The sequence below is a fragment of the Acomys russatus genome, chromosome 7 (genome assembly GCF_903995435.1).
Source record: "Acomys russatus chromosome 7, mAcoRus1.1, whole genome shotgun sequence".
NCBI lineage: Eukaryota > Metazoa > Chordata > Mammalia > Rodentia > Muridae > Acomys > Acomys russatus.
The window spans coordinates 42,509,191-42,622,249 of record NC_067143.1 but is presented as its reverse complement, the minus strand read 5'-3'; the positions used below and the strand labels follow the sequence as shown (position 1 = coordinate 42,622,249).

The 113,059-nt window shown below is 38.3% G+C and overlaps 1 protein-coding gene across 9 annotated transcripts; it reads right to left on the bottom strand.

Moving 5' to 3' along the window:
• Positions 1–10,861: 10,861 nt before the first annotated feature.
• On the bottom strand, positions 10,862–97,316 carry Picalm (phosphatidylinositol binding clathrin assembly protein). Of its 9 annotated transcripts, none has more exons than XM_051148905.1 (22): positions 97,089–97,316; positions 65,439–65,581; positions 59,701–59,776; positions 55,332–55,434; positions 51,108–51,201; positions 49,156–49,267; positions 47,504–47,610; positions 45,587–45,628; positions 43,997–44,082; positions 41,819–41,942; positions 41,421–41,557; positions 40,810–40,913; positions 35,728–35,877; positions 29,240–29,347; positions 27,032–27,163; positions 26,913–26,943; positions 26,659–26,758; positions 24,182–24,205; positions 22,738–22,797; positions 21,485–21,589; positions 13,033–13,134; positions 10,862–11,689 (listed from the first exon to the last, which is right to left on the bottom strand). In XM_051148905.1, exons 1-21 carry the CDS (start codon positions 97,216–97,218, stop codon positions 13,042–13,044), a joined length of 2,061 nt encoding a protein of 686 aa, XP_051004862.1. In that variant the 5' UTR covers positions 97,219–97,316; the 3' UTR covers positions 10,862–11,689; positions 13,033–13,041. The 9 variants fall into 9 exon arrangements, with proteins under 9 accessions (XP_051004862.1, XP_051004854.1, XP_051004863.1 ...); XM_051148897.1 differs by having other exon boundaries at positions 27,032–27,148; positions 97,089–97,307; XM_051148906.1 differs by lacking the exon at positions 24,182–24,205.
• Between the last annotated feature and the right edge of the window lie 15,743 nt (positions 97,317–113,059).

Here is a 113,059-nt window from a genome sequence, read left to right as displayed (position 1 = left end):
GCAAAGTGAGTTCCAGAATAGTCAGGCTACAACAGAGAAACCTCACCTCAAAAAGCCAAAGCAAGCCCTACAAGGAGACCATCAAGGCCAAGGATCTGGACCCAGGGTGGCCTACACAAACTGTTGCACCAATCAAGGACAATGCATGCAGTGAACCTAGACCCCTCTTCAGATCTAGCCAATGGACAGCTCATTCTCCATGGTTGTGGGGGGAGCAGGGATTGCCTCTGACATAGACTCTGGTGTCCCCAATTTGATCTGATCACTTCCCCTTGGAGGGAAGGTGGGTGGGCACACAGAGAAATGGGAGGCAGGCTATCAGGACAAGACCTGGTAGGCTGTGGTCATATGGTGGGGGAGGAGGTCCCCTCTGTCAGAGGTCTAGGGGAAGGGTATAGGGCAGAAGAGGGAGGGAGGGTGGGAACAGGAAGATATAAGTGAGGGGATAACAATGGGGATGTTACCTGAATAAATTATAATAAATTTTTAAAAAATTTAAAGCCAAAATAAATGAACAATAAAATGCCTATTAGTTATACACAAGAGTAAAAATGTAGACTATATACGAGTCTTCTATTGGACCATTCCAAAACAACTCTTATCCTGCTCTTTGTACCCCCAAAGTATTCATGTACTGTAGCACTGATCACTTCAGGCTCCCAACTTTCAATATGTTTTAAAAGTTTTTTGTTTCAGTTGAGACAGTGTTTTACTATGGAGATTCATCTTGAACCCTTGAGTCTCCTGCCTCAGCCTACTTGTGAGTGCTGGCACAAAGTATGTACCACAACAACCAGTCCCATGGCATCCTCCTCCCCTAGTCCTCAGGGGCAGGATTCTGGCAGTAGATACAGGAAGAGTGAGTGAGATTAGCTCTCCCAGCTCCAGCTGCATCCCTACCAAGTCATGTAGGTCTTTTTGCCAAAGGTCACAACTCCATTTGGAAGGCTCACTCAGGATGGCTTCTCTCTAGGTCTAGCAATTTAGCTGAACCTGACCTTATCCCTTCAAGCCTGGCAGAGGTAGCCGTTCACTGTGTCATTCTCTGAAGGGTGTTTTACTCACTGCCCATTCAGTCTCCCACAGTCCAGCCAGCACTGTTACACGGGTTTGTTTTGTTGAACTTCTCTTGAGAGTTCTGTTCGAATGTGCCCTCCATCTCCTGTTGGAAGAGGGCAACTCTAGAAATACAGATCTGGGAAATGGCAGCAAAAGACAAAACTTAAAACCATGAAAGGGCAGTGGTGATACACGTTTTGTTTTCTTTTTTCAAGACAGGGTTTCTCTGTGTAGCCTTGGCTGTCCTGGACTTGCTTTGTAGACAAGGCTGACCTCAAACTCACAGAGATCTGCCTACCTGCCTCTGTCTCCCAAGTGCTGGGATTAAAGGCATACGCCAGCCCCCCAAGCCCCCACCCCCATTTTCCAGCTGGGAACTGAACCCTGGTCCTCTGGAAGAACAGCAACTACTCTCAGCCACTGATCCAGCTCTCCAGCCTCAAACATGTCTAATTTAAAAAGTAACTCAAGTACATAGTCTCTTTCACTCATAAAAAGTCAGATTACAGTAGTAGGTCCCATAGTGTGAGGATAAAAATCATGGGGCCTCGAGTTGGAATACACAAGTCTGGCTCCTCACTATGCCACTTGCCACACTGCACAGGAAGGACAAATTTCTGAAACCTTGATAATGGATAAGAGTGTGTTCTAATGTCACATAATAACCAACCTGGTACTGTGCTGCACTAGGATTATAAGAAATACAAACTGTCATATAATTATATAATATATGGAAGGCTTATAAGGACATATAAGGTTTACTGTATATTTGACAAGAATTTATAAAATTCCTACATCATTCTACATAAACACCAGCTTTTCTGAGTTAAAGGCCACCTGAAAAGAGGATTTTCACAAGAACACCAGGAGAGGTGGCACACACCTTTACTCGCAGCACTTGGGAGGCAGAGGCAGGTGGATCTCTGAGAGTATGAGGCCACCTGGTCTACATAGTTCCAGGACAGCCAGGGGCTAAATAGAGAGAACCTTTCTCAAAACAAACAAATAAATAAAAAACCCAGTGGGGATGCACTTAGATCTGGATGTGAAGAGTATCCGCACTTTGAACCACTGATCCAAACCACGTAGCCCTTGCCTATTGTGATTTGTGGAATGCTGGGAAAGCTGCTTCCCTCTCATTCACACCTAATACCATTTTGAGAACCAAAGTGTAATCTATACGGTGTCTTGGTTAGGGTTATTACTTCTGTGAAGAAACACCACAACCAAAAGCAAGTTGAGGAAGAAAGGGTTTACTTGGCTTCTAGTTCCTGAAGGAAGTCAGGACAGGAACTCAAAACAGGGCAGGAACCTGGAGGCAGGAGCTGATGCAGAGGCCATTGAGGGGGTGCTGCAAACTGGCTTGGTCATCCTGCTTGCTTAGAAAACCCCACAGGGCCAGGGATGGCCCCACCCACCATGCGCTGGGGCTTCCCCTATCAAGCACTGCTGTGCCACTGGGCTCTGCTTCTGCTCTCAGAGCATCCACTCTGCAAGGGGCTGGAAGAATAAAGCTTAACCAGGCAAGTGGGGTAGCAGGATCTCAGTTGGGCTGTGAGTGCGGGAGAAATAGCCTTCTCCAAGATGGTTTTCAGTGAAACAGCTCTCCTTTATTGGGGGCATAGGGCTATATAAACCTTGCTGAAGAGGGTAGGGGTTTTGAGGGTGAGTGTACATCACTGGCTGGGGCTGAGGCACTGGGAATGCTGCATTTGCATAGAGAGGAATTCAAGATGCTAGCTAGACATGTCCTTATAAGGAAAAAGGAAATTTTACCTGGAAACCTAGTTACCAGGCTATGAGACTACCTCAAGGGTGGCAGAGGTGGGGGCTCGCAAGGCTATGTGCACAGGGCATGCAGACCCAGAACAGGGAGGGAGCGATGCTTACACATGTCAGATTTACCTCTATGCAAGAAGTGGTCTCAAAAATAAGATCTTAAGTAATCAAACTTTAAAAAAAAAAAAAAAAATAGCAAGCTTTGCATTTTACCACAGTGAAGAGAAAAACAAAGAAACAAGGAAATTCATTGGCATAAAGGTCTTACTATTCTTCTCAATTAATGGTAGACTAGGGGAGACAATTCAGTCAGTAAAGAGCTGGTCTCAGTTTAGCTCCGGAACCCACTGTAAAAATTTGGCATTGATGGTTCAGGGCTGTAATCCTAGCAACAGCTGGAAGCACAGAGGAGCCCTGGAGCTCCCTGGCCATCCAGCCTTGCCAACACAGCAAAGTTGTGTCTCAAAACCCAAGGTATAAGGTTTTTGAGGAACACCAAGGCTGACTCCTGACTGCTACATGCATCCACATACAGGTGCACCCACCCACCCACACAAAAGGAAAGCTGAGCCATATGGGTGAAAAACCTGTGGCTATAAATGGCTGAATTACTGTAGAATACACATGTACACGGAAGGCTTAGGAATCAAGGCATATGCCGACCATCAAGCCCAAGAAGCACTTTGCCGTTTATGGGGAAATGTGTAGCTAGAAAAATCAGTAATCTAGGTTTTTACCTTTAAGACCTAGGGGAGAAGGAACCCAAATCATAAAGTAGAAAGACTAAAATGCAAAAACCTATTAAAAACAGACACTCCACAAAGTCAAAGTTGGTTCTTTGAAGGGCTAAGACAAAAAATGCATGAAAAATGAAATATCACTGTGAATTTTATAGTCAATATTATAAACATAAGAAATGAAGATGTATCTACACTTTCCTGATAAGCCTGACAATAAAATGCCTTCCCAATAAATCTAACAATATTTATAAAACAAAAACATTTCTTAAATACTTCTGAAAATCAGGAAGAAACAAAGATGCTTAATCTGTTAGAGAAATCAAGTCTGATTTAAAAGTTTTGCTCTCTCTCAAAAAACAAACAAACAAACAACAAAAAAACAAAATCCAACCTAGTAATTTCACTGGCAAAATTTTCAATTAGTTTGGAAGGGAATTACACCCACCATACACAAACCTACGAGGGGAAAAGAAACTCTTGATCACTCTGAGGCCACTATCACCCCAACACATGCATCAGCATTTCATTACAAGGGAAAAGGCTAAGCCAACATGTCTCCCAAGCAGAGAAGGAGGCGTGGTAGCCAACTTTGGGGGTGGAGGATGACTAGAATGAGATCTGAACGTTCTAGAGATTTCGAGCCCACTTATATTGCGGGTATGTTAACTTCATTTAACATTTATTCATCATATAGGATAAAGTAGGTTAAGTACTTGGATGTATCTTAGACTTCAAAACCCTGTGAAACACTGCTCCTCCAGTCCCTATATCCTAACCCATTCCATAAGCTGACAGCATATAAAGGCCTTGTTATGTCCAGTGGTGAGAAAAACAGCAAGGAAGGCCAAAAACTTTCGCCTTAGCTTAGTTAACACCGTTTCTGTCACACACTGGGAAAGTTCAGAGCAGGAGATTTACCACGGTGAGGGTCTGGCTCATTGTCCTGGATTTCACTTCACATTATGTATGTCAATCAGAAGAAAATAAACTACTGAAAGCGTTCAGAATGTCAGAGTGAAAAGCATTATGTAGATCTAGCTCAGTGGAGAGAGCTTGCTTGGCATGCAGAGCGGTGAGGTCAGTGCCGGCACTGCCGAAAGCATCACTGCAGAATTGCCCTTGCCTTTTGATGATAGTACCCCCTTGCTTCAACTTCAAAACAACAGGGGGCTTGTGTGCTCGGTTTTGTTGTTGTTTTACAAAGTGATAGCTTTGTTAAGTGGCTATACCCCAAACTTCAGTAAAGCCACTGACCTCATTGTTAGCGCCCCTTATCCAACCAATCCCTTGCTCATTTATGGTACAAACCCTTCTAGGCTGTCATTGAGTGTGAGGGTCTCATGGCCCAGTAAGAGGCTGAGCCACCTTTGGTACTGTCTTCTGCAACAGAAAGCATCAAAACAATAGTAAGCAGCAATAGGAGCCCACAGGACAAGCTATTAAATGGGTGAGTACCTCACTCCTGTGTTTAAGCCAGATTATTCTATTTTTACGTTTTGTGATAGGTTTTGGAAAGGACTTAAATCTACATAAATCTGATAGATTTTATGAACATTTCAGTTGCCAGAATAGTGCATGTTTGCATTTTGTCCATGTGGTGGCAGCTTTAACCTTAAGCTCAGAACTTCAGTCTGTTGGCCCAGAGGTTATAAAGATTTGAAGAACTTAAGAAGGTACAGACAGGGTCTGAAAAATACTTATTTGGACTCTCTGGCAACTACAGAGCATTTTAAAATCCTAGTTTGCTCATCTGTACTTCATGGATCAGCTTTATGTCACAGCTGAAATAACTGACCTTTAGCAATAACTTGATTTTTCTGCAAACCTAGAAATGTTTGGCTGTCTTTACAATGCATTCTTGTGGGGACAGGTAGAGCAGTACCTTGCCCTATCCACTGGAAAGGGAGGCACAAACCAGTCTCTAGAGATGGGGCTGTATCTACTGCTATTAAGGAAAGCCCTAGAATCAGTGCTTGGCTACCACTGGTGTGAGGGCCAGGCTGCCCTGGTGGACCCAAGAGGCCCCACTCTGGACCTGCTCATCTTCATCAGGCCAAGTACTGAGAATAGCTCCCAAATGTTAATAAGTGCAAGGGAGGGCACGCACAGGGCCTTCGGTTTCTTTGTTCTCTGTAGTCAGACACTGGGGCAATCCAGGGCACAGAGAAGCTAGGGTATTTTTGAAGCAATAAAGGCCTGTTTGTTAACAGTCGGCTTGGTTCTAGTGAGGTTTACTAGACCACAACACAACAGTTCTCTGTATTTTTCTTGGAATAAACAGGTTTTTGCATTAAAAGGAAGTGTGCCCTCAAGCAAGAGGCTTTTTAAATATTAGTAACTTTAACTAGATTAAGTGTTCCCATTTCCAATTCCTATGACATGTAAGACACAAATTACCCCTCTTTTGTGACTTTTTAAATTAGTTAAGTTTTAGGTTATTGTGTTTCATGATAAGATGCTTTTTAAGTCAAAATACTTCAAAAACCTCTTTGAACAGAAATGTTTCCAAATATTCTGAGAAACAAGCAAGTTTTACAGTAACTACAAATGCAGACATCTGCACAGATTTTTGGAACCAAGCTTCATCAGCATTTCTCTTAGGTCCTGTAGCTGACCTTGCTCAACTTGCTGACCTCATCTTGGTGGGTTAGTGCTGTCTTTTTGTAAAGTCTCAGCTATAAAAAATGCTAGCCTTTGCAACACTTCCCTCCTAAGTGGAAAGGAGATGAACTATGACAGACCCCTCCTTTAACCCTGCTTCTACCTCAAGACTCCAAAGTGAGGAGGGTATGGACACAAGACACGTTTGAAGCTATGGGGCAAGTGAAGAACTGACATATTTAAGCTACTCTGTGACAGTTAAACTTTTACATCAGAAACCTTCTTAGTCGCCTTTTAGAACGTGTTCCTTAACTTGGTAAAATGATACACATTTTAGGTTTTTTTTGGGGGAGAGGGGGAAGGAGGTTGATGTTTTGCTTTTTGAGACAGGATTTCTTTCCTCTGTATAGTCTTGCCTGTCCTGGACTCACTTTGAAAACCAGGCTGGCCTCAAACTCACGGAGATCCTCCTGCCTCTGCCTCCCAGAGTGTTGGGATTACAGGCATGCAGCACTGTGCTTGGCATGATACACATTTTTAACACACCATAAACATCCTTCTGGCCTAGCAGTGTATACTTCATTTTTAAGTTTCTATATATTTTTTACTAAGATATTTCAATGCAAACACTAACTTAGAAAGAAAACAAAGTATGGGATATGGTTTTAAAGACACTGATCAGAAAAAAAACTTCATAAGATGTACAATTAATTTGATACCAATGGTATTACTGAATAGTAGAGCCTAATTTGCATTGTAGTCTATGCTAAGCCTTGTTTTATAAGAATATGTTCATTTAGTTGTTTTAGCTGGGGAGAGCAGGGAGAAGGGGAGAGAGACAAATACAGATAGACACACAACTTAAGGACCACGGAACACAACATACCTAAAAATGCCCCCAGAGCAATCTTGTGGAAGTAAAGCTACATGGTGCCAGTCAAGTTTCACATATGAAAGAAAGTAGACCTATTCTATTTGAATCACTGTTTTCCAACAACCAAACTAATCCAAATATACAGGCCAAAATGTTATTCAGAAATACCAGCTTCATAAGAAAATGTGGTCTCTAAGACATTAAAGCCCCAGTCATTTATTGTTAAAGAGAACAAACTCAAAGGCTTGGACTACCCATTAGAAAGAGTACTCCTGGGCATCTCAGAGTGGTTGATGAGGGCAAAGTGCCTGCATAAGCATACTTATGTGTTTGCTGGTGTTAGCATTTCTTGAATCTTAAAGTTCAGACTTCAGAATGTCCACTCAGCTCTTTTCATCATTAGTAAGAGTCCATGTGCCAGGAGATGGTTGTAGGTGGCGAGAGTTAAAGCTGGCAATGTTCCACAGCGTGTTTGAGAAGTCAATCAGGACTAAGTATGTGGTGTCTGGACACGGTGAAAGTAACAAGGTGGGTAGAGCTCTGCTCCCACATAAACACATGCAAAAGGCAACTATCTCCTGGCACATGGAAGGCATGTGGTATGCTTAAATGGTGACTGAACAAGTAGATTTACTTCTTTGGCCAGCCCAAACACTCTTAGCTGGTAGTCCATGACCTCCCTTGAGTCCTAGCCCAGTGTACCTCTGGGTTTTCCTTTCTCAAACCTGAGTACTTTGACTTCTGCCTCTGCTGTAAAGCTAATGATCAAGTCCCCAAATACCAGATCGAACAGTGTGGGGTCTGTATTTCACGCACACCCACCAGACTCTGCTTTAGCTAAGTCCTTAATGCCTCTCCCCTGGTCCTCCTTCAGTCCTGATGGCTCCTTCCTGGGCTCGTGACTAATGGAGGTGGTTCAGTGGAAGCTGTCCTTGGTTTGGCTGTTCCTTATGCTGCCACTGGATTAGTCCTTTGGCAATCTCAGCAACCATAAATATATTTTCTATCATCTTTCCTTGGGATCCCTCAGTCTATTCCATTCTATTGCAGCCTCTTTGATAATTTAATGGAACTAAGGACTTTGCACCTCAAGACAAAAATTATCAGAGATGTATACTTGGTGTCAAGACAGCCATTTAGCTACCCAGCAGTACCAGTGTGGTATGCTTGATGCTACCATGTAAGGTTCTTGGAAGGAGAAGACTGGCTTTTGGGACAGCCTGAAGTGCAGGTGAATGGAGCACAGAACAGCCACCATGTGCTCCAGTCTGAAGGAAGTTAGGCAGGGTACCTAAGTGGAGCAGGAAGATACGGGCAAGGTTGGTTCCAAGGTAAATCTCAGAGAAGAGTGCATGCTTTGGGTTTGGTGTCCAGCACCAAAATTTAAAACTATACACAAAAGCTATAAACCTTAATTTGAATCTGAGCTTAAAAGAAAATGGCTTCCCTAAAATGTTCTAACTGTACATTTCTCTATTTGCTTATAGTCAGCTTACTTACTCATCTCAAGATAGCTGTATCTGTCCCCAGAGAAATGAAGGGCGCTTAGAAGCACTGATTGCTCTTCCAGAGAATCTAGGTTCAATTCTTATCAACTACGTGGTGGCTCATAACTACCTCTAATTCCATTTCCTGTGGAACTGATGGCCTCTTTTGGCTTTTGTGGGCACCATGCATACACATGATATACAGACATTTGCAGGCAAAATACCCACATACAAAAAAAAAAAAAAAAAAAAAAAAAAAATCCCTGTAAGGAAGCTTTCATAAATTTTGACAGTATGCTCAGTTTCATACAGTACAAAAACCATAGCTATAGTCTGTGAAGAAGTGGAAGATTATCAATGTAAAATAAGACACAAAATCTCATAATTAGTGGCAAAAGATGTCTTTTACACAATCAAAAACATAAAGCTAATTTAGAAAATTGGAACAGGTATAGTTGCCCTCCACAACTACTATCAACTTGTGTGAGAAATACATAGATTTTAAGTTGATGTGCTGCTTTGAGTGAAAATGCTCCCCAGCTGCTGGAACTGTTCAACAAGAACGCAGAGACGTGGCCTTGCTAGAGGAGGTCTATCACTGGAGGCCGACCCTGAGGTTTCAAAAGCCCACACCATTTCCAGTTAGGACTCACATTTTTTTTTTTCTGCCCTCTGCTTGAGGGCCAAGACGTAAGCTCTCAGCTGCTATTCCAGCACCATGCCTGCCTGCTGCCATGCTCCCTGCCATGAAGGTAAAGAACGCTAACCCTCTGAAACTATTAGCCCCTCATACTCTTCCCTTTAGAAACTGTCCTTGACATAGTCTTACCACAGCAATAGAAAAATAATAAGACAGGTGATATATTAATTCAAATAGCTTATTTACTTTGGTCATCGTATTTTGATTAATGCTACTATTTATTTACATTTTATGCTCCTCCCTATCAACTATGGAAGACATCAGGGAAGAAAGCAGGAATGCGCTCCCTATGGGAGTGCGCAACAGTCTAGGCTGCAGGGACACTGATCCCATTCCAGTTTTGAATTAATGACAGCAAGTCAATCAACCATGCCACCTACTAATTTAACACCGTGAAAAAATTCCTTGTTTTCTCTCCATAAATCACACCGAATATGAGTCCATAAGTATTTAAACAGTAAAACGGAGGTGATTTATAAAACATTTCACATACAGAAACATGAAAGAATTGTCACACAATTTAAGATACCCACTCAAAATACCAAGAGATAAATAAAAATTTACTATTTTAAGGAATCTAACTTAAAATACAATTTCTCAGTTTATATGGAAACATTTTAATAGTGAAAATTGAAAATCAGTTAGTCATATTAACAAAGCACATTAGCTAAAGACTGTATGATTTTTTCCAACCATAGCAAACATTTATCAGTACAAAGCTTTTTAGTCTCTTTGATGCACTCCGACTCCTGATTATTATTCACTATGCCATATCATACAAATATTCTTTAGCATACATAATCTTATGCATTAGAGAGTATTTCTTCCTTAACTTACCTGACTGAAGGCATCCAGTCAGAAAGGAGAAGTGAAGGACTGCAGTGAGCAGTTCAGTTTCTAAGTGAGTCATTCTAAGTGATGGTAACAAGAACTCAAACATAATCCATTTTGTATGTTTAAATAAAAACAAATTTTACATTTTATTAAACCAGCAGATATAACCACCTGGGTATAATTTTATTAGCAAAAAACTGATGATACTGATAATAAAAAAATGAAAGGAAAAGGAGAATATGCACCTCACACCAGAATACCGTAACATGTTTTGTGGAAGCTGCATTTTTATTTGAAAATCCACCCATTTGCTAACATACATTTTAATATTGTAAACAAAAATAGAATCTGCAGAGACAATGCAACAAGTATGCTTAACTCATGTACAGAATTGCTTTCCTACAATGAACTGTCCTTCTTAAGGCCCCTCTCAACCCAAGCGTTAAGATGTATTTACAGAAAGCACCGATCAACAGTGCAGTGTAATTCTTCATTAACTAAACTCTTGGCTAGACATTGACTTTAAAGATACTATCTCCCCTTATTTAAAAGGTACATGATCATAACATGGCACACGCCAAATAAAATGCTCAAGGATTTCTGTCCCCCTCCCTTTCCCCATAACATCTCCTAAAGTTTTACTGAAAAGAAGGAAAGTCTTGGAGTGAAAGCAATTCCTCACATTCATTTGGAAAGGCCCTAATGTCAAATGGAAAATAATGACATGCCAAGCACAAAGCAGTAAAGATCCTTCCCAATGCACTAATGCTGAATTTTAATGTAGTGCTTTTCCTAGTCAGTGAACTGTTCCCTTGCAAAATCCTAGGCACAGAATTGACTATAAAGATTAATGCATTTATAATGCTTCCCTAAATTCCATAGAGACTGAGAATTCTTAAAAGTCAGACCTATGGATTTGCCTTAAAATATTTAGTGCTCTGTATGTCAGCTGAAAAGCATTCTGAATCAGATTCATTCTTGTGGATAAAAATCAAACATACTGTGAACATCCATACTCATTTTCTTAAGGAGGTTTGATATAATATTAATGTTATGTAAAATTGATAATCATAAATAAATACAAATACTTAAGGAATGTCTACTGCAAACTGAATATAAATTTAAAAAAAAAAGTTAACTTCAATTATGGTTTCTGTATTTGTGAGGACTGGAGAAAAGAAATATAATGGATAATTAGAAATTATGATTTTGATCCCCCAATGAGTCCCGTTGAACTATGAGTAAAGGACACAACGCTTCTCTCCAGGCAGCTTTTCCAAACACAAACTCCACACTTTCCAAGTACAGGCTTTTCTTGGTAGGTTACAGATTATGGGTATTAATAGGAGTTGAAAGAACTGAAGTGTTAGTCACCAAAAAGACAGCTCTTAGTCTTAAATCATGTCAACTCTTGGCTTTATAAATGGTATTGACAACACTGTCCTATAACTAGTCCCATCCCCGCTGTGGGCCTTCATGGGTTACTGGAGCGCTCTAATGGAGGAAGAGTTTCAGAGACAGCAGTTTGGATTTTGCTGGAAGTAAGGAGTTGCCACCTGCGCTTGTGTGTTCTGGAATAATTCCATTGTCTTCCATCTAGTTACATAAACTGTATCTGGAAAAAAAAAAGTCGTGGTATAAGTTAGTTAAATCACTGCAACATAGGACATACTCTCACAGATAAAACACTCTGTGTCTTCACCATTCAACCAGCCTAGAAATATTCTTAACATGGTTCATCACAGACCCTATGGCAAAAAAAATAGAAAAACCAAAAATAAGGTATCACCAGCTTCCAATGTGCCAGAACTCAAATCAGTGAAGCATATTGTAAGTATTCTAACTATCTTCCTAATTACTAAAAAGCAGGAAGTAGTGGAAGCAAGGGGAGAAGACCGATAAATTATTTTTCCTTAAGTTAAAAATATTTATCCATAAGTATGAACGTACCATCTAACTCTTTTGGGAAAACAAAGTGTGAAGTATTTCCAAAATACATGTAATTAGAGAATAAAATAATGTTGCACTGATTCTATTCTTTACTAATATAATTAAAATCTTAAGCATTTATAAAGGAACACTCTTCAGTCAGGAGTCACTGTTCGCTACTCATTTCTCTTGAGCTGCCTATGTACAGCTAAAACTCAAGTGGATGCGCTTGCCAAATAAGAGCACTAACTGCCCAAGACCTAGCTGCTAAGTGTCAGCTGGGGCTGAAGCATCAAAAAGAACAAATTAAATGTCTTCCAGAGGATGAAAGTGGCGTGAATCGTACACAGAGATCCTGTAATCAAAGGCTCAGGTATTCATTTGTCTTTAATTAAACTTGGGAAGCAGAGGCAGGAGAATCTCTGTGAATTTGAGGCCAGCCTGGTCTGCAGAGTTCTACAACAGTCAGTAGTACATAGAGAGACCCTGTCTCAAAAAAACCAAAACCAAACAAAAGCAAAAATTTACAAAATTTTATTTTTAAGTTATTATCTTAAACAAAGGGAACACATAAAATGCAACTTTAAAGAAATTACATAAATGAATTTTTATCATGAGCCATAGGTGTTACACTAAAACTAAAGCTACTCCTAACCAAGACATAATGCACTGTGTAAAAGCTGAGCATTCTCTATAATTCTTTTAAGAATGACCAAGGGCCTCATTTTTAATGGTGGTATTTTATTATGCCCAGTGGCTGTGAGCAGTGGATGCTTTTGTGTTAAGATGGTCCCCCTGATCTCACACATTTTAATTATGTTAAAGCTATGTCCCAAAGGCAGTTTCTTCTTTTGTCCGATCCTGAACTATTTTTATTCTTCATGTTAAGAACAGAAGAGGAGAAGGCAGCTGAGACACAGAGGGAATGCAGACTCCTTTAATGAACAAAGGAGAAGGGTGCATGGCATTCAGTGTTGGCAATCTTTGCTTAAGTATCCACGTCCCCATCTCCCCCACACGTAGCAATACCTAAGTGACTTATAAGAAGTCCTCCAGAGAGAGCTCTGCAAAGGGGTCCTTTCCTGCAGCTCTGTGAGGACTGTGCCTGGAGGGACTGGATGCTGCCGACAGCTGGGGGAAAGAAGACAGAGACAGGGGAGAAAAAGGTCTCAGAATGACAGAACATGAGAATAGAAAGTGTAATGAAGGAAGAGGGGTTTTGTCACCTTTAATAAATATAAAGGTAGCCTTTGTAGAAAATGGGATTTAAAAAAAATGCTATTGCATGTCAGGTTAAAAGATATCCAATGGCATGTTTTCCAGAAAACAAATGTGTGCCTTTGAAACATGAAATGAAAGTCTTTTATCCATAAATGCTGATATAAACTGACCTACAGTCAAGACTTTTAATGTCAGGGAGGAGAAAGCGAGTACAGGAGAACTGATGCATAATTGTGTAATTAAAAAAAAAAGTCAAGTTGGTTTTCTGAATCCAGACTTCTATGCACAGTTGTGCAAACTGACCTCTGCTCAGATCCCGCGTTCCCAAAAGTAGTATCTCTTCCTGTCTGCCCACAGGGCACAATGTCCTGCTGCTCTCAAGTCTCTCTCCTCAAACAAACAGGGCTAACCTCCTGCTTTTCTACTTGGATACCCTGTAGCACACACTATAAGAACTATGCAGAGAGAGCTCTGAATAAGGGAAACAAGGCAAGGTCTCTGCTTCGTTTCCAGTCTTTATAGAGCCATTTGATTTTTAGAATTTGCCCCTTCTTTTAATTTGAAAATTAAGTTGACCACTGCACAAAGTACCATTACCTTTACTTCCAAACACAAGAAAATTTTTCTGAACAATTAAGATGTTACTCTGTGTGTGCAAACGCTCAAGTCCAACTGTTTCATCAAGCTGACTTATGAGTATTTTAAACCCAACATAAACTACTTTTAATTTGTAAAAAACTTCTATTCTGTTTCTCCCTCACTATAGGATCATAGAGCTTGCAATCAGAGGGCCATTATAAAAAGTATGCTTTTAGGGATGTTACATATTAAATTAAGATTAAGCAAAATAACTTTAATTCATAATCCCAAGACTTGAATTATATTAAAAAAAATTTTAAAGTCACACACACAAACCCCCTTTGCTGGTTTAATAATCTCCCCTTTCCTGGGGAGTTTTCCAGACAGGGCCCTGGCTGTCCTCGCACTTCAGAGATCCACTTGCCTCTCCCTCCCGAGAGCTGGGATTAAAGGTGTGTACAACTGGCCTGGCTGTTTCATTTCTTTTTGTTGTTGTTGTTGTTTTGTTTTTTCAAGACAGGGTCTCTCTCTGTGTTAGCCTTGGCCATCCCGAACTCGCATTGTAGACCAGGCTGACCTTGAACTCACAGTGATACGCCTGCCTCTGCCTCCCGAGTGCTGGGCTTAAAGGCGTGCACCACCACGCCTGGCTTTCATTTCTTTTTAAGTTTTGCTTTTATGTTTGCTTCTTTGCTTGTTCTGTTTTGTTTTGAAGAAAATCATCATAGGAATGATTACCCAGCGAGTTTCAGGAAATATTACCTCACCAGTGTAAGCATTCTGCCATTTAGAGCATTATGATCAACTTGCACATTTAAAAATCATCCTTTGTTACTTGGGTCATCAAGATTTTCCCCATCCATATACTGTTTTAGAAATACATGTTCAAAGACAGTAAGAAGAGATGGTTGGAAGGTTAATGGGTTTGTATATGCAACTACAGATGAAAAGGCAGGACCCTATGTCTGTCCTGGCTGGAGGCTGCAATACCTGCAACTCTTAAGGATAACTCAGAGTAAAATGAAACCTATCTAGAAAGATGCCCCAATCTTCTGTCTTGAGCCCCTGAACGGATTGATTGGTTTCAAATAATCACCGAGGCAGAAGGAGGCAAGCATTCACATTTACTTCTACTCTTCACTTACAAACAGATTTTCTTCTTCATTTCACATGAAGAACAAACCTGCTTGTTGTATACTATACCTAAATGACACTATCCTATGAGAGCAGCAGTTTGAAAAGCTGATAGCTCCAGAAGAAAACAAAAGAAACACTACCATTCTCCATACATGAGCATACTGCCAGGAGACCCAGAGTTTTATTAACAATGTTCAAAGGTGTCAATCTACCTTGAAAAAAAAGTATGTCTTACCCCAAACACCTTCTAGTCTTTTAAAGTAGTAAAACATGCACCGATACGTCTTATGTGTAAACTAGTAAAGTTAAATGTTTGAGTCACCAGTGAAAAAACAAAACTCAGTGTCTATCTCTACACTAAGTTTCTTAGCATCCCCCCCTTGAAATAGGCAACACCACATCCCATAAGGGTCTGGCTGCTGCACTACTCCAGGGCCCAGGACACCCAGGACCATAAGCACCTGCTCCCATCCTTTTCCCTCATTAGCAAAAAAGCACAGACAAAGTGCTCGCTGCTGAGAGAGTAGTCAGATGGAGGGGGAGTAAGAAAGGACAGAGACTAGGACACTGCCCACATTACTGCTCAAGGAAAGCAGGAAGAAGAAAAGGGATGGAGAAACAAGGACACTCCAGGGAGTTAAGATGCAGCAGGATTTTCAGTCTGAAGAACTCACCTGAAATAAAGTGCTGACCCTCTTTTTGAGCAAATTAAAGAACCTAGCTTAAAGCCTTTAAGGTAAATACACATACACATACACATAGAGCAATGAAAATATACTGGAGGAAAGGACTTTTTAAAAACTCAACTTGTCAGAATTCATCACAATATCAAATTTATAGACTGGCATAAAAGTAATCACAACTATTACAAATATACCATTACAAAAATGTGTAACAAACAAAATTACAACAGAAAATGCCTTGACCTACTTTTCAAAGTAGCATACATTATCCTAAAGTTCTAGTGCTAAAGAATTAGTACAGCCATGAGTCAGTTCAAATCAAAGTTATTTATTTCACCTTCCTTACTGCTCCAAAATATACATACTTAGTCGTTGTTATCTTTTTTTAATCTACAGGAAAATGAAATACTGCGAAGAGCAGAATACAAATAAAAATACTAAGATTTACAATTGATGACGGTACCTCTTAACTAAAATTCTAATCAATCTTGAAAATTACATGAGCAGTGAGATGGCTCAACAGGTAGAAACCATTGCTGCCTAGACTGAAAATCACATCTGAACCCCAGAACCAATGCCACAAGGCTGTCCATAAGGTCTTTGACCTCTATTTATCTAGCCCTGCACATACCCCTGCCTTTTCTATGCACACATACATACATTTTAAAAAATTATTTATATATTTATTCTTGTTACATCTTAATGGTTATCCCATCCCTTGTATCCTCCCATTCTTCCCTCCCTCCCATTTTCCCCTTATTCCCCTCCCCTATGACTGTTCCTGAGGGGGATTTCCTCCCCCTGACATACATACATTTTAATAATAAAAAAAAATATTTCCAGAACACTCTGCTTCAGAGTGGAGCTGTCTGGCTTCTTTCCTGTTTTGGTTATAGAATACTCAGTGGAAATGGAGTAATGAAATCACAAATTAACAAAAGACAAATACTTTTTAAAATGCGCTTCAAAATAACTTCAAGAAGTTGACAAATTAAACGTCTTAAAGTAAAAACAGGTGCTTCATTATTGTTTTATACCAAAGAAAAAAGCTGCAGGTTAGGAGGAGAAAACAGCAACAGGTTCAGAGAGCCAGGCTCAGCAGTCTTGGGAGAAGGGCTAGCCTACAGACCACACAGCCACACAAGGACCCTAATTTCCAGCTTAGCCTGGGACACTTAATGGAACTTTGTCTCAAAATCTACAAATTAACTTTAAAGGGGGGTTGAAGAGCATAGCTCAGGGACAGAAAACTCATCTAGTATGAAGAAGAACCCAGGTTCAATCCCTAGCACCACAAATAAGTTTATGAGAATAAAATTTCTAAGACATTATCAGCTTTGTGCCAAAAATTCTGAGGGCCAATCTAGGCTTGGTGCCACTGGCTCGTAATCAAGGGTAGAAGCAAGAAGTTCAAGGTCAGTCATGGGTACAAAATGAACTCTAGCCAGGGCAGGCTATTGTGAGACCCCTTCTCAAAAACAAAAACAGATACATATAACTAAGGAACACTTCTTCATATCCATTTATTTAGATTCTTAGTCAGTCAAGAGATTGGATAGCAAGAAAATGTTGATGCTATAGACTCACCTTGACTTTTCTATAAAAACAAAGACAGAAACTCAAGAGAAAACTGGAGGTTGTTTCTTGGCCTGGAATGACTCATGAGGAATTTATAGAAAGATAACCTGAACTGAACTTGGGCTCGTTGGGGTTTAGAATACCTAACCCCAATGCCTGTAACCCGCGTTTATGGTTGGTATAAAGGTTAAGTGCATACTGCCTGGCATAAATCAGTAACTCAACTATGACTCCATTCATCCCTAGCAGCTACCATCACACATTCAGCTATGTTTATGTAAGGCTCTCATCAAAGTCATTGCATCTGGGTAGCTCTTGGTCTTGTTAATTTGTAGTATCTATGTCTCTCAGAAACGCTCAGTCAACACTCAGTTGTGCTTCCAAATGGCATGCATGTAACTAAGTTTCTCATGTGAAAGCAACATTATTTTATCTCTCTTGTCAGTGACTTACATATTATGACCATTCTAAAATATATTAAAATGGTTTTGTCAATAAAGCGCTTTGAAGCAAAATGTACTCCAAATTCAGCTAAGAGGAAATCAGAACTTCTCTAATTTAAAATTTTACCAGCTTAAATTTTTTTGTTTTTATTTTTATGTCTAATATGTTTATTAATGTAGAAATATATTAATTCAACCTACAGAAATATGGTGGGCATGTGCTTGCTATTGACTGAATGTATGACAGCTGTGTGACATCTCTCTCTCTCTCTCTCCTCTCCCTCTCCCCACCTCTGTATCTATATATTTATGTACCTATCTATCTATGAAGGGCCAGAGACCATGCACATCTATCCTTATAACAATGGCATATAACATCTTTTTTTTCCTGTTCAGGGAGTTGGAGTTCACAACTTCTTTTAAGAGTCCTACATCTTGATACTAATGATTACATCATTCCTTCTGCACCCCCCCCCCCTTCTTTTCACAGTGCTAAAGATAAAAGACAGGGCCTTGCAAGTGCTGTACCACTAAACTGTATCCTCAGCTCCTCAATCAACCCACTCATCCCTCCCTCCATCTACGCACACACACACACACACACACACACACACACACACACACACACACACACAAACACAGAGGGGGTGGGGTGGGAGGGAGAAGTCTGTTTATTACTGTAAGAATGGGTTTCCTTCAGGCTATATGTCCCCAGTCCCTGCCCTTCCTCTGTTATGAAGTTCCAAAAAGCTAGCTAGACACTGGCAGCTTGACATGAGATTTCCCACTGAAACAAATTCTGACTCGCTGTACATTATTCAACCCATGTGTTCTCTACAGTAACACTAATAAAGCACATTCACTTAAAGCTGACCTCATCAAAAATATTTAGAGACAACAGACAGTGTGATTCCAGGATTCCAGAGATACCAGACTTGAAGCTCAGTCTCAGAAATAGTAAGTTGTTTCAGGGCACTTAAAGCACAGCTAGATCACTAGCAAGATATACAAAAATCCATTTGCATGAGAATATAAATATACAATGTTGCATGCCATTTTCCAATAAAGATAATCTCATTCTTTGGTTATCTCTATGAACAGCAAATGGCACAGACAGGTCCTCTTCTAGAGGATGCCATATGAGAGCAGCTTCATTTTAGAAGTCCAGCTTCTGCAACTGAAAGTAAATAAACTGCTGCTGTATTGAGCCATGAAGCTTGCCATATTTCGTTATGGCTGTCCTTGATGTGTCTACTTGCACATCTTGTGGGCTTTGAGGCTGCTACCTTTTTTTGTTCTTTTAAATTTAAATTCCTGCTTATTTAAACTCAAATCTATATGATATTTAACTTACAGGAAGAAGTTTAAATGATACTCTAGTTCCAGGAGATCCGATGCCCTCTTTGGGCCTCTGTGAGCACCAGACAGGAGCATGATATATAGACATGCAGGTAAAACACCCATAACACAGAATACAATAAATTTCAAATGAGAATACGTAACTTTTAAAGAGACTTTTCTGGCACACATTAGAAAATCAACATATTCTCATGCTTTCTATACACACAGAGCTACTGACGTTCACTATGATGACATTGTAAAACTTTGGCAACCCAAAACTTTATTAACACTTTCTGGCTATAAGACAAAAAACTAGAATTTTAAAAGGAAAACCTAGGAAGCATGGCCTTACTCTGTACTTGTTTTATTAACAACAGAGGTCAGAGATGAGGCTCCTAATCTTTTTGATATGACTAAGTGGCAATATAATGGGGGTTACAGAATCAATTTTTCATATATGGCACTAACTCTGATTCCCAAAGTAAATTCTCTCATGGCATTGTATAATAGTAAGTAGGAAAGGATAAATGAGCACAAAGCACTGCTAGAAATCCAAATGTCTTTCTTCACTAAGATTCAGCTGGATAAATCAGCTAAGAACTATCACTACTAACATTCAAGATTAGTACCAAGACACAAGTAAATGAATGAATAAATAATAAACACATGAGGCCTAAAAGCAAAATGTCATTGTTACCTACAAGAAAGTCATTTAGGGCTCAGCAGTTAAGAGCACTGTGTGCTCTTCTAGAGGTCCCGAGTTCAATTCCCAGTAACTACGTGGTGACTCATAACCATTTATACTGGGATCTGATGCCCTTTTCCGGCATTCCGATTTACATGCAGACAGAGCACTCATATACATAGAATAAATAAATCTTTTTTTAAAAAGTCATTTAAAAGCTCCCCTTTCAAGACTTGAATAAATCCAGTCTCTAAAGCCAGCAGTACCCTTGTTTATTATATGGTAAACCACAATGCGAAGCAACACAAGTTCCTCATAAAGAAATGATGAGAATACAGCAAGCACAACAACCTTTGCCACCATCAAAAAGCTTCAACAACCTTTAAAACCATCCGCATGTAAATACCCATTAAGATTATTTTCTATCACAGCAACTTTGAAAAGGAAACTGACACTAGGGTAATTGTCTTCCTGCTTAAGTGACATAATACACATGGCAAACAATGACTTTCAAACTACTGTTCATCAGTGAGCATTCTAATTTATAGAAAACATAAGTAAAATGCATTTAAAGTACAAGTTAAAACAGGATATAAGATTCCCATTCTCAACAAATTAACTAACAGACTCATGAACAACAAAAATATAGAAAAATATAAAGCCTAACAGGACCTACCACTTTCTACATAAACCTCTGGGAAAACGCAAATGTTAGATACAAAACAAAGACCTAAATACTCCTCCCTCTTTACGTATTGAATGATGTACATGCCCTGAAACAAAGGAAGGGAGTGAGCTTGGCTGGAATATAGCTCAGTATCTAAGCATATGTGAGCATATGTAATACACCAAAAGGGACGAAATATGAAATGGTCTCCTATCCATTGCTATCTATCAAATGGAGACCACCAGATCTGAAAGGACTATACACTTACTATCTTTATAACACTGTACGTCCTAGTAAGCCTACTAGATATGGCATTGGAAAGTGAATACAAGCTAACTGCTAAGTATTGCTTTCAAGTAAGCTTCAAAATTAGTCTACCAACTGTTTGGCATTGAGAACCATCTAGGAAACCGAGGAGTGCACTAACAATTATGTGTAACAACCAGAGCCACACACAAGAACACACTACCCTTCACTTCATAAGAGCCCTATCAAATAGCATACAACAAACAAAATCCAAACTGCTCGAATGTGCCCCCCGCCCCAAGAATAAAATTAAGAAGAACATTTAGGGTAACTGTCAGGAACAGGGAGAATATAAGAAGCATTTACAAAGAAAATCTCTCTTTTGAAGAACTTAAGTCAGCATGGACTTTCTGGTGGTTTGTCCCCTCACCCTACCCCACCCTTTTGTTTGCTTTTAGCATAATTCTCAGTGACAAAAAGTTACCTCATTAAAAAAAATAATAATAACAGCCAAACTGTCTGTGGGCTTTCTAAGAGTCTGCAGACATCCCCAGAGTAACACTTAGAGCAAACCTCAAGCCAATAGCTATGATCTGATGTTGAAGCCAGGGTTTTGTGGGTCTAAATGCAAGAATCACAAAGAAACAAGGTTCCACAGCCTTGGAGAAACCCCAAGCATTAAGTTATAAAAAATTCTCACCTAGAAAACCTATAATCTACTTGTCACTTCTCTGGAATCAGTATTTTGAAAAGTACTTGCATCAGGAAGATAAAAAGTAAGTAATATCTACAACAAAGGGAAGGTTTGATGAATTTCTTTGAGTTGTTTGAGAGATACTGTTAGCTTTTACAGAGCCCTTCCAAATCAGCATATTGCAACAGCTGTGCACATCAGTACTACCTGTGCTCCTGATACAGGGCCAAAGGGGTTTGGTGGTCTCATGACAGGCTGGCTGTATATTAAGGTTGGTTGTGTCATAACAGGCACACTTCCCATCTGAGGAGGCTGAAAAATAGAATAATATTAAGTTAAGAAACGCTGGCTCCCATATTCATTACTCTGGAGGAAGTAAACAAGAAGGCTAACAGGAATTAAAGCTTGTCAGTACCTTTGCTCTGACTGTAAGGACAAACTATTCTGAACACAAGTAAGACTAATGTCTACTTTTTTTTTTCTTAATACTACTTTCATATAAAGTTCATTCTTAAAAAGTAGCAAATAGGTAGGTGGTAATAGCATGTGCCTTTAATCCCAGCACTCAGGAGGCAGAGGCAGGTGGATCTCTAGAGTTTTAAGGCTAGCCTGGTCTACAGAGCTAGTTCAAAGACAGCTGAGGCTACACAGAGAAATCCGGTCTCGAAAAACAAAATAAGGTAGCAAATCCAATGAATTTGCCAAATTTAACCTTTCTTACAGTACAACAAAGAAATATTCTGATGGGGGGTGGGGGAAGGCATTGATAATGGAGGAAAAATGCTTCCCAAGTATCCAGATTTTCTAGGTCTATATACAGAAAAAGCTGTAGGCTCTATATCTAAATGTTAACATATTTCAAAGCAAGCCAATCGCCTTTGTATATCAATTAAGTTTTATGTCACTATGTAAATGATCATAAAAGATTGCTTATTTTATTTGTGTGTACATATGTGAAGGTCGGTGTGCACACATGTCCATGTATGTTAGGTATAAGTACATACGTGGAGGCCAGAGGTCAACCTCATGTCACTGAGGGTAAAAGAATACAGGCTGTGGGGGATGGTGATTGATTTAAAAAACTGATTTTGTACTCCAACAGTCAGTGTCAGAGGAAAATCATTCTGGCCTATATCACACTAAATTTACTCCTATATAAATCAGTTATACATTATACAGTATTAAGGTGGTGTCACCTCACTAATTACAACAAAATAACTTGGAACTAACATTAACATTTAAGTGAGTTTGTAATGTAAGACAACATACACGGCAAAGTTATAAAGGGAAAAATTAAGTGATTGACACTGGGCACACTAATCAACAATACCTATTTTACAATAACTATTCTAAAAAAAAACTTAGGAAAGCAATGGGGTTTTTAAATCTACGGTTGAAATAAATCATGTTAAGAATGAATTACTCTATTTTCCAAAAATTTTATTTAGAAATATACTTACAATTCCATATCCTATCATGCCTGTTGGTGTAGTAGCAGGATAGGCCATTACAGGGGGCGCCTGATATGGCAAAAGAAAAAGTAAAAAAGTAAATGTTAATTTCTGTATGTCTTAAGTTTAAAGGATTGTCAGATTTCTATTTAAAAGAAATTGCTAAGACAGCTATGATTAAGTGACATTTGTGATTACTGGTAACTGTCAATTAATACTCAGTAAGAAAACTACCTCAAAATTAGCAGAAAAGCAAAATCACTAAAAGAAAGAAAAAAAAAAAAAACACTTAAGCTTAGACTCAACAGTAGTCTAAGCTCACAACATGCTTTACAGCTTTCAAAGACGCTGGCAGAGCTCTGCTTGAGACCCTGGATCCAATTCCCAGCTCCACTGAAATGAGCAAACAAGTTAAAAAGTCTTCAGGTATTTAAAAATATCTATAAGTTCCAAACTTTAAAGCCTATCATTTTCATAAAAATGTTTATCAAAAAAATAAATAAATAACATGGACTGGAAAGAAAAAAAAAAAAAAAACAGAAGAAAAAAGACATAACGATTCCATATCAATTAGTAACCTGATATTCAAAGAACCACAGGAAGAACAGCAAAACTATTCCTATGATCACAGCTTGCACATAAGAAACTGTACGTTAGCTTTCTAACCTGTTCCAAAACTATCAATTACTTAAGAGGAACAATCAAGTTCTAAGATTATATTTTAATGAGGACCCCTTGTTCTAATTTTTTTATTGATGATTTGTGAATATACAATATAGAAACAAATTCTTTTATATACAGCTGCTGTCTTAACAATATTCCCTACATATTTCTCTCATAAAAGACTAAAACTGAATACAGGTGAAAGACCAATAACACAGCTAAAATATATTTGAGAACATGAAATTATACAGCAACTTGCACATATGCAAAAAGTTAAATGAAGCATAACTTTAAAAAAAATAACACTAAAGAGTGAAGTTTAGTATTTAGGTGAGCATGTAGGGCATATTGGTCTCTCCCTACTTCAAAACTAAGATGTACGAGAGCAGTAAAACAAACTGCCAAGTACAGCAGAAGCCTGTAAGATTACATGCAATTGTTACTTTAAACATTACCACAATCAACATTTCCCTTCATTCAAAAGTCATCAAGTGCATGGTGGCAGCACAGATACACACACAGACACCCAGCCATCTGGCAGCAAATGGCGGAATATTAAGCAAGAAAGAAAAATTGGTGTTTCCCATGCCACCATCAGAATCAATTCTGCAACACACCCATGAAAATCAGTAGATGCTAGGAAGAATTTCTGGCACACTGAAAATTGGATGTGAAACAAGGAATAGCCGGAAGGTTATGAGATTCTGCTGCAGCGGTGGTTAATAGCATGCCAATTTATTGCAAAAAACAAAAAAACAAAAAAAAGAAGGGCTAGTTTTTGGTCACTTACGTATTGTGGAAAATGCATGCCATTCTGTTTTTCCCAGGAAGAACAATTACACAATGCAATAACACTGGATTAGAGCAAGTACTTACACAACAAAATACACAGAGAGCATTTAGTTTACATGTACATTCACTACCTAAGGTTCTGGGTATTTTTATATCTAATAAAAGAACATGTATTACCAAAACACTATCAAGGTTAACAAAGAAAGTGGAATTTTAGCTACCGCCGTATACACAAAATGGTTTACTATTTACATATGTCATTAAAACATAAACTATACAGTGATGTTAGCAAGGAAAATTCAAGGGCATCTTCAAAACAATGTGACCTCACATATCTACCTCCAGGGTGGGACCACCAATGAATAGTTTGCAGTTTTATAAATATTTTAATAAAATAAACGAATTTGTTTTAAAATTTAAATTAAAAACCTTGACAGTGTTTAAGAATTAAAAGGTTAGAAATGTAAAGAAACACCATAAGCAGCAGTTTATTCTTAGTGAATCATATCACAGGCCCCACACATTAGCCATCAAAAACAAAAAAATAAACTATAAAATAAACACAAATATTTGAAGTAAGATACCTTAAGAGATAACACACACACTACCATATACAACACACTGTTATTCTGTCAACTTACATACATACAAATGCTAGATGGTTAGGTGTTTATTACATTCTAGTAGTCAGTCAATCACTATCCAAAGCTTTCAGTATTTCATAAAGATTAATGCCGACTTAACATTAAATAGACAAACACTCACTGTACTTTCATATTAGCCGTTGTACTTCCAGCAATGTATGGACATTATTAATGCATAGTCCCATCTGCAGCCATGAAGCCCACTAATCTAACTGCCGCCACTAGTTCTAGCCACTGAGGCATGTTATAATGGGAAAACACTAGATTCAGAATCAGGTTTCAATTTACATCAATTACTTTTAATTTGGGGGATTTTTAAAAAGATGCACCGATAACATGGTACTTCAAAGTGATACACATATCCAACTTTCCTGAGGGAACAGTATACTCTTAGAATGCACTTACTGTACGTCATGTGCATATGCTTATGTTTGTATGTAAAACCTCAACTACAGAGCCAAACATGGTGTTAGACACCTGTAATACCAGCACTTGGGAGGCCAAGGGAGAAGGATGGTGCATATGATGCTGATCTGGACCACTGAGTAAATTCAGAGCCAGTTTGGGCTATGTAACAAAACTTTGCACACACCTGCCTCCTCAAAACAACAACATAAAGTTAAACGAGCATTTTCATTTTATAAAGTCTAAAGCTTTTTATAAGGTCAAAACTTTTATCAGTTTTGACAAATTTAACCTCAGCCCACAATTTCAACATATAAATAACCAATGTAAAAGGGCAATGCCCTATAAGGGTCCTATAATGACAAGACAGCTGCTACATTAAGCACAATGGAGCCTTCTAACAACAACCGGGGAGGCCATAATATACACTGCCTACGTAATCAAAGCCGTATCATCCCACTGAAAGAAAATCACAATCCAAAGTGTTCCAGCAGAAAGGGTATGTATTTCCCTGACTGAGAGGGAGGAAATTTAGCAGATTAAGATAAAGCAGGCCAAAGATAGAAAAATAGCCATAAGGCATTCTAGACCTACCATGCCTTATAGTAATTAAAAACATCAATAGGACTTCTTTAGTACTATGTGCTACTCAACTAGCAATCACTGTTAATTGATGCATCTGTTGCTGTTAGTTAACTTTACAATCCACAAATTCAGTATTTACAATGTTTTCCAAGTTACCCATGAACATGTGCGGAGGTACATATACTGAGTCACACAACAGTTCCCTCCCTAGTAAGATGGACTAAACTAGAGGCTCTGCCTCCAAGTGTTGGGATTGTAGGCCATGCACCAGTGGCTTAGAGGGAGGCTTTGCAGGGTGTAAAATCACAATGTGAAATATATGAATTCTGTTTCCCCTAGCAATGGCTCACTAATTCAGTGATCAGAGTGACTTCATCAAATACTAAATGGCCACAAATGATGAGAATAACTCCATAACCTATATAAGATGATGTCTGAGGGTCTAAGGACTTTAGGTTCTAGATGATAAATAATAAATCTGAGAACAACGATACAGTGTGATTAAGAACTTCCTATCTAAGAATGCATCTCATTACTCAAGAACTCTGCAATGCTGCAGTACTTCTTAGTAACTGCACATATGCTCTTGTTTATAAAGTCAGAGAAAATAGTGACTCCTACCACAACCATACATTACTTATTAAATTGCTGTCTAGCAAGGAATAATCTTAAATACATGTTAGAGATTAAAATGTGCCTGACAAAGACAGTCAATCCGCTTTAAAGAAAAAAAAGTACTTAATAAAATAATAAGCTTTCCACTTATGTCTATTATGTTACATTTCTGTTACACATTTAGTTAAAATATTCATATATTAATATATCAGCTTTCCCAACTCACCATTGTTGCAGCATTCCAGGCAGTTGTCGGTGCAACCTTTGGTTGCCAGTTAGATCCTCCTGTTAACTTCTTTTCACCTGGTTGACTCCAACTTACATCACTTTGAATAAACACAAACACACAATGTTTCTGTCCAATACAAAGACACTGAACTTTATAGCACCAAGCTGACATCTGTGTACATACTTCTGAAGTGAAAGTCGTCACATCAGCTTATCTACATGATATTTAAATAATACAAATAAGACACTTACTTCTTAGTGGTTCCATTTCCAATACCAAGATCTAGGAAAACAGAAAAGCATTTAAAAACCAGAATCATTTAATAAACAACTTAGCTTAAGGATGACTAAAGAATCAAAGGACTACTTACTGCCCACAAGGTTGGCTAAAGATGAATCCAAGTCATCAGACACTAATTTGTTAGGTGGAAGTTTGGCAATAGGAAGACTCTGGTTCTGAGAGGCCACTGTTGGTTTGAGAAGTCCACCTAGTTCATCAAAGCCTTAAAGTTACAAACAGATGAAATGGCGTGCGTAAGAACTTCACAAGCTGCGGCTTCCTAAGGGAGTCCTCGCTCCCTTTTCTCCTTGTTTACTCACTGCAAGTTTTCCCAGAACACAGGAAATGCTCTCATGTGGAAAGAGGAGAAATCTGCCATCTTCAAGTGAATTTTAACAGAACTTTAATAATTTGTCTAATCTAATGACAAAATTATAACCAGGTTAAAGGAGATAAGAAAAAATGCCATAGAAGGGGAGGTGGTAGGTAAATCTCTCCTAGTCCAGCACCATTCTTCTAAACGCTTGATCCTAAAGTCCCTTTTATGATGAGGAAAAAAGTATTTTAAAATTTCTTTTATATTGGGGCTGTAGAAATGGTGGCTCACAATCACCTGTAACTTGAGCCCAGTGGCTAATATCTCTGGCCTCTGCAGGCCCCTGCACTCTGTACAGATACCTATACCATCCACATATAATTTAAAAATTAAATTTTTAACTTAAAACTAATAAAAGAAAAACAATTTTTTGAGGCAGGTCTTCACTGTGCAGCTCTAACTGGGGTTCAAAACATCTATGTAGACCAGGCTGTCATCAAACTCCAAGAGAAACATCTTCTGAGAGATCTGCCAACCTTTGCTTTCGTAATGGTGGCATTAAAGGCATATGCCAACATGCACAGCTACAATAAATCCCTTTTTAAAAAGCCTTTTTTTTTTTTTTTTTTTTTAAATTTGAGAGGGGGTGGGGGTGGGGGACAGAAGAAAACTCGTAGGCGGTCACTCTCTCCTTCCACCTTGTGAATCCTGGGGATTAAACTCAGGTTGCAAGGCTTGGCAGCAAGTGCCATTACTACTGAGTCATATCACAGGCCTAAGAGGATGTATTCTATAGAGCTTTTCACACTTTTCATGTTTGGGGATTTAAGAACCTAAGGCAGGAGCTAGGGAGATAGGTCAGTGGTTAAGAGCACTGATTTGCTCTTTCAGAGGACCCAGGCTTAGTTCCCAGCACCCACATGGCAGCTTACAACTGCCTGTAACTTCAGTTCTGGGAACTCCAATGCCTTCTTCTGGCCTCTTAAGTATGCCTGCATGCATATGGTACATATAGAGGCAAGAGGACAAAAAAAAAAGAAAAAAAAATCATTTTTAAATGAGTTTAAAAATTAAAAACAAAAACAAACACAAAAAACAAAAAACTAAATTGCTCTACAAAGGTTCTCCACCAAAGAGTAAAAGGTAAAATCAAATCCAACCAAGCCAGGCCGCTAAATGAATTCAACAGCATGGCGGACCCAGGAACACTAGAGAATAAAACAGGTCCAACCAAGGACAGTGATTTACAAAGGTATGGACAACTAGCCTCCAATTCCCTTTTCCTAGACAAGCCAAACTCAAAAGGGAAAAGTCAGATGAATTCCAAAATTATAAGCCTATTAGAACCCATTAAACAAACTCTTAGTCCATGCATACAAGCTTCCTTCGTTTATGGGTAACTAGTTATACATTATGTAACTAAAAACACAGAAGTATGTTTTAAAGTTAAAATCTATTAGCCAAAGTCAGTGACCATCTCCCTGTAGGAATAAAATTAGAACATTAAAATTTTATGCAAATTCTATAAACTTCAAACTAACAAGATGCATAAAGTACAATCCTCACTCTAGAGTTTTATAGTTTTTTCTTAAAGACAAATTAGTAGGTATACTTTAAAATACTCTATATAGGAACTATCTAAACAAGTTAGGGTACTACATGCTGTGCCTTCAGTTTCAAAAATAACTGATCTCACATACCATAATATCAATATAGTCATTGCTCATTTCAGTAGGATAAAAATTATAACTGAAAAGTTATAGCACAGTCATTAACAACTTAGCACTTTATCAAGAAATTGTTTTCTAATTCTGCAGTGAAAAAACCCAAAACTTTCCGACTACCCAAAAAAGGTAAAATTAATATTCTTTGAGCTTTCATCAAGTGGTCTGGGGGAAGAAGGCCATTTACTCTAATTTATAAATGCTAAAAGCAGCCTATAGAGAATCTATTAAAAAAAGAAAAAGAAAAATTTTTTCTTACCGCCAGAATCTACAGCAACATTTGCAGATTTATTTCCAAACACAGATTCAAAGTCAACATTAAGGCCAGATGAAGGATGTGGCTGTGCAACCGGGGAAGGACTGAATCCTAAGAAAAAGCAAAATGCAAAAATGTTAAATACAGCAACTATAGATTATCTTTAATAGTGGTAGCAGAATGGGGAAAGCAATAAATTCCTTAAACAAAAACGCTAGTTTTCTAAGCTAAATGTTTTCTGCATTACAACACACACACACACACACACACACTTCTGCCACAAGTACTGAGATTACAGGAGTGAGCCATCACACTCAGCTACATCTCCATTAAAATCACCCACTAAGAAAACTAAGACTGAGCAACATACACTGAATTATTAGTTTACTTCATCACAGAAATGAACCTTTGCTTGTCTTTTCTCTTAATTTTGCATCTTCAAGTCATCTAAAACTCCATGCTATCTCTGTATCTACAACCCTCCATATCCTGTATCTCAAGAAACTCTTACTTCAACAGTTACACATTAAAAAAAAAAAAAAGTTTTACTATTACAGTTATTTGTGTGTGCCTGTGCTTATGGGCATGCATGTGGCCGTATATGTGTGGAAATCAGAAGACAGCTTTGAGAGTTAGTTCTTTCCTTCCACCATTGGGTTTGGGATATAAATTAAGAGTCACAGTGCTTGGTAGAAAGCACCTTTAACCCACCGAGTCATCTCAGTGGCCCAGAAGTAACACAGTTTAAGATAAACCTGAGAATTGGCAGGATTCTCACATGTTTCTGCCCAACTCTTTTTGGAAAATGATATTCTTCTTTCAACTCCCACCTACTCTCTCAAGTCAATTTACCACTTTTACCACTAGGAATGACAAGTCTGGGGCTAAGCATGCTAATTAGCCTAAAACGAGCCTGAAACAGAAACCCATACACAAGGCTTTACTCTTTTTGTGTTCTCCTGGAACTAATAGTGTTATGACAACTAGTACCAATACTGAGTCTCTGAGGCCTGCCAATGATGAGTTAACATACATAGAGCTTTAATTCTCAGGGTATGTTTCTCTAAAGTTGAGTCAATAAGATTCTAGAAGCTAAAAAGAATGAAAGCCATCTAAAGCTGTTACATTTATCACATGACTTGAGGTGCTTTGAATCACTAAATATATTTAGGTAAACCGTCTGCAAAAAAACCCAAAAATCACAAAAAGAGATTCTTAAGTTCTATCAAGTCAGAATATAAACACATAAAAGCACCCTATTTTAGAAGGTTAGCACGTATACCAATAAGGGAATTTGAGGTCTACAGAGGTCCTCTTTCTCCCAGCAGAGGAGACTCATCAAAACCTTACTTCAAATCCCCAAGAATATGAAGAACACTGCTAAACTGATATGCCGCACATGCAGGCAGGATCCTGTGGAGCAAAGGAGTGCATCAGATCTCCTTGAACTTACAGACAATTGTGAACCCACGTGTGATGTTGGGAACCGAACCTGTGTCCTATGGAAAAGCAGCCAGGGAGCTTAATCTCTCAGGTACCTTTCCGGCCCCAGCAATGGTTTTTGACACTATTCCTTACAAAGTGGTATACATATTGGTTATCCTACTTTTAGAGTAGTATTTTGGGGTTAATATAAGTATTTAGGATCCACAAGTTTTTGAAAATGTTTAAAGTTTGACCTTATTCTAACCCTTAAATTACCTTTACATCAAAAGAATTAGTCTTAGGATTAGAAACAAATACCAAAGTACATAATCATTTAGTGTTTACATCTCTTGACCAGTCTTTCAAAAGGATCTTAGAGAATTCTAGACTCACCAATTTAGTGACATTTAAACATATACAAAGCTTTAACAATCAGTGACCTTAATGATTCCTCTCATAAACATCATGACTGCATATGTGCTCATGCCACCACCACATTGTAAAGTGTATACTACTACTTCATGGACTCTTGGGATAATCTTGGCTAAAGGATCACTAACCTTTTGCTCATATACATAACAACAATTTACAGCTAGGCTATTACATCTAATTCCCATTTCCTCCTGTTATAACATCCCTATTTCTACCTTTTATAGGAATCTAGAAACAACTATTATTTCCTATTACATCTTCTGAAGTCTGTAGGATCCTGAACTTACAAAACTATTAGCTACAAGTACAAAAAGAAAGGCTAAAAAGAAAAAAGTATTCTAAAATATGTACCTTAAGTTTAAAAAAAATCCTATATACATAGACAAAAATGCAACTTAAAAATTTGTAATAGTATCTGGAAAAGCAAGCAACACATTTCTAAGGTAGTCATTTTTTTTCTGTATACCATTGTGTGTGTACACACACATACAGAGACACATACTCCTTTAAGATAAAGAGATTTTTCTACTATTTGATTGGCATAACGGTCTTCTGTTACATTTTTAGTTACTTATCAGGGATTACCAACTTAAAATTTTTTACAGCTATTCAATACAGAAACACAAAACCTCAAGGTTGAGCCAACAAGATGGCTTTGCAGGTAAAGTACTTGCCATGCAAGCCTCACATCCTAATATCAATCAGCAGAACTCTAAATGGATGAAGAAGAGTCAACTCCACAAAGCTGTCTTCTAACCTACATGTCATGTCATGGCACACACAGCCACACAAACCTTAAACACACACAGCTAAGTAGTAACACTGGGGAAAACAACAACAACAAACTTTTCACACAGAAGCATTCAAGGTCAATCTGGGCCATACGGTGAAATCCTACCTCAAGAAACAATAAGCAAACAACAACAAATCCAACTAACAGCACTGTTTTAAAGGGTACACTTTAGAGGGAGGGAGGCAGGGAGGGAGAGAGACACAGACAGAAGCCTTTCATAAGACCCAGTGAAAACTATCATTGGTCAGCACCATTACACAGACAAATATTTGGAGCAAATCTCAAAAGGACATAATAAATGAACTAAGCAGCACAAAACAGCTAGCACTGGGGACAGAAAAACATCCCAAACATCTTTGAAAACAGGCCAGCAAGATAGTTCAGTGGGTAAAAGCACCAAGCCTAAATGACCTTAGTTCAATGCTGGGAATCCATATCATAGAATAAGAAAACCAACTGTAACAAGCTATCTCTGACCTCCACATGTAAGCTGAAGGGATCATACACAGATACATGTCCACACCCACACCTAAAATACTCATTAAAAGTTTTTAAAAGAAAAAACTGGTTGGGTTATCAATAGATTTCAATGTTTCTAGCAACAAACTTAGCAACATGTCCTGTCAGAGTAATCGCTACCACTTATTAAATCCTTTTAAACACTATGCAGAATATTTACCAACAAAATACTATTTAAGCCTTACAACATTATGGGACAGTTATCCTCAAATTTACGGATGAGCAAACTAATAGACTAAACAATTTTACCTAATGCCAAAGATTGAGTTAGTAAAAGAACTAACACTTGAATATCCACTTAGTCGACTCCAGAATATCATTGGGGTTTTCAGTTTATCCTAGGTATCTACTCTTTATAAATAGGAGAAAATTTAATATACATATAATACTTTTTATAGACTTACTTATTTTATGTGTGTGGATGCTTTGCTTGCATGCATGTGCAATGCATGGCTGTCTTGCGTCCTTTAGGTGCAGAAAAGCATGCCACATCCTTTGACAGTGAAATTACAATCAGCTGTAAGACACTGGGTGTGCTGAGAACTGAATCACAGTCAGCTGTAAGACACTGTGTGTGTGCTGAGAACTGAATTACAATCAGCTGTAAGACACTGTGTGTGTGCTGAGAACTGAATTACAGTCAGCTGTAAGACACTGTGTGTGTGCTGAAAACTGAATTGGCAGTACTCGCAGCTCTTCACTGTTGAGCCATCTCTCCTTTCCAATTTAAAAAGCACAAAAACACAAAAAACTTATTTATTTTTATTTTTGTTTTGACTGAATCTATGTCTGTACGTTGGATCCCTTAGAAGAGGAGTTACGCACAATTGTGAGCTGCCATGTGGGTGCTGCGAATTGAACCTGGGTCTTCTGGAAGAGTACCCAGTATAGTGCTCTTAACCACTGAGCCATCTCTCCAGCCCCTCCTTTCCAATTTTTATTAACTAAAAGTTAATCAATTCTTATTAACTTAAGCTTTTTCTTGCTAATTCTGGGCTCTGAACACAAATGACTCCTGGCAATTTTACTATCTAAAAGCAATGCAAATGATCAGTCTTAAAGATGCTTAAACAATTTAGGTAAGAAGTATATTCAAAATATAAAGCATCTTACTTACACAAGATTGCTTTTCATGATAGTTTTGTGATAGTTGTAAATGCTTGTCAGAGTGTTAGACATTAAGCAATCACATTTAAACTCATGACTATTCCACAAGTCTCAACATTCATAGACTCACAAAGACTAAATGTTTATTTAAAGTTATACAACTTATTTAATTAAAGTAGAACTTGAATTCAAACAAAAATTTCCAAGAGTCCAAACATATTTTTTCCTATCAAGTGCTCTCATAAATTCTCTTTTCAGATGTCAGGAACCTCACTTCTTCACTTGTGGTGTATGTATACATTTTTGGTTTTTGTCCTTTGGGAAAGGTTCTCCTTGTGCAGACCAGCCTGGCCTCAATCTCAGAGATCTACCTCTCTCTGCCTCTCAAGTGTTGGGATTAAAGGCATAAACACAATCAGATGGTCATTGTTTTCATTGTAGTATACTGGCAAAGAACACATTTTGCAGAGATGACTCGGTGGTTAAGAGTGTTCACAGATCTTCCAGAGGACCAGAGTTCAATTCTCAGCATCCACATCAAGTGGTTCACTATTGCCTCCAGGACATCCAATACTCGCTTCTGGCCTCCAACAGCATCCACACACACATGCCATACACTTACAGACACACACACATATACACATGAATTAAAAAAAAAAAAAAAAAACATTTGAAAAAATAACCGATAAATTAGACGAATAAACAAAGAGCTTTAAATTCTACAAGACAGTGATAGTAAATGTAATATACTGTCATGAATATGCTTAAGTTGTAAGTATAGATTAAAAAGCATAATAGGTGACTATAAAATCACAGTGTGTTTAAATAAATAAGGAAAACAAGAACAGAAAGGAAGAGGATGCATCTTTAAAAGCAAGCTCAGTGGTAACAGTTTGCATAGAGTGCCCAAATTCCTAGAGGTAATAACCGGCCAGGGGAAGTGGGCCTATTTATTCTTAACAAAGTTATAAAAATTCAGTCAGGTGTGATCTATTTTTAAACCTAGTATTTGGGAGGTAGAGACAGGAAGATCCCTTTGAGTTCAAGGACAGCCTGGTCTACATATCGAGTTTTCCAGGACCGCCAGAGCTACACAGTTAGACTCTGTCTTTGGGGGTAGGGGGAGAGGAGGGCATGGGAGAGTTTATGAAAACTTACTACACAGGGAAAAGAGAAACCGATATAAATCAATCAATCAAGTAAGCCAACAACAACAGAAGGCTCACGACATGTAAGAGCAGGGTTAGTATAAGCTTGAAGTTCTGACAAGGCACAGTGAAGTCAAGATGAAAGAAACGGGAAAGAATGGGGATGGAGAAAGTACAAAGAATCCAACCAAACAAGGCAGAAGAATCCAAGCACGTAGATATTCAACTTAAAACTAAAATAAAAATTCTGATGAAGAACATAAGACTCTGAGTATTCTGTCAAAAAAAGTAGTAAAAACCACTGTATCGATTTAATAAATAAACAAACAAGAAACTCCCCATTATCCCATTAGAAAAAGAAGTATGAATTCACTGGCTTTTCAGCTAATTCTAATCTGTCTTCGAATACTTAGCTTTATAGATAAAGGAGGCCTGATCAAAGATTCTAGGATTTTTTTTTTCAACTTTAGTATATACTTTAAAACTTACTATTTTCTATATAACTCATGTAAAATTTTGACTTTTCGTATTGCAATGACAGGTTGGTCAAATCACCTTTTCAATTTATTAAATAAAATGGAACACATACTTTTCATCTTTTTCCTTTAACTTCAGACAAGGAACGAAGTGAAAGCCTTATAAAAGGAGCTAAGGATATGTATGATATGAAATTGTAATATGCCATAGATTTAGTAAGAACTGCTCTTGCTCCAATGCACAAAAGTAAAAATACAAGCACATATAAACCTGTAAATGTAGACGCTACTTTTAAATCAATTCTCTGAACTAAAAAATCAATACTACACAAGATGCTAGGTAGCTAAAGTGTTACACTACAGCAAACAAAACATAGAAAATGCAGAATCAAAGAAATCTGTTTACTAAAATCCACATTAAATACAACTAGGAGTATTTTAAGAATCTTACTACATTATCACTCCAGTTAATTTAAACTTTAGATGTTAAAATCCAAAGTAATGATTACAGCATTGTAAAAGTAATTAACACATAAATTTTAAAAAAGCATAGACATTAATTGGGAAGCAAAAGGTTAAATGGTACTTTACCAACAAACATTTCATGAGTAGGTGTCCTAGTAGTAAAAGTGGATACATCTGAAGAAATGGGAAGGTGAACATCACCACTACTTTTTGTGAGGAAAGGATTTAAGCTTGGAATGGCATCATCAACAGCATCTAGTGTAGCAGAGAAAGGATCTGTGCAGTCCAAGTGAATTACAGCAAAATGAAGAAAGGAAGTAAATAAATTAGTATTGTGATTAGTCGAAAGATGCAAAGTGAAAAGTAGTAGTTATATTATTATTAATTTTACACACAAATATATTTAATCACTAAGATGAAAGAATTGCATTTACCATAGCAATTTTTAGAGGAATAATTGTCTTCATTAACAACTGTAGAAGAATATTACAGAAAGGCTTGCCTTTCCACATGAGAAAGCCAATAGTCACATAGTTAAATAAGAAAATAACCACCAGAATATTTCCATTAATGGCCACTCACCTTGCACCTACTCTAGCTGGGTGTACTGGTTTTCATGGCATAACTCTGCTTACTCAAATCATTGAAATAAATACTTCGTAAAGGTACAGTATGAGTAAATTTGCAGAAGAATAAAGAGTCATTTCAATTAAGGTAAGAAACTGATTCTAATATTTGTAAAACTACTGTTTCGGTTCAACAGTCAGAAAACTAAACTAAAATGAAATAACATATTTAAGGAGAGAGAAAGGATGTACTGACAATTAAGAACAGAGATGCTTACTCTGATCTAGCCAATGGACAGGACATTCTCCACAGTTATGTGGAGAGCGGGGACTGATTCTGACATGAACTCTGGTGCCCCATATTTGACCACCTCCCAAGATGGGACTTGATAACCGATGACCATATAGTTGGGGGAGGAGGTCCCCCTCGGTCATAGACCTAGGGGAGGGGAATAGAGTGAAAGCAGGAGGGAGGGAGGGAGGAAATGGAGGATACAAGTGATTGGATAACAATTGACTTGTAATCTGAATGAATTATAAAAAATAAATTTTAAAAAATGCAGGGGGGAAAAAAAAGAGCAGAGATGCCTGTGCAGTCTGGGAATAATTTTAAAGTCTTGAAGTAGTTTCCTACAGGATAACAAGCATTCCCATCGTAAACATTTTCTCCTTCAAATTCTCTCTCTAAAGTTATTCTCAATTAGGTATGTCCTGTTCCCATGCCTCACTTAAGATGCGTTCTAGTGAATGAAAGCCTTTTCTTAGTTAAAACGGCTAACTAAAGGGGAAAAGAAAAAAATATAATCAAGGATAGCAATCATATAGCATATTTTCCAGAAAAATGGTTCTATACTTTCAACCAGACACCTCTTCTGCTCTATTTCTGCTTTAAGGTTATGTAAATCAACAATAACCACACAAAATACTAAGGGACAACTAGCTCACTCACTATGACAGGCACACTTCCCTTAGAGTCAATTAAATCAAGGCAAACATTCATTAACTCTAAATGTAATGACTTACAAACTAGAAAATAACAAAGTAATGGGTTTAATTATAAAGCATTTTTAAATAACAATTTTTATAATATTTTCTAGATTAAGCATTCCTGTAGAATATTGATTTACACTAAAAAAAATCAGTTTTATAAACTCAAAATATACTCAAACTTAAATGATGCTTCAACATCTTTCATATGCATGTAAAAACAAACAAAAATCAACAGTAGGGGGACAAAGTAGGAAAAAATAATTCAGAAGTAAACAACAGAAAACAGACAGATATAAGATGTTGGCTTTGAGCTAGGCATGGTGGCACACAACTTTAATCCCAGCACTCAGGAGCCAGAGGCAGGTGGATCTCTTGAATTCGAGGCTAGCCTGTTCTACAAAGCAAGGCCAAGACAGCCAGGACTACAAGAGAAACCTCATCTGGGGGGAGGGAGAGGGGGGAGGAGATAAAAGGCCTTGCCTTTGGTACTAAAGCCAAAATATAATTTGCAGGGAGTCATGGACTTGGTGTGGTCTAGCTGCCATGAGAGGCATGTAACAAGTTTTTTCAGGTTAGAGTTCTTATGGCATTATGTCTTTCAGTTCCTGAGAAACCAAGCCCTCAGGCAGTGAACATAACTTTTCAGCTTCTTTATTTAAAATAAAGAAGTGCTAGCAAGATGGCTAAGCATGTAAAGGCATTATTTGTCACCAAGCTGGACAACCTGAGTCAAATCCTTGGGATCTACATGATGGAAAACTGACACACACACAGACACACACACACAAACACAGAGTCAATCTCAATAAATACAGTTTTAAAATAAAGTTAACAAAAGATTAACTTCTAGCTACAATAGAGATTGCACTTATCTGTTTAGTTCTATGTGTAAATGAACTGTTGTGGAAATGCCCCCTCCCTGCACCAGCTGGCCTGTTCTCTTTTCCCTTGCTCTTGGCGACTCACGGAAGGAGGACTAATAAGGAACCATCAACTATTTTTTAAAAAGACATAAAAATTAAAAAATAAACAAGTTAAAACCATTTAATGGCTTTGCTAATAATGCTGACATTTAAAAAATATATTTGGTGTTTTATTTTATGTGAGTGTTCTTACTGTGTGTTAGCATGCATGTACATGCCTAACACGTGGGTAGTGGGGAATGAACCCAAGGAGAACAGCAAGGGGTCCTACTACTGACCCATCTCTCCAGCCCGAAGCCCAATATTTAAAAGGAAAAAGCAACTGTGAGCTCCACGGACATGTTGCTGCATACCTTTAATACAAGCAAAGGGTTAGAGGGAGGCAAAAACTGAAGGATCTCTCTAAGTTCCAGGCCAGCCTGGTCCACACAGCAAATTCTAGAATAGCCAGGACAAAATATGATGCCCACTCCTAACCCATACCCCCGCAAAAAGCACAACTAAGAGTAAATAGAAAAAAAGCATAAAAATGTATCAAATTCAAAATTCTAAAGCTAAGACCTTTTAGGACATTAAGAAATGCCTTTTTCCCATGTGGTGGCGGCACATGCCTTTGACCCTAGCACTCAGGAGCGAGAGGGAGGTAGATCTCTGAGTTCAAGGCCAGCCTGGTCTACAGAGCAAGTTCCAGGACAGCCAAGGCGACATAGTGAAATACTGTTTCAAAAAACAAAACAAAAAGAAAGAAAAAGATAGAAAAAAGAAACATCTTTCTATTCTTTTTTATTTTTAAGATTTTAATGTGTTTGTGTCTGTGACTAGATATGTGCGTGTGATAGTGCAAGTTGGCTAGAGGAATCTACAAGGCAGTTGTGATCTGCCCAATATAGGTGCTGGGAATTAAACCAGGTTCTCTACAAGAGCAGCATGCATTCTTTTTTTTTAAATTTTATTAATTTATTCATATTACATCTCAATGGTTATCCTATCCCTTGTATCCTCTCATTCCTCCCTCCCTCCCATTTTCCTCTTACTCCTCTCCCCTATGTCTGAGACTGAGGGGGACTTCCTACCCCATATATGCTCATAGGGTATCAAGTCTCTTCTTCGTACCCTGCAGCATGCATTCTTAACCACTGAGCCATCTCTCCAGCATCAAGAAACTCCTTTCTTAAAACTTTAATTCACTGCCTATAGTTTAATTTTAAAACAATTCTAAAGTACTTATTAAACTATCTTCCTTAGAAATTACTCACAAACCTCAAGATTTTGATAAACCTTAATGCTTACACAAAACTATTCTAAAAATAAAGTGCTTATAGTTCTCAGTCCTCTACTCCCTGTGAAACAGATACAACCTGTCCTGAAGAGAAAATGTCCACTTACTCCATAAAGCACTTTTATTATATTAATTTACTTTTATCTACATGTAACAAGTACTCTAGGGCTGGGTGTGGTGGTCCCATCCCTACTATCCTAACACTTGGAAGTTGAGGCAGAGGGACTGCCATGAGTTTGGGGCCAGTTTGGGCTACAGTGAGAGACAACAACAGGACTCAGGTAGAGAACATCTTTAGGAGCCACGTGAAGGTGGATGGAGAGAACTGATGCACTAAGTGTTCTCTAACCTCCACATGTGCACAGTGGCACATGTGCCCCCACAGCAGCTGCCAAGTGCTCTCTAGGGTACTAATGACAGATAACGCTTGCATTCACAGAACGTAGCCTCTAGTTTACAAAGCACTGTTTTAGGGCTGGCCAGCACTCAATGACAGTGTGCAATGCTCTGGATTCAAAACTCAGTACCACACCAAAGATGACAAAAAGAAAAGGGCCTTGGAGGGCATGGAAAGGGAGAGAGGACAGACGGAAGAAAAGAAACATAAAAACTGTATTTTTATTCAAATGATTAAAGATGAAAATCTATCTCACATGTTGAAAAAATTTAACAATTCAAATATTACATCAAACCAATACAAATTTTAACATACTATATAATTTTCTACTTAACATTCTTTCTGAAAAATATCTCTTTCCAGCAATTTTTGATGTTTATATGATAGACATACACACACACACACACACACACACACACACACACACACACACACACACACAAAGCCATTCAAAGGAGATGATTTGAAAAGCAGAAGCCTAGGTAAAACGGTCAAACAGACATATATTACCACTTTGCTTTAAAGGTGCTAGACCATGATCACCTTAGAATTAAAAACCTATTCAAGGGCATCAAACATTCCTGTTATCTTACAAGTCTAAGTTAAACCAATATTTAAAATTAAATTAAACAAAAAAATTAAAATACAATGAATTAAAAAATAAAGAATTACCCTGAGATACCTTGTCACAACATTCTTCACCACTTATCATATATACACACAGGTACGGGTTTTACCCACCAGGAAATTTTGTCTACACCACAAGTAGTTAATTACTATACATTTGAAATTCACATTAAAGAGGTGATCTTAAATTTAAGAAAGTGGTCCTTCCTCTTATATTTAACTTCATCTTCACTCAACTTTATTCCATAATTACCTATGAATTCTTATACTTCATATATTATCTGCAGGAGATAAAGATTAGTTTACTGCCATTATACTATTTCTCAAGTTCCCGTGTATAAAGTATTACTAAAAACTCTATAAAAAGTAGCAAGCTACTTAATGGAAAGATACCTGTACAGGATTTAAAACATACTGAAGGCTTACCTCCCCATGTGCTTGCTACCTGAGGAGCAGCTGACATCGCATGGACAGATGGATGAAAGGTTGGCTGCTGCAAATCAAGCAGGTCATTTGGCAGCTTAGATGTGCTAGGAAAGTATTTTGGAAAGTAGTTTTATTTCTAGATGAACTCTGGTATATTAATTTGTTTCCTTTCCCCCACTACTCAAAAAAAAAAAAAAAAAAAAGCGAAAAGCTTCAAGGTAAGCCTAAAAAGAACAGCAATTCTACCAAGGAAGCAGCTGCATGTTCCTCATTTAGCATAAGACTAAAGACTAAAGAGGCCAGAAAAATACTTGAGCACCATGTCTTAAATTTCTATTGAATTTGAATAACAAATTTTTTTTTGGAAGACTCAATGACTTTCCCAAAGAAAATGCCCATTCCCTTACAGTATATTCCTGCTAATAATTAGTAATTTAGCCATATTTCATTTCCTAAGTATATAAAATACATAACATTATTACTTTATATTTAGGTAGTATACCAACTGCATAATTTACTGCATCTTTTGTATTAATTTGTGATTACAAAATCATAAATCAAAAGCACATAATTTGAAGAAGCTCTTTTCCTAAATACTCAGACATCCTTACCTGTTAGAAGAACTAGGGGTAGAAAATATGTCAATGGCTGCTGCAGTCATTATTCCCCCTGCTGAGGTGGACACAGGAGAGGCTGCAGTTGTTAAAGAGGTATGCGGTTTCTTTGCAAGTTCTTTTAGACGCTGTTCCTGTTGAAAAAGGAAGTGAACAAAGGAATCTAAAACTAGATCTGTTGGTACAGACTCTGAAAAAGGACATTTTCTAATTCTGGTTTAATAGCTGAAAGGTACTCCCTGGCTTTTCACCAAACATTCTAGGTGACTATGAAGAATGAACTGATTCCAGCCTGTAAGACTGTTATACATTTAAAACCCTAAGTGTGGCTAGAGGCTCATTTACTTGATTCCCTCCTACTCATTCTTCCAAAAAGAAGAACCACATTTACTTACCTTTAACGCTTTTAAACGAGCCTGTTCTTCCTCTAATGCTGCCTGCTTTTCCCTTTCATCCACTTTGGTCAGAGATAGGCCAGTGCTTGCCAAAGAAGAGACTGCATTGGAAAGTGTTGTAGCCCTAGGGTAAGAGGATAAACGGAATTTGGTTCTGTGTTAAGCATTTCATAATTAGAACATAAATAAAGTGACAAACTAAAGTAACAAGTTTGTGGACTTAACACTAGTACAGGTAGAATCTTTTACCTAATAATCTAGAAAATTCCAACAATTTTAACACTCTAGACTGAAATGCAAATTTGTGGCTTTTAGAGTTAAGTGTCAGACTCTAGAAGAAAGTTTACAACACTGGCACACATGACCTCTCCGAAGACAAGGAAGCAACATTCCTAGGAGCGCCTTAATAGAAAATTAACAACAAAACTGATTCCCAGAGACAGCGCCTATGGCAAGTAACACTCTTGCTTTTGATAGTTCTACCATAAGAACACCTAAGTCTCCACAATTACAAGCACAAAAGCTATCTCCAGTGGATGTCAGGTTCCCTGAAAATACTGACTTCAATTCAGCCGCTTCCTTTCTAAGTGCCTGCTACCTTTCTGACAAGCCAGAACTCTCTTTTCGAACCTCCTGCACACGCACAATCCGTTACTTCTCACTAGCCACCTCCTTCCCACCCCACACTAAACCCTGAGCCAACATTCAACTCTAGGATAAAGAACTACTCTCTGGTCTCAATTAGTCTTTCTTTTTTCACATCCTGCAACACTACTTACTAATTGCTACTGTAAATACATGAAGTGGCAAAAACTAATCTAATTTATGTAAAATAAGTATTACAAATGAGCCTACGAGAAGACAATGTAAGTCATATAACTATGACAGACATAAAGAAGCCAATCACATCAAGATAAGTATCTGAGGGAAATCAGTATACCTAAGCCATGTGACTAGATTTTTTTTCATCACTTTCCTATAACCAACTGGGCTGTAACATCTTGGTGATTATAATACTCCTACAAACCTACTATGAAATGAAAATATTATACAAAATATTACTTTAAAAATCATTAGTAGATTTTTTTTTCCTTTGAAATTGGGGGGAGGGGCGCAGGTGCACATGCACAGGAGAGTCTTTCATTGTAACCAGACTGGCCTTAACTTACTACATAAGCCAAGCTAGGCTCAAATTAACTTCCTCCTGCCCTAGCTTTCCCAGTTCTGGGATTGTTTAAATTTTATTACTAAAAAGAGAAGAAATCACCAAAATATGAAATAAAAATAAAAGAGAAACAAAGGAAAAGTTTCACTGTATATTTTATATATTAACTTTAATAAAGAGGTAAAAATCTTCCTAAGGATACATAACAATTATTCAAACAATTACTACACCCAAACAAAAAACCTGTATTAGAGGATCAATATAACATAATTTCTATTATTTTTAATTTTCTAAGTAAACTGGGGAATTAGCTCAAAATTGAAACGGATTAAAATAGGAGATGATAACAATCAATCCCATCAGAAGACATAAAATCTGAAATATAATGGCAGACATTCTAGGTTTGAATCCTAGTGTTACTACTATATCTACCACAGGGATATTATGAGGGCTGAGCAAATTAATGCAAAATTATCCTTGAAATTTGAAGCACCAGGGAGCTGGAAAGATGGCTGAGAGGTTTAAAGCATTGGTTGCTCTTCCAGAGGTCCTGAGTTCAATTCCCAGCAACCACATGGTGGCTCACAACCATCTATAATGAGATCTGGTGCCCTCTTCTGGCCTGCAGGCAGAACACTGTATACATCATAAATAAATTAACCTTAAAAAAAAAAAAAAAAAAAAAAAAAATTGAAGTACCATACACACCAATACATGATACTTATGGTTGTTTTAATGTTGAAACCACAATTCTGAAGAGAAGCATCACTGTTATCACCATAAAATATGTCAATACTTACTGACATCAGGAACTAAACCAAGAACTGAAATGCATTAACCCCCATGGAATCCTGTTACTAATTCTAATACTAATGTGACACTCATAATAATTAAACTTATCTTATAGATAACTTAGTCAAGATGAAAAACTACAACTTGGAACTTGAGCTGGTTTCATCTACTCCTGAGAAAATAACTTCTGTTTTCATCCTTCAAAAAAAACCCCAATGTACCTGCTTGCAGCTGTGGAATCTTTGATTTTCTTCCCTTCCAAGGAAGCTAAATGTTGTTCTAAAGCATCAAGAAGACTGCTAGGGGCCTGAAATTACACAAATATTAAAAATTTCATAACCATTATACCATTTGACAAAATATATCAAATGTCATCTCACATGAGAGTAACAAAAACAGATATATCTGTACTGATTACTGGTGGGCATTTTTTTTTTTTTGGGCTACCAAAATTATAATCTTTTATTATTACTATCATTATTATTGGAACATAACTGGTTGACATTACTAGTAAGCATCACCAAAAATGTAAGAACTGAAGATAAACACGAAACCTAAGACTCTTGCAAGAACCTAAGATTTTGAAATATTTAATACATGTAAAATTTTAGTAAAAATGTTATTGAGAATATCGCAAATACTTATTTTAATTTGCATATAAAATAATGACTTTGGGGGTTGGCAAGATGGTTCTTTGGTGGATAAAGACATTTGCAGTATAAATAGAACTGACTTTCATAGGTAGTCCTCTGACTGTCACCCATGTGCTATGGCATATGTTTGCCTGTAGTCACAAATGGTGCACACATAACTCAAGGAGATTTGATGCCTTTTTTCTGGCCTCCCTGGTCACCTACACACACACAGTATATACTCATAAAGATACACATTAATAAAACAATTAAAAAAAAATATATAGCTACCGAATAAGCCAGCTATAATACTAAATCAACATATCAGAGATACTTGCTCATCTGTGTTTCTTAACTGCTAACAATAATATGGTATAGTACCAGTCTAGATGTCCATCAATACATAAATAGATAAAGAAAAATGAAATTTTACTCAATTGTCATGAAATGAAATCATGACACTGTCAGGAAAATGGATGAAAGTGCAAACCATCAAGTTTTAAAAAACCAGACTTGCTGGGTGTGGTGGCGCACGCCTTTAATCCCAGCACTCAGGAGGCAGAGGCGGGCAGATCGCTGTGAGTTCGAGGCCAGCCTGGTCTACAAAATGAGTCCAGGACAGCCAAGGCTACACAGAGAAACCCTATCTAGAACCGTGCCCCCGTCCCCCCCCAAAAGCCAGACTCAAAATACCATGGTTTTGGCCATATGCTTTTGTGTGTGTTTAGGAATTATGCATGTGTATCTTTAAAATTAAATAATTCCCTCCTGAGAGAAGAAGAGAAGCCTCGGAGACTTGTGAATATTAAAAGGTTCACAAGGTCCCTCCCCAGGGCTATATAACTAGTGAATTTTCTATTAGGAAAGAAGAGATTCAAATTGGAACTGACTCACAACTGGATAAGACACTTGAGAGATGCAATTTCTGTGGGTCATTTTCTATGCTGGGGTGGGCTTTTCAATAGTGCACCAGTATGGTATAGAGTGGAAACGCCCACCAGAGTAAAAGATCATTCATTGTATGTGCCACAAGGTTAAAAAACTCTTCAGCAATATCTTAGAATATTAAAAACTCTAAGGAAAAACCATACTACTCTTAACAGGTTTCACCACAACATTCCTCACCTTGGCACTACTGTGCACAAGACAGTGAAACTCATGCTTTAACTATCTATTTACCTGTGAAAGATCTGGGATATCTCCTCTATCAATCCCGACTTGCTGCAAGAAAAAAATGCTAAATTTAACACATAAAATTATAACAGTATAAAACTACCTCTTCTATGTGCCATAAGTAACACTGGAAGGAGGTGGAAGAGGAGGAGGAAACAAACAAACAAATCTAATGACAGCAACTTGCTTTAAACTAATATATGTCTTTTTTCCATTAAAAAAAAAAAAAAAAAAAAAAAAGGCTTCCCCTGACAGTTACCACAGATAATACTTTAAAGCCTATTATCTGGGAGACAGTGAGATGGCTCAACAGAGAAAGGGCCCTGTTTTCAAGACTGACAACCTGGGTGTGAATGCTGGGAATCACATGGTAGAAAAAGGACTGACTCCCAGGAGTTGTCTTCTGACCTCAACATAGATGCCATGGCACTCAAGTGCCCCCCCATCCCGTGTGTGTGTGTGTGTGTGTGTGTGTGTGTGTGTGTGTGTGTGTGTGTGTGTGTGTACACTCACACACACATCTTTTTTACAAATGTCAAGTGATATTTAACTAGGATATAACCTCCACAAAACCACAACATACTTTTCATAGTGTTGAGGCATTAGATAATTTCCAGCAAAAACGTCCTATGCAATTGAGGACTCAAATTAGAAACCTGTACTTCTCCCTTCATTATGTTTTATTTTCTAATCCTCCTCCTCTTTTTCTCAACTTTTAAGAATCTTAGAATGATGTCAGTAAAAATCTAACCCACTCACTCATAGTTAGATATCAATAGCTCACTCAGACTGAGACAAACTGCTCCCTGGAACACATTCCAGGAGATTACTGTTCCTATAAGAACTGACAAGCTTTATGACACTACAAGCCCAATGACAATCTCATAATAACATTTTACAATAGAATCTTTCATATTTCTAAGATAACATGAACAGATAATGCATTCAATCTGTGTCAAACCTGCAACCTGGAGATAAAGGGCTTAAAATGTGTGACAATAACTATAACTACCACACACAAAGAATATAAGAGAGCAGAAAGGAAAGTTAGCAAATTAAAACCTACTAGATAGCAGTACCATAAACCCTGCCTCCTTATAGTTTTAATTTACAACTGGTGCTAAGGGAATAGGGAGCAGAAATCAATTTCTCCCTTGAAAGAGCTTTCTGAATCAAAGCAAATTTGCTTGGACATCATAAAACAAGAGCCTTGCATTTGCTAAAGAATAAACTATCACAAGGATAACAATGCCTAGAGTCCCTATCTTGGTAGTTTCAGAGTAATGAGCTTAATGTAAGTGATGAAAATATCCTAAAGAGACGGCATTTCTATTAGTGATGAATAGAGGGTAAAGAAAAGGGTAAAGATTTTCATAACAAACTTTATGAACTGTCTCTGCTAATATAAAAGATGCCTGTAAACATTAGAACTGCCTTCTGTGACAACTTCATAGAAGCTATTTTTATGAGTGCCATAGAACCTTTTTCTTAATCAAGTAAGCATATAAAATTCACTTGTGTAGAAGAACAAAAACATTGAATTATGTGGCTCCGGTTGCAGGCCTGTCTGGAGGAAGAACAACTTAGGTTGACCCTCAGCCTTTCCACTACCACCAACAAAGTAAGCCTTCAAAAATGAATGGCTAATTCTAAACACAGACATCACTACCACCAGTGTACACAATCTTATTTTGTAGAAATGTATGCAAAAGTATATTACTTTCATCATCTCATATAAATTAAATATACAGCATGTATTTTTACCCAATATTATGGCACATTAATAAAATTCAACAAAACAATAGTGCATATTATTAATTGATATACATCTTTTTATATTAAAATTACTTCTTTCATTTGAGTAATGATTTCTTCAAAATCCATACATATAAACAAAGCATAATGCCTTTCAAGACAGCTTACTTCTGCAACTTTCAGAAACTCGGAAATTCTTGTCATCCTAGTCAGGAACTTCTTATAGATGTCAAGACCTTCTTTGCACTGGTTCTTTTTCATATCAAAATATTTTTCTGCCCAAAGAAGTATGAAAATACTCTTATTTACATTAAAAAGACAAAAAGAAAAAAAAAGCTAAAAGTTTCCCAAGAAAGGGAAAAGATTAGGCAATATCTCCAAAAGGATCACAATTATTTTCAAAGGACTAATTCTACAACAAAAATAGTGCTTCTAGTTTAGATACTTAAAGCAAATTAGAATCAAGGTCCTAGTACATTAAAAACTTTAAAAAAATATTGCTGGAAGGTAGTCTCACTACTATTTTATTCACAATACTGCTTACACTTCTTCAAGAATATATTTGCATGTAAACACACATATTACCTTCATTTAAAACACTAAATATACTTACAAGTGTTTTATTAATAATATACCAATATTAACATTCTAAGATGGCAACTTTATCCAACGTCACTTCAACAGTTCCCTTCATTTGCACACAGCAATACAGAGCTTCACATTTGCCAATCATGAAGTCAAAGATTATGATTTCATAGCTTTATTTGTTCAGTTATGAAATACTCCACTGTACTAGTCTATGAAAACTGATAAGTGTCCAAAGGGAGGGGCATAATAGAATGCTTGCCATCTGATACTTAATACCTGGCACTTTTTGTCATTCCTTTTCTAATCCATCAAAACCTCAATTTAAAAAGGAGAGGGATGGCTGGAAGAGGAGCTAGGGGGTTAGAAGCACTTGCTGCTCTTTGGGAAGACTGAGAGTGCAGTGCCCAGCACCCATTTAAAGCAACTCACAACTGCCAGCAACTCCAGCTCCAGGGGATCCACCTGGCCTCCCCAGGCCACATGCGTGGCATACACACATAGAGACCCACACAAATGTATCCATTAACAAAAATAAAATAAATGAAGTCTTTAAAAGGAGCATTTATATGCAAAACAACTATATCAAACACATCTTCATATGTAGAAAAGCATCACAAATTCCTAAAATTCCTCCAAAGTAAAAGGCATCCTCCCAAAATGTTGACTGGCTTAAAAATAACTTGATTTCAAAATTAAGTTTAAGGTATAGGGAGGCAGCTCCGTGGTAAAGAAGCCCTGGATTTAATCCCCAGCACCACCATGCATGCACCCCAAAATTAGAAGAAAAAGTTTATATATACACACACGTACTGGTTTTATAAGGTTCACTGTAGAATAAATATTGAGGAAATATTTTTATTTTCTGAGACAAAGAAAATAAGAGGCCTTTCCCACTTAAGTATATATAACATACAATGTACTATCCTGCCTCAATCTAATTTTACAGATTGTATTTCTAAAAGTTAATGAAGTAGTCCAAAAAAATACTGTTATATCAAAACAACAAAGTTTAGCTAGCTAAATATTCTGGTTATAAAAATAAGAATGTATCCGCTTATGCGGATATACATGTGTATGTGTATGTACAGGAATAAAACCTTTTCTCCAAATAAACGTTAAGAATGAACATGTGTCCCGGTGCACTTCACCACACTTAAGCAACTACTGTCAGCATCACTAATCAATATGGCTCAAAAGAAGAAAAAAGTTGTCTAAGATATTGCAGTATTTACCCAATAAATTAATAATTCCTTCATTGTATGCTGCAAATAGTCTAATGGCATCTTTGAACAGGAGCATGAAGGCAGCATTTATTACCCCATTTGTAAGTTCATTACTATTAACCTAGAGGAAAATGGAAAAAAAGATGAACTCATCTCATATTTTAAGTGACATTAACAAAATGAATACAATAAATGAAAACATGTCAGCTTATTAGGGAAAAGGAGCCTATTTTCCTTATACTATACAATACACATATGTTCTCTAATACATGAGTTTTCTGATTTCTCACATTCAGAATCACAGGCAAATAGCGTAGAACTCGAAGTAAAAAATTTCATTTTAAAAAAGCAAACAAACAGCAAAAAAACTATTTTTGAACATTCATTCTATCTGTTATATAGACCAAAAGTGAAAATGTCATTTACCTTTAACTCGAAATTAGTCCCGTACATCCCAAGTATTTTAATTATAATTTTATTAAAATGATACAGGTTTAACAAAGGGCGTGTGTACCTCCCCAACCATATTTAGTGTTTCTGGTTAGAAAAGCGAAAACATGAGTAAGATCAAGTAAATTTTTCTATATAACAAAGTATAGTACAGAAAACACTAAAACAAGTTAATTTTATAGAGATCCCAAAGTGTCAAGTGAAAAGCATGTAGTCGGACCATCTGAGACTCTATAGCCAAAATAATGATAACACAGCAGTTTCCTGTGTCTTCCAGAGCCCCAGTCTTCAAGGAAGTGCTTTTCTTCCTTTTTATGAAAGGAAAGACTTTTAGGCTCTGGGAATTAAGTCCTCTTCTGTATTTAATCCAACACTGCTACTGTAACACAAAAACAGAAAAATAGCAGTACGCAAGCCAACCATGAAATCTGCCATGTAGCAACAGTGTTACTGTGGACACTGAAATTTTAATATCATAAAACTTTTCAAATGTCACAAAACAAAAAGTTTTAACTATATAAAAATGGAAAAAGTGATTCTCAAGCTACTAGTCATTATAGTTTGATACTTTCCAGTCTATGAAACACATGAGTATAGTGAGAATTTTGGTGTCTTTAAAAGCCCAGTTACATTACATAAAAATGTTTTTGTTTTAATCCCATGTGTACTGGGATATGGGCTGCTTCAAATTGTCCACAGCAGCAGACATTTGCCCTGTGCATGCTCTGGCAGGGGCGTGGTTCTACCAGCTGAAGACAGTTTAATTCTGAGGACTCTAGAGAGGGTATAAAAAGACCAGAGCCCCAAGCAAGGAGGTGCGACTATTCCTCCTGCTGGCTCCTGCTCTTGCTGTTGCTAGTTTATGAAGTTGTCGAGAGAAAAGAGAAGTTGGAGACACCCTGAGGAGACAAAATTGGACTTGTTCCACGGAACTCAATGCCCCTAGTCAGCAAGCAGCCTAACGAGGTCAATACCCGTCTCCCCACTAACCTGTCTCTATTTGGTGTTGGGCTTTTGGAAAGGATAGGGGTGGAGAAGGGTGGTAGATACAAGAACCCAAATAAAACAAATAAACAACATACTGGCATATGAGTAGATTGCTGTACTTAGTCAGCACTCACTACCCAAATGACTTAAAAATCTCAGGGGATACAATGCCACGGGGCAATACATAACAATTTGTCAAAAGGGGAGATCTGAACCTTCTTTTATTTCTAAAGAGTTGTCATGTCCTACCAAACAAAACAGAAACACTGAAAAGTCTGTGCACTAAAGAAATCCTTACATTTTTAAGATCTAAAAGCCCTATGAAGAGTTTCAATCAAGTACTTTACCTACCACTTGCTAAAGTCTGTATAATCTAAAATTCAAGCACTAGGATTTTAGCATCTTACCACTAACCAAACAGTACTACAGAGTGGGAAAAAACTATGAAAACTTGGGGATAGAGCTAACCAGTTATGATCATCCAACTTTTAGAAATTTTGAATTACAAAAGCATATCAACTTACATTAAAATCAAGAAGTGCATCCATTTGATTCTGGATAATTGGTACAGTTTTTAAGAGTTTTTCTGTGTTCATTGTTCTCATAACTCCATCAGCCCTATTAAGAAAGCAAACAAAAAACAATTCACTATTAAATCTCCAATTTAGTTCTCTACTTAAAAAACAAGACCATGATGAAATATTGCATATTCGTAATTAGTTATTGAACTCTAAATCTCAAGTAAGGATTACATAGAAAGTAAAACCTAAAGCTGGGAACTAGTGGGTGTGGATGCACTCAGAGTGGCTCAGCAGATAAGCGCGCAGGTTGGTTTTCCAGAGGGCCCAGGTTCTATTCCTAGCACCCACATGGCATCTTACAAGCATAATACAGATCTAGGCAATCCACAGCCCTCTTCTGGTCTCTGTGAACACACAAAAAGTCCTATATACACTCAGATGAAGGCAGAACACCCACACACAGAAAATAATTATCTTAAGTGAAAGTGAAGGTTTACATTATACAGCCAGGCGGATTGTGTAGTTATCACAGACAGAAACTGCATGAATCCCAATTATTCCTGTATGTAAAGGGAAGATTTATTCTTTCTTAAAAGCAAAAGAAACTATTAACCAGAAATCATTAAATAGTTAAATACCACTATCACAAGTTCCAGGGCAGTCTGTTGACAAAAATTCTGGTAATGGGGCAGCCAATGAGGAAAGAAAAGCACTCTTCCAAAAGCCTAAGGACTATGTGCAAAACTTAGGGTGCAGGAACAGGGCCAACCTCCCAGAGCTCCACACACACCATGGCAAACACATAAGGACACTCACATAACAGTAAGAATAAATAAAATTGGAGGGGAAAGGGTTGCGGCACTGTAACTCAGCAGGAGAGTGCTTGCCTGGCAAGTGCCAGGTCCTAAACATAATCCCCAATACTAGGGAGGGGTGGAACGTTGTTTATGAGTCAAACATCAAAGGCTTTTAAAAGAAAATTTAAAGAAAATCAGTTTTTTAATCAAGTCAAGGTAATCTAAGCCATACTAAGAGCACTGTCAAGAAGTTACAAAAAGTAACAATATTGCCTTGTGGGACTCAAGAATAGAGAGCCTAATGAAACAAACACCCGGATTGCCTCAGCCAGCTATTGATCAGCTTTACCCTGGCTAGCTTCCCTAATGTACCCATCAAATATTTAACATTGTTTTCTCTCAGGTACCACACTGGTTGACTGGTTGGCATTGGAATCTGAGAGGAAACAATTCCTCTTTGCAGGTTTCCTTATTTTAACTATCATGTTCTCTTCCCAGACACCATCATTTCTCAATTTAATCCCGTCCTGATTTTTTTTTTTTTTTTTTTTTACTTTTGGGGCATTTCTCCATCACAGATGTCTTTAATGTTGTTTCAATCTTGTTTAACTCAATATCTAAATGAACAACCAACTCAAATCTCTTCATCTCAAAAGTCTCTTAAAGTGAGTGGCCTCTTAGATCCCAAATGAAAAAAGACAGAATTAACACCTCATCATGTGAAAATAACTTTTTCAGCATAAAACTATTTTGATCAAATATTACAATTGTAAACATTCTCTCGCAAACATTTAACTTTTTTGCACCTTTCTCCCCTGTAGTCAGTTACCTGGCAAGTTCATAATCCTACATGAATGAACAATACATTCACATCTGTTCATGAATACAAATAGAAAGCCCACACAGGGTTGGAGTCGATGGTACAATGCTATCCTAGCATGCACAATAAAACCTTTGGTGTTTAAAACTCTCACCAAGCAAGCTAGCAGACACATAAACTCCTGATTATCACCTTCACATAGGAAGGGAAGATTTCCACCAATCCTTAGTCTTTTCTAGAGAGCTCCAAAGTATCTTGAAACCTCCCTCTACTTCTGTGTCTACTCTACCAACACATACTGTCAGCTCATTAACTCTCAACGTATTTCATTCAGGAAAAGTCCATACAGAAAACAGCATATTAAATAAGGTACAGAAAGTAAGAAAGCGGACGCCTACTATGAACCTCTTTACTACAATCTTCTACTGAGCACCTAAATTTGTAACATGAAATCTGTAGAAGTTTGTTTGGTAAAACTATCACCTCTCTTTGTTTTGAAAAGTTTTTTTTAAAGGACTTGATTTCACCTTTTAAATGTCTTGTATATGCCCATATTTTTATTAAGATTTTTACTTCAGACCGGGTGATGGTGACACATGCCTTTAATCCTATCACTAGGCACAGGCAGGAGGATCTCTGGGTCTGAGGGCAGCCTGGTGTACTAAGTGAGTTCCAGGACAGCCAAGCCACACAGAGAGTGTTTACCTCTCTAGGATGTGGAAGTTGTAAGGCAATTTAGGTAGAAAGGCATTCACTGGAGATTTTTGTAGGGGTCAGACACTCACTGTTCCTTTAAGAACATCTTCAATGTCTCTTTCCTGAGCTACAGTGATTCAGCCTAAGAAAAGAAGCTGCCTACAAGACACTAGACATCAAAGTACTGGTCATGTTATTGGTGTGATTAGTTCTTGTGCTAAGATGATCAGCACTCAGAATAAACCAACATTAAAATCACCTTTGCATGCATGATATCTCAGCTGAAAAAAGCCATCTAAATTTAATCCCCAGCACACACATAAGGATGAAAAAAAAAAAAGAGACCCAATTCCATAAAGTATGTCTCCAGACATACATGGCTCCCAACCATTCATGCACACAGTATGATAAATAATTTTTGAAAAAGATGTGCACACTGTGGGCCCTGGCCCAAGAGCTGCAGTCGTATCCAAAGCCATCTACCTCCATGTGGTTCATAGCTGCATGTTCCCAACGGCAGAGCCTAAGATCCAAAGGACCTGTAGTCCTCAGCCCCAGACTACTGCAATAAGTGCTCTGAAAGAGAACTTATGCATTCTCCTGTGCCGTAAGCACCCTTTGCTATCTCTCTAGCTATGCCTAGGTTTTGGTATGCAGAGCTGAGCAACACAGGTGGATCACTAACAGGCATCCCAGCCTGACCACTTAAACTATATCATGATGGGCTTTGTCTTGAGTTACACTGTGAGCATGGCAGCCAGGGTACTCTTCAGCACTCTGTCATGCCTTAGGATGGGCAGCAAAGGGGAAACCAGAAAGGATATTGGTGGCACCGCTGGCACATTTAAGACCATCAGAGTGGGCACACAAAGCAATGAGTGTCTGTTGCAGCTGTACCTTCTAATTCATCTCAATCCTTGTACTATGATGGTATTTTTTTTTTTCTTCTCAAAAAACAAAACAAAAAGGAAAGAAAAATAATAAGCTGGGCGTGGTGTCGCACGCCTTTAATCCCAGAGCTTGGGAGGCAGAGGCAGGTAGATCTCTGAGTTCGAGGCCAGCCTGGTCTATAAAGCGAGTCCAGGACAGCCAAAGCTACACAGAGAAACCCTGTCTCGAAAAACAGAAAGAAAGGAAAGAAAGAAAGAAAGAAAGAAAGAAAGAAAGAAAGAAAGAAAGAAAGAAAGAAAGAAAGAAAAAAAAGGAAGAAAAACTGGAAAGAAAAGAAAAAGAACTAGTGACTTCCCTGCCTCTCTTCAATCCAGGCATGTGTTACCACAACTGGCTACAGATACAGAAGGAAGGAAGGGACGGAGGGTGGGGAGGGAGGGAGGGAGGGATATCCTATGTTTATTAGAAACTGAACATCCTACAAGTGGCAATAATCCCCAGACAGAACTACACATTAAAGTGTGATTCCCTGCAAGCCAACCTAGGACTCAGGCGGCAGAAGCAGGCAGATCTCTTGAGAATTCAAGGCCAGTCGGGAACACATGAGACACTGTTTGTAACCAAACAAACTAATTAAAATTCCTGGTGGTTTTTCCTACTGAAATTGACATGGTAATCAGAGAAGATGAACATAATCAACTTAGTGGACATGGGATATGGATTAGAGAGATGAAACTATAGGAAATAAAACAATACAGTAAGGCCATGTCACATAATTTTGTTAACATGCTAAAAAAATATTTAATTGCAATTTTGAAAGAATGAATTTTCAATCATGAGAATTATAACTCAATAAAGTTATTATAAAAGTAAATAGAACTTTTAAAAATCCTACTACAGAAGTATATGGCATTCCTTCAAAGAAAAATAGTTTAAAACTGGGTAAAGTTCTGTAATGCACAATGTATTAATTCCTGTTTTACACTATTAGATACTTGAATTAGAAATGAAAACATAACTCACCCTCTTTTCACTTTTGTGAAATCGAATGCAACTTGTCTGTATGAAACTGCCTTTTCATTTAAGTATCTACTATACCGTCTAATAAATGTAGACATATCATATCCTGTAAAAGAAAGTTTTGATAAATGATTAAAATCCAAAGATTACCTATTAAAAACAACTTTATTATTCAATAGCAAAAAATATGAAATCCCAACTATCTTCAGTGATGCAAATTATATAATTAATAAGTTATTTTGTTATAATTTATTATTATAAATAATAAGGTATTTAAAATCTTCAAAATTTTACAATCATTTTAAAGTGAGGTATATTATATACAGCTTTAAAATCTTTCCCTTACAATTTACTAATTTTGCCTCTTGCGACCCACATGACTATTCTTTACTTTTCCGGAGTTAGAAAAACATGTTCCCTTTCACAATTTAAGAACCTCAGAACTTGACCGGAGGTGGTAGCATACACTTTTAATCCAAGCACTTGGGAGGCAGACGCAGGAGGATCTTTTAGCTCAAGGCCACCCTGTTCTACAGAGTGAGTTCCAGAAAACCCTCTTGAGGGAGAGGCAGGTAACAATACAACACACCTCAGAACTCAAGTGTAAGCTCAACAGAGTGATAAGTCCATCCCTCAGCAAATGAAGTTTCTATTTTTATACTTGTGAAACCTTTAGCTGTGTATTATTTAGGACAAGTGTAACTCACGTGCCAGCCATGTAAGAAATATCAATAGCACTTCCCAGTAGAAAAGATAGCAATATATATGTTGAAGACACATTCAAAACAATTTTAAAATATTTTCAATAAAACCCTGTCAAGTTATATCAATTACTCAACACTGTTGCATTGTAGTTAACAACATAAGACCTCATCAGTATTACTTTTTAAAAAAAGATTTATTTATTATGTATACAGTATTCTGCCTTGCATGCCAGAAGAGGACACCAGATCTCATTGTAGATGGTTGTGAGCCACCATGTGGTTGCTGGGAATTGAACTCAGGACCTCTGGAAGAGCAGACAGTGCTCTTAACCTCTGAGCCATCTCTCCAGCCCAGTATTACTTTTTAAGATACCAGAAGCCTTATATTTTAGCTACTGTCTGGGTCAAAAGTCTACAAATTTTTGCTCTTCCCTTAAAAAAAAAAATCAGTTTCTTTTAACTCAACTTCATCAAACAGATTTAACTTGATCCTCTGCTTTATAAAGACAATATTAATACACACATCTAGATTTGGTATTAACACTTATCAATCTGCAAATGTTTATCAACTGCTGATTAAAAATAAAAAGCAAAACAGACAAGGGGGGAAAGTAATTACAATCATCATCCAGTCCATACCCGTTAATGTACTTTATAAAGCATTACACACACTCCTATGGTTTGGTTCATGCTGTTCCCCACTAGTATAGTCTTCCTTATCTTGAGGGAGAAAACACCTCTTGGTCTTCAAGCCTCAATCAACGTTAACTTTTCATTCTTTCCAGGTAGAACTGGTAGCTACTGGTTGTAAAGCAGGTCTATCCTACTGACCGACTAGCACACTTACAGTTTATATACCAGATACCAGGCTCCACCCAACAAGACATCAGTACAACAGTGATCGCGATTACTTTCCACAACTCTCAATGAATAAATATTAACTATTATTTAATCTTATTGTTAAAAACATGAGAGGCTAGTGAGATGGCTCATAGGTTAACAGTACTGACTGTTCTTACAGAGTTGTAATGCCAGTACCCACATGGCTGCTCACAACTGTCTGTAATACCAAGATCTGACATCTTCACATAAGCATACATGCAGGCAAAACACCAATGCACATAAATTTTTTTAAAAACACATAAGGTAAAAACAAACAAAAAAACCTTTATAGAGTATTTTCCAGGTTTTGTTTGTTTGTTTGTTTGGTGGGGTGGGCACCACAGGGTTTCTCTGTGTAGTCCTGGCAAATCTCTGGTGGATCTGGAACTCAGAGGTCCACCTGTCTCAGCCTCCCAAGTGCTGGGATTAAAGGCATGTGCCATCAACGCCCACCTAGAGTATGTTTTTAAAATATTTTTAATAAGCGTGTCTGTGTTTGTGTGTGCGCATGTGTGCTCCTAGCCACTGCATGCATGTGGAGGCCAAAGGACAACTCGCATAGCTCTTCCTTCTTTTTACCATGTGGGTCTGGGAATCAAACAAGGGTGGGTTTGGCAATAAGCATCTTTACTTACTGGGCCCTCTCACTAAAGATATAAAACAGGTAGAAATGCTAACCAACCAATCAATAAAAGAAATAAATAATGAATAATCAACAAAATTTATTTTATTTTTCATAAAAGGGATTAAAATTCTAGAAATCTTCACCACTTAATTTCCGGGTCTTGAAACATGGCTCAGTGGTTAAGAGGTACAGACGCTCTTGTAGAGAAGCCAGACTTAACTCCCAGCACCCACAGGGTAGCTAAAAACCACCTGTAATTCCAGTTCCAAGAGATACAATACCTTTATCCAACCTCTAGAGGCACCGCAAACATGTGGTACAAAGACATACATGCAGGCAAAACACATTTTTATTTTATAAAATAAAAATACAAGTTAAAAAATTAAAACAAAATAAACATTTAATTTTCATTCTAAAGAAATGAAAATTAGTAACTAGACAAAAAAACCAACTAGATGTTATTTATAGACTCTCTAGTCATGGTACACAGCCTTAAGACACAACTGAAAAGATCTGCAAACAAAGCTGGATATGCTGAGATTATGCCTCTAATCCCAGTGCTTGGGAAGCTAAAGCAAAGGACTTCCATGAGGTTCAGGCTAGCTTGAGCTATTGAGACAATATTTCAAAAAAAGGCAAAAACCAAAGCAACAACAACAACAAAAATAAGAGGGAAGCATGCTAAATAAGCAGTTTCTATCTTCCTATCAGTCTATTTTAATATTTTTATTATAAAAGGGGGTTTTATTGATGATTTCCCCCTGAATATGTTCCTCTTACAAAAATAAATTGAACATGAAGGGCTAGAGAGATGGCTCAGAGATTAGGATCATTTTCTGTTCTTAGAGGACCAGAGTTTGTAGCACTCACACCCAGTGGCTCACAATTACCTCTGCCCTCTTCTGGTTTCCCAGGAAACCTGTATTAACTTGCCACTAGGACAGAGCAGTGACTAGAGAAGTCTCAATAGCTTAAAAAAAAAAAAAAAAAAAAAAATCAGTATACTCTGATCCAACTTGACCTTAGGTGGCTTCCTTATAATTTCTTCTGCCCATCCCTAAAAAACCTTTCCTAGTTTACTACCACATTATAAAATTTAACCCTACCAAAAACCTTCTATGTTTAATTTGGCTTTGAGTAACTTCTTGGGGGCTGTCTGCATGTTTTCCAATGTGCCATGCATACACTTAGTTCACACTCGTTGTTCAGTCAATCTTAATTATTTTACGTCCTCTGTACACTTGTACAAGTGTGCTTACACTAAGTAATTTCTTTCACCTCTCAAAGTCCTGCATAGATCTCACCTTCTCTGAAGATATTTCCCAAACTGAACCAAATAGTTTAGCAATTGTTTGTGACATCCTTCCTAGTTCCAACAATCTACAATATTGGTGTCTTAGTTCTGGAACTAAGTACAATGGACTCCACTAAGACAAAAGAACATGAACAGCTATAACCAAAATGTGACAATTTAAAGTGACTAGATTGAAAATGAAAAAAAAAAAAAAAAAGGAGCTGCTAAAAAGAGAAGCACAGGAGTTATTGGGTGGGAGTGCTCACCTTACAATCTATATTTGTATAAAAGTGTTGTTACATAACGCAGTACCCTGAATAATGAATATATACAATGAAAAACATTTTAAAGTTAAATAACAGAAGAACAGCCGTGTTATCAGTTATTACCACTATACTCAATTTTGTCCTTATAATGTATATGTCAGCTATATTTCTTGCAATAAAACAAAAGCAAAAAGCAAAAATAACAACTGTGTTTATTTAGCGTTTCCTGCATTATTCTAAGCATGTTAGAGCTAGCTGCTACCTAGGTCAAGCTACACAACAACTACTGAGCGGGAGCTATCATCATTCCTAATTGTACAAACAACAACAAAGAGGTAAACTTGATGGCGTCCCTCTGTAAGTGGTACAGAGTAAACTCAAGCCCAGGTAGTCCAGCTCCAGAATACATTATTTGCAAATGACTGCCCTGTACTGCCTCTCAGAGATTCTGGTGCTAAGTATGAAATCAATCTGAATTTTAAATTAAAAGACATTCACTAAAATATGATCTGAAGCATCAATATGTTAATATAACTGAATCCTGCAATAATCATTATATGGGGTTACTCTTGATTTTTCTAGGAAAAAAAGTTGTCTTTACCTTGCAATCCACTTTTATCCAAAAAATTGCTTAAGTTAAACAATGTGTTTCTTGAAGCCAAATACTGAATGAAACGCTGGAAAACAAACAATTACAATAAATTATGGTGCTGCCATCTTACAAACTCTTCATTTGAAAGCAGGAAAAAAGTGACAGTTAACTTATTTCAGTAAGTTTATTGAAATTTCCCATCCATATTCTCATTAGTTACCAAATGTAAAAGCATAATAGTTTTCACAAGTACAGAGATTTATTACAACTTAATGATCACAACTGCAATACTAAAATGAAAATTATTAAAAGAATTAAGCACTTAAAAACTACAATTAAAAGTAAAAAAATTTTTAAAAATAATCATTTCCCACCCAAAACACTATTATCAATAATTCTGATTTTACTGTACTTTTTAACTCATTTATTTATTCTGTTTGCATATGGCATGCCATGACCCACACGCAGAGGTCAGAAGACAACTTTCAGGAGTCGGTTCCATTCTTCTACCATGCCGGTTCTAAAGATCAAACTCAGATCCTCAGTCTTGCCAGCAAGTAGCTTCACCTGCTAAGCTGTCTCATCAGCCCTCCTATATGTGTTTTTGTTTTGTTTTGTTTTGGACAGGGCCACAAAAAGTATCTGACACAACACTTTTACAGACGTCTCATCTTAAGGCCCTGAGCTCAGGTCTCCACCCTTGCACAGCAAGCACTTTAGTCACTGAGCTCCTCTCCAGTTCCAGTACCTAAATTTTGGGGAGGACTACTATATCCCTAGTATTTATGATTTTTTAAATTCCTAATCATACAAGAGAATGCTAAAGACTTCCTTACCCACTGGCTAGGCTAACCACATTGAAATACTCATTTCAGAGTTTATGATGTAACAACAACATCACGACTCCACTGAGAATGCAGGTCTTCAATCTCATTTCCCCCTTGCCTCCTCAGGGTGATCACTTTGCTGAAGCAGGCATAGTTTCCACATACTTTCTGACAATTTATGTATGTACACATTGATAGATATATTCAATATCACATTTACAGTCTAGATGTAATGTACTCCTGTGACTCAGGAGCCTAAGGAAAGAAGAAGAAGAATTGGAGGCAATCCCAGGCTACAATAGAAAATAAGTCAGGTTTGGTGACATGCCCTTGCAATTCTGACAGTTCAAGGATAGCCTAGGCTATAAGGTGAGTTCTAGCAAGCCAGAATGCACAGCAAGACTTTGTCTCAAACAAATAAACAAAACACTTTAAAAAAAAATACCATATAGTACTTCCTCTTTCTTTTCCAACATTCCAACAACTGCATATCTATTCATTCACAGATATCTAGTCTTTCCCAAAATTCTCTATTAACAACAACACGGTGACATCTTTATACTTGGTATCCACATGCAAATCACTGTCAGGATCTACTCAGGCTGACATCTATATAAAAAATACAGCTTTTCAAAACACCCCCAAAATGCCCTAAGTACATTACCCTAAGTCTTCGTCCCTTCTGTACAACTCCAGACACACGGAAGGAAATAAAAGTCTCTCACTTTACTTGTTAGGGCCCCCTCCATTCCCCACTGTTTTAATACATGTAGTGGCTTACTACCAACTACTCTGTCACCCTATCTGATCTTGTTTGTATGAGATCCCCTCAAACTGGCAAGCAAGCATTTTGAAGAGCAATTTATAAATCAGAGTCACGTTTCATCCTCACCCTGAAACAACCTGTTTCAGAAGCATAAAGCTGTCATGACATCATCAGGCACAGTTTTATGGGCTTTTAAAGCAGTTTCCCTGCCCCTCATACTCTAGTAACATGCACCTTACTGTATTCAGTCTATCCGGCCACTCATGCAGGTCTTTAGCAATAATAAATCTAAATTTTCTCAGCTTTTATCTATATTCATCATAAAAGTTGACTACAAATATATGGCTTCAATCAAATTTTGATTTGTGTTTCTAAAAGCAACCTAATAATGTCAGTGTCATGCCACCACTCTGACAATACAGTAAGGCTTCATGGTTTCTATTTGGGGTAGTTCAGAATGCATCACCCTAAAAACATCCTTTCCAACATGCCAAAAGATTGGTGATGTTGAAGCTAGTTGGTAGGTACATAAGCATTTAATACACTAGCCTCTAATTCAGTATGCTTGAAATTTTTCATAATAAAATGTTTAACAGCACTACACTTCCTTTTTTTGAAATTCTATCTATAAATTTTAGTCACCAACTATTTATAACGCTTTAATGTATAGTTTCTTAAACTGTGGGCAAGATTGCACATGGATAATGGAACTGAATATGGGAGTTGTGAAAATTCTGGCAACAGCAAACAGTTTCTGAATGTGCAAGAACCAAAATTAATTCCAATCAAAAATGTAACAAATCCAATGTTTCTGAAGCACTCAGTTAGGAACCCACATCACATACACTTTGCTCTGTGCATGCCATCAGCCACGCAACACACCAGGCAATGCTACCTGACCGTCTCAGCTCAGATGAGACTACTCTGTGTCTTGAGTTTCAGCTACTTTACAATGAAGTTGTCGGCTTATACAAACATGATATAATAATGTAAAAAAGCTAGTAATACTTTCTGTCTTTCCTCAGCATCTATCACAAAACACGTTAAGTTGTTAACACTCAAGTTGTTGAGTTTCACTAGCAAAAAAAATCATTAAAGGCCAGTGAAATGACTCAGCAAGTATAAGTGTTTGCCATCAAGCCAGATTACCTGAGTTCAATCCTCAGAGGCCACAGTGAAAGGAGACAAATTACTCTCTGAGATTGAACTCTTGACCTCCACGTGTGCAGTGGTGTATGTTTGTGCACATGAAAACACACACACACACACACACACAATTAATTTTAAATTTTGTTTTAATTTAATTATTCTAAAATCAATGTATCAATCAACTGTAAGAAACTCTAAAGATGTTCTACATCCTAAAATATCCAACATTTACATTTATTGAAGACTTAATTATTTTTTAAAAATGGTTTTCCCTTATTTATCATGTACACATGATGTGTGTCTGCTGGGGGGTGAGAATGCCACAGTGCATGTGTGAAGGGTCAAAGAAAGACAATTTGTTGAAATAGCTTCCCTCCTTCCACCATGTTTATACTGCATACTGACTCAGCTTGTCATGACTGTCACTTTCACTTGCTGAGCTATCTTACTAGCTAAAAGATTTAATCCTTTCTGTAAAAATAAGCAGGCATACTTACCCCATTAGCGTGTAAATTTTTTGTTTTTAATAAATGATAAAATTATATACAAAAACTGTTTAAAATATATTTCTTTATAATTTAGGATCAACACATAATTTATATACCTAATTTCTTTTTTTCTTATTTATTTTTTGTGTGTATGTGTACACGGATACCACAGCCCACTTGCAGGTGGGTCAAAGGACAACAGTGTACAGCCATTCTCCCCTTCTACAATGTGAAATATGAGGCTACAGCTTAGGTTGCTAAGCTTGGCAGCAAGTGTCTAAGCCACTGAGCCATTCTACAGACCCTGTACACATACTTCATATATCCATATACCTGGGATCTCCTAAAACTGTCTTTGGCAAAAACGAGTCGTGAGTAGAAAAAAAAGTTGAAGAAGCCTTAGTTAGTTTTACTAGTTCACTGTGGTATTATCATAATACTGACAAGAAATGTAAAGCAAGGAGAAATGACTTGTTCAAGTCACTTAGCTATTATGAAGAAGACAGGATAGGCACACCTAGCTATCTCATGTCAAGACTCTATGGTACAGAATCAACCTTCAGAGATTTTTGTGTCCAGGTTTCTCCACCTTAACACTCTAGTTGAAAACAAATCCTCCTTGAAGAGGAAATATTACCTTTCCATGTTACCAGCCTATGGAATTCCCATCACCACAGCTTAAAGGAACCCTATCTATACCCTCTTCACAGGTACAGAGTTGCCAATGGATAAGCCTGAGTTGAGTGGAAAAAAGAGAAAGAGGGGTAAGGGAGATGGGAGAGGTAAAGCAAGGCACTTATCTTAGATGCTTTTGGGAAAAACAACAGTTTATGTGCAAAGCACACCAAAATGCTATCTTTTTCCTGTCTGCTGGCCAACTGTTGGAAATAAGCCAACTTTCTATTTGGCTTTTATCAACACTGGTCTGCACCACTATTGCCTCATTTACAATATCTGAAAACTAACACTGTTACTTTGCCTCTTTGCCTGGCACTATAGTTGGTGGTATCCATGGCTCCTGAAATTCTTCAGAACTAATACCATCAAGCAAGCACACTTGTGATAAAAGTAGGAACAATTATTGTAGTTGGGGCCAAAATGTTTTGAGTCACCGTTAAGCTAGCATACCCAAAAAACAACTGGCTCTGCGGACTGGCTGCAGTAAGTTTAGAAACGACTGGGTAGAATGCTACATTCTTCACTGCTACATGGTTGTCTAGTGCACGTTTGAGGCAACACTTGGAGAAGCCATCTTTAAAAATTGAAGCAACCCTCAATGTGGTGCTAATATATGAATAATCTAAAAGCTAAATTTCCAGTATGGGTATAGCTTAAATAAACTGAAATATAAAAATATGTGACAATATAAACAATACAGAACATGATGATACTCATAATAAGAGTAACACACAAGCCAAATACAACACTGTATCTAAGTATGATTGCTGTTACCAAAAAAAAAAAAATAATAATAATAATAAGTACTTTAAGATAAGCAACACAAGGGAATTCAAAAATATGTAGGAGCTAAGATTTGTTGGAATGATCTAGCTGCAGGAAACCTCTTCTTTAACTCTGGATTTTAGTAATGCTGCCTTGGTATTTGTCAAAGAAAAGCAAAGTTTCTGAAAAGCCTAAGATCCTAAGTAAAAGGACATGTCAGAAAACCATGGTGCTCAGACAAGAAACCCTTTTCCTCCCGTGAGCACCATCTTGGGCTACACCTTTTCTTTCCAAATTACTCACCAATGTAAACTTATCTAGTTTCACTCAATTATTTCACAAAAGCTTCGTGAAACACTTTACAAGTAGATACAGTAGCTGAGAAATCCACATAAGATTAACAACAAGTTACTACTAGGCTATCATGGAAAACAGGATGATTCTTTCCAAACAGAAAATCCACAAAAGTAGTTCTTACTAGTCACCCTTCAGAGCAACCCCTCTCTATGGTAAAGACATTTTTCAGTACCTCTCAGAAAAACACCACTTTAGTACTCAACAGCATAACCCTTTACCAGGCAAAGCACTTCTAAGACAACCACATCGTCAGACAGAAACTCAATGAGCTGTTTAGAAAAAGAAAGGAAAAAAAAAAAAAGATACAAACATAAAGTTTATAAATGAGGACTGGGAAGACCAGGGCTGCTTACAGAACCTAAGGCTCGGAATTAGCTTTGCTTCTTGACTTCATCACTGAAGCCCTGTGTGCTCTGATCTATGTTCTCCTTTCTAGTTTATTTTCCATTTCTCATCAAGTTGCAGGATCTAAGATTTTTATTTTTGGCTATGCAACTTGACTGTTATCTACATTCAGTTATTACTGAAGTTTCAATAAGAGAAGCAAGTTAATAATCAGTAATCACACCAATATACTTGTGTTTCCTGGGCTGGCAAGATGTCTCAGCATGTGAAGGTACTTGCCCTGTAAGCATGATGACCTGAGTTTGACTCTTGAAATACAACCTCCCACCCCACACAATAATAACAAAATACTTTTTTAAAAGTTATACTTACCTCATTTCCATACACCATCAAATGATGAGTTGTAATGAGTGATTTGAAGACCACCACCCAACTACTGTTAGTAGTTCTTTCAAATAAACTGTCTGCCAACTGTGGGATGTTCACATTCATCTCATTTGTACACTGAATTAAGTCTGTAATTTAAAAAAAAAGATAAACTTATTCTCTGGTTGTAATTTAATGCTAGTGTCATATTTGCATAGTAACAAGTATTTTAAAATAGCTAACAAAGTATAGCAACAGTGTGGACAATTTAAAATTCTTCTAAGAGGTCAGAGCATGTACTTGTTACCAAGCCTGATGACTCAAATTCAATACCCAGGATCCACAGGATGTGAGGGACAGACACACACACGCGCGCGCGCGCGCACACGCACACACACACACACCTTTCAAAAGAAATCACATGTACAGAAGCTTGAGTAGGAAGTAGGCCTGCCACCTGTATGACGGTCTGCTCTATGGTACTATTAGCTAACAGAAAAGGAGCAGAGACATGTCTGTAACAGGGGAAATCTTAGTTTGGCACATTCTTGTCCCTCTCAATTCTACTGGTTAACTCAGGACAGCCATTATCAGCTGGCTAATTCTGACAAAAAAACTGAAAAGATTTGTTTCCAAATTAAAAATGATTAATACTGCTAAAGATATATCTAAATTCCAATTTATTTTATTTACTTGTTAATTTTTAAGGCAAGGTCTCTTTGTCAATTTATTTGTTTGTTTGTTTTTAAGGCAGGATCTCGGCATAGCCCTGACTGTCTTGGAATTGACTATATAAACCAGGCTCCAACTCACAGAGAACTCACAGGCCTAAGTACATGTGCCATCACACCTGGCCTAAACTCCAATTTGACTTATTTCAAACTCAAAGGCATTATTATAAAGCAGTCTGGCACACAACTGTTTAACTACCCAAACTGGAAAAAATAAAATTCTTAATGGACCTCATAGTTTTACTTATAATCTGCTTTAAATTTTTCAGTGTCAAGTTCAATATAGGAAATCCAAATGGTCCAATGTAAAGAAGTAGGCCTAGACATGACTTATTTTACTTTTAAAACACGTATCAAATATGATTACAAACATGTCAGCTATAAGAATGATGACAAAGTTGTTATAACTACCCATGACTAATAGAAATTTATTCACCTTTACTGTTTAGTTGAAAATGCCTGAACAGGAATTCAGATAACCTAACTTGGCCTTGACTGCTTGCAAAAAAATGACAGCAACAAGTTACATGCTTGCAATTCCTTATAATGCTTGCTTTAGTAGATCCAACTAGTAACATTTGCTAAGCAACTGAATTTAGACAAATAGCTACCCAAACCAATACTGCCTGAAGAACAAAACACCAAATAATGTTACAGAAAGCCTAGAGAACAGCAGAATAACCAAAGCTTTCAAACCCAAATCAAATGCAACCAACACAAAACAGTAAATTCAACTTGAGTGTACTTGTTCTGGGAGTTTAAAAAAGGAAGGAATCCAATCCGCTGTGCCCGGGTCCTCCTACTGCTTTATACCTGCTCTAACTAAGGCCCTGAATGTCTACTGCTTGCTTCATTCCAAATACAGTCTACTGAGGGCAAAGCCTACCTAGGGCTGTGTTTAAAAACTGGGTCTCCCTATATAGCCAGAACGGCTCTGACTCACCGTCCTCCTTGCTCTGACCTGATTCTTAGTTTTAAGAAACTAACCTTCAAGCCCTACTTCCTCCCATTTAGCTTTATATCCCATATTTTTCTTTTATATCCTTCCAGAAGACAACTTGAGGAACTACTCAAGCCTGAACTATAGTAACTACTTCAAAATAGCATTAATGTTTTTGTTTGGAGTTGTATGTGATTTGTGTTCATGTTCGTGTGGCTAAGTGAGCAAGTGTGTACAATGTGCATGTGTGTGGGAATACACACAGGCCAGAGATTAATGCTAGGTGTCTTACTATTGCTCTCCACGTTTTTTGAGACACGGTCTCTCACTGAACCTGGCTGGCAACAAGCCCTTGAAATCTTCCTGCTTCTGCACCCCTCCCCCCAGTATTGGGCTAAAAGGTGCCCGCCTCTATGCCCAGCTGTTTACGTGAGTGCTGGGCTCCAAGTTTAGGTCCTCATATTTGTGCATACTTGTATGGCAATCACTTTACCAACTGAGCCATTTACCCAACCCGTCTGTAACCTATTTTTGAAGTTGAACCTACCATCAAACTACCCAAAAGGTGCTCCTACTTCTTCCCCTTGCATCTGTCAGTACAGAGATACATTCTACATATCAGTAACCAAAGCTTCCTCATAGCATCTCCTGTAACTCCCAAAGCCCATCTCTTCTTTATCTCAGCATGAATATAACCCCACGACTAAGACTGCCAACAATGAACCGGGCAGGCATGGTAGTACATGCTGTAATCCAAGCAACGAAGCAGGAGAACTGCCACTTAGCATAGTGAGTATAAGGCCAGTCAGGGTTACATAAACTCCTCGGTAAACAAAAAGGACTGCCAAGAGTAAGGAGAACACTGATCAGATTGACTTCCTTCTTTTTGGTAATAGCTGATTTGAGGTGTCGCCTACCCACAATGCCAGCACAGAATGCTCTACAAAGCAATACTATCTAACCTAAATTATGTCCTTACTTACAACATGGGACAAGGCACTGCACTTTGCTATTATCTTCTTGCATCTTAACCTCAAACAGAGCACCTTTCCAATGTTGTGTGGTATAGTTTGCTATTTCATACCTGAAACTTTCCATTCTAGTTCACTACAACATTACTTTTTTAATGAAGATTTCCCTTCTATAAAAACTAAAGTACCTTACAAATCCACTGAAACGGGAACATAATAATTCTATACTGCAGAACTTTCTGCTATGCTGAATTGACTTCCAAATCATTTTGTTCTACTAATTACCTTAAAAGACACTTCCATTTCTTTATTCATCAGAAACAGCCAAGGTTAAATAAAAAGCCTAATTTTTCAGGAAGAATGCATTTCAGGGTCAATTACAGTGTACCCCTTATGATCTACTCTTTCCCCTGCACACCTCTGTTTCAACTTTCCCAACATCTTTCTTTGCAATGTTTCACAAATGCCAAACACTGTTTAACTCAGATGTTTGGCCCTGCTGTTCCTTCTACTTGAGACGCTCTTGTTCAGGATACCTGCCTTCTCACTTTCTTCCACAGATCTTTGCTGAAATGTCACCTCTATTGGGTGAGCTTGTTTGAATATTGATTCATATTAACAAATCCTTAGGGCACGTCTAACTCTATGCTATCATTAGCTACTACACTGTGCACTTCTTACTACTTATCTTAATGTTTGTCTCTAAACTCTTAGTTTTTGAGTGGACAAAATTGTTTTGTTCTCCATTATTTCCCCAGAGGCCTGAAACAATGCCACACATCCAGTGGTCACTCATTTTGGTATGTATTTGTTCACTTTCTGTTTGAAGGCACATCTATTTGGCCCAGGGCTCACCTGACATTCCCATGTAGATCAGGCTGGTGTCCAACTTTCTGCCTGTCCCCCAAGTATGGAAATTACAGCTCTATGCTGGTTGCATATGTACACTTTTAAAAAGCAGCCAGCTGGGCATAGCAGTACAGGCAGGAGGACTGCCACAAGGTCAAGGCTTGGCTACGGAGAGATGTTAAGGCCAGTCTGAGCTATTGTGAGACCCTGTAACCCCACCCCAAAAAAAAAGCAGAGAGAAATGGGAGAAAGAGGAAAAGGAACATAACTGAGGGAGAAGGGAGCGGGAGGAGGCAGGATACACATTCAAAATGGTGTACACTAGCTAAACTAACATACTACAACTATTTGCTCTTAAAAAACATATGCAATTTTCAAATTTCAAGTTAAAGGACAACAAATTTCCACAAAAACCTTATGAACTCTGGTTGGGTTAGAAACAATCACATGGAGAGAAGGATAACTATAGAAGTTGCAAGGTAATATTTCATATATAACAAAACAAGAAAAATCAAGTAAGAATTCATAAGACTGTGTACCTTAACAGCCCAGATGTAAAACTAAAGTTATACAATTATTACTAGGGTGAGGAACTATATAAATTCGCTGTATTTCCCAACAGTTCCTTAATTCAGCACTCTCTTCATGAAGGTAATTTTTCCTCTGTATGAAATTTCTACCATAGAAGCAACTTAAAATGCTAATCTTTTTCCACTTGCGACTAATCAAAAGCAAACTTTCAAACAAATTCACTTATGAGAATTTCAATGGCTATTGCTTATCCCACTCTGAATCCAGGAGAGAGAAAGAAAAGGGGGGGGGGGAGGGAGGGAGGGAATATGTGTGTGTGTGTGTGTGTGTGTGTGTGTATGCGCGCGCGTGCGTGTGCGTGTGCGCGCGCATCCCTGGCTGGCCTGAAATTTACTACGTAAGTCAGGCTGACCTCCAACTCCCAGAAATCTACCTTTGGCCTCTCAAATGTGGAAATCAAAGGCATTTGTCAATCATGCCCAGCCCAGGAAACATTATTTCTTAAAAGCAAAAACTCTTTAACAAAATTGCCATGCATGTCAAAATCTTTTAAAATTATTTACTTCAAGAATATAAACACTGAAGTTCTTCATCAACATTTTATTAACAATTCCCAAACCCACACTCAACTAATGCAAACAACAAATAGCACGTAAGTTCAAATAATGAGAATTTCTAGAGTTTAATGTCTTGAAGAAAATTCCTAACAGTGAGTATCACTTTCCCGACAGAAAGTTGATGGAATCATCAACTACCAAAACAAAATGTTCTTGCTCTTATCATTAATGCATTCCCTCAACAACTATGGAACTAGAATTAGCATCTGAGAAACCAGATATTAGTTCTATTTATATAGGCAAGGCTCTTTCTGGAAAGTAGTGAGGTCACAGGAACTCACTACTATGTGACAGATTTACAACTAGGACTAAAGGATAAGGACATTTAAAAATGTCTAGAAAGGATGTCCAGGTACTTTACGAGAAGGGACACACTAGGTAGCCCAGGTGAGCCTTCAGCTCATGAGCTTCTTGTCTCAACATCACAAGTGCTGAGGTTACAGGTGTCTATCATTGGGCTCAGAGCAACTACTCAATTTAAAGCAGGTCCTAAATTATAAATACCTAACAACAAAAAGAATAAGAAAAATAGTATAAACGCAGTCCTGTATTAAAGAAAAATATTTTAGAATGTATAAAATTTTGAACAATTACCAAATGGCTTAACTAGTCTTATAGCTAAATTACTAGTCCAGGCCACCAGCCTATGTAGACCTCCTTACACCAACTTCAGAAACTTACACAAAGACATTTAGTAATCTCATCTACAGTAAGCAAGGCAGCTAAGCAATGCTAGTCAGTCAGTGGCATTCAAAACTGAAATGCAAAGGTCGAGTTCCCATGTAAAAATAGCCATCAGTAGACAATACCAAAACAACCCTGGCAAACAAGGAAGATTTTTTTCTAATATATGAGAGCGTGGGTAAAAACATACCATGCTTTTTAAGAGTGATACAGAATAGTCAGTGGGCAAATATCACTATCTCTTTCAGAAGAATTGTTTGAAAGACAACCTCTTTGTTACTTCAGGTTTTTGTTTGTTGCTAGGAGGAAAATTAAGCGGCCAATAAATACCACTTCATATCCCAAATCTTTGGAACTTTTTATGGATGGGGAGTACAAATAAATGGAACAATGATCACCAAGAATAGTAAGGATAAGAGCAAGAAAACAACTTCTGGGATTCTGACATACAAGTAGCAGAACATTTTACCGTACAGCAAAAATGTAGACATGGTTAGTAAACATGGAAGTTACAATTTGACTTAAACCAAAGCAAATCACATATGTCAAGGGACACCTACCCTAGTCTTAGTGTCAAATGTTGGAAAATGTCTTAATAGCACTATTTCTTGCTCTAACTCTTATGTAAGGGATCATAAAGTATGTAACTACTAAAACATGTTTAAAGTTTAGAATTCCATACAAGAACATATGGCTGTATTTTCATAAAACTTCCATTAGAATCAAATATATACTTGCTAATCCTGGCATGATGGCATACACCTATAATCCAATTACTCAAGTGACCAGAATAAGAAGTTTATGAATTGAGGCTGGCCTGAGCTCAAAAAGAGCCCTGACCCCCGTCCCCCCAAAAAAAGATGAGCCCTGACTACACGAGACCCTGTCTCAAAAGCAAAGACATTACGTATGTAGGCAGATTTCTACCTTTCTTAGGAAATCAATCTAACAATCTACCAAACAGACTTTAGAGTAGTAACAGGGTAATGGCTTTAAAATAGATTAGAATGCCCAGTACAGGGTAGAGACTATGCTAACTTGAAATGGAAAGGGAAATTCAAGGTATTAAAAAGACAAAACAACCAGATGACTCAAGTTAAAAAAAAAAAAACCTAAAACTTAAAACACTAAGGATCCTAATTCACACTGTAAGTGAACATGCCTAATGATACAGAATTAGTTAATTAAAAAGTAATACAGTCTTACAATGAGAGAATATTAAAAACATGGCAAAAAAAAAAAAAAAAAAAAAAAACTGGGGAGAAATAGTCTACCTATTACTAAGCAAAAGCCAGAGAAGAAACAGACTCATATGCAACACAAGTGCATACTTTAGTTGTGTGTATTTGCTACTGTATTTGGACAAATACAGAGACACTAAAGAACTGACCTTCCACAGTGTTGAGAAGGAATCAAGGCTAAGGTATAAAAAAGCTATTCCAGAGCCAGGTGTGGTAGCATAGACCTTTAATCCTAGCACTAGGGAGGCAGAGGCAGGAGGATCTCTGAGTTTGAAGCCAGCCTGCTCTACAAAGCGAGCCCAGGACAAGCAAGACTACACAGGGAAACCCTGTCTTGAAACTGATCTCTGTGAGTTTGAACCCATCCTGGTCTACAAAGTGAGTCCTCGGCAGGCAAGGCTACACAGAGAATGCCTATCTCGGAAAACCAAAGAGGGAGGAGAGAGGGGGTGGAGCTATGCCAGTGCCTGTGTGATTCTGGGACCACAGCAAGCACTCACGTCACACATACATAGTACGGCACTACTGCTCATTCAAGACCCCTGCAAGGTATGTCCAATGACCGAAAGGACAAGCTTGACAGGAAACTGCATGTGAGGCAAAGGAAGGAAAAACAAGATTTCCATTGTTTAAGAGCTTAGAATTTAGTCCAGTGTGGTGGTGCAAACCTTTAATCCTACAACACAAGGGAGAAGGCAAGAAGCAGGTGCAACTCTGTGGCCAGCCTAGTATATAGCAAATTACAGCGCAGCCAGAGCTACATAGAGATCCAGTCACAAATAAACAAACAGCACAGAATTTGAAGTACTAGGTCAGTATTTTGAACTCAATTCAATTTTCTCAGTGGCAGTCCTAAGAAATCTCTAGACCTCATAGTTCTATCTTAGAAAACCAAATCCTACTTATAGGCAAAACAGTCTGTTAGCATAAAGTTGGTATGCTATTTCTGTCACCGTTCTCAAAATGAACAAAATTTAAAAATTACAACTGTGTAATAAGACATTATATTTATCCTACTAATTAATAAATTAGCAATCCTTTTAACTAAATGTTGTAACTGCTATATAGAAATAATTTTTCCAAAAAAACCTATTTAATAGAAAAACAGCTGTGAAATTTCTGCAAATTCTTTTATCTGCTTCTGTTATTTTAAGCAAAGTTCTTTTTTTTTTTTTTTTTTTTTTTTTGGTTTTTTGAGACAGGGTTTCTCTGTGTAGCATTGGCCATCTGGCCTTGAACTCACAGCGATCCGCCTGCCTCTGCCTCCCGAGTGCTCGGATTAAAGGCGTGAGCCACCACGGCCGGCTCACAAAGTTCTTTTTTTAAAAGAACACATTAACTAGAAAGACCTCCATCATTGCAAGTTGAGGTTTTAGAACATAATAAAGGCAAATTAAAGAAAATTACTTCAGAAAAATATTGTTTAAAACTTAATTGAGGAGCAATAAATTTTTCTGGAAATATACTACACAGCCAAAGTGATAAGGATCGTGGAGATACTTTTTTTTTTAAAGCAATAAAATTAGTTACTTTGAAGAAATTGAAGTGAAACATGAGGACCAAAGATAAAAAAAAACTCAGTGTTAGAAAAATGGATTTGTATGGAGTAGGTATGTACAGTACAAAGTACAAATTGTGAATACTTAATCTAAAAGTGCAAAATAAATTATTTTAGTTAGTGGAGAGCCATTCTGTATTTACCTTAAATTTTAAAGTTCAAACAAAAACAGCTTCTTCAAATCAGCTTAACTTACTGTCTCTTAAAAGTATCCACTATAATCTCATTGGTCTTTTCACCTAATAATCTATCATAAATACAAAAAGAAAAATCTTACAACAAAAGCAAAGGTTTGTTATGAAGATACTTTATAGAAAAACATACTCTCAAAATATCAAGTATCTAGTGATGATACCCTGGTCAGTGTCCCTGTCCTCCCATTCTCTAGATGCCTGTCTGATGACTGAGTAAGCTCTCTTAACACACACAGCACCCTGAGCTGCTGCTCCTCTGTGCTCAGGTGACTCTGCATTCCTACCACTGGGTGGCATACTGATAAGAAGAAAAACAGACACTGGCAAGACAAGTTCAGGATAAGTTTCCTTAACTTTGAGGTTAGGCTCTATTTTATATGTACTTCAGAGTAGTGCTTTCCAAACCTACATATCCCTGCCACAAATTACAAATAACAAATACATGGAACCCATATTTTTGGCAAGTACTACCTCAAAATATTTCTATATCAATTTTCAACTTATCAGAAAATGTAACATCAAAATGTTAACAGAATAAAAACCCATGGACCTGAGGCTTGGTAGATCATGTAGAGGCCCTGGGTTCAAATCGCTGCATTCTCCCTCGGCATCTCACCCCCCCCCCCAAAAAAGCCAAGGAATAAAAAAAAAGACCTGGGTGGTTGATAAGGCTAGCACTCCCTTTTCTGAGAGGGGAAGGGGGTGGGAGGGTGGTACTGAGAGGAGAGGAGGAAAGGGGTGTGTTCGGAATATAAAATGAGTATTTTTTTAAAAAAAGAATAAAAATCCATCACCTAATATAAGAATTTAAAAATATTTATTTAAATTGAACAGGAAACCAAAATGAAAGCATTAAAATGATATAAGATCAAATAATAACAAATCCATGGTAAAGCAAAAGGTGTTTTCCTCTCTTCCTTGAAGATTTGAAGTTTCAGAATTACAATCTCTCCTACAGGAAAGAAAACATTTTAAGTATCAAGCAGTATAAAATTCAAATGTTATATGCCAAATCACAACGCTTACTATATTCTAAAAATCTCACTAATTACTCTTGCTTGATGACAGAGATATTAATTTTCAGGATTCTCAAAAGCAGTCCCGTTAAGGAAACAGGAACTTACAAAGACCAACTTCCTAGGCAAACTGAAGTCTATTGGCAATACTTTATTGGCCCCTGGTAGGCTGGCTGACCAGTCTGCAGGAGATGCTCACACCCAGGAATACATATATGGGCAGCACAAACTGGAGTCCACTGGATATTTAAAAGAGGACATGAAGTTGGCAGTGGGTAGAGAAGGAGGGGTGAATCTGGAAGTTGGGAATGTGTAGAAAGGTAGGGGTAAGTCTGGGAATTAAGGTGAATTAGAGGGAAAACTAGTGGGGTGCAAATATGATCCAAATATATTGTATAAAATTTTAAAGGATTTATAAAAATATCCCATTAAAAAATAAATAATGAATGCCATACTTACCTCCACTAAAGCTCTAAGCTGGAATAGCCCAAGGAATAGCATATAGAAAAAAATAAATTAAAGATTTTGCCCAACTCCCAAGACCAATGAAAAGAAAACAAAGTTTGAGAATCTCTGCAAATGCAGTTCCGAGTACTGTAAAAAATTTCAAATCATCTGAAGATTCCATTTGGAATTGGGTCAATTTCTAACGTTCTAAAGTGTGAATAACCAAGTGTCCTGGTTTCTACCTGTCCCCATACTACATTCTCCCTAACAAGTGAACCAATTTGGACAAAAAAAAAAAAAAATGTCACCCTAGTTATCACTTAACCTAGTGAAAGTTCACAAGTAGCTAAAGAATTGATAAGCCACCAACCCATCCTGGCTATCTGTAGTTTTCTATCTTAGAGTGCTGTGTTTTGGGCTTTCCCTAGCCTTTCTAAACTTCCTCCTCCCTCTCCCTACCTACTAACATATTTCACTTTATGTGTCAGGCATTTTTTTTTTCCCACTCTTGGAAAATGATCTAATCTCCTAAAGTCAACAAACTGGGCAAATGATACAATATTTCTTCTCAGGGAAAAAAAATCAATGTAAGGTCTTCTGGAAGTTAGAAATAATATAATGTTTTACACTTACGTCCAAAAATATTTTAGTCAGAACATAAAGCAAACATGCTACAAGCCTGTAATGCAAGCATTTAGTAGGGAGAGGTAGGATTGTTGCTGGTTCCGAGCCAGCCTGAGCTATACAGCAAAGCCCACAAAGAACAGTAGGTAGACTGTTTCATTTTTAAAAGTCAGAGGCGTTCTTTTCTTTGTTAAATAAATCTCAGGAATGAATGAATCTATCTCCTATCTTGCACAATGTGAACACTGTACCTGGTAGACGTGCTGACATGATGATATAAATATGTATGGATTCGGAGGTGAAGCCAAAACCCACCTCCTTGCTTGTGTGTTTCAGGAGGGAAGACAGGAACCAGCAAAGGCTTTTCCCCAGATCACTGTTTTTTCTGAGACCAGGCCCATGTAAGCAGGGATCCCCAGGACTTCCCACATCTAACAATTTAATGTGCCAATTCAGAAAGAGGACTGGATTAGTTTGCTTCTCTGTTCGCCTCCCTTACCCAGAAAGCACTCCCCAAGTGCAACTAGGAAAATGAAAATCGTTATGGTCTATCTTCCAGAAGCTTTGCAAACCTCAGAAAAAACAAAAATCCCGTTTATTCTACTAATATTCGCCATATAAAATAACTGACCAAATAATTTCTTAGAACTACAGAAAAGTAGACAAACAAAACCTCTGCCTCAGTGTACTGCACGCGTTGAGTAGAGGAAGATAATCAGCAGTTTCTGTATTAGTGGGAGGAAGACAAATACATGGCAGCTGGCAGTATTTGCTAGAGTTCCATAGCACAGAGATGGAGGTATGTCTGGAGGAGGTTTCTATTTTCAATGATAGTAATGAAAAAAGTCCCAGATAAAAGGACTTAAATAGCAAGTATTAGTGGGCTGTGCCTATGGAAGTCAACTCCACAGAGCATGAAGTATGGCAGCATCCCATCTTTGTCAAGGTAAAGTGACACTGAACTGTACCTTCCCTTCGTGATATTGTAAAGCCTCTAGATTTTTTAAACTGTAAATAATAATACTAATAATTAATAATAATAATACCCCCACCGGAATCTCAATTATTTTTTGTACTTTAAATGAGTCAAAATCAACACCAGACATGTATTACGCTTCATCAAGTGTTGCTACACCTATGGCAAAGAGGCACCAAGATCATTAAGAAAGTCAAATGAACTGACAGGTACAGCTAGAAATTAGAAAGAATAAGAAGCCTATCTATTTATATGACTTTAAGTTTTGAACTAAGGCTCTATAAGTGGAAAGCATGAGCAATTTTAACACACTTAATAAATAGGTATAAAATAAAGCTGTGGTATTTTTCCTAATGAGTTAAAACTTGAGTTTTGAATTTTTAAAAATTTCTATGAGGAAATTAAGCATTAATGCAAAATCCTGATCCTCACACATTTTATATCCACATTAATTCTCTTCTGATTCTATGATCCATACCCATTTACTCAACACTTAAATTTTTTTTTTTTTTTTTTCATTTCCTAAACAAATGTCTTTGGAGGGTGGTAAATGATATCAAGGTTTCTCTCAGCCTTGGCTATCCTGGAACTTACTATGTAGACTAGGCTGGCCTTGAACTCACAGAGATCTGCCTGCCTCTGCCTCCAAGTACTGGGATTAAAGGCATGTGCTACCACACCCAATGCTGATAAAAATTTTTGAAGGGGATTTTGTTTTTTTGGCTTTCTGAAACAGGGTTTCTCTGTGTAGCCTTGCCTGTCCTGGACTCTTTGTAGACAAGGCAGGCCTTGAACTCACAGAGATCTGCCTGCCTCTATCTCCTGGATGCTGGAATTAAAGGCGTGTGCCACCACACCCAGCTTTTATGCTTAAAAGTTTCATGAAAATTATATACTCAAGTAATATGAACTAAAGGGAAGAAAAATGCCTGCTTAAAAACCCAAACTTTAAGCATCAAAAAATATTTGTTGGATAGAGAAAAGGCTCCACTGATGCACAAAGCCCTGGCTTCAAATTCTAACACCACATCAACTAGACAGTGGTGCACATCTGTAACCCCAGCACTCTCAAAAGTGGAAGCAGAAAAAGCAAAAGTTGGAAGCCAGCTTTGATTACAAAGCAAGTGGCAAAGCGTAGCCTGGGCTATAGACATCTTCAAACATTACCTTACAAAAAATAAAACAGTATGTGTGGGAGGGAGGATATCACACTACTTCACAATATATATAAATAGAATTTGATCATTAAAGATAATGTGCTATTTATTCGAGTTACTGTGTAAAAAAACAACCCGATATACTAGCATAAGAAATTAAGAGGACTCGGAGCCGGTGTGGTGGTGCACGCCTTTAATCCTAGCACTCGGGAGGCAGAGGCAGGCGGACCACCGCTGAGAGTTCAAGGTCAGCCTGGTCTACAAAGCAAGTCCAAGACGGCCAACATAAACCCTATCTCGAAAACCAAAAAAAAAAAAAAGAAAAGGAAAAGGAAAAAAAAAAAAAAAGAAAAGAAATTAGAGGACTCGGTATGTATTTTAAGGGTATCAGATTATTTCTATTAAAATTAGAAAGATAGTAACATTTGGCACATTGGTAATTATGGGCTTTTACACTTCAAGTATCCCTCAATAAAAGGCATCTTCATAAGCATGTTTCTGCTACTAAAAAAATCTAATAGTAAGAGCAAGGGAAACACACCTTTAATTCCAGCACTTGGGGAGCAGAAGGAGACAAGTATCTGTGACAGCTGAGTAGCCACTCTGATCTACACAGTGAGCACATGCTAGCCAAGGCAACATAAAGAGAGCCTGTCTAGAAAGAAGAGAATGAGTGAGGAAGTGAAAAAAGGAGGGAATAGGGGAGGGAGAGAGACTAGCTCAAGAATACATCATACTTAATGCCTCACTGGACTTTTATTTGGCTGGCATGTGTACCAACCACAGTAACAACTGCGGTAATGCTAATAATAAAGACCTCAAGACCAAAAGCAGCTGCTTCTTTTATTTAAGTATCTCTAACCAAATAGATGTCACATGTATAGTTTCAAAAACTAAATTCTATCTATGGATAATGTTTAAAAAGTCTGTTAAATTTCTGAAAGGATATTATGCTTCTTGTTGGCTTGTCATAAGGAAATAAGGTAAATCTTAAGTAGTACAGCTAGCCACCTTTAAATAAACTTAACCACCTTTCTACTGTCATTCTACAATGTCAATATTTAACTTCCAGTGCAATTTTGTCAAAGAATCCTCAAATAAATCTTATGCTCAACTAATTAATATGCTACTACGGGGATAAGACCTTTCCAGTTGAGCCTTCCTGAAACTTGACAAGCACTGGAGTACATGAACCAGCTTATCCTTTCACAGCTGCTGTCAGACACCTTTTACAACAACTAGAATTGGCAAGTGAGAAGATGTGTATTTTTAGACCTTCCTATGACATTGTCCTTTTAAAGTTCATATGTCCCTGTTAGAAGTCTTTGGAATCTCACTTAACAGTCTGTCCTAAGTGCTACTCCATATGTGCTTTAATAGTAATGAGGATATAATTTCACCATCCTTAAAGTTCTGCTCTAGGGTCTCGTAGCTCTTCTAAGCATGTGCCATTCGGCTCCATGGGATGTGACTCTACTATGTAACAGGGCTGCAACGTACCGAAATGCGTGACGGATCTAGAATCAAATTCAAAACTCACTTTTGATCACTACGCTTTCAACTATCTCAGCCATTTTGTTTCTTCTTTGCATTTGTTTTGGCCAGGCACGGCGCACAAAGCTCTAATCCTAGGGCTTAGGTGGCTGAGTGGGGAGCATTGCCAGAGTTGAAGGTTACCTGGGTTACATACTGAGTTGTAGGCCAACGTGGGCTGTATTGTTAAGACTGTGTCTCAACTCCCAAATAAGCAAGCCAGAACTACAAGAGACTATCTCAGGAAAAAAAAAAAAAAAGTAACCTCCAGTGCAGCCACTGGCCTTATAAATCAAAGCCCAAATTCCCCTAGGCAGCACACCTGAAATAACATTAGCAATTACAATTTGAATTCAGTTTCCTATTCTACTAACCTCATAGAAATGCTATGTTTCCTTTCCAAAGATGTAATCTGAAAACAAACTGGGAGCAAGCAAATTTAAAAGGCAAATCTTCTATGTGTAACTACAAACTGAACATGATTATAAAGATTACTATAAACTACACCAGTAAGTTGTTTATTTGATTTTCAGTCACTACAGGACCAAAAACAAACAAATAAAAATCAAGAGGAAGGGGAAATAACAAATCAACTAAAAACTAGCTGCACAGTCTGCCTCTTAACACCACAGGCAGCACATCAGTCTCATAAGAACTAGCAAAATATTCACTGTGAGTAAACACGAACTCCTTTTCTCTTCTACTAGCAGTTATCACAAGTCCACAAGAGAGTTCAGTCCAAACCTGTATAAGCAATTATATATTTTTAATGCAAATAATTAATAAGAAAATATATGCAATTTCTATACAATACACTCACAGAGAGAAGCAGCAGTCTTCCCAACAAGCAAACTGAAGGTTCTTAATAACAAATCTTTTCCTATAATTATATTAAACAAAGCATAAAAATAAGGCTTATGCCAACAATCTATAATTGACCATTTAACTAATTCTAAGATGTTACTTTCTTAGAAACGGTCCACGGTAATGGGTTAAGGATGCTCCTAATATACTTTCCAGTGTTCTATTATAATAAAGCCAAAAAAATACAGGAAAACTAATCATCGAAGATGATTTAGTCTATAGTAGTTGCAAGCATTGCTACTATCACCCTTTACCTTTTCCTAATATCAAAAACATAATTCTGGTATAAACTCTCTGAACTGAAGAGTGAGCTGACTTAAGATCAATATCACACTTGAATATTTTCAACATCAAATGAAACATTAATTCTATTCAAAAATAAGTTAACACTTAAAAACTGTTCACTGAATGGTTCACTTGCCCAGTATACTAAGTCCATTGTTGTCATCAAAGGCATATTAAAAGAAGTTGAGCCAGGTGTGGTGGCGCACGCCTTTAATCCCAGCACTCGGAGGCAGAGGCAGTGGAATCGCTGTGAGTTCAAGGCCAGACTGGTCTACAAAGCGACTCCAGAACAGGCAAGGCTACACAGAGAGACCTTGTCTCAAAAAACCAAAAAAGAAAAACTTAAAAAAAAAAAAAAAAAAAATTGAGGTGAAGCACTTCTGTAATCCCAACACCAAAGAGGCTGAGGCAGGAAGATCAGGAATTCTGTTAGCCTCAAGTGAGGGCCTCTCTCAAAAACAAACAAAAGCATAAAAGACAATAAACACTTACTAAAAACACTGTTCTATAACGAAGGCTTCCAAATTAATGCATGAAGATCCTTTGACAAGCCAGGTGACTAAAGTAAAAACTTAAAAAGGAAACATGACATCCGTTTGAAAGGCTGATAGGAAGTCTCTTATCATCAAGTATTTTCATATTACTTCCATATTTTCAATAAGGGTACAAGAAATTTCACATTAGCCATTTTTTCCTAAAACAAAATCAAATAAAAGAATGCCACCTCGGCCAATAGTAGCAAGATATACAAGCTCTAATTGTTTTTAAGTAATAATATATTAGTAGATGGGGCTGAACAGTGATGGAAAATAAAGCAAGAGTTAGTAGACAAACTGCCTCTGTAGCTCCCAAAGCCTGTGATGATAGTTTCCAAAGCCAACACAAAAAAAGCTAAAGGAGCACAAACATAGCGTCACACATTAGCAGAGGAAGGAGCCAGTTTTTATTGTTCTTCAATAATCTCATTCTGAAAGACAGAAATCCACCCAAACCTCAGTATTTGTCACTGATTAATAATAATCTATAATAATAAACTAACATAAGACTGAAACAAACAATAGTATAAAGTACAATAAAGTGATATAAAGTATATACAGATATTGGAACTAGTCAAAATTTCAGTCTGGCCCAAGAGTTGTGATACCTGTTACCCTACCACTCAGAAGGCTGAAGAACAAGAAATCCAAAATTTGAGACCAGCTTGGGCAAACAGTGAAACCCTGTCTCAAAACAAAATACCCTGGTTTAGTGGAGCCACCTAACCCCAATATTCAGGAGACTGAGAAAGACGTGAGGTGAGTTTGAGGCCAGCCTGGGCTAAACATAAAAATTAGCATGCCAACTAGAGCTACATAGCACAGTCTCATAGAAACAAAAAACAGAGGCTTGAAGCCACAATCTAGTACAAACTTCTAGTATGCAAAAATAGAAAATCAAGAGTAAGCAAAGCTCTCCCCCCCCCCCCCATTTTCAGGCTGGCAAAAGAGAATACACAGTAGTTCCAACAACAGTACAATTTGATTCAAGCTACATAGAAATAACCTCTGACTAAAGATGTATGGTTAAAATCTTTTTCTTTTTTTCTTTTTTTTTTTTTTTTGGTATTTTTTTCCAAGGGCTTATCTGTAGCCTTGCCTATCCTGGACTCGCTATGTAGACCAGGCTGTCCTGGAACTCACAAGAGGTCCTCCTGCCCCTGCCTCTGCCTCTGCCTCTGCCTCCCCAAGTGCTGAGATTACAGGGCTGCACCACCAAACCTGGTAAATTCAACTGCTACAATCTGGCCTTAAGTCAATTACTTCAACTACATTTTTGACCCTTATAGCCCCAAAGAACCCCATTTCCACACAGAGCACTGTTGACATTCAAACACTGCTGCAGTCTTCCTACCTGACATGTTAGCACATTCTTTTCCTCTGCAGGAAATCACTGTTGCTCTTTACTATCCATCACTGAAGGCCATTGCCTCACCTATCAAAGGCAGTACCTCCCTCCTCTGAGCCTCAGTATCACCGGATTGTTACCTACCTCACATTGCCTGGCAAAACAGTTATGTATGTCATTTTCCTTACTAGATTAAGGACCCAGTCAGCAATTTCACTTTTAGATTCACCAATCAATAATCTCCACATAGTAACCTGGGCATATATTAATAGTAGACAGTCAATATGTAATTACTAAGGAGTTTATTAATTCCCACCAGACTGTAAGTCTTATTTAGTAGATTCAGCTTTTAGAACATTAAGAATGACTGCAAATACAAACAGAACCCCTAAAATCTTTATAAGTCACTATCATCTAATGAGTTTATATCCATTCATAAATTTAGAGCCCTTCTCAAAAACTAAATTTCCAGACAAGCCCACAAAAAAAAAAGTACAATACAGCTAATTTCATTTATTAAAATTCAAACAATATACATAACAACATCTGAAGTCCACTTTCAGCATGGGATCTCTGAGAACGTTAACAGGATCCTTTGTTTCTTCCTTCCTGTCCTCAGCAGCCCACAAACTACCAAGTAAAAGAAAAAGGCACTCCCCAGCTTCATGGCATTGGCACCTAACAAGAGTAAAGGGAGAGGAGTTCTAAGACGAAGATCTGTGGAGGAGAGGTTGAAAACAAAGTACGCCAAGGTAACAAGACCTTTAAGGGCTCCTACTCAGCCTCATCCAGGCCCTTCTTCAAAACAATGCTTTGTACCGTGTAAGCTTCCCCTGGCACCACACTACAAAGCTCACTCTTACCTCCAAACCACTGTCTATGCTAATTTAAAAACAACTCTTTATCCATCTGCAAAATCACTATATATCCTTTAAATTCCAGTTCCCTCCTCTGTAGGCTTCACTAACCTCCTTTAAACTTAATTCTTCCCTCTTATTTTGAAACTTCACCTATAAGCTATACACGTATCTCAATGCACACTTGGTTGTTTAGCACTCATAGTCCTTTTAGGAAAAGGGCAAAGCATATCTTTATACTCTTTCTGGCTTTTTGTACCCCATTCACTGTACCTATCCAAGACTGACACAAATGCTGCTCAATATTAATTCAAAGGTAGGCATGGCAGTAAGCCCAAGAGATCAAAGAGACTGCTATGAGTTCCATGTGAGCCAAGAATACAGTGACAGTTTGAAGGAAAAACAAACAAAAACCCTTCTTTTCTTTCAATATCATGTTCTCTGGAGAATTTCGTTAAAATACCATTTTGTCACTCAACCTTTCTTCAAGAAACAGTCTCATGAATAGATAAACCCATGAATCTCAGTAGGCTTTCTAAAACAGCATGGAAGCCAGGAGGGAAAGGATACAGCAGGTAGTAGGAAGACAATTCCCATCACCATTTATAGCAGTGTATTAAAGGTATAGTCTTCATTGCTTACTATTTCTACTTATATGTTAAATTTTTTTACAGTACTTTGGATCCCAGCACACAAGCATTCAGTAAATAAGATCTTATATCCTATCACAAGATACAAACTATTTGAACTAACCAAAGGTCTGTCTAGAATTCACTTTTAACAACTAATGAGCCCATACTCCTAGAAAGCAAAAAAAAAACTGAAGGAAAGACTTAATGATAAATCGTTTAAAATCAAATATACCAACAACAGGTAGGCCCTGGAAGATTCCTTTTGACACTTTTGTGTCAAACTACCCTAGTTTTACATGAATAAATCCAAATGTTTATTTCCCAATTTCCTTCATTCCTTTAATAAAGATTTACTTGAGTCTGGAAAGAAAATGTTTAAACAATCATTGGCACAGCAAACACTACTGTTCTTCTGGCAATCTTTCTCTTCCTTTCATAAGATCACAAAGCACCACTCAATGCTACTTCATAGAACTCCTCACCCCTACTTGACCCAGTCAGCATCTTTTACCACATACTTGTCCCATGCTACATGGGGATCCTCTCCATAATTTTAAGTGCTAAAAAAAAAAAAAAAAAGACTTTGAGATATAAAGTACCATTACAAAGAAGTATAGGACATTTCTGCGTGAACAAAAACAATTGTTTATTGATTTTATTGATGCTTCACCTGTAAGTCAGAACCTAAAAACATACCAATCAAGTGGTCCAGCCAACAGAATATTTGTGCCAAATAATTCCATTCGTTCATCAATAAACTATGACCAATATTATAAATTAACCCCCATTACATGGAGCTTGTAGAACTGGACTTTATGGTGACAGCAAAAAAAGGGTAGTTTTAAAAAGCAAGCAACCAAAAAACCAAGACAACCTTCAGCTATCTTTAGATCCTCTTAACGTTGCCTCCTATTTTGGTCTCCATTCTCCCTCAGAAACTCAAATTGAAATTTATCTGCCACTGGTCACAGCATTAAGGGGTGTGCCCTTAAGATGCAATTAGGCCATGTGGACTTCACCTTCACGAATAGGTTCATGTCATTATTGTAAGAGTGAGTAAGCTATCAAAGCAAAAGCGCTCACATGCTCTTTACCATGTGATGCTCCCTCCACCATGTTAAGACCTAGCAAGAAGGTCCTCACCAGACACTGGCACACAGATATCCAACTTCTCAGCCTCAAGAACCATGAGAAATAAATGCATTTCCTTTAAAAATTATTCAATATTATTTTAAAGTAGCAAAAATCAGATTAAGACACATCTTCGCATCATATATAAAATCAGTTCAAAAATGATCAATCGGAAATGTAAAGATAAAATTACAAATAAAACTGCTAGAAGACAAAGGTGAACTTGCATGACCTTGAATTAGCCAATGGTTTCCTAAGATACGATAGCATTAACAACCAAAGAAAATAGACACCAAAATTAAATACTTCTGTATATCAAAGGGCACTATCACAAAGTGGAAAGGCAAAGGAAGAGATGGCTCAGGGGGTAAAACTGCTTGCCATATAAACCTGAAAACCTGAGCTCAAACTCCAGAACCCACAAAGAGCAGCATCTGTCATCCCAACACTATGACAAGATGGAAGGCAGAAATGAGAACTGTCAGGAAGATCCCAGCCAGTTCACTGGGGCTGTGCAGAGCAAAGCAACAGAAACCAAAAGAGGGCCAGGTGGTAGCGACATAAGCCTCTAATTCCAGAATTCTAGAGGCAGATGTGTCTCTGTGACTTTAAGGTTTAAGGCCAGCCTGGTCTGGTCTAGAATTCCAGAACAGACAGGGCTACACGCACTCACGCGCGCGTGCACACACACACAGAGCCAACTCCTGACAGTTATCCTTTCACCTCCACATATGCAGCATGATAGCCGTGGCACATACTTTTTTTTTTTTTTTCCAACTTATTTTTGGTTTTCTGAGACAGGGTTTCTCTGTGTAGCCTTGGCAGTCCTGGACTTGCTTTGTAGACCAGGCTGGCCTTGAACTCACAGCAATCTGCCTGCCCCTGCCTCTCCAAGTGCTGGGATTAATGGTGTAAACCATAAATAAATAAATAAATAAATAAATAAATAAATAAATAAATAAATGTGCACATACCACAGAAAATAAAAATTTTAAAGCCCCAAACTGTAAAAACCACAGTACTCTTCTAGTTCCAGGAGTATCTAAGGAACCATGTTAAAAGCATTGTGTATAAATACATTTTTTCCTAAGACATACAACACTTAATAGATGCTAAAAGATGTCAAGTGAAGGATACCAGAAACAAAGAGCCATGTGGTGATTCTACTAATAGGAGGTGATGCATACCTGTAATGCCAACAGCAAGAAGGCTAAATAAAACAGGAAGGTCATGGAGTTTGAGGCCAGCCTGGGCTATATGGTGGGGCCTTGTCTCAAAACAAACAAGAGAAGCCATCTAATCTAATCCATCTCTAGGGAACTATAAATTAAAATCACAATGAAATATACTTCAAACCCACTATGACAACTATTTTAAAAGCAGCAAACAAAACTCCCACAAATAAGTGTTAGTAAAAATATGGAGAAACAAACTATCATACATTGTCAATAGTATTTACTATAAATCAGAACAGCTGCCATGAAAAACTCTAGAATTAAATCCTCAAAAAGGTGCCATATGACTTAGCAGGTATACACCCAAGAGAATTTAACACAATCACACAAATGTCCACAGCAGTGTTAGTACTCAAAAAGAGTAACTGAAATGTCCAATGATGAATGAATAGCCAATCAAAATGTAGTATGTCTACACAAGGGAAAGTGACTCCTCTATAAGAAGGAAATACTGCTACTACTAGAGCAAGGATGAGCCTTCAAAGCATTATGCTAAGTGACAAAAACCTGAAGCAAAGATCATATGCTATGATTTTACTAACATGAATGCTCAGGATAGACACAATAGATTTCTGGTTATGATAGGGGTGTGGAGACTGAAAATGACTATTATTTCTTTGCAGGGGATGAAAAATGTTCAAGGGCTAGGTAATAGTGGTAGGCACACTCAATGTAATGAGTTACACCACTGAACACTCTGAAACAGTAAGTTGAAGGCAGTGTGAACTGCGTTTCAATATAACAATTACAAAATTCTTGACTTAAAATTTGGAAAGACAACATTTAAGACACACACACACACACACACACACACACACACACACACACACACACACGCAAGAGGGAGGAAGTATATTGCCTCACAATCCCCTTCATGGCACCTTAGGACTAGTTAAATTAATACTTTAAACTACTTAATAAGTAAACAAAATTTCTGTAAACAAATATCTGAAATGTATAAAATCTTATCAATACTCTATAAATATTCTCTATTATCTGTTAGTGTATAATTAAAACACATATATTTTACATATTAGATGTTTCAAAATACAGTATTTCTTAAGCACTCATAAGATAGCTAATTTTATTACCAGCAAGTGTCATCCTCCCTGTCACCCACATACCCCCCTTCTCACCCCCTGCCCACCATCTATCTCTAATGTTATAGTCACTTAAGACACCTATAATCAGGGCTGGAGAGACGGCCCCAAGGTTAACAGCACTTGTCTGCTCTTCCAGAGATCCTGAGTTCAATTCGCAACAACCACATGGCGGCTCACGACCATCTATCATATGATCTAATGTCCTCTTCTGGCATGCAAGTGTACATGCAGAATACTGTATATATAATAAATAAATCTTTTAAAAGACCCATAATCAATACAAATACAAATTAAAATATAGCAACTGACCATATCCTATAATGACACCTGCCGAGCAATCCTGCAGTAAGTAAAGTTGCTTGTAAAACATGCCTAACTTCCACCCACTACTTGGAAGAACTATCCTTGAAGAATATCTATCTGGCCCTGTAACTTGAAAAGCAGTAAGTTGCTGCTACAGATTCTAGCACATTTCTAAATTTCAAATTTCCAAGTTTCAGAAAAAACTTTCAATCAATCCCTGGCAAAAAAAAAAAAAAAAACCAAAGAAGGTAGAAGGGGGAAGAGGGATAGAGTAAGGGAGAGGGAGAGAGGGAGGAGAGGGAAAGAGAGAGGGAGATGAAGGGGGAGGGAGGGAGGGAGGGAGGGAGGGAGGGAGGGAGGGAGGGAGGGAGAATCCTGCTACATAGTTGTTCCCTTAGAGGCCAATGTAACCAGCACCTCCTTCCACTCTGAAGAACAGCCTTCAAGATGTGCATTTAATACCTCCTTGCAACTGAGCATCCAAAACCAAAAGCTTTACTCATTACAATGTTTCTAACTCATCACCAACCAACAACTGAACCAAACCTCTAAAGGGCTTCTGGGGACTAAGAAACTCACAGCAATATGCTACAATGTCTTAATAATGTTATGACCGGGTAACTGAGTAAGTGTCATAAGGAAAACATTCTTAGGCAGGGTCTCTATGCTGTTTCCACAGACTTCACATGGCTTAGTCTGAACTATAAAGGCAGATACATGCTCACTATTGACTGAACACTCAGAAATCTGCTAAGTACGGTACTGTAAAGAGATACAAAACATCCAGAAGAACAAAACAAAACAGAAGTTCCTATTCTACAAAGAAAACTTTTCACATAAACCCCACAAGTATGTCTGCCCTGACAGCATAAACTTTATAAATAGTAGTAAATGTGCTGGAGAGATGGCTCAGTAGTCAAGAGTGCATATTTGGTGACCCTTTTACATGGCATTTGTAGCTTAGATGCTACAAATACATGTGGTGGAAGAAAATGTAAGTGCTTACTGTTCTTTCAAAGGACCTGAGTTCAGCTCTCAGCACCCATATCAGACACCTCACAATTGCCTATGACTGCAGCTTCAAGGGGACCCAAGGCCTCTGGCCTCTGTGGGTACTGTACTTGAGTTCAGACCCAGACACGCATAACTAAAAATAACAAATCTCTTAAAAAATATTGTGTACGTCCCCAAACTAATTGCCTTCCTTGCTCATTTCTTTCTGTAAAGTCAATCTATTTCATTTCATGGACCTTCCAGTATTTAGTACCTGTCCCTTTGGCTACCTGATGGGTTTTTGTTGAGTTGTTCTCCCCACCTACTCTTCACTTGAGCAAAGATGCTGATTGTCTTACTTGCCATCATATTTTTAGTGCTCATAAATAGTTAGTATTGCATGTAGGGTACACTCCATACTGCTTGGATAAACAAAACATTAGGTAGATATGTACATCACTGTTTTCATGGCCTAACATCAATGACTCTCTTATTCTCAGAGACGTATACTCGGACTGCTCTCTTCTCCTCTTGTAGTTATCTGTGCTGTGCAACTGCCATGCACTTTGCTGCCTACATTAAAGCTTTGCTGTCACTTATTTTTGTATTATCTGAATTCATACAACTTTGGAGATGTAGCATATCTTATCACTTTATTTTTTAAGTTCTCAAAATTAGCTGAGTTCTTTGCTCCTATATAAATGTCTGAGTCCAAGAAGAGACTTGATACCCTATGAGCATATAAAGGGGGAGGAGATCCCCCTCAGTCACATTCATAGGAAAGGGGAAAATGGGAGGAAGAGAGGAATGGGAGGATACAATGGATAGGATAACCATAGAGATGTAATATGAATAAATTAATAAAATTTAAAAAAAAAATATTGTGTACGTCAAGTTCCTCCAGGAGTAACCTTTATTTCTCCCTAGTATCCTTCCCAGAAGTATGTAGTTTAGTCTTGGTATCTTTATATGCATAAAAACTGACTGCCCTAAGGAACCTTTGTGTGAGTTTTCTCTATCAGTATTTACTGTAAGAAATTAAAACTGAGAAGTTCTAAATTTATTCACTTTAGAAGCAACAAAATCTATTCATTTTATTAACAGGTTTTATGAAAATTCTATTTAAAATTTAGAAGAGTAGCATTAGAAGCAAATGCTTTTTTAAGTCTGCATGGCTTGGCAGAAGAATTAAGCTCTCATTGTTTGCGAATACAGTCAACCTGCTGCAATCACACAGTACAAAGCCTCTGGAAAACTACCACACAAGAAAAGAGAAGAAAAGTTGTATCTTAGGATATGAATACTAAGTTTTGACCTCACAAACTTGCTGAATGTTGACAAGATTTCCAGGAGTCCTTGGTTCATACCTGAAGAAGCACTGCCAACAAAGGAGCAAAGACCAGGTTTGTGATACAAGAACAAATAAACATACCTATGTAAAACAAAAGCCATGAATGACAGATCTTACACCTTTCACAAAAAAATGGCTCATAATGATTACAGAACCAAATAGCAAATACAAAATAAAGCTTCTGGAAGACAATATGGGTAGTAATATAAATGACTTTGGGTTTGGTGATTACTTTTTAGATATAACACTGAAGGAATAATCCAAGAGGAAGTGATGGTCTAGACCAGTGATTCTCAACCTTCCTAATGCTGTGACCCTTCAATACAGTCATGGTCTCAATCATAAATTATTTCATTGTCACTTCATAGCTATAAGTGTACTACTGTTATGGACTGTAATGTAAATATCTAATATGTAGGATATCTAGTATGCAACCCCTGTGAAAAAGCCATTCCAACCCTCCAGACTATACTGAAACTAAAATTTTCTGCTTTTGAAAGACACTGTCAAAAAAGGAAAAAGACTAGCCACAGACACAGGATTTGGCAAAAGAAGTAAGAAAAGTCAATTATCCAAAATACACAAAAAACAATAGCTACCTCTTAAAATGCAGGAAGACAACAAAAAAATCTGACGTGTAGCAATGGTCAAAGACTTTAACAGAAGAAACTTCAAAGATCTACAGCTGCCAACCAAGAACATGAAGAACTGCCCTGTAAGGCAACAATATAGGCCCTACCACACACATACAAGAGCGGTCCAATCAAGAATGAAATGAAAACATCAAATGTATGACAGGATATGCATAAGAGTTCCCATCATTACTAGTAGGAAAAAAAAAGTGATGAGGTAACTTTGGAAAATGGTTTAGCAGTTTCTCACAAAATGAAAGATACTGTAACACAGAGAAATGCTGATAAGACATTAAATCATAATTGGTGAAACTTGGACAGAACCAAGATGTCCTTCAGTAGGATAATGGACAAATAATCCATGGTACACCCAACAAAACATTATTCAGGGTTTAAAGGAAATGAGCTGTGGTCAGCCATGGGAAGATAGGATCATTGAAGTGTTTGATACTGGGTAAAAAAATCAATGTGACAAGACTAACTTTTGTTGCACTATTCCAATCACAGCTTTAAAAAAAACAGTGAAAGAAAGGGGTTTTGGAAAAACCACAAAGCACTTTAGGACAGTCAAAAAAACCTCTGTATTGGCAATATAATAGTGGGCATATGAATATTTGCCCAAACCTATACAAAAAGCAAGGGTGAATCCTAATGTGCACTGTGTTCTTTGGGTGGTGGTGATATATAATACAAATATACCACTTTAATCAGGTTTTTGACAATAAAAGATATGTGGAAACTGACTATATAGGAAATCTTTTACCCTTCCTATGCACTGAATAGTCTTCTAATACTCATTTTCTAGGATAGAAAATTATATAAAAAGTCACTTGAAACCTTATCACACTCCAGTGCTAGACTTGAGCTCAATACCCAGTCCATCTCTCTTCCTGGATGTAGAGAACGTACCCCTCTCACATGAAGTTAATAAAAGAAAAGAACTACTTAATAAATGTAAGGTGCCCAGCATACAATAAACCCGAAAGAATATTCATCAGAAATCAATCTAGGGGCATGGTGGCATATGTCCATAGGCCTAGCACTTGGAAAGTAAAGACAGGAGGACCAAGTTTAAGATTATCACCAGCTTATATAGTGAGTTTGAGGTTAGCCTAGCCTGCATGCCACCCAGTTTCGAAAAAGAAAAAACAAAACTATGCAGAAGCCCAAAAGCTATACACTAACTACCTACAACAAAATCCAGGAAATCACAACTCTGAATACAACTTTTAATGCAAAAGTTTAAGTGCATTGACATAACTTTTAAGTGAATTCTTTAGTGAAAACAAAACAATTCCTCATGAAAAGAACAACATACACAATGAAAACAGAAAATTCTAAAAGATCATATTCAAAATTCCAATTCTCTAGAGAAATACATAAAGCACTTCAACTAGGAACACAATGAGACAGAACACAAAGTAACGGAAATGCCACTTTAGCCACCAAAAGAACAGGAAGAACAAATACTGACCCTTTACTTTCAAAGTCCAAGGCCACCTCTTTAGGGTAGGACTCCAGCCAACCTCTTTTCAAGAAACCTTTATACTGTTTCTTACTTATTTGATTTTCTTTAAAAATAGTAAAATTACTATTTCCCCATTCTTCCATGCTAATCTCGCCTAAAGTCTCAATAAGATGTCCTCTCCTGGAAACCTACAAAAAGAACCTTATGACAGGCAGATCTGGATCCTGGGGTCCTCCTCAAACTAAGGCACCAGCCAAGGAGAATATAGACAGTAAGCTTTGAACCCCTACCAAGACCTAGCCGACAAACAGAATATTCTCCACCGTTGAGTGGAGAGTGAGATCTGACTCTCACACGAACTCTGGTGCCCCTTTTCTGACCATGTCCCCTGGATGGGGAGACCTGGTGGCACTCAGAGGAAGATAGCAAGTTACCAAGAAGAGACTCGATATTCTAAGAGCATATATAGGGGGAGGAGGTCTCCCTCAATCATAGACATAGGGGAGGGGAGAAGGGGAGAAATGGGAGGGAGGGAAGAATGGGAGGAAACAGGGGAAGGGCTAACAATCGAGATGTAATATGAATAAATTAATTTTTAAAAAGTAAAAAAAAAAAAAGAAAATAAAGGAAATAAATGTGCAACGTTCTATGAATTGTTGTGAACTTTCATTTAAATATTCTAAATAATGGTCATGGTCAAAGTAAATACTTTTAAACTAGAGCAAAACTTTGAGCCTAGTGGCATTGTCCTATAATCACAATACTTAGAAAGCAGAGGCAAGAGGATCACGAGTTCAAGGTCTGCCCGACCTACAAAGAAGTCAAAGGCACTCTGTCTCAAGAACAAAAATAAGAAAAGGGTCGAGGATACAGCTCAGTGGTAGTGTCCTTGCCTGGAATTTGTAAGGCTCTAGATTCAATGCCTATTATTGTAAACTAAACCAATTTTGACAACTAGAATTTTTAAACAGTTTAAGACAATAATTTATCTCATTAAAATGCTTTGCAGGCAATCGTGGAGGTAAGATTGTGGGTTCAAGGTCAACCTGGGCTACCAACCTAAGCATGCAAAACACAATAGCCAAGTCATCACTATGAAGTGTTTTATTTTTCAGTTGCACCTCTTTTTTTTTTCCCCCTTTTAAAGACTGGGTTTCTCTGTATCTCTGTAGCCTTGGCTGTCCTGGACTCACTTGTAGCCCAGGCTGGCCTCGAACTCAGAGATCTGCCTGCCTCTGCCTCCTGAGTGCTAGGATTAAAGGAGTGTACCACCACACACCCAGCTCTCACTTGCACCTCTAAACTAAAAGATGCTTTTATTTTTTCCACATAAAAGAGATATATAATAAACCTAAGAAGCATGATTTACCAATTATATTATTATGCACTCCTTAAATATAATACTTTTAAAAAAGGTTTTAGAATTCATTTGATAAATACAAACAGAACAGCTAAAAAGGATGAATGTCAGCTCTCTTAAGAGTTTCTCTTTAACAATTGAGATGTAATATGAATAAATTAATAAATATTTTTTAAAAAGTTTTTCTTATACTACATGAATTACAGTTGGCCCTCTGTTTACATGGGTCACACATCATCAGATCAAAAACATTTGGTAGAAAAAACTTGCATCTGAACTAAACACATATTTTTTTAATTATTATTTCCTGGTCAATGCACTACAACTGTTTACATAGCATTTACATCATAACAGTATAAGTAATGAAAATGCTTTAAGATGTACAGGATGGTGTGTAAGTTGTGTGCAAACACTACCCACTTTATACAAAGGACTCGAACAGCTGTGAATTTTGGTGGGAGATTGCTGTGTCTGAAAATTTAAGACCTATGTTGTTCTAGCTTGATTATAACTGGCCATTAGAAGCCTGAAACTAACTGGAAATCACGCTTCTTTGTCAAGTTTAAGGACTTCACACTAGGAACATTAGCAAATGTTTTTATGTACTAATACCTATAAGTACCCTCCCCCAAAATTTAGTAAGCATACAATGTAGTATGAATTGACTCAATTTATGGACAATAATCACTTCCTAATATGGAAATATCTTGCAGAAGAAGTACACAAAAGCCATTTCCACATGCTAAAGGATTTGTAGGAAAGGCCAATTACTAGGCACATTTCTGTTAAATGCTAGCATTTTAAAAAATAAAAGTGTTTCCACTAAGTTCAAAGAAGCAGACCTTAGTAGCTGAAGACATTAAAAGGCATTAAAGGACGACGACTTCAAAATTAAGAAAAATTCTTAACGAGGCAAAATTACTTGAAATGATACATTTCTCTATTATACACTATATAGCCTGAAGTTCATGGCACTGACACCAAATATTTTCTGTGGGTAATTTTTCTAAGCATGTTGAAGTGAGAAGAGAGAGTTGTAACCCAATCACTACTAAGAATTTATTAAAATATTAATGAGAACAGTTTTATAGTAAAGGGAAAGAAGTATCACTGTTTTAAAACCTCATTAAGAAGAAACAGAGGCACAACCTTTAAACATTACCAAGTATATTCAAGCTCTACAAGTGTAGTAGAGAAAAGTAGAGATGTTAGGTTATCATTAAAGACCAACTACTTTGAATCTACAGTAGTGACTATTCCAAAAGGTCACTTATTTGATAAATACCACAAGCTGGATGGCACACACCTGTGATCCCAGCACCCAGGGAGGCAGAGGCAAGCAGCTCTGTGAGTTCAAGACCAGCCTAGTCTACAAACTGAGTCTAGAACAGCCAAGGCTATGCAGAGAAACACTGTCTCAAAAAGCAAAACAAAAAAATCTTCTACCCATTCAAGCAACACTATTCAATAATCATTACTGTAACTGAAGATGAAACCTTTATAGCAAATGTTTCAATGTTGTGTATGTTGTTATAATTTATCATTTTGAGTTAAAGAAAACCACTTCATATATTCCCAAATAACTTCTGCCCTCTCCACACCAAAACAGAAACACAAAAATGAAAAACCACCAACCCAGCATCGAAACAAACAGTAGTATTTTATAGCATGGAACCCAGCATCGTGGAATTCACCAGAAGGGCTGAGGCAGAAGGATGGTCTCACGTTCAAGGCCAGCTTGGGCTACACAGGCAAATTTGAGACAAGCCTGGAACTGGAAGAAGGGAAAAAAGAAGCCCATGGGTAGTCCTTCAAAAAGATGTAAACAGAAACACTGACTTCAAACATTATATATTTTTCAAAACCCATTTACGATTCAGTCACACTATCCTAGAGAATGTGTATAGAAGAATATATCTTCTACTTTCTAAACAGGGAAAGGCAAGTGAAAAAGCAGCCTGTTTGAGTACCACAGCCAACCAAGATGATGCCTTTTTAAAACTTTTCCACAGCTAGAGAACAAATCACAATGAATAATGGGTTTGTCTGTGGCAATAGCTTGTTCTAACAGCACTTCATGAGCAATGGATCTTAGAAGAATTCACACGCTGTTTTTTTTTTTTAATGCAAACCTCACAGCCAAAGTCCAAATGAGAAACAAGATTCCTTACGGCGAATTCCCTTTCAGGACAAGCTCACTCTTGCTTCACAGGGCAAAGCAACTTTCATGTATGATGAAAGTCAGTTCAGCTATAATGTGTCCGGGAGTCATTTAAAAAAGAGAATTTACTACCATTGACTATATCCCTATTTTTTCCTGAAACCTTCCACAGACTCAAGGATTGGGTGATCCACTGAGCTTTGTACCCTGGGGCAAAGGAGCAACAAGAAAAAGGCGGTGGATTTACAGGTGGCTCCTAGGTTAGAAAACAATTGGGAGGAGTTCTATTAATTGTACCCAAGACAGTGCTCCTAAGCGTAGTTATCCAAAAATACAATGGACATAAATTAAAACGTTTCTAAATCTGATTATTTGTACTAAAATTTACTAATCTATTTTGAGTCCTAACACTTCACACTCAAGCTTCTAGTTTCTAAATTCAAACCGACAATGTTAACAGTTCCAGGAACTGAAACCAGCAAAGCCCTTTTCCATATCCCCATAATGAATTTAAAAAGGGAAAGGTCGGACATGCACAACTCACCCAACTTTAGAACTAAGAGAATATAAAGATGGCAAATAAAAATAGTAACTTCCCACAACGCTTTCCCCCACACCACACCGAATCCCTTTGTTTCTATTCCCCACAAACGTAAATGGAATAAAAGCCAAGTAACTGGGTATTATAGTACTGAAGGAAGGAGGTGGCAGAAAGTCAAAGGAACTTAATGGAAGCTACAGAGGCAAAAAGATAACCGAAAAGGCAGATAGAAAGGTAGGAAAGGAAACCAGAAAGAAATGGGATTGAAAAATCTAGGAAAAGATGTAGAAAGCACTTCAAGGGCTGCGAAGCGACAGAAATCTGGGCCCACCAAGCCGAGTTAGTTCCGAAACCCGAAAAAAAAAGCTAATGAGGGAACAATGGGCCGGTGAGTCCGGGAGCTAGCTAGCGGGAGACACTGAGCCGAGGGAGGCGAGGAGGTACGGGACGGGTGGGATGGAAGGGCGAAAGGCTGCAGGAGCTGGGATGGAGGAGCTGGGTGGGAGGCAAATCGGTGGAGCGCGACGAGGCTTGGTGGTGCCTGGAGGCGAGGGTCTCGAGGGATCTCAGGGGGGGAATAGTGGGATTGGCTTGTCACCTCTCTTTCTCTTTCGAGAGAAGAGCAGAGGCCGTTGGAGGCAGGTGTGGTGGAAGCAGAAAAGAACAGAGCTCGACGAGGCATAGGGGCCACCGTGCAGATAAGACGCAGGGAGGGAAGAGGCAGCCCAAGAAGGAGAGGAAAAGGACGGAAATGGGGCGGGGGGGGGTCGCGGGGGTCTCCACTCACAGTCCAGGTGCTTTTTCTTGGGGCCCATGATCTCGTGGGTCGTGGCCTTGCATACTGTCTTGGATACCGCGGAGCCAGTGACACTGTGCTGGGCCGCGGTGATTCGGTCCGTCAGGCTCTGGCCAGACATCTCTGCGGCTCGTCCGCCACCCCTTCCGCTCGGCAGCCGGCGGGGCCTGGGACCCCGAAGCGTCCGAGGGTCCCCACCCCCCACCGCACCCCCCCTACCCCCACCGGCTCCCGGCCCGCCTGCCGGCCTGGGGCGGGGCTCAGGGCCGCCCGCCGCCACCCGCCCGGAAAGCCCCGGCTCGCGTGGCCCTCGCGGGCTCCCAACACCAAGACGGGGCACTCCGGGGCCCCGCGCCTCAGCCTCAGCCCACCCCTTCCCTGGTCAGCTGGAGCCCGGCCGGATAAGAGGGACAGGCAGCTGCAGGAAAATGGCGGCGCCAGGCTCCTCCTCGGAGCTTTCCGGGCTGCCCCTGAGTCACGTGACTCGGGTTCCGCCCACCCCTCCTCCTGCTCCCTTCTTCCCGCCCCCTTTTCCCTTCCTTTTCCTCTCCGGGCGCCCCCCTCCCTCGCTCAGGCGAGGGACGAGCGGGGCGGCGCCCGCGCGCTACGTGGTGGAACCCGCCCGGCGGGCGCAACAGGAGGCCCGCCCGCGGGGGGACAGCGCGGCCCGCCGCGTCACGTGACGCGCCCTGCCAACAGGTCGCCCGAGGCAGGGCCCGCGTGTCGTGGGGTGGGGGGAGGGGGGAGGGGCGGCCCGCTGAGCCCCCTTTCACCCCAAGACGAGGACGCCCTCGTGTCTGAGGCTGACGCCGTGGGCTTGACAAAGAGGTGAGGCGGCTGCCAGCGCGCGGCTTCTCCCCGAGGTGGAGGTATCTGGGCTCCGAGGCTTTCGCCTGACTCAATTTGGCGACGACCCGGTGGCCCTTCTCCTGCCTTAAAGGAAAATGCTCCATCCAGTCTCTTTACAGAGTCTACAAGCAGGCCTCTTGGCTATGGGACTGCTCAACTACACCTCCCTCCCCCATATTTTTTTTTCTTTCTTTACTGACAGGTCTTTTTGCACCCCCTTTTCTTCCTTGACAGTGTTAGAAATGGTCACCTACTTTTGTTTATCTGGACTACCAAAACTACCACATTCCTGCCAGTCTAAATTTAGGTATAAACCAGCCTGGTATTCATGCTCTGCGGTGTCAAATACGACAGGAAACACATAGCTTCAGTGGAATTTGAAAAGGGAAGTAGTAGGATGATGTCAACAGTGATTAACTTGACCCTACAAGGCTGACAACTAGAGAGATTAAAGGTCCACACCATAGAAGGAAGTGAGACTGCTCGGTAAATGGAGAAGTCCCATTCAGAGAGTCAGACATCAGCACCTGCGATCTCCCCTGGTTTACTCTTTCTTCCCTTTGGCCTCTTTTCCCCTCTTGTGTGAGCCAGATTTCCATGGAAAGATATTGACACTGCCTGGTAGGCATTTTAGAACCGTATTACATCCCGGGGCTCCGATCTATGAAATCCAGACGATCTATTAACAAAGACTTTCGAAATGTTAAAGCTCCACATTTAACCCTGGTTTAGGATTAAATTTTAAATTCTTGGTGAATGTTAAGTTACCGTTATGGTTATATGTAATCTTGCTAGTTTTAAATGAAATGCTAGCAAACTCAAAATCTGTGTGCACCATCTGCCAACTAAATCTAGACTACTGGGCTTAAATCTGTTGATTCTCTCAAAAGATGAAAAACTAGTAGATGCTTAAAATTGTATGTGGTATGAGGACTTCTGTGGTCTCTTCCCGTGTTCCCTTTCTGTTTTACACACCACACACCATGACTGGTTAAAATCCTGAAGCACTGTGCTTTTGGCAAGAATTCATGGTTCTTAAACCTGCAGGTTTCATTCTTGTCAAACCAGCTTGAAATTCCACAAAACTGTCGAACTACCTTTGGAGCATCTGCAGTCCCTGTGTAGTTCTGGCTCCCCATTTATCAGGCAGTGGAATGACCAGCTTTCTGGGGTTTTTTTTTTTCCCATTTGTGTGTAGTGTGCATGCATGTATGCATGTTCACATGTTGCTGGACATAAGTGTTTGAGTGCAAGCTTTAGTCCGTTATAATCCCTCTTATTCTCAAACTGTTTTAGTAATTTCTCTATCATTGTTTAACCCTCCAGTTGATAGTTTCTGAACCTATAGTGGTATGGTCTTTGTGCTAAAATTGTGTAGTAACTCTCTGAAGATTGGGTTTCCAAAATGCCCTATCCCCTTGTCCACCAAATAATGTTTTGCAATTTAATCAACAGCACTAAGAGGTGTGGCCTAATGGGAGGTGTTTAGATCATAAATGGATTGATGCTAATTATAAAAGGAACTGAAGTTCCAACCCTTCCCCCGTCCACTTCTCTCTGGCTTACTCTTTGCTTTGTGCTCTAGAATAACTAAGCTCTTGATCTTGGACCTCCTAGTCTCCAGAATTAGTCAGTGTATGTTTATTAAAAATTACCCAGTCTTTGGGTGGTGGTGGCCGCAGCAGTGGTGCTTGCTTTTAATCTCAACATTTGGGAGGCAGAGTCAGGCAGACCTCTGAGTTCAAGGCCAGCCTGATTTACAGATTGAATTCCAGGGCAGCCAGGACTACACAGAGAAGCCTTGTCTTGAAGGGAAAAAAAAAATTACCCAGTCTGAGCTCAAGGCCAGAGTGGTCTACATAGTAAGTTCCAGGACAGCCAGAGCTAAATAGAGAGGCCATGTCTGAAAAACAAAACAAAAAAAAGTATCCAGTCTATATAGTGTTCCACATAACAACAAAAAGAAAAGCAAACTCCACTGTTACCATCGTAGAAGATAAGACTCAGGCCCCTGAACCATGAAAGCAGACTCTTAGGATCTACCCTGACCTAACGACGTATTAAGCCTCATTTTCCAATCTCCTACATGTATGCTGTCCCCTACACTTAGAACTACTTTTGCTTTACATCCTAATGGTCAGGAATCTCCTTTTGCTACTGATAGTATTCTGCACTTAGTTCTTTAATTGCTGTATTGCACTAACATGGAGAGGGGAAAGAGAGAGACTTATGGTTTGGGTCCTGACTGCCCCTCTTACAGAATCATGTATTTTATTTAAATACCTGTTCCTGGGCCTGTAGAGAGGGCTCAGTGTTAAGACCATTTGCTATTCTTGCTGAGAACCGAGTTCAGTTCCCGGCAGCTATGTTGGTTAAACCATAGCCACCTCAAACTCCAGCTCCAGGGGATCCAGTACCCTCTTCTGGCCTCTGTAGACAAATGCACGTATACACAGACATACAGAGCCCTAAAAATAATATTTAATACTAAAAATGTTTAAATAAGTAAATACCTGGTCTTCAACTGGTAGCACTGTTGGGGAGGTTGTGGGGCCTATTTATGGAGGTAGCCCCTAGGAGGTAGGCCTTTGAGGGCTACAGTCTAACCTGCTGCTTCTGGTCCTGCTATGTGCTTTCTGGTTGATCTGTCATGTTAGGAGCTCTGCCGCATGTTCCACTGCCACAGTGCCACTCCACATACCTTCCCATCATGAATGAGACCAGGAGACAATCTTTTCTTGAGCTTCTGTGGGATATTTTGTCATAGTGATGAGAAAATTAACTGATAAATATCCTCAAGCTACTGTCACAGTGTATCTGCCTCGAACTTACAGTGTAATGATAGTTGAGTGAATGAATGAAAACACACTTACTTAGATAGACCATTACTGCAAATCTTCCACTTGATAAAATCTGCCCATATTTTTACAAATTTATCATCTCCATCCTATAATTATCTGTCTGAGGCATCATCCTTACTCAGTATTTTGTTAATTCACGCTTTCAAAAAGAATGTATTGAACACTTATTGTGTGTCGGGCACGAATTTAGATGCTGTATACTGTTCAACAGTGAAGCCATCAATTCTAAAAGAACTATTCCTTTATTTCAGTTACCAACTTGAATTCAAGTTTGCCTTACAAATGAACAGTCCCCAAACAGAAGGAAACAATATGAATAGCATATGTTAGTTTCTAAGAGCTCTCAACTGAAAAAAAAGAAAGAGAGAGAGAGTTTGGGGTACAGGGAGATCGGTTTTTAAATGCCTATACAAATACAGCAAAAAAAATTTTCATGTGATTTCTCCTCATAATAATTGCAAAAAGTATTGTACTTGTCTAATACAGTAATAGAAACAAGCCCACTAAATTAACTTTCCTGAGTCCCACAGATTCTGGGTGGCAAAAACAAGACTTAGGGACTCATTCCTCATTCTCTCTCTCTGTTACTGTATGTAGACCATCTAGCCAATAATTGAAGCAGCTGACAATATAGACTAAATTCACTTAACAAATATATTGTGTGTATACCATGTGCTAGGTCTTGCTGGATCTTATAATACAAGACAAGCATGGTCTCTCTTCTTAGACTTTGGTGGGATAGGGGTTGTATTTGTAGGCTTTCGTGTTTTCTCACTTTATTTTGAGATGAGCTCTTATTCTGTAGCTCTTGATGGTCTTGAATGTACTTTTTAGCCCAGGCTGGTCACAGATTCATGTTCTTCTGGCCTCAGCCTTCTGAATGTTGAGATTACAGACATGTACCATCACCCCTGGCCTGTTCTAAGACCTTTAAAAATATTGAAGTAGCAAGACAGGAGAAAATAAGTGGAAATTAAAATGTATGCTTGACTTGAGGATCCTGATAAAGACTTTGACTTCAAAGTATGAAAGTAGGCCTGGCATGGTGGCACATGCCTTTAATTCTAGAACTCGGGAATTAAAGAGTCTGAGCACAGTCTGATCTACATAGATCTTGCCTTAAAAACAAAGTGAGCTGGACATGGTGGCCTATACCTTTAAACTCAGCACTTGGGAGGTAGAGACAGGCAGATCTCTGTGAGTTTGAAGCCAGCCTGTTCTACAAAGTGAGTCTAGACCATCCAGGGTCATTACACAGAGAAATCGTGTCTCGAAAAACAAACTAACTAACAAAATGAAAGAAAAAGAATATGGAAAAGTGTGCCCAAAATTTGTGTGGTTATCACTCCACTCCGGTGCCCCATTTTTGACCACGTCCCCTTGATGGGGAGAGCTGGTAGCACTCAGAGGAAGGATAGCAGGCTACCAAGAAGAGACTTGATTACCTATGAACATATACAGGGGGAGGAGGTCCCCCTCAGGCACAGACATAGGTGAGGGGAGTAGGGGGAAAGAGGGAGGGAGGGAGGAATGGGAGGATACAAGGGAATGGGATAACCATTGAGATGTAATATGAATAAATTAATAAAATATTTTTTTAAACCTATCTTGAGGTCCAAAGAGAGCCTACTTGTCTTCTATTCTCACTGTCCTCGGACATTATTGCTTTCTAAATTAGACCCCTTTGACATTGTGTCGATATGATCCAGCAACTCATTTCTCCCTTATGTTTAGCTACTTTCTCTACTTGATGCTGCAGCCAATGAGTAAAAGATTGCCTTATATAACCCACTTTTCTTTGTATGGAGAACTAAAGCAAATACTCAGCCTCACATGAGGGAAACCAAGTCAAGCTCTCAGCGTACATACTTGTGATAATAGTAACATGCAAGTGTTGGTTGCTTTCTCTGTGCCAAGCGTGTACCATGTGTTATCTCCTTCCTTCTTAAACAGCTCGTGACTTTGAGGAGTACAAACATCTGATGACCAAATGGTTTCTTTCCTAAGCGTACAGTTAGACTGTTTCCTGGCCACCTTTATGATTAGTTGGGGCCAAGTGCCTGATGTCTGTCCAAGAGAACACAGACAGAAAATGATGCTGGTTGGGCAAAGAGCCCTGAAAACCTCTAACATATGTTCAGCATTCTTTCTTTTCCTACTCCCAGCTGAATAAAGTCTTCAGAGGATTAAGAAGTTGAAGCCACAACATGTAAGACAGCTGGGGTTCACAAGTGAGTGAGTGGAGAAGTGCTACCTAGGAGAGCTACGTGACCACAGACACCTACAATAATATATTTGCTTTGTAAAAGAATGACTTGTATGAGAGAAAAATCTGTTTTCCATTAAAAAAAATGACAAATATCTGAAATTGTTCTCTAAAATAAATCTTGTACTGTAGCTCTATAATGTAATTCAAGATCAAGAGTTATGGTTCCTCTTTCTGCATTGCTCTGTCTGTTTGGCTATTTGGATCTTTTGTGCTTTAGGTAAATTTTAGGATTTTTCTTTTTCTTATTCCCATAAATAATACCATTGAATTTGGGTGGCGATTTCATTGAATCCGTTTTACAGTATTGATTCTAACAATTCAGAAACATGGGAGATTTTTCCATCTTCTAGTGTCTCATTTTGTTCTTCATTGCTTTAAAGTGTTTTACTATCGAGTGTTCCTTGGTTAGGCTTTTTTCCCCAGTTGTGATACTTAATCATGATTGTCTTGACAGGACTTGGAATCACCATGGGAACAAGTCTCTGGGCATGTCTGTGAGATTTTCTAGGATTGGTTAATTGAAGTGGGAAAGACGACCCTAAATGGTAGCCAGGTTCCATGGTCAGGGATCTCTGCCGGAATAAAGAAGAGAAAGGGGGCTGGGTATCAGCGTTCATCACTCTGCTAGGCTGGGTATCAGCGTTCATCACTCTGCTTCTTAACTGTGGGTATAGTGTACCCAGCTGCATCACGTTCTTGTCGGCATTACATTCCTGCAATGAACTGTAAGCCTAAATAAGCCTTTCCCTCTTTCTTTTTTTCCCCCAGAGCTGAGGACTGAGCCCAGGGCCTTGTGCTCAATAGGCAAGCGCTTTAAGTTGCTTTTCTTGCCTATTTTGTCACAGCAATAAAACAAGTAACTAATACATATTGGTACCTATAGGCAAAGACTTTCTGAAAAGTACTTCAGTAGCTTGAGAAATAATAGCAAGGTGGGATTACATCAGGTTAAAGATTAATAGATTAAAGAGATTGCTAACAGAAAGGGGGAAATCTTTGTCACCCATACATCACTGCATAAGGAATTCAAAATGTTAAACAGTAGTAACAAATGATATAATCAATAAATGGGCAAAGGAATTTGACACACAGTTCTCAAAAAAAGAACAAATTGCCAGTAATGTGTTAACATCCTTAGCTATCAGGGAAGTACAAATCAAAATGTGCACTGAGGTTCCAGCTACTCCCAGTCAAATGGCCATCACTCACAAAACAAATGCAGAGCTGCGTGGGGCTGGTGGGGCGGTCGTCAGCAGTGAGAGTGATCGACATGTGTTTGGGGGAGGATTAGTCCAACAAACATACACTATTTAAAAAAGACAAATAGAGGAATAGGACTTTAACTTGGAGCTTTTCTAAGGAGATGACTCTTGACCTGAGAGCCCAGTATGCTGGCTCAAGCTTACAACCCCACCAAGGAGGCAAAAGTAGAAGATTGCCATGAGTTTGAGGCCATCTTTGTCTAAAGAATGAGTTCATGTCTCAAAAAATGAAAGAGCAAAAGGGGTACAAAGAGAGAGAGGATGTGGGGGAGAGGAAGAAGAGATCATTTTATACAAAGGGAACAATAAGTAAAACTACTCTCAGCCAAGAACAAGTTGAACTCGCTTATATAATAGAAGGTCAGTGTGGCCAGAGAGAGTAAAGAAGAAATAGAAGCTTAAGAGTTGACCTCGGGGATACTACCAGGATACGAAGGATTTATATGACATATTGAGAGCTCCAGATAATATAGATCCCTGTCCGGTGGGAACAATTGATGATGACTGTATGAAGAAGATTCTTCCCACCTAACCACCTTGGAACAAGACCCCACTGAGGACCACATTCTCCTCTGCATGCTTGTCCTCTTGGCCTTGCATCTTTATCATCTTGGCTATTTTTATCCCCTTCCCCCGGAGTAATAGCCTTCTTTGCTAATAGACCCTGTTGTTCTTTACTCAGGGTGTTCCTGAGACCACAGCCTTGATCCTGGCCAGACATGAGGCTAATTCTTCAGGCTCTGGTGTGGTTAATGATGGCTACCTGGGCTTTAAAAAAGAGGGAGAAAAAAAGATATTTGATTCTGTAGGAAAGGTCTAAATAGATTATAGCGCATAGTTTTATTGTCTTTTTGTGTGTGTGTGTGTGTGTGTTTTTAATCTATGGATGTGGCTTTGAAACTCCTTTAAAGGACTTATTTTGTCTTATTGTCTAAACAGATAATGCAGTATATTACCAGATACATGCTTGTCAGTCATAAATGCTGCTGCACAGTGTTACATTGGATGATTTACAAATGAACATCCAACCAAAAGAACAAGACATCAGGATGACCACCACAAAGAGAATGTACAACTGCAGCTGATCAAATACCTGTGCAGTCTGGGTTGATCATATATCAGAAAACTGTTATTTCTTCTAGACTGCAGTGAAGTTTGACCAAAAGAAGGCATGAGAGATGAAACATACACTAATAATTTGCAAAATGGATCAGTTGTATCATCCATAACAGACAACCTTGCCTATTAAAACTTGATTTATTAGCCAGGCGGTGGTGGTGCACACCTTTAATCCTAGCACTCAGGAGGCAGAGAGAGGTGGATCCCTGTGAGTTTGAGGCCAGCCTGGTCTACAAAGTGAGTCCAGGACAGCCAAGGTTACACAGAGAAACCCTGTCTCAAAAAACCAAAATAGCAACAACAACAACAACAAAAAAAAAAACCCAAATTGATTTATTTACTTATTTTAGTTTGTTAATACAGGATCTCACCCTGTAGCCCAGGCTAGCTTGAAACTCATAACAGTACTCCCCATCTGCATTTCTCAAGTCCTGGGATTACAGGTGTGAACCACCATGAGCATCTTTAACATTTTTTTCAAATTCTTTGATAATTTCATATAAGTATAGAACATATTTAAGATTATATCCACCCTTTTCAAATGCCTCAGCTCCCCACTCCCACTGCTGCCCCAAGTAAACTTTATTGCTGCTTTTTAGACAGAAAATGTGAGCATAAAATACTAGTTTCCTATATGGAGAGGAAAATGTCCCAACACTTGCACAACCTCCACTACTGTGACACCATAGATAGTAGTGATGCATTTTGACAATAACATGTCGCTGATATACCATTATTACCCAAAACACAGAGTTTACATTAGGCTCTGTTCTTGGTGCTGAGCATTCTATAGGTTTTGTTTGTTTGTTTTTCCCGAGACAGGGTTTCTCTCTGTAGCCTTGGTGTTCTGGACTTGCTTTGTAGACCTGCCTCTGCCTCCCCAAGTGCTGGGATTACAGGTATGCACCATCATGCCTGGCTTCCTTCTATAGGTTTAAAGAAATACATGATAATCAGGATCTTTCATTACAGTGCACAGAATAGTTTTCCCTTCTTTGAAAATTATCTGTGCTCTGACTGTCTAGCTACAGCTACTGCTAATACACTCCTTCACTGATTCCAGAATCCAGATTCTATATAGGAATCCCCTAGGCCTTCAGTACCAGCTGGGACTGCTGAGACAGCCATCCTCCCAGACTGGGAAATTACCAGATTCTCAGCCACTGTTGACTACCCAGGCTGTCCTGGACCTCTCCTTGTAGACCAGGCTGGCCTCAAACTCACATAGATTCATCTGCCTCTATCTATTCAGTGCTGGGATAGAAGGCATGGGCTAATAATCTCCTTTTAATGTATATTTATTCTGTTGATTGTGTTTCTTCTGTTTCTGTATAGAAGACTGTTACCTGCTGTGCACTCTGACTTCACTGTTTTAATAATGCAAAATGTGTTGTTGATATTTTCATTTGTTCAACTTTTACTTATTTGGTGATATTTCTTTACTATTTAGCATTTGACCTGTTACAATGAAGTAGTAACGTCTAAGGTATGTCTAAGCTGGACTGGAAATCGGAAGCCTTTGCATACTGATTTTGGATGCTCATATAAGGCATCCAAATGGATCTAGCACTCTAAGATACCAAAAGATCCTCATGTGACTTTAAATAAAGAGTGTCAAAAAAAAAAAAAAAGAGTGTCAGACAATGCAAAGGTATGTGTGCGTGATGAAGTCATGAAATTATGAAGGTTAACTGAGAACAAGCTAACAGCAGAACAGTCTTGGGAAATCCCAACATTAAGGAGGCAACATACAATTTTGAACAAGCACTGAAGCTACAGCTCCTCTGGTGAAAACTGAGTTTTACCTCATACCTTCTTATTGCTCATATAAATTTTTCAAAGTTCATTACCTTTTACTCTTTACACCTACACCTCCTACATCCCAATTAACCGAAGCAATTATATTATATAACCTTCTCATTCTGGGGCTTTAAAAAAAGATGTAGACTTTTTAACAGTAGAATATAAAACCATCCCAGACTGGTGAGTGCGCGCGCGCGTGCGTGCGTGTGTGTGTGTGTGTGTGTGTGTAGGTGTCCAGGCCCTAGGTTAATGAATACCCTTCTCTTTCCCTACTTTACTTTTTGAGATAGGGTCTCTCACCTACCCATCTACCAGTTGCCTAGACTGGTTGCCCTGGGATTAGTTTGTCCCCGCCTCCCCAGCAGAGGGACTAAAGACAGGCTGAGGCACCTAGCGTTCCCCTCAGTGCTTGCCACCTGAGCTCAGGGCTTCATGCCTGGACTGCAAGCAGTGAACACCTCCTCCTCCCTGGCTTCTCCAACTGCCTTTTGAGAAAGGCTCTCTATGTTATTCAGTAAATCAGCTCATTAAATATTTTAAAATAAGTACGTATTCAAATAAGTGCATCTTTAATTTTAATTGATAATCCAGAAAAAATTTGGGGTACCAAATTATAAATTTCCAAAAATAGAATTAAAATTTGAGATTTTGGAAGTTCCCAGGAAACAGTAACAGTTCTATATGCTACAGTAAAGGAGGGGCAGGAAGGACACATCTGCCAAATTTATAATTAAGTCACTTTGTACTGACATGGCTTTAGTTTATAAGCGAATGCTTGTGGGGATTTTTAATCAGATAAAAATAAGGCCGTTGTTTTCTCTATACCAATTAACATAGTTGACATTTAGCCAAATCTTCCCTGGTCACTGCAGGGGATGTACAGTTTGTCCTGATTCTGTGGGAAATGAAAAATGCAGAACTTGGCAAGAGAAAAAAATGTGAACCCAAAAAATGTTGTCAAATATAGCAAGTCAAATTATGTCAATTGATTTACAAAAAGACAGCCTATGCTTTCGAGAGAACAAAACAGGAAGACAGTCTGAAACACTAAAATCTGTACTTACAAGGGAGTATTAATTCAACTATTATTACAGTGTGTTAGTAAAATAACATGTTCAATTGAAGACACTCTGCTGTGAACAGTCCTTAACACAGATTTTAGAAAGAAGCTGATAGTGACTCATATACAGTATATGAAAGCATGTTTAAGTTCTTAACACAACAGACTACATTGGGTCATCTAGTTTCCTTCTTTAATTTACACTCACCGTGGAGCTTACCAATTTGTCTAGATTAGCTGGCCAGTAGGTCCCAGAATGCCTTCTGTCTGCACCTCTCTAAGATTAGCATAGGCATACACCATGGAACTCAGGACTCCATATGTACATGGCCTGCACCTCAACCACTGTCTATCTCCTGAGCCCCATAGATGATAATCGCTGTGAGGCAAGACCTTCCTGTTACTCAGGCTGGTTTAAATTTCTAAGATCAAACAGTTTTCTCATCTCATTTGCCCAAATATCTGGAACTATATTCCACACAGCACCACACACAGCATGGTAGAACAATTACAGCAATGTGCTTTGGTAGATGATCACACTTTGTACATGTCTGTCTTTCATTTGGCTGGAAAGAAACCAGTCCTATTCAGTTGGGTTGAGTGGTTGCTGAGATGGATTGGGTGTTACCTGATGATGACAGATACACAAACAATGATCTTAGAAAATCAGGTAACAGGCTGGTCCTTTAATCCCAGCACTCGGGAGACAGAGGCAGGTGGATCTCTGTGAGTTCAAGGCTGGCCTGGTCTACAAAGTGAGTCCAGGGCAGCCAGGGCTGTTACACAGAGAAACCCCGTCTTAAGAAACTAAGAAAAAGAAAGACAGAAAGAGAGAAAGAAAGAGAAAGAGAGAAAGAAAAGAAAATTAGGTAACAGCTACATATTGAGAATGGCAAAGCAACAGAAATAATAGGATGTTTTTGTCTTTGGTGAGTACTATCTCCTGACCTTCAACTACAGTACTCATTTTATTTATATTAAAGAGAAATGAATTTACATCTTAAGACATTATTACTGAGGCTGGAGTGATTGCTCAGTCAGTAAAGGGCTTGCCTTGTAATCACAAGGATGTAAATTAGATTCTTAGTACCCACTAAAAGCAAAATTTGAGGTTGGTGTTGCTTGTAATCCTAGCTCTTGGGAGGCAGAGACAGGCAGAGTCCTCCTGGGCTCATTGGCCAGCTAGACTAGCATACTTGGTAAATTCAAGGCCAGTGAGAGACCCTGTCAAATAAGCAAGATAAACTGCAACTGAGGAACACCAAGTTTGTCATTCTCCAACCTACGCACATGCACTTGCATGCACGTAAACAGGAACACACAAAGACATGATTATTCGTTGTTTCTATCTTCCTTATTGTTTACCTATTTCCAGCAGCAGAAGAGTCTATTAGGATCTTCATGTATTGCTCTCTGTGTAAACTAAAGAGAAAGATCTGAACTTATCTCCATCATCCTCTTCCTTTTCCACATAGGCCAAAGTATCCTAATTCTTTTTCTTTCTTTCTTTCTTTTTTTTTTTTTTTTTTTTTTCTTTTTGGGACAGGGTTTCACTGTGTAGCCCTGGCTGTCGTGGACTAACTTGTAGACTGGCATCAAACTCACAATGATCCACCTGCCTCTGCCTCCCAAATGCTAGGAGGCACACCTAGCCAAAGTATCCTAATTCTATATGCCTTCAAGCCAAAGCCATTTAGACAGCTTCTTTGAAAATGAAAATATTATCAGTTTATCTTAGTTCATGAGTATATTAACAATTTCCCAATGTTATGCTTATAATTCTCCCAAAATGGCCAAATTGGGTAATTTGAGTTTTTTCCTATCAAATTTGGTTAAACAATTTCTCTGTATTTCATAGTGTTCATTAATTGTGCATTTTAAAAAGGATCCTAGGGTGCTTTCTTAGGGTAGCAAAGAACTCAACAGAACAAATGTAACTTTCAACCTCAGACTGCAAACTGGTTAATCTATTGTAATTTAGTCTATTACATTGACTAAAACCACATTATTTTAACACAGAACAAGACCTATGTTTAAGCTTTCTTACCCACTAAACAAGTATAATTTTATAAGGTATACCAAAAGAGCTTTAACCAGCAGCGGGAACAATAGGCTGGCTTTCTTTATGATCTTTTGTCTTCACAATTAGCAAATTGATATTACTAAAATAGCCCATGAAAGAGTATGCAGGAATGTTCCCCAGTGGACTAAGTACATTATTCAGACAGTGAGCAGGGCTGATAGGATTGTACAGAGAGGGAAATGTACAGAGTTGCTAAATCATATCCTGTGATGTCAGAATGCATATGACTCTTCTGCCCGCTAACAACTCATGTCTCCAAGATATGTTAATATGTGTATTTTGTCATTTTTTCTTAATCTGAAGTATGTCATAATACAGAAGTACTGGGCTAAAGCCAGAAGACTTGAAGTGTAGTCTAGACAGTAAAGTTATGGCTGTTGTCTTAGTTAATTTTCTATTGCTGTGATAACATGACCAAGGCAACTTAACCCTCTGAAAGTGTTTAATTTGGCTTAAAGTTCCAGAGGGTTAGACTCATGATGACTGTGGTGACTTAATAAACATAGCCCCTACAGTGAGTGGCACTATTGGGAAGTGGGGACTTGTTGCAGGAGGTATGTCACTAAGGGGTAGGCTTTGAGATCTCAGAAGCTCAAGCCACACCCAATGTGGCATTCTCTTCCAGCTGCCTGCAGATGCTGGTGTAGAGCTCTCAGCTCCTTTTCAGCACCATATCTGCCTGCATGCTGCCATGCTTCCTTCCATGATGATAATGGACTAATGTTCTGAGCTGTAATCCAGCCCCAATTAAATGTTTTCCTTTATAAGAAAGAGTTGCAATGGTTATGATGTCTCGTTATAGCAGTGGAACCCTAAGACAATGACCAAGCAAAGGAATACCTGAGAGCTCACATTTTGACCATGTGGCAGAGAACTGGGAGTTGCACAAGCCTTTTGAAAGCTCAGACCCCAACCCCAGTGACACACCTCCTCCAACAAGGCCTCTAATCCTTCCCAAAGGATTCTACCAACTGAGGACCAAGTGTTCGAATCGAACACATAAGTCTATGGAGGCTGTCCTCATCCCAATCACTGTAGTCCACTCCGTGGCCCCAAACATTTCCACTAACTGAGGACCAAGTATTCAAATATATGAACCAATGGGAGCCATTCTCATTCAGACCATCATGGCCTTGTCCCTACCAATTGGTCTTCCCGGTGTCAGTCCTTTCACTCTAAGTTGAAGCTGACAGGAAATACTGGAATTGCTTACCTCCCAAATAAATGTTCACCATTCTTTGTGCATTGCCTTTAATATCCCAGCACTCAGGAGGCAGAAACAGGCAAATCTCTGTTCGTGTTCAGCCTCATCTACAAAAGGAAGTCCAGGACAACAACCAGCCAGTGCTCTATTACACAGAGAAACCCAGTCTTGAAAAACCAAAGAAAGAAGAAAACTAGAAGTTAATTAAAGGTATTTTTAGACACCTCCCAAAAGAAAATCACTTAATGTCTTTATTCTATAAAATCTTTATTCTATAATCAGTTAGATTGGATTGATAGGTCAAAATCTTACTTAGTAACAGAAACTTTCAATAAAGATACTTAGTAAGATTAGCGTATAAGGACAATGCTGCATTTGTTCTTGGTTGGAATTATTGAATTTGGAATTGAAAAACTCAAACTCCCGTCTAATTAGAGTATCTTCCCCCTCCCCTGCCACTATTTCATACACCACGGAGGCCTGTTACAACAAACCATGTCTCACCTTTTAAAGCTGACGTCTCAGTGTTTTCATCACTCGAGATAAAAGGGCAAAGAAAACGTATAGCAGGTTTTCTGACTAGTTTTAAGTCAACATGACACAAGCTAGAATCATCAGAGAGGATGGAGCCTTAATTGTGAAAACTCTTCTATAAGATGGGGCTGTAGGCAAGCTGTGGCCTCTGCCTGAGCTCCTGCCTCCAGGTTCCTGCCCTGTTTGAGTTCCTTTCCTGACTTCCTTTATGATGAACAGTGATATGGAAACATAAACCAAATAAATTCTTTCCTCCTTCAAGTTGCTTTTGGTCACAGTGCTTCAACATTGCAATAGTCCTGCTACAACAGTGATATGGACATGTATCCTGACCTCCTAAGGATTTAAAGGCCTAGTAGTACATCAAAGATTGACCGAGTCATCTTAATTCTTGTTTGTTTTGGTTTTTTGTTTGTTTGGTTAGTTTTGGTTGTTGGTTTGGTGTTTTTGAGACAGAATCTCTCTGTGTAACAGGCCTGGCTGTCCTGGAACTTACTATGTAGACCAGGCTGGCCTCAAGCTCACAGAGATCTGCCTGCCTCTGCCTCTAAAGGTGTGTACCACCATGCCCAGCTTGAATTCTTGTTAGTCAACAAATTTGATGAGGTCTAGCAAAGTCCATCTAAACAGACTGATAACAAAATCCTTGATGAAGGCTGGAAAGATTGCTCCATGCTTAAGAGCACTTAATGCTCTTCCAGAGGACCTGGGTTCAATTCCCAGCACCCACATGGTGGCCCACAACCCCAGTTCCATAACTCCAATTCCAGAACATCCAATACCCTTTTCTGGCCTCCTCAGGCACCATGCACTCACATAGCACACAGATATACTTACAGATAAAACACTGGTACACGTAAAATAAAAATAAGCTTTTTAAAAAAAGAAAAAACTACATAAAATTCCTCAGCAGCTTTT

Excerpts from the sequence above, each read along its gene's own strand:
- Picalm (XM_051148905.1), bottom strand. The coding sequence starts at position 97,218 with ATGTCTGGCCAGAGCCTGACGGACCGAATCACCGCGGCCCAGCACAGT. Across the intron at positions 40,914-41,420 it reads ACCCCTAGTTCTTCTAACAG|CACATCTAAGCTGCCAAATG; the intron begins GTAAGGATGTCT and ends ATACTTTCCTAG. Across the intron at positions 26,759-26,912 it reads GGAAATGGAACCACTAAGAA|TGATGTAAGTTGGAGTCAAC; the intron begins GTAAGTGTCTTA and ends GTTTATTCAAAG.